Source organism: Callithrix jacchus, chromosome 6 (genome assembly GCF_049354715.1).
Source record: "Callithrix jacchus isolate 240 chromosome 6, calJac240_pri, whole genome shotgun sequence".
Taxonomy (NCBI): Eukaryota; Metazoa; Chordata; class Mammalia; order Primates; family Cebidae; genus Callithrix; species Callithrix jacchus.
The window spans coordinates 156,206,887-156,350,662 of record NC_133507.1 but is presented as its reverse complement, the minus strand read 5'-3'; the positions used below and the strand labels follow the sequence as shown (position 1 = coordinate 156,350,662).

Genomic DNA, 143,776 nt, shown 5'->3' with positions numbered 1-143,776 from the left:
GAGGACCTGGGTTTTCAATACCTACATATTTCTTCATTGCCCAGCCCTACTAACCCACAAAATAGTTTTTAGTTACTACACCAGTGTCACTGCTGAAAGGAAACCTATTAAGTAAATTTCAACATTTCTTTGAAGCTCTTTTGTCCTTAAAATTGATCCCACTGGAAGATGCACAGTCAGAGTACACTTTTCAAAAGTTACTTGAATTAATTGTTATTTTCCTTTGTGGTTATAATATCAATTTGGTATATAGTTAGGCTCCTATTTTTTTGTTTGTTTTGTTTTTTTGTTTTGAGATGGAGTCTCACTCTGTCACCCAGGCTGGAGTGCAATGGTGTGATCTTGTCTCACTGCCACCTCTGCCTCCTGGGTTCAAGCAATTCTCCCTGACTCAGCCTCCCATGGTGTCTGACACCACGCCCAGCTAATTTTTGTATTTTTTAGTAGACACAGAGTTTCACCATGTTGACCAGGCTGGTCTTGAACTTCTGACCTCAGGTGATTCACCCACCTAGGTTTCCCAAAGTGCTGGGATTACAGGAGTGAGCCGCCGTGCCTGGTTGGCTCATCTGTTTTTGCTTGTAATCAATTTTATTTGATTCCAATAACAAAAGCCAAGGAAAATAGAAGAGTGTCACCTTATATAAAGCATGTACAGAGCACCACGATATTGGAAAATAGCACTCAAGATATTAAAGGGCAAATTTCAATTAGAGGGAAGATGTTCCTCATCTTACAGTGATGTGAAATTAACTGGACTTAGAAGACGTTGGTACTTTGATCTTCCTTCACTGTTTTCTCGAGTAGTCTTCAGAGAGCCAGGAAGACTTAAATAGGGCCAGGTAACCCCAATGCTTTGGAAGGCTGTGCTGCGTGCATTGCTTGAGCCCAAGAATTCGACAGTAGTTTGGGCAACAGAGTGAGACCCCATCTCTACAAAAAAAATTTTTTTTTTGAGACGGAGTTTCGCTCTTGTTACCCAGGCTGGAGTGCAATGGCGCGATCTCGGCTCACTGCAACCTCCGCCTCCTGGGTTCAAGCAATTCTCCTGCCTCAGCCTCCCAAGTAGCTGGGATTACAGGCATGCGCCACCATGCCCAGCTAATTTTTTTTGTATTTTTAGTAGAGACGGGGTTTCACCATGTTGACCAGGATGGTCTTGATCTCTTGACCTCATGATCCACCCGCCTCGGCCTCCCAAAGTGCTGGGATTATAGGCGTGAGCCACCAGGCCCTGCCCAAAAAATTTTTTTTAAATTAGCTGGGTGTGGTCACACACCCGTGGTCCCCGCTAATCAGGTGGCTGATGTGGGAGGGTCACTTGAGCCTGGGAAGTTGCTGCAGTGAGCCGTGATCGTGCCACTGCACCCCAACCTGGACGACAGAGCAAGACCCTGTTTCAAAAACAAACCAACAAACAAAAACATAGTCACACAATCAATAAGGGCAAAGGTGAACCAAGAAAAAATATTACATGCGGAAAGAACACAAAGGCACCTGGTGATTTCAGTAGCTTAACAAAACGAGAAAAGATGAAAACCCCATATCCATTGGACGGTCAGACTTGCCAGGTGTTTTTGACTGGCAAACAGAGGAGAAGTGACGGGGAGCCAGCGCCACAGCGAAGATGAGCTGCTATGAAACGCTGGGGCTCTGGACATTTCTCCCTGAGCTCATCTGTCATTCCACCATTTCTGCTGGGGACTCCACTGCTGTTTGATTCGAAAACTGTTCTGGCCAGAGTGTGGCCACTTCGTTGATACTTTAAATCTTTATTCTCCCTGCTTGTGATGCATCATGTTAATTAAAATTTGGATTCCTGTGGGATCACAAATTTTATGATTTAAAAACTTTGTGTAATTTCTTTAATTGGGATTCAAATAATGCTGACCTCCCTGAGGAGTTACTCTATGTGCAGCTGAACGAGTAATACAATTAACATGTCAGATAAGAGTGAACTGTACTTTTCTGCCTTGATAAATAGCTGAATACCTGCACACTGCGAATCCAAATATGTTCCCCCGTGTTTTTTTTTTCTTAAATTTACCTAGCAAGGCCTCTATTCATCATCCTGTGTTTCCCTGGAAACCATTGATAAGATTTCAAAACACTTCAAAACAATATAAGCCTTCTCCAGAGATGTTTTCTCGGTTGCTGAGGAAACCTGTCTCTCTTATTTTGCTTCTGGGAGTGGAAGGAATGAAGATTCCTATGCCAGAAGCAAAACCATATCTAAAAATTGTTGAAGACGAGATCCTCCCTAAATGGGAGGATCCTCAGGTGCTTCCGTCTTCCACCCACTGGATTTTGTCCCCTGTCGTCCTGTTGGGCTCCCTCATGCCGCAGGGTGAGGGGGCTACCAGATCTCTCCCCTGGGGGCCCAGCCCTCACTCACGACCTCCTCCGGCCCAGCTGGAGATGGAAACTTTTGGAAAATGGACAGGCGATGCAGTGTGTGTTAGTTGCAATGCAGCGTGGCGCTGTGAGTCTGTCTCTGTCTCTGTCTCTCTTCTCAGTTTCTTATTGTTATCCCAATAATTAATGGAAACCAAGCCTGCAAAACCCAGCCCCACCCTCTCCTGCCCCAGCCCACCTCCCTGGTTGTGGGAAAATGCCTGGGATGCAGACAAGGAGCGGCTGGGCTAATGCCACAGGGAGGAAATGAAAGCCAGTCTGGAGAGGGAAAGCCTCAAAAGAACTAAATCAAAGCCTCTCCCTTCCCCTCCGGCCAGGGGTCAGCTCCTCCACGTCTCCAGGCAACAGAAGTGAATGTAGCTGCTGAGGTCAGCATCTGGTCAGATGGTACAGCAGGGGCCCTAGGAACTGGGTGTGGCCAGGACCACTGAAAAGCTGCCCCACAGGCCAGGGATGGGCAGGATGAGGATGGAGATAGGGATGGGAACAGGGAATTGGAGAGGTGAGGTGGGGAAAGCTGTGTGAAGACCCAGCCCCAGCTGGTCATGTGCATGCAGGAATGGGCATGCGGCCAGAGCACGGGTGGGACTTCTGAGTTTGCAGTGTCCACCCACACTGGCAGGAGGCTCCATGGGGAGGAGGGGCAGGTGCAGAGGAGGGTGCTGCCAGAATGAGCCCAGGAGGAAGGTCCAGGAGTCAGAGGTCTCATTCTGTATGTAGCTCAGGGTGAGGAGGCTCTTCACATGACTTCCCTTCTTAGAGAAAGCACCAAGATTTTCAGGAAACTAAAACTGTATAGCTCGGCTCCATTGGCCAAAAGAGTTGGATGTGGCATCAGGCATAATGCTTGACTCCCCCAACTCTTTTCTTAGAAGGGACAGGGACTTGGGGGCAGCATCAGGACTCTCACTGCCTGGGAGGGTAAAAGAGGCCTTTGGGAGCCTGCCTGCTGTGGGGCACATAACGATGACCAGGACATGGCTGAGTCCCAGGAAGAGTCCTGCCCAGAGCAGGTGTGGAGGGGGTGTTGGGCAGAGCCCATCAGAAATGTCTAGATAACACATGGCAGGGGAACATGTCCACTGGGGTGGGGATGTGTCATGTGGGAGGCAGCATTAAACTACGCCTGAAATTGTATCGACTGTTTCTTACAAATGAGAAGGAAGAAAGACCCTCCAGGGACAGCATGGTGGGGAAAGCGGAATGCTCAGCTGTCTGCAGATCAGGGTCTACAAAAGTGGAAGCCACAGGGTGCGCCCGAGCAGGTTCGAAGAGCCTGCAGTCACTGTTGCTAGGCAGGGGAGCACAGAAGCCAGGCAGAGGAGCACGGAAATCAGGCAGGGGCAAGGCAGCTGCTAAATGTCCCTCCCTTGGAAAATGTGAAGTATCTTCCTTCTCCCAGAGAACGGAGATAAAGGCAGGATTTTGAGGAAAGGCAGGCAGGTGGAGGAGGATTGTCTGGGTCCATGGCTTTCTGCAAATGAGAAGATGTCCCCGTGGGAAAGTAGGTCTGTAAGATGCACAGTGTGTGGGTGCAAGGTGGATGCAAGATGTGGGTGCAACATGGATGCAAGGTGTGGGTGCAGGGTGGATGTCTTAGGTTATACGTGACACCCACATTCCTTTTATTTGAGATGACACCTTGCTAGGCAAGCAGGCAGCTGCCCCCTCTGCAAGGAGGACAGGACATTTTGCTCCACAGAGAGAAACTCATTGACCCCACTTCAGATTCCCTCTTGCGTCCTCACAATGCCGGTTCTGGGATTCTCCCTCACTCCTGCATCATCAGTTCCTGGATAGTTTCCATTAGCAAATGCACTAAAACCAAACATACTCACAAACACGCATCCTGACCCGGTTCACTCTGCTGCCTTCACTTTCTTCCCCACTTTGCAGCTCAGCAGCTTGGAGGAGCTGCCTCCACCTGCTCTCCTCCCGTCTCATAGTCTTCCGTTCTTTGCTGGGCTGGGCCTCATGTACAGGGCTGGATTAACCGCAGTCCTTTCTTCCTGACATGCCCTCACTGCTGATCCGTGGATGGCACACATTTGGATTTTTACTTGTTTATTTTTAAGCTCCAGAAAATTCACCACCCAAAACAAAAGCTCTTACATCGACAACGACCTTCCTGTATCCAGATGGTTCACCTTAGACCCTCCAGCATTCCTCCATCCGAGACTAATCATTGCCCCAGTCCTGGCTTTCACTAGCCTGCTTTCTTTCTTATCTACTTATTTATTTATCTGAGATGGAGTCTCACTCTTGTCACCCAGGCTGGAGTGCAGTGGCGCAATCTCTGCTCACAGCAACCTCTGCCTCCTTATTCAAGTGATTCTCCTGCTTCAGCCTCTCGAGAAGCTGGGACTACACGCGCACGCCACCATGCCCAGCTAATGTTTTGTATTTTTAGTAGAGATGGGGTTCCATACCCGTCTAATTTTTTGTATTTTTTTAAGTAGAAATGGGGTTTCACCATGTTAGCCAGGATGGTCTCATTCTCCTGACTTTGTGATCTGCCCACCTAGGCCTCCCAAAGTGTTGGGATTACAGGCATGAGCCCCTGGCTCCGCTTTCCTTTCTATATAGTTTTATTGCCTGTACTTATGCCAATGAAGAGTTTGTTTGCCCACTTGTCTTTTGACTGAGGCGCAAGGTTGTTTCCATGTTTTTGCTGAAACCAGCAGGGCTGCAATGAACCTCCTCGTGAATGTTTCTGATTGTATGTGACCGATATCTCCTGGGTTTGTTTCTCTTCTTTTAAAATCACTTTATCCGGAACTGCTTTCAATGCACATGTCTGTTTTACAGAGCAGTGCGTATCTCAGCGTTTCCCCCATCTCTCCTGAGCTTTCTGCCATCACTGGTAAGTGGTCACATCCTCTGTCATACAGATGTCGCCATTGACATGGCGGCCTCCCTACTGCAGGGCTCAAGGCCAGTGCAATGATTCCACAATGAGTATGCTGGTAACATGACTACCTTCATCTTCAGATTTGTTTTTCCTTTCCTCCTATGTCATCGCAGATCACTGAAAACGAGAGTAAGCAAAGTCAATGGCCGAACGGAAATCTTCCAGCCGCCTTCACTGCATATGTCTTATATTCATCCATTTTCACACTGCTATGAAGAAATACCTGAGACTGGGGTATTTACAAGGTTTAATTGACCCACAGTTTTGCATTCCTGGGGAGGCCTCAGGAAACTTACAATCACGGGCAGAAGGCGAAGGGGAAGCAAGGCACCTTCGTCAGAGAGCAGCAGGATGGAGTGAGTGCGAGCAGGGGAAATGCCAGATGCTTGTGAAACCATTGGATCTCATGAGACTCAGCCACTATCACGAGAACAGCGTGGAGGAAACTGCCTCCATGACTCCATTGCTTCCACCTGGTCTCATCCTTGATATTTAAGGATTAGGGATTATAATTCAAGGTGAGATTTGGGTTGGGACGCAGAGCCAAACCGTAACATACCTCTAAGAGTTCTCTCTTTGGCATATTCTTATAGATTTGCAAATGATTGATTATCACTGATTATCACTCAAAAGATGCTTCTTTGGCTTTTCTAGAAGGGATTGGAAGAGTTCAGGATTTCTCCCACAATAAAAGATGTCAGGTGAAGGAGAAGGAGAACAACATAAAGGAAAAGATGCACAATAAAAATTTTCTATCTGTGCGTGGAGGCAAGGAGCAGAGCTATCAATGTTCCAGCTCATTGTTGCTAAGGAACAAAATTCCCCAAAACTTACAGGAGAAAAACACGAGGATTTTATGGGTTGGGAATTTGGGTAGGGTACCCTAGAGTTGGCTTGTCTCTGCTCTCTGTTCCACAGTGTAAAAGACTTGAATGACTGCAACCTTCTAGAAGCTTCTTCACTCACATCTCTGGTGCCTGAGCTCAGCTGAAACTGCTGATCAGAGTGTTTCCACATGGCCTCCAATGTGGTGTGTGCTTCCTCAGAGCATGGCAGCTTCAGAGACATTGGACTTTTTACAAGGCAGTCGGGACTTCAAGAGCAAATGCTTTAGCGAACAAGGCAGAAACTACATGGCCTTTTAGCCCTGGCTTCAGAAGCCACGCAGCATCGCATTTGGCCTGGAGGACTCTAAAGACTTAGTGCCAGCAGTCACATTCTTGCAAAGCATGAGAGCTGGATCCAGCACCTCTAACTCAGCCATGTGTGGAGAAGGGCTGACCACTGAAATGCAAAATTGCTAAGTGGTCCATGGTTCATTTGCTTCTGATGTCCTCACCAACCGTCCCTGGGATTTGGTAATTCCTCCCTAAGATCAAACGGATTGGAACTCACTTAGAATCCATTGTAATGAGAAAGAAGACAGTCTTTAACTGTGATAAAATCATACTTGAGATCCACTGGCTGTTTGGTTGGAGAGAGGAAAACCACACGGGCAGCTGGCAGAGGGGAAGTCAGAGGAAAGGAGTGGTGTCCAGAGAGCCCCAGTACAGCCACGGGCTCAGGGGCCGGGTAGAAATGGTGGTCTCCTAATTGCAAAAACAGGAATGCTACTTGAAAAATAAAATAAAAATATGATGTGAATGCTTAGAGAATTCTTTGGGTTGCTTGTTTCAAGGTGTGTATATTTCTCCCTTGGGGACCTTTCTGAGCGTTGTCTGAGATCCCAGGCTGGGGTGGGGGGCAAAATTCCACCTCAACAGTATTCCAACATCATCGTTATCCCCAGGGGGGTTTCCTAAATGATTGGACCTTGTTGCTGCGCTGGTCACATATCTAGCTTGGGCCTGTCCCCGGCCAGTATCACAAGAAAGTAAGTGACTAGCGTTGGAATTCCCCTTAGATCAGTGAAGGACAAGAACCAGTTAAAAATTCACCAGAGTCCTACACGCATCCTTGATCAAGACCTGAGACTCGAGGGAGTTTCTCTGGGAGGAAAACAGAAATAATGCCATTTGAGAGCCCTCCCCAGTCCCCGGGCGGCTGTTCAAGTCTTTCTTTCCTACCCAATTCCTAGACATATTCCACAAAGAGAGATGCTTGGATTGCTAAAATGATTTTTCATATTTGTAAAAGGCCTTTTGGATGAACACCCCTTTGGTAGCACATGGTTTATTCCTTTTTGAAGGTTCCAACATTTCTGCTTTCTGCTGCTGCTTAGGTGGAAGCGGGGCTCCAGTGGGCGGGGTTCCCACTGGAATACCATGATTCGGACCGGTCTGACAGGTCTGTATGTCTTGTCTGTATGGCAGATGGGCTGACTGTACCAAAGACACATTTGCTGAGAGACTTTGGAACTTCCTGGAAAGTAACTCATCCTAAGGGGAAGGAGGATGGAAGAGCACACGAGAGTCCCTAGTGAGTGAGCCAGGTGAGGATCAAGGGCTCATTCTGATTCTGGACAGCATCTACCCACCAAACTGCTCTATGTCTCTCAGCCCACACAGACTCACGTCTATGCCTTAGGAACAGGGTTATGAAATAAACAAGGGAAAAAAGTGAGTAAGAATGAACAGATTCACTGTGCCACTCAGCTCTCCTTCTGCGGTGCTGACTGTGGAGGGAAAAGCTTGTTGAATGTGAGGCCCTGCAGGCAGTTCCATGGAGGTTTTGTGGTGACTTCTGCAGCTCTCTCACAGCGCTGGTAGTTTCGAAGGCGTGATCTTGATGCGGCAGCAGACATTTCAGCATGGAGCTGGAATCCAGGCAGCACCTGGACCTTACACCTCCCTGTAGCCTGGAATGTGGGACAATTCCCAGAAGTAGTGTATGGGATGACTTCTGCATCAAACAGTCCAAAGGGCTTGATGGGAAGGGCAAGGGCGGGACCAGACCAGATGGAGACCTGACAGGGAGGCCTGACCAGGAGTCAGGGCACTAAATCACGAAGAACCCCCAGAGCCGCTAAATGAGCAACCAGTTTACCAACTAACACATGTAGGTCTCGTTTCTCAGCTATCAAGTTCACAAAGATATTTCAAATTTATGATCCCAAGGGAGAGCTAAAACCATGAGGTGAAAAGTTCATGGGAAACTTTATAATGGATGGATCAGGCTGACAATGCCTGATTCCTCTCATTTTTCTTAATGTCACCAAAGGTCTGGGACCCCAGACATCCTGTGCCTCTTGACCCTTGGCAATAAGTTTTTAGCATCACCTGTAAAGTATTATTGTCCATAAATTGAACAGCCTGAGCCTAGTTGAGCCTCTAGATCTAACTATCCATTTACAGGAAATACGACGGTTGGAAGACAGCCTTAAATGATTCCTCAGCAATTCAACCAGCCCAATACAAAAGTGAGACATTCTGTAAGATAAATGACCTGGAAAATGAGCTAATTGTTTCCAACAAATAGCTGGCATGGAAAAACCAGAGGAAGAGTGGGAACTGTTAGGATCACAGGAGAATTAAGAGACATATCAGCTAAGAGCAGTAAATGGAGCTAATAAAGACACTTTGGAGACCATTGGGAAACGTTGAAGATAGATTGGTTATTAGATAATACTAGGAAATGATTAAGCTTTTGGATATAAGAATGGCATTGTGTGTGTGCACCTAAGCATTCATTATTGATTTGCTAGAGATAAACACTGGAGTATTTTTGAGTGAAGTGATATGACATCTGGAATTTGTTCTACATGCTCCAGAATAAAAAGCCAAAACAGTTTTGGGAGGGCAGATGGAACAGGAAGAACAGAATGTGGGTAATTGTTGGAATGAGTGATGGGCACTAGGGGTTCATCATATTCTTATCTATACTTTTTGTGTCTTTGAATATTTTTTTTTTTTTTGACACAGAGTCTCTCTCTGTTGCCTAGGCTGGAGGGCAGTGGTGTGATCTCGGCTTACTGCAGCCACTGCCTCCTGGGTTCACAATTCTTGTGCCTCAGCCTACCAAGTAGCTGGGATCATAGGTGCATGCCACCATGCCTGGCTAATTTTTGTATTTTTTAGTAGTGACAGGGTTTCCCCATGTTGGACAGGCTGGTCTTGAACTCCTGACCTTAGGTGATCTGACCGTCTCATCCTCCCAAAGTGCTGGGATTACAGGCATGAGCCAAAGTGTCCGGCTATGAAATTCTTTTATATTAAAAAATTGTTTTAAAATGCCGCACTGGATTAGCAAAGATGTGGAAAGATCTGTGTTAGTTCGTTCTTATGCTGTTGATAAAGACATACCCAAGAATTGACTCACAGTTCCACATGGCTGGGGAGGCCTCACAATCATGGCAGAAGGTGAAAGGCAGACAAGAGAAGAGAATGAAAGCCAAGCGAAAGGGATTTCCTCTTATGCAAACATCAGTTATTGTGAAACTTATTCACTACCATAAGAACAGTATGGGGGAAATAACCCCTATGATTCAATTATCTCCCACCAGGTCCCTCCCACAACACATGGGAATTATGGGAGCTAGAATTCAAGATGAGATTTGGGTGGGGACACAGAGCCAAACTATATCAGGATGTGTCTTCTGTCAGGCTCCCCTATAGCAGACGTTGAGAAGCAGATTATATGTGGTCCAACAGGACACTCCCCAGAAGAGACTGGTGGGGGAAGGGAAGTGGCACCAGGGATGGGGGTTTGAGGGCACTACCCAACAAAGTCCCCTGGAGGGTAACGGATATGGTTTGGCTGTGTCCCCACCCAAACCTGATCTTGAATTGTAATCCCCACATGTTGAGGGAGGGATCTGATGGGAGGTGATTGGATCATGGGGGTGGTTTCCCCCATGCTGGTTTCATGATGATGGGGGAGTTTTCACGAGATCCTCATGGTTTAAAAGTGGCCATTTCCCTTGCATTCTCTCTGTCTCCTACCACCATGTGAAAAAGTCCTTCCTTCCCCTCTGCTTTCCAACATGATTGTAAGTTTCCTGAGGCCTCTCCAGGCATGCAAAAACTATGAGTCAGTTAAACCTCTTTGGTTAATAAATTACTGAAGCAGTTCCAGGTACAATTGTTATAGCAGTGTGAAAACGGGCTAATACAAACTTTGGTTCGACCCCACAGGAGAACTCCAGACGAAGGGAAGCTCACCACTTTAGAGTTGTCTCAATCAGGAGTAAAGAGTGTTTATTTTTAAATTATACTCATGGAGTGTATACACATGGCAACCACATTAGGAAGTCAATTCACTGGTCCATTGTCTTCCCTAGGTGAGGGGAGTATTTTAAATTTTCATCTTTATACTTTTGCAGGTTCTCAACAATGAGTGTATATTGTAATAGAAGAAAAATGATGAAAGATACATGGTATAGATTTTTAAAATTTAATGGAACACCCAGCATGCTGAGAGCACGGCTGGCTCAGGGTACCAATGGCAAGCATGGACATGGGTGCTAGATCTGAAAGAAGGTTCTGGAAACATGCACTGGTTTGTAGGTGGATCCTAACGCCTTCAATGTAAATGGGCTCACAAGGAGAGAAGCAGATTTTAAGAGAAAAAAGATAGTTCTGTTTGGATGTAGCTTGTTGAAAATGCCTGTGCATCCTCAAAACTACAAAGAGACACCACCTCACACCCACTAGAACAGCTAGAACCAAGGTGAGATAAAGCAAGTGCTGACAAAAATGCGGACACATTCAACCCATAGACACTGTTGGTGGAAATAGAAAACAGTGCAGCGGCTATGGAAAACAGTGTGGCAGTCTCACGCAAACCAGACAGAATTAGCATGTGATTCGGCTGTTCCATTTCTGGGTATACATTCGAAAGAAAAGAATGCAGAGTCTCCCAAGTTCATAGCAGCATTACTCACAATAACCAAAAGGCGGAAGTAACTCAATATCTGTTGACAGATGAATGGATAAACAAATGCGGAATATATTAATATGTACAGAGCAGTGTTACTCACCCTTATAAAGGAAGGGAGCATTAATACACACTACGCCATGCACAAATCTCAGAAACATTGAACCTCAGGCTAAGTGAAAGGTCCTAGTCACAAAAGACCACATAGTGTATGATTCCATTTATATAAAATGTCCAGAACATTTCTATAGAGGCAGAAAGCAGATTAGTGTTTGCTGGGAGAGTAGAGTTTGATAGCTAAAGCTTATGGGGTTTCTTCTGGAGGTGATGAAAATATTCTAAAATTGTAGCGGTAGTATTTGTGGATATACTAAAAATCCTTCCATTGTATTCTTTTTCTTTTTCTTTTCAGACGGAGTTTCGCTCTTGTTACCCAGGCTGGAGTGCAATGGCGCCATCTCGGCTCACCGCAACCTCCGCCTCCCGGATTCAAGCAATTCTCCTGCCTCAGCCTCCTGAGTAGCTGGGATTACAGGCACGCGCCACCGTGCCCAGCTAATTTTTTTTGTATTTTTAGTAGAGACGGCGTTTCACCATGTTGACCAGGATGGTCTCGATCTCTTGACCTTGTGATCCACCCGCCTCGGCCTCCCAAAGTGCTGGGATTACAGGCGTGAGCCACCGCACCCAGCCCATTGTATTCTTTTAATGGATGAATTATGCAACACGTGAACAATAAACTATTAAAAATATACAAAACGACACATATAAAACTAGGAGTCTTTCAGAAAGTGATGCAAATTCAGGATTGACGTGAGTGCGACTCAAATATCAATCAAAGACTTATAAAGGTTTCATTTGTGCCTATCTCTTTGGAGACAGGAGTCTTTCTTAATACCCATGCTTTGTGACACACTTTTAATGAATTAAATTTGAATTGTTCACTTTTTTATAACTAATTATGCACAGAACCAACTGCATTAGTAAAGACTCAAACTGCTGGCATATGCGTGGTGGCAGTCAGCTGCCTACCAGAGGCTGCCAGCTGCTGGAGCCATTCTACAGGCAGAAGAGGATCCACAAGAAATGCCCATCATCCAGCATTGTTCCAGGTTCCACCAGCCACACATGTGTGCAGAGAAACTGCCTTGTTCTCTGCCCATTTGGATAATCTGCTGTGCTACATGAATCCACAATTCTCACACCTACACGCAAACACATGCACACACACACATTCACACACACGCATGCACACATTCACACACACACACCACACATACACTCATACACTTATACATTCATGTACACATACCAGAAAAATACACACTCATACACACACAGCACACACATACAATCATACACTTATACCTTCACGTACAGATACCACAAATATACACTCATACACTCACATACACACAGAACACACATACACTCACACACATACACACTCACACATTCACACACTCATAAACACACCCATATCCACACATACACACATTCACACACACACACACACACACACTCACAAGCTAACTGAACTAGGGGATGATAGTTGCCACAAGCTGACCCATCAGATTCTCTTTCCCGGAGTCTTTAATTTGTGGACACTAATACTATCAGGGTCAGAGCAGGAATATCCTGTTGACTTGGATGGTGGGCCACCCATTTGAGGAGGGCCACGCAGGACAACCTGCAAATGTGTGGGCTGGTCAATAGCAGGGAACAATGAAAGAGATGGTGGTGAAGGTAACTGACCAGACACAACTTGATGTCACAGCTGCCTTTGTTCCTGACGGCTTTCCAGTTCCCTATTCAGTCTTTCCCAAGTCCTGACCATGTTTCTCGCCTTTAGGCTGCAGAAGATACCTTTGTCTACATTGTAAGGCTCTCTTGACTCACCTGCTTGCCTGGGCTTCTTTCTAGAAACCGAGTGTGAGTGAAAAAGATATTTGGTCTTCCCCACTATTTCCTGACACACAGCTCCTAAAATTGTTGGATTCCCTGGAGCTGTAAGAGTGTCTTCTGTATGTTCATGAGATGACCAGTGGCTGGCATCCCCTAGGTGGCTTCAGGATGGGAGCTGGTCACAGGAAAGACCAAGGTATGACTGAAGGGTTGGGACTTTCAGCCTCACCCTGCCCTCTCCCTGCAACCTTCAGGGAGGGGAGAGAGGCTGAAGGTCGAGTTGATTACCAATGCCAATGATTCAGCAACCATACCTGTGCGAGGAAGGCTCCATTAAAACCCAAAAGGACTGAGCTTCCTGACAGCTGAACAGGTGGAGGTTCCTAACATGTGTCGAGGCTGTGGAGGGGAAGCTCGGCACCTGTTCCCCCATCCCTTGCCCTATGCATCTCGTCACTGGTATTCTTTGTAATATCCCTTATAATACAGTCATGGGCCACATAATGATGGACTGCATGTACAACAGTGGTGTCCTAAGATTCTAATACCGTGTTTTTACTGTACCTTGTCTGTGTTTTGATATGTCTACACACACACACATTGACCATTCTGCTACGGTTGCCTGCAGTGCTCAGTAAACCAACATGCTGTACAGGCTTGTGGCCTCGGAGGAACGGGGCACACCATATAGCCTAGGTGTGTAGTAAGCTGTACATCTGTTTGCGTGAGTACACTCTATGATGTTTGCACGATGACAAAATTACCTAACGACACATTTCTCGGAATGCATTGCAGTTGTAAATCAACACATGACTGCATACCAGTACCTGTGTTTCCCTGAGTTCTGTGAGCTGCTAGAGCAAATTAATTGAACCAGAGGAAGGAATCATGGGAACCTCAATTTATAGTCCGTAGGTCAAGAAGCACAGCCACAACCTGTGGTTGGAAGTGACATCTGAAGTGGGGGTGGGAAGGGCAGGCAGCCCTGTGGGACTGAGACTTCGACTTGTGAGATCTGACGCTACCTCCCAGGCAAGACAGTGTTCGAACTGAATTGCATTCAGGACACCCAGCTGGCGTCCACTGCAGAATTGGCTCCTGGTGGAGAGAAATCGCCACACATTTTGATGACCGAGGGTAGCAGAAGGATTCTGTGCTGACTGTGCTGTGGTGCGTACAGAGCGGGGGAAATGGAGTCTGTTTTTTCCTCTATCCTCTCACCAAGTGATTCGAGACTGAGACGATGGTGTGATACTGATGGTGTGACTGACACATTTTAAGAAGACGGCTTTTGTCCGTAAGCCCCATGTAGAACAACCAGGAGAAGAGGGTGAGAATGACGAGGGGAGAGAACAGAACCTGCATCACCCAGCAATTCTGTTCCCAAGTATTTACCCTAGAAAGATGGAAGCACCTGTCCAGACAAAGACTTGTCCGTGAATGTGCAGCTTTACTCCTGATCGCCTCAACGCAGAAACATTTCAAACGGCAAATGTAACCAGCAGGGAAACAGAGCAGCGGTAGCATATCCACGCCGAAAGCCATCAGTACAAAGCAGGGAACTACTGACACATGGGAAATGTGGATAAAACTTTAAAACTTCCCTATGAGCAAAAATAATAATTTCTTTTACATGAAATTTTAGAATAATCATACTTAGCTATATTACAAGAGACTGATCAGTGGTTCTCTGGGGCTGGAGTTGGGGAATAAGATTAACTGCAGGGAGCCAAGAGGAACCTTCCAGGAGTAATAAAATTATTATTCCTTGTGGCTGGAAGCAAGGATCCAACTTTACTATTTCAGTCTAGAAGTTTTTACTAAATGAACAAGGCAGAAAGGAAGTCTTGACAAAAATAGGATCAGTGGTTTTCAGCCAGTATGAGGAATATCTAAGGGAAGAGGCAACTGACACGTTGCCTGCTCCTGACACGGTCTTATTTCTTCAGCAGTTACCTTGGCAAATGGAAAAATTAAAAAGAAGCATAAACCAATAAACAAAAATAGGAAAGGAAACAGGCTCCTATAGGTCTGAAAGACTTCTGAAGAAAATGAATTCCTTAGAATGAATAGTTAACTAGTTCACTAGTTAAGCAAGTTCACTGGTGAAAAGCTGAAGCATCTTCCCTCCCCAGCCCCTGCCAACAGCAGGTCTAGAGGATGTTGTCTGTTACCCACTTGTAATCACGTCTAGATTCAACACCTGTAAACGTGCATCCTCTTGTGACATGTCCAGAGGGCTTTGAATTTTCATCAGCAGCACTTGAGCGAATGGGTATTGGCATAAAACCACCTTTTTTTTTTTTTTTTTTTTTTTGAGACCGAGTTTCACTCTTGTTACCCAGGCTGGAGTGCAATGGCGCGATCTCAGCTCACCACAACCTCTGCCTCCTGGGCTCAAGCAATTCTCCTGCCTCAGCCTCCTGAGTAGCTGGGATTACAGGCATGCGCCACCATGTCCAGCTAATTTTTTGTATTTTTAGTAGAGACGGGGTTTCACCATGTTGACCAGGATGGTCTCGATCTCTTGACCTCGTGATCCACCTGCCTCGGCCTCCCAAAGTGCTGGGATTACAGGCTTGAGCCACCACGCCTGGCCTATAAAACCACTTTTATTAAGAGCACAAATGCAAAAACGAATGAGCCTGTTCAAGAGCAGTGGACAGAGATGGAGAGAAGGAGGAGGAGGAGGAGGAATATCCCCAGACATTTTTCCTTTAGGAAACTGCCCTCTCTCTCAGGCCCTCAGATCCAGGGCCAAGCAGGCTTTCCTAGGTGCTGGGCGAGTGCTTGGCCTGGCTGAGATCACATCCAGTCTTCCAGGCTGGACGGGGGCATGTCCTGAAGAAAAGTTCAGGCCGGGAGGATGCCAGCCAGCTGTAGCTGGTTGCTGTCATGAATGCAGCCATACCTCCAACATGCCAGGCCTGCCTCCTCGCTGATTTTCACTTGAAACACCAAGACTCAAATCATGTCTCTTTATATGAGGTTCAGGTTGATTTCTCCAAGGCTAGATAATGTTTTGTCTCTCTCCATTCAGCTCTGGGTATGTACAGGCAGCAGAAATATCAGCAATGGTTGGTATCTATTGCAGAGCAAACTGTAGCAAGGGCAGTTAGAGGCCATGAGTTTTCCCGGGAGACTAACGAACTTCAGCCGAGCCCCTGGGGGCGTATGGCAGCCTTTCATTTGGACACAGTTGAGCTATAAAGCCACAGGTAATGATATTAGAACCAGGCACCTGAAGGCATTTTCAGGAATCTACCATACATCCAGGCCTCTGCGTATAAAATTGTTTTATAAAATATGATAGTGGTTTTGTTCCTTTAAGCAATTCTAAGCACCAATAGAGGGTGCTGCTTCAAAGTGATATTAAGAAAGGTGAATGACTCCCAAGAGCTGTCTGACTTCTCAAAATGGGGAAAAGCCCTCACTCTAGAGCTGACAATGGCTGGCTATTTGCATTTGGAGATAATCAGCAAACCAAACCCTGTGTCCAGCTCCAATTTGGAGCTCCGCAGGGTTGTCAGATCAGAGTGTCCATATGAGAATTTGGATGGCCCAGCAATGGGATCCTTCCTTCCCTCCTTCATTGCCTTCTTTTCCATTCCTACTCAATGTTCGGTGTGCCAACCTCTATACCTCCTGCCAGGGATGCAATGGTTAGCCCAGCCAGGTGAGACACCACCCAGAATCTTGTGGAGAGGTAGCATCAAGGAAATCGTTATATTAAAGATGGTGTAGGCTGGGTGTAGTGGCTCATGCTTGTAATCCCAGCACTTTAGGAGGCCAAGGCAGGGGGAAGATGGCTTGAGCTAGAAGCTTGAGATCAGCCTGGGCAACATAGTGAGACCCTGTCTCTACAAAAAATTTTAAAAATTATCTGGGCATGGTGGTGCATGCCTGTAGTCCCAGTTAATCAGGAGGCTGAGCAATGGGAGGATCTCTGGAGACCAAGAGATTGTGACGGCAGTGAGCTATGATGGTGCCACTGTACTCCAGCTTGGGTAACAGGGCGAGACACTGTCTCAAAACACGAGAAAAAAAAGATGACGTAATTACAAAACAAGGATAGTTGTCCAGAGCAAAGGGTTATGGGGCCTGTGAGAGTTTGACAAAGAAACCTCTGGGGGATCCAGAGGACATCCCTAGGGAAGTGTTAGGGAGGGGACCCCGTAGACGGCCAGAGAACCCAGAGCAGCTCCCAGATGTGCTTTTTCATCTGTGAAAAGTGACCCTTCCATGCATCCTGTTCTTGCGGAGGCCTCTGCTAAGGAAGTGACATCCAGCTTGACAAGATGTTATTTTGAGTCCTCTGGAGTCCATTCAGATAAGAGATTCTGGCTGCCTCTAATCCGAGTGACCGGGCCAGCCAGTCACCCAGTAAATGTAGGCTGACTTCAACAATGGCACTTGGGGGCCCCTGCATTTTTGATTGGATAGCTCTTTAATTTTTTATAAAGCTCCCGCAAGGATATTTTAAAGATTTACAAGCTGTTAGCAGGATGCGTCAGGATACTCAAAAGCATCAGACTACATGAAATATACCTGTTTAGAAATATTGCACAGAGAACTGTGATAACAAAGCATATGTTAAGGAAACATGGCTTCCAATTTATTCTCAGAACCTTAATGGAAGGATTAATATTTCCCCAAATTACAGCTTTTGAATTGCCTTATGGCTATGTCTTTGGGTATATAGACAACGTAACTCAAAGGTACTTCAGATGATTTTAAAAATACCATCTTGTGTAGCAATGAAAGAGACGCTATGATCCAAAATCATTCTCCAGTAATTTCTCATAAAAGGCTGAGCAAGTATCTGTCTATTTTGGATTTTCTCTGTTGGAAACTAAAAAACATCCCAAAAAAACAAATAAACAAAAAGCTTCATTTTTTTCTTAGACTGCAGGTTTTTGCAAAGATATGCTCCATTATTTTTCCTCATGTATGAAATCATACAAATTTTCTGATTCCGGCAATTTCCATCACATTCAGGACAACCATTATATTGCAATAAACAAGTCAGAAAATTTAAAGACTTTACTTTCCAGCAGCATCTGTTTAAAATACAAAGGTCTCAAATTGAAATTTTGGAATTAATGTAAAGAACATGGAGAATTTCCAAGGAAGAGAATGCTTGTAAGTTTATAATAATAGTTTCTGGTGAAATGTTATTATCAATTAGTAAGTTATTGGCCTTTGGAGAACTATCACACTGCAAATATTCCTTTCTTGTTTTGCTTTATGTTTTTGGGACGGGAACTTACTCTGTCATCTAGGCTGAAGTGTAGTGGCACAATCGTAGCTCACTGCAGCCTTGACCTCCTGGGCTCAGGGGATCTTCACACCTCAGCCTCATCAGTACTTGGAACCACAGGGGCTAGCCACCATGACTGGCTAACTTAAAAAAATTTTTTTTTAATTTCCATAGGGAAGAGGTAGTGTTTGGTTACATGAATAAGTTCTTTAGCGGTGTTTTGTGAGATTTTGGTGCACCCAGCACCTGAGAAGTATACACTGCACCCAGTTTGTGGTCTTGTATCTCTCATCCCTTCCCACCCTTTCCCTGAGTCCCCAAAGTCCATTGTGTTATTCTTACGCCTTTGCATCCCCGTAGCTTAGCTCCTACTTTTGAGTGAGAACATACAATGTCGGGTTTTCCATTCCTGAGTTATTTCACTTAGAATAATAATCTCTTAGAATAGTATTCCATCGTATGTCACAGTTCCTTTATCCACTTGTTGATTGATGGGCATTTGGGTTGGTTACATGCTTCTGCAACTGTGAATTGTGCTGCCAACAAGGTGCATGCACAGGGATCTTCTTCGTGTGGTGACTTCTGTTCTTCTGGGTAGATACCCCGTAGTGGGATTGCTGGATCAAATGGTAGTTCTACTTTCAGTTCTTTAAGGAATCTCCACACTGTTTTCTGTAGTGGTTGTACTAGTTTACATTCCCACCAGCAGGGTAGAAGGGTTCCCTGATGACCTCATCCACGCCAACATCTATTATTTTTTTATTATGGCCATTCTTGCAGGAGTGAGGTGGTACCACATTGTGGTTTTGATTTGCGTTTCCCTGATCATTAGTGCAGTTGAGAATTTTTTCATATGTTTATTGTTCATTTGTGTATCTTCTTTTGAGAATTGTCTATTCATGTCCTTAGCCCATGTTTTGATAGGATTGTTTATTTTTACTTGCTAATTTGTTTGAGTTTGTTGTAGATTCTGGATATTAGTCCTTTGTCAGAGGTATAGATTGTGAACATTTTCTTCCACTATGTGGGCTGTTTACTCTGCTGACTGCACCTATTGCTGTGCGAAAGCTCTTTAGTTTAATTAAGTCCTAGCTATTTATGTTTGTTTTTATTACATTTGCTTTTGGGTTCTTGATCATGAAAACCTTGCCTAAGCCAATGGCTAGAAGGGGTTTTCCAATGCTATATTCCAGAATTTTTATAGTTTCAGGTCTTAGATTTAAGTACTTGATCCATCTGGAGTTGATTTTTGCATAAAGTGAGAGATGAGGATCCAGCTTCATTCTCCTACATGTGGCTTCCCAATTATCCCAGCACCATTTGTTGGAAAGGATGATCCAGCATTTTCCTTTCCCCACTTTATGTTTTGTTTGCTTTGTTAAAGATCAGTTGGCTGTAACTATTTGGGTTTATTTCAGGATTCTCTATTCTGTTCCATTGGTCTATGTGCCTATTTTTATACCAGTACCATGCTGTTTTGGTGACTATGGCCTTATAATATAGTTTGAAATCAGGTAATGTAATGCCTCCAGATTTGCCTAGTCTTACTTCGGCTATGTGGGTTCTTTTTTGGTTTCATATGAATTTTAGGATTTTTTTTCTAATTCTATGAAGAATGATGGTGGTATTTTGATGGGAATTGTGTTGAATTTGTAAATTGCTTTTGGCAGCATGGTCATTTTCACAGTATTGATTCTACCCATCCATGAGCACGTGATGTGTTCCCATTTGTTTGTGTCATCTATGGTTTCTTTCAGCAGTGTTTTGTAGTATTCCTTGCAGAAGTCTTTCATGTCCTTGGTTAGGTACATTCCTAAGTATTTTTTTTTTTTTTTGCAGCTATTGTAAAAGGGGTTGATTCATGCAGTTATCCTGATGAAAAGGTTTTCCAGTTAAAATTCAAGGAAACTCACAGGAATAAAGTTGATCTTACTTCATTCGACTTGAATTCTGTGTAGATGGAATTGTGCCTCCACCTGCAGTCACTCTGTGCAGCCACCTGCAGTCACTCTATGCACTCTTAAAGACTGTTTGGTCATTTGGTTCAAGACCATTTCTTGTCAATTCAGCTCCCCCTTTCTCCATTAAGCCACTTCCCTGGTGACCAGACGCATTTTCTGCTCCACTTGTGTCATGCACTTTTATCAGAATAAAACTTGAGTGGTCAGAAATTGTGTCATTACGTTCATCTTAGATTCCAGTGGCACTAGTGAGTGCAGGTTGTGAGTCATATCCTGTGACTGCACTTTCACAATGGGGATATTGGTTTTAGCACCAATTGATCCAGGAATCTGTGCTTGCCAGCTCACAGGGGAACAAAGCCATACATGGTGGACTCCACTTGGGGCCTGCATAATTTCTCTCCACTTCTATTCTTCCTGATGAGCAGCACCCCTAGTGGTTCACAGTTAAGTTGTAACCAACAGGTGAACTTAATCCTCCCTGCCCCACCCCAGGCTCCCTATAACTGGGGTAGCCATAGAGCACAGCCCTGCTAATACAATGCAACAGAATTTCACTGAGTGCAGTCACCTGCAAAGTCTTTGTTTCCCTATCACAAAGAGACAGACTGAGCTGGCAGAACCCCCTGCCCTTCCTCCAGTCTGGAAAATGGACCTAACAGCAAGGTGCAGCAAGTGTCTTGACTGTGGGACAAAGCTACACTCTAAGGCAGGCTGTGTGTTTTGAGTAAGTGACACTCACCCACCCTGGACAACATATTAGGTGAGAAATTGCAACCCTTCCCTTGCCATATCTGCTCTTGGTTGGGTTCTTGCTGCAGCCAGTGGAATGCAATCCTGTGACTGGCAGAGGTGAAGGCGCAGGTTGTGGGTATGCTTTGCTTGATGCGTATTTGCTGAGAGCATCTGGGCAAGGCGTGCCTGGGCATCACAGCCAGTGAGTTGGGCCCTGGAGACGAATGGCCTCACACCTTTTATTTGTTTAGCTTTGTGCTGGAGCGTCCCTCACCAATACTCATTAACGTTTGAATAATATACTGATGTCCTCCTTTTCCTACCTCTAGGCTAATGGTTATTAAACTTTTGTGGATCACGAACCTGTGTGAGAATCTATTAAAAACTCTGGATACTCTCCTCAGAAGATGCACAAGCCAAAATTAGCAAAACACTTGTGCAGCATTTTGAGGATTTCATAGACCCCCTGTTACGGTTTGTCTGTGTCCCTACCCAGATCTCATTTTGAATTGTAGCTCTCCTATTTCCCACGTGCTGTGGGGGGGGACCTGGTGGGAGATAATTGAATCATTGGGGCGATTTCCCCACACTGTTCTCTTGGTAGTGAATAAGTCTCTTGAGAGCTGACGATTTTACAAGGGGAAGCCCCTTTCTCTTGGTTCTCATTCTCTCTCTTGCCACTGACACATAAGACACACCCTTCTCCTTCTACCATGGTTGTGGGGCCTCCCCAGCCATGTGAAACTGTGAGTCCATTAAACCTCTTTTTCTTTATAGATTACCCAGTCTTGTGTATGCCTATATCAGCAGTGTGAAAACGGACTAATACACCTCCTAAAACAAATCCATAAACCCTGGCTGCAGAAGATCCACAATCTGCTTTGATTATCTGCCTATATCTGCCCACTTTGTTGATTAACAACATGTTAATTAGGTACTTGTTTGATTTTTAATTTTGCAAATTGGGGTATTTGCCCTATGCCTTGGGTACTTACAGCCAATTCTAAATTGCTCTCATTTCATAAATTATCTGTAGCAAAAAAGTCTGTAGAATTATGAAAATTACATTGGCACTGAGTAAGATGCTAAATAGCATAAAAGAATACAATGGAAACTGAGTCCTTCCCCCAAATGTTCATCTGGGGCATCAACAAACCCCAGGACATCTGGAGTCTCAGCAAACCCATGACTAAGTTTCTTGTCATTTTAGAAATACTTCACGTACAGCTCTATTTTTTTTCTCTCTCTATGAATGAGAGATTTTATACTCACCAGTCTCTTTTTTCCCCTATATTTATCTTCGAAGGCCTTTCACACCAATAATTATAGGACTGCCTTTTCCCTTTTAATGGTGGAGCAGGATGCCATTGTATGAATATAGTGTAAGGTATCTAACTGTTCCATTACTGACAGACATTTATGTTGCAGCAGATTTTAAAATCACTCTTGGTTCAGGAGGTCTGTGTGCTGTCTCCATGCCAGTCACCAGAGTGCGCAGAGAGAATACAAGCTAATCACATCTGCCGGGCCAAAGGAAATTAAAAACAAAACGCATCAAATCTACGGCAAATCTTTCTCCGCTTCTCACCATCTTCTTTATGTAACGAGTGAGGAATTGCAATGTTTGCCATTTACCACTTTGAATGAAGTCACTATTTCTTTCTCTTGCTGGGGTTTTTGACTCAGAAAACCATCACCTCAGTGTGGTGGCAGCAGGCGACTGCACGCACTGTGGAGCCCTGGAGCCGCGTTTGGATCACAGCGCCACACTTCCTAGCTGTGTGACCTCGGGAAAGTTACTTCACCCCTCTGTGCCTCAGGTTCTTAGTTGAACAATGAAGATAATAGTTCCGTCTACTTTACAGGATGTTGCCAGAGTCGCATGAGTTAAAAATCTCTGAAGTTTAGGACTGTGATGGGCATGGGCCAAGTACTAAGTGAATCTTGGCTGTTATTAGTCCAGGTGCTCTAGGAATAAAACGGAGGCCGCTTTTGCTTCTGCAGTCCTAGCGTTGCCCAGGGTGAGGAATGCCAGGACCTGGGCATGTCTCTGAACCCTCTTTGACCCTGGTGGAGACACACACACACACACACACACACACACACACACGCACACACGCGCTCACACACAAATACCTCATCTGCACACCTCCCAAGGACTCACAAAGGCCTTCTGAACATGTACCAGTGTCCAAGAGGGACCTTAGTGAAGTCCTGTCTGAAGACTGGGATCGGCCAGTGTGAGGACTGTGGATCTGCCCACGTGGTGCCTTCCACAGAGACAGGGAGCCTCTGTCCATGCAAACAAACATGGCCCTTAGTCCCTGAACACATAGGCCCGGGTCAGCTCCAAGCCTCAACCTGGCCAGGCGCACACGCTGTCCTGTTTTGGAGTTTCCAGCAAGGGGATAGAAATCAGTCTCTCTGATGTACAGAAAGCCTGAGACAGACACTGGGAAGAGAGAAGGGGGGTCTGTTGCTAAGCCCTGGCTGGCTCCTTTATCCCTCTCAGCGGGGGCAGCCAAACAGGTCCCAGTCACATGGACAGCATCAAGAAGGCTCCCTGAGCACAACTGCCTGCATTTTAATTAAAGTTCAGCGGGAGGTGACTGCAAGTCAGACAATGATTGGAAGCCAGGAAGTGCTGCGGGAAGAGGCCGGAGCTGTGGCCGCTGAAATATTTAGAAATCGCAACACAGCACCCGCCCCCCTCTATCCAGACGTGGAGGTCATTTGTTTCTTTTCGGTCTAGAATTTTACCAAACAAAATTAAAAATGGAGCTTGTCCTCACACTTTAGGACACAAAGGAATGAGACAGAAAGCTTGCTAAAATACAGATTCCTGGGCCTCCACAGCCATCAGATTCAGGAGGCCTGGGAAGGCCTTGGAACCCGGAGTTTGAATAGGCTTTCTCCTGCTGAGTTTTCTTCAGCAGTCCATGGCTACACTTAAAGACCCAGACGGGTAGTCACAGCAACTGTGTCTTCAGAATGATATTATATAGCGGAATTCTTTCATTTTCTCCAGTTACTAGGCTGGTACCCAGTCAGCCTCCTCCCACAGCTGTGAATGAAAGAAAATACATGGAAATCCAAGATAACAATTATATTTCAACCAGAGCTCTGCTGTGATCTGGTTGACTTGAAAACTACCCAAATAAGAGAATTTTATAAAAATTTCAGTAATGTGGCTGGATGTAGTGGCTCATGCTTGCAATCCCAGCACTTTGGGGGTTCAAGGTGGGAAGATGGCTTAAGGCCAGTAGTTCGAGACCAGCTTAGGCAACATGGCAAGACCTCATCTCCACTAAAAACATTAGCTGGGCATGGTGGTGGCACACAGCTGTGGTCTCAGCTACTTGGGAGGCTGAGGTGGGAGTATCACTTGAGCCCAGGTGGTTGAGGCTGCAGTGAGCAGTGATGACACCACTGTACTCCAGCCTGGGCAACAAGGAAGAGATCCTGCCTCAAAAAGAAATTTAGTAATGTAAGAAAAACATTTTTTAAAATATTTATTTATTTATTTATCTATCTATTTTAGAGATGAGGTCTCGTTATGTTACCCAGGCTGGTCTCGAACTCCTGGCTTCAAGCAATGCTCCCACCTCAGCCTCCCAAAGTGTTGGGATTACAGGCACGAGCCCCTGCACCCAGCCTAGAAAACATATTTTTAAGACATTCTGAAAATCATGATACTAATAATGACACTAAGAAACTGCTTTGTTTGAAGTAAAGTGTGAGTAATCATACAGAGCTCTCTCATTGAAGGAGAGAAGGCTGCCTTACTACATCAAAGGACTTCAATAATATTTCAAGTAGAATTTTGGAATATGTTGCATGCATGTCACAAACAGAAAATGGAATTGCTTTTGCTTGGATATGAATTTCTAAGTGCCAAAAATATTATGCTCGTTTTGATAATCTTGTGCCTGGCATAGTGACATCAGCTTTTGGTACATCTCTGTATATTTTGTACAGATCTAATATTTGAAAAATGATAGCTATCTCCCAGGACCCGGGAAAAATCCATAAATCTCCACGGTCTGTGTGAATTATTTTTAAGTAGGTCAAGTGCCCTGAGTTCCTCAACTCACACACATCCCCTTTCCCGTCTTTAATTTCTCAGCTCATCTATCACGTGGAAAATGTGATAATGAGGAATATATAAAGGTGTTGTGCAAAGCTCCCGGGACAACTGCAATCTGATTTTCTAAAGAGATTTTAATGCGTAATTATATCCTTATGAATTCACCGGCTGCTCAAAGAATCCACCCCATCTTGCACTACCATAAATGGGCACAGATCTACGTTGGTACTTGTCAATGTTACAGGTTGTGATGCCAACCTGTCAGTGTGAATTTTACTGTAAATTCCTCATTCTGTGTATGTTGGTTCTAACCAAGCTCAGAATAAAAAATGTAAGTGACTCAGTTCTCCGGATCTTTTCTCTCCCAGACAGAAAGGATGCCTCTGAGCCTGCTGGAGTTGCCAGGCAACCTCCCTACCTGCCTCTACCTGCTTTGGGCTGGCTCAGGTGTCAGGGGGCTGTTCAGAGAGAACTTTGACACCCGGAGAGCTTACCTGAGGCTACACATGTCCACCAAGTGTACCCACACTTGCTATTCTCGCCGAAGTGGCATCATCTACACCCTGGGTGTGAACTGATTTTGCACTTGGAGTGAAGAAAAATATGTGGGTGTGTGAAAAATAAAGCAAGCACTTGTGATTCCAAAGTGTGAGCTTCAGCTGAGTTAAACATATGTAACATTATAGCGGCAAGACCAGCAAACTAAAATGGAAGAGAGGTGAAACTTTCTAGAACGCAATCTGGTTTCCCCCACAAAACATGTATTTGTTTGATTAAGAAAGGAGGAGGAGGCTGGGCACAGGGGTTCTTGCCTGTAATCCCAGCACTTTGGGAGGCCAAGGCAGGCAGATCACAAAGCCAGGAGATCGAGACCATCTTGTTCATGGTGAAACACTGTCTCTGCTAAAATACAAAAAATGAGCTGGGTGTCCTGATGCATGCCTGTAGTCCCAGCTACTCGGGAGGCTGAGGCAGGGGAACCGCTTGAATCTGGGAGGCGAATGTTGCAGTGAGCTGAGATTGTGCCACTGCACTCCAGCTAGCGACAGAGCAAGACTCAGTCTCAAAAAAAAAAAAAGAGAGAAATAAAGAAAAGAAAAAAAGAAGTACCACAAGGTACTCACAAAGCTATTCAGGTTCTCGAACCTGGTCTCTATGCCCCTGAGGGGATTTCTCTGACGATTTCATTCATCCAAGAATGTATTGAGTGTGAGTTTGAATTTACTGAATGTGAGTCCAGCGCTGTGACATCCTCCTTGTTCATTTCACACTCTGTGGGGTACACCAGGCAAAGACTCAGTTGGGATACAGAGGGATTCAGGTTATATTCGCAGTAAGGGCAGAGGGCTACGGGAAAACAAAGGAAGGACCTTTTTGCAAAGGAAGCATCTGAGAAGACTTTCCTAGGAGCCTGATTTCAGAACTGAATCCTGAAGGAGTAAACTGAGTAGGAAGTAAAGGTGCTAATTTGAAGGCAACAGAAATTACCAAGGGTTAGTTCTTCATCAAAAAGTCTCCTTTAATAAGACAATTCTCAACAGGGATGGGAGGGCTGAGCTCCACACTCAATGCTGAGCTTCCAGGAACCGCATCCAGAACTGGCCTGGTGACGAACGTGTGACTGTAGCAGACTTTCCTGGCACTAGGGCAAACTGCCATGACTGCGTGTCCCCCACGGACTCTTGGCCAGGTCACGAGCTCACTCTGGTGACCACTGCTTCCCTGACGCTCATGCCAGCTCCCTCCCTGCCTTCTGCATGAATCGGAGCCTCAGAGTCCAAGCTCCGCATGGTGGATTCTGGTCACACACTTATATTTAGCTGCTAGAGAAGCTGTGAGTTTGTGTTTTAAGGGTCCCAAATACAGCACGAGAGTTTCCAAGATGCTGAGTACCCAGAAGATATGACAAAGGCCACCCCTCCAGTGAGGGCAGAAACAGCCACAAGGGCAGACAGCTGTGGAAATGCTGCAGGCAGTGGCATCCCGTCTCTCCCTCCCTGTGTTCAACAGGACAAGTCTGGAACGATGCGTGATGTGTTATCGACCAGCCTTTCACCTTGCCAAGCTTGAGGTGTTGAAACACCAAAACAACTCCCGCCACTACAATCCACTGTCACCTTCAGTCACCAGGATATAGGACATTTTAACACCAGAAAGGAGTGAAGGGTTAAATCTCAGGATCAGAGAGAGTTATTTGATTTGCACCAATGTGGCGTCATGCAAATCCTCCATGCATTGTCTTTCCTACTCTCATTTTTCATGTACCAGCAGAAGCTTCATCGGAGTCCACAATGACCTCCAAGCTGGAGTTTGGGAGCCTCTATTCATCTGCTTAAACCAGGGGACTGCTGATGGCAGAGACTAAGCAGGAGAGGGGTATGAATCCTTTTTTTTCTTTTTTTGAGTTGGAGTCTCACTCCGTTGTCCAAGCTGGAGTACGGTGGTACGATCTTGAATCCCTGCAGCCTCTGCCTCCCAGGTTCAAATGATCCTCCCACTTCAGCCTCCCTAGTAGCTGGGATTACAGGAATGTACTACCATGCTCAGCTAATTTTTTGTGCTTTTGGCAGAAATAGGGTTTCACCGTTTTGGCCAGGTTGGTCTTGAACTCCTGACCTCAAGTGATCCACCCACCTCAGCCTCCCAAAGTGCTGGGATTACAGGCATAAGCCACTGTGGATGGCCTAAATCCAATTTTTAATTTATCTTCTCACCCAGGCTGTAGTGCAGTGGCACAATCTCAGTTCACAGCAACCTCCACCTCCATGGTTCCATTGATTCTTGTGCCTCAGCCTCCTGAGTAGCTGGGACTACAGACACCAGGCACCATGCCTGGCTAGTTTTTGTATTTTTAGTAGAGATGGGGTTTTGCCATGTTGGCTAGGCTGGTCTTGAACTCCTGACCTCAACAAGTGATCTGCCTGTCTCAGCCTCCCAAAGTGCTGGGATTACAGGCATGAACCACTGCTCCTGGCCTGCTCCTGTGTCTTGATCTTCCTTATTGGATACAAACCTCTAGAGGCTCAGGAGCCATCCCTTTTCTCCCTTGCTGTCCCTTGGACTCTCTGCGTGCCCAGGACTGACGCAGGCTGACCTGTCTGTGATGAGCAGCAAGTCAGCCCTCCACCAAGCTGTCCGCAGAAACCTGTGATATATGTGTGATATAAGCATACAGATTTTTAAAAAGGCCAATTGAAATGGAAAATTAAGAAAGATGACTTTAGATACTTAAAAAGTCACAGGCACAACAAATTAATTTCTTCAAATTTTCCTTCTCCCTCATTAAGCAGAAAATTCTATCAGAGGAGCAAAGCTTTAAAGATACGATTCTTGCTAGCCTGGAGCAGAAAGCATACAAGCACTTAAAAAATGTGTATAGCAGATCTGGGTGACTTCAGTTTCCTTAGGATGAGCTCTTTTTTCTTTACAAAGGGGAAAACATTACATGTTTCTTTTCATTAACCTGCAGCTGAACACTGGCCTTTCCTTCAAGAATGCGTCCAGGCAAAGAACCTCTCTAATGTTAGGAGTCCCTGTGATGTGCTCAGTATAGAAACCTCTGATATTTGTACAGATATCTAAATGCTCATCACTATCTTGAGTTTCTGGGGGACAGAAGATGAACTACTAGATTGTGTTATTTACCGCATAAAGGGGTACATATATTACACCACAATTTCTAAAGATCCTTGGTAATTGTCTGTAAACATAATTGCTTTCATCCGTGACCCCAGGGTTTCTATGTGCATTTCCATAATACTGAGGTTATAGCCTTTATGGAACTGCCAAAGGGGTTGATCCCCGGCACTGAAGGAGCTAAGCTGCTCATTTCAATCTATTTTACATAAAACCAAATTTTATTGCAGCTCAAATCACGGACCAAACTGCCAGTGTTTTCCTCGTGCCAGAAAATGATTCACTAAGGAATATAATGGCTGTTGGTATACACTTCATTAAACTCCATCCCTGCAAGTTTCCTCTGGGCAGAGCTTACCAGGAGTCCTTCAGGGACCTGTGGTCCTTCTGTCTGCCCCTGTCTCACCTTTAGGGCCTTGAAGTTCTTCCTGATTAGCTGGAAGAATAGAGGATTTCTGGAAGGTTCTTGCAAGCTGGACTCAACAGCAGGCAACCTGTAGCATTTGGGTTCCTATCCCCCAGCTGGACTGCACCTGACTGCAAGGGAGATGCGGAAAGACAGCCCAGTTGCTTGCTCAGGGAGAGGATGGGTCTTGGGCGAACACAGAAGTCAGTCCTTCCCAAGCGATTCCCATTTGGTTAGCGATGACTGAGTTACTTGTGTTTCAAGAGCAAATTAAATGAATACCAAGAAAACAGACACCTGCCACAGCAGCTGTCCTCCTGTCATCTAGGGGTGACTATTTCGGGGAGGCAGCCACTGGTCTATGTATAAATACTTACATTAGGTTTTATTTTTGTTTTATTGAAAGTTTGGTTGGGTACAGAAAATACACACACACTTAACAGGTTAAAATATCCAAATAAAATTTACTGCAACTTTTGTAGAATTTTATTTGTGCTACAAGACACGTTGCATAGGAAACTCTTTAAAGCCCCTGAGGAAAAATATCCATGGTTTAAGGTGCAACTGGTTTTGTTTCTTCTTTGGGGAAAAGGTGATAGATGATCTCTGGGAGAAATGATGGGGTCAAGTTGAGAAGCACAATGGAGGGTTGTATCGTGGGATGACAGGGGAATTGTGTGTCCTGGTTCTTGCAGCATACAATAGCTAGTGTTGGTTCTTTTTTTCAGTCAGTTGGTCTTCAGTATCTGAATAAGTAGCTATACAACGTTTCAGACCAACAAGGGAGTATACGTTGATTATACTAAGGAAGTAACGTGTTTCAAGGAAGCAGTTTTAGAGAATGAGATTTGGGATCCCAAACGGCCCCTGACAACAGCAGACACACCGGGTGTGTCCTGCCATGTTGCTGGGGCTCACTGCGCTCTACTGATTTGCCAGAATCAGTCCTGCCTGCTGCTCCCTTCTAAGATGCGACATCTACCGTGCGTTATGAAATTCACACAGCATGTCTGCACCTTAGCTATCAATGCCACACTTTGCCAAGTTCCTGATTTTATGTGAGACACGTTTTCATTTTTACAAAACGGTCATCATGCTCAGATGATCTTTACATTGTACAAAAGACGGTTCATCTAAATAACTACTTCTTTCTGAGGAGACGCAGGTACACCGGGAGGGAAGAGGGATTAAGCCTTAGATGAAATGAAATGCAGAGTTTGGCAAATGGCAGCTGGCACCTCCGCACATCGGCATAAGGCGTTGCCTGTGAGACACACCACAGCATCTGCCACAAACACGAGAGTCGGTGGCCACCAAGGCTCTGGTTCCATCGTGAAGTCTTCTTCCTGTCCACAGAAGAGGCGGCAAACTCCATGGGAAGCACTGCTTTGATCCCAGGAAGAAACAGGACAGTAGCCTGGTAGCAGCAGGGACCACCTCACTCTCAAATGGCACTGCTCTTGTGAAGGACTAATTGCACACCGGCAGGGACCCTAAAGACTGTCAACTCCTGGCTGCTTTCTAATCTCCTGGCAGAAACAGCTCACGGCACCTAAATGCTACTGTGTTAGCAGGACTTCACTCTGCCCACTGAGGCTCACCAAAGAGTCACACGTTCTGTGGACGGCCATTTACTATGCATGAGGCAAAGCACCGAGGACAGTCAAATCCGAGGAGGGAACAGGGCCTTGGGCCTTCTCAGAAAGAATGGGTGTGAGTTGTACCCGTTTACTGAAAAGCCGCTTTTCCCCACGCGATTCACCTTCTCACGAGCAGGGAGTGAAAGAGGTCCAACAACAGAACAAGTGTCTTTTCCGGGCTGAGTGTGGCCGGGAATCAGAAATGCCCCCAGTGACCTTTAAATACCTATGTACATCCCTAGCATAATTTAAAAAGGCCTGTAACAACATAAAAAGCTCAACAGCCTGTGCCCCTATTTTCTTTTAAACCTTTATGGTCCATAAAAAAATTAGATACCACCTTTCCCATCGATCTCTTCCCCCCATTCTTTAAAAAAATGATTTCCAATTTAAATTTATACTTAACAAATAGAAAGCTATGCGACTGGCAATGACCTGCGGTAGGAAGTCCCTTCAGGCCTCTCCCTTGATGGAGAAGGGTGGCGCATTATGGGTGTAGGTCCAGCTGGCAGACCCCATATCTGTTCAGGCAGCCGCCCCATCCTCCCTCTTCAGCTCTGCGGTCACGGCAGGGCACCCAGGGCGGATGAGGGCTTGTGCTCCAGAGCAGCAGGAGGGGAGGGGACCCAATCAAATCACAAAGTCGTCCTGGTCCGCGGGGCTGAAGGCGGCTGCTCTCAGAATGTCCAGGGAGTTCACCAAGATCAGAGTCCCAGTGAGGTGCTTCCAGCGCTTGGTGATGGGGTTTTTCATCTTGTCCAGGCCCAGGTGCAGCTCCTGGATGACATCCCGGTAGCTGTCCCCAATCTGATGGCTCCAGGTGAGTAGGAAGTCATATGCAGGCTTCCACATAGCCTGGGAGGTGCAGTCAAAAAAAAAAAAGGAGGGAGAGAGGAAGAAGGATGAGGAGACAGAACAAGATTTGCTCCTATGATTTGGTGTGGCGACTGTAGTTAGCATTTGGGACACTCTTTCAAGAGTGCAACAAGCCCACAGAAGAACAGTGGAACCATCTCGGGGCCAGTGTCAGCGCATTCCAGAGGGAAGAGCAGGGCTTTGTGCAAGAGCAGGTATGCAGCAAATGAATAAACAGAAACATTTCTCTTTCTTACAGTCATCACGGCACCTTCTCTCTGTACCGTTTGGAAATTCATTTTGTTCATAAAAGACACTCTTGTGCTTGGGACTACCTGCTTCCTAGATCCTGCAAGCCCGAACCGTCTTCCAGGAAGCTCGCTAGGGTGCCCTCCACACATAAACGAGAACAAAGGACCTCTGAGCAAGAGCCCGGCCATGCTGGCTTTGGCCCAAGTTACGTAACATACCAGGTATCGCCCCAGCCCAGAGCGGCTCACAAAGGTCTCTGTGTGCACGTTACAGCATTGTTCAATCCTACTGATGGTAATTTAAGATCAAAATGGGCAAGGGACAGGCGGTTCTGTCTGTCCTGCCCATGTTGTGTGGAACAGCCTTGACACCCTAAAGCCAAGACTCAGGACAACCAATCCAGAGGGCGGCTCCTGCTCAGTGAGGCACCCAGTGCTGGGCACGGGCACCCGCATTTCTGCCCATTGCATCCTCTCAGTAATGCTGAGAGGCAGACCGTTTTACGGCTGCACTACACGGGTCTGAGGGGCCCAGGGACAGAGGGGCTCAGTGAGCTCGAAGCTCAGCCACTGCTCACCTCGCTGTCCACAACCCCATTCCTGTCCCGGTGGGGAGACTCGTAGGCGTCCATCTGCTGCTTGGAGACCTTGGCCAGCTTCTCAGCCAGCTCCCGCCAGCGGTGGGCCACCTCCACGGCCGTGGTCAGGAGCACAAAGTCCTGGATGAGTCTGACCACCAGGCCCTGGCAGTCCATCTTCAGTAAGGCCTGTGGGGGAAGAGGCACAGAGTGAGGTGGTGTAAGGAGCGGGGCAGGCTCTGGTCCCTGCAGAATTCCAGAAGACGGCGCAGGAATGGCCATGGGCTCTTTACTCTGCATGTTCTTTGGCCTACCAATGCCCTCTAAAATCTATCACTGCCAGGACTCACAGGAGAGAAGAGATGATGTGCAGGCATGCTGGGCTCACCAGGGTCTCCCTCCAAAGCCCACATCTGCCTGGAATCTCAGAATGTGGCCTTACTTGGAAATGGGGTCTTTACAGATAGAATTAAGATAAGGTCATTCTGGATTGGGGGAAGTCACCAACGACTGGTGTCTTCATAAGAGAAAGCAGACACAGAGGCAGAGGGAAGAAGGCTGTGTGAAGACAGAGGCAGAGACTGGACAGAAGTGGCCACAAGCCAAGGAACAGAAGGACGGCTGAGCCAGCAGGGCTTAGGAGAGTCTTGCACACATTCTCACCCACCGCTTCCAGAGGAACCAGCCCTGTGACCCCCTGACTGAGACCTGTGGTCTCCTGAACAGTGAGAGGAGAAGCGTCTGCTGTTTGAAGCTCCCCGGTTTGTGGTCATTTGTCTTGGGAGCTCCAAGACAAATGGTGAATAAGGCAGGGTAAATATGGATTAGAGTTGTCACCATTCCCACTCCCACTGGGGACACCAGAGAGAAACGAATGCACGTCAACGGACAGACACCATAGCCTGAGGCTGAGAGGGACAGAGGGTGCGATGAGTGTGCGGTGCTGACATTGGCCAGTTAGAGAGCACCGCAAGCAGAAGAGCACTGCAAGCAGAAGAGCACCGCAAGCAGAAGAGCACCGCAAGCAGAAGAGCACCGCAAGCAGAAGAGATCAAGGCTGTGGACTCAGACAGCGACCACCCAGGGAGAAGAAAGAAAGAGAACAGAAGAGGCCTGAGGCAGAGATGGAGGGTGTCCCACCACAAACCACGGTGATCACATCGGGAAGAGCCACAGACCTCCCGCAGGACGGTGCCACACCAGCCGGTGGGGCTGCTCCCACATCGACGCTGCTGGAACTTTCTACTGTGTCTTTAGGACAGGGATTACTAACCACAGAGGAAGTCAGAGGGGAGGAAACAGGACAGAGAGCCCTGCTGGGACAGTGGAAGTCCCAGCTGAAGCCGCAACCACCATGTGGCCGCGCTGGGACTCAATTTCCACCTGAAGATGGGGGCTGGATGGGACAGGCATGGAACATATGGCTCAACAGCCTAATGTACCTGAGGGACCCCAGGCTGGGGTCAAACTCACATTTCTGGCTTAAAGAAACAAATGGAATTGGCTAGCACCAGCCAGCAGGCCTGTGGGTCTGCACACTGTGTGGTATACATCTCCTGCCGTCCCAGGTCACATGTCTGCCACTGGTTGTCATGCGAGCGACTCTGGCGCCATCCTAATTATAAATGAGCCCACACATGGTTAGCGTGTGGCTCTGAGCCAGTCAGGATGATGTCACCAGGAAGGCAGGAGAGCCGCGTGCTGGGTCTGATTCTTGTCTGAGTCTCCTATGCCATAGGAGGCACAGCTCACCCCCACCTTAAAGCATCCTCTCATCCAACAATGGGAAAGGCTTGGCTTCCAGGAGGAAGGGGGCTGAGGCAGCCCAGAGGCAGTTTCAGAGGCTCCCGTGGGACCTTGGACGGGCGAGTTGCTAAGAGGAGAGGAAAGTCACCAGGCTTGGTGCTCTTTCTGTCTCTTTACACTCTGCTTCAGCACCTGAGGTTGTCATTTTAGGACTCCAAAGCATGCTAAAAACCTAACAACCCCCCACCCGCCAAGCACACCGCTGGTGCCAGCGCTCTTAGGTGGACTGTTTTCTGGGGACCACTGGGTCGCCTCGCTAGTGCTCATGCAGCCAGCTGGGCTGCATACTTTAAAGCTAGCCCTGCTGTTTTCATTCTAACGTACACTTTATATTCACTTGGGAGGAGTCTAACAATACAAAAAGGTGACCTTTGGCCAGGCACGGTGGCTCACGCCTCTAATCCCAGCACTTTGGGAGGCTGAGGTGGGCGGATCACCTGAGGTCAGGAGTTCGAGACCAGCCTGGCCAACATGGTGAAACAGCTGGAAGTGACAGGCGTGGAAGCAACTGCAGACTTCTTGGCGCTCGGCCAGCAGCCTTCCCAATTCTGTGAGCACCACGTGGCATTGGGAATGGAACCGAATATAACACGGGTCTGGATTGTGCTTCCTACCAACTATTTATATATTTCAGAGGAAGGTCTGTTTTGGTTTGAATTTAGATATATTCAAAATAAATTCTTTTAAAAAATTAAATGTTTACTAGATTTGTTTCGGAAGATGGAAGAGAATACAGGTGTGTATTCACATGTGGAGGGTGTATAGTAAACTGGTAGGCTGTCAGATTCTAACTGTCTTGCTGTGGTCGGAGCCTCGTCTGTACTCCTGGGAAGGTGTGCTGGACCACCACAGGGTTTGACAAGAAGATGCTCACTGTCCCCACTCGACTCTCTTGTGGCTACTCAGCACACACCAAACCCATACGGCTGTGTGCACAGATGCCTGGTCCCAAAGCGTTATCATTTTCTAGGTAACAGAACACGTCAAAGTCACCTGCTTCTCTCTCAACTCATTCCTGGTACGAGTGATCAAAACTGCTGTCTCCCCAGGGGCACTGGGCACAGGTCACCAAGGTCCTGGGAAACACAGGAGCTCTCTAGTCCCTGGGAAGGAGACTGTCTGGACTCCATCCAGGGGCAGCCAAGGTCCCTTTTCCATGGATCCTGGATGAATGGTGAGGTCGGCGCTTCCAACACCAGGAATGAAGGCATCTTTCACTCACTCACTTGGGCTCCACTTACACAACTTTTACTGAGCCCAGCGCCGGTTTACTTTGTGATAAACCACCCACACCAACAACAAGGCATAATTTATGCCTATTTTTCAAGGGGAAATTTTGGGTCCCCACCAATTCTTAGCAATGGAAAAGTTTCACAGCAGGAGGCTCTAGCTCTGTGAACCTGATCCCCGTAGCTTCCTGTTTTTGGGGCACACGGGTATACCAGAAAACACTCAATGAAGGGATGCACCATCCTGATTTCAGCTGGAATTTTGTTAAAGTGAGTCAGTCCACCCCGATTTAAGTCAGGGACACTGAGCTCTATCTATAAAGGGACAGGCAGTATTTTTGGCTTCGTGCGGCACACTGTATCTCTTGTGGTGGCCCGAAAGCCACAGACAATGCACATGGAATGGGCATGGCTGGGTTTCAACAAAATGCCATTGACAGGAATAGCGGGCCTGGGGGCCAGAGTTTGGCAACTGATTTCAAGAGATATTCTTGGCCAGGCAGGGTGGCTCAACCCTGAAATACCAGCATTTTGGGAGGCTGAGGTGGAAGGATTGCTTGAGTCCAGTGAGTTCCAGACCAGCCAGGCAACATAGTGAAACTTGTCTCTACCACAGACACACACACAAAATTAGCTGGGGTTGGTGGCGTGTGCCTGTCGTCCCAGCTACGAAGGAGGCTGAGGTGGGAGGACTGCTCTGAGTCCAGGAGTTTGAGGCTGCAGTGAGCTGTGATCACACCACTGTGCTCCAGCCTAGGGACAGAGCATTGAGACCTTGTCTTGAACAAAAGGCAGAACCGGGGGGATATTCTTATGAAAGTACAAAGCAATACAATTTAGGCTTTTTTGCTGCTTGTTTTTTACATCCTACTTCCTTCCCAAGATGTCCAGACGCTGGAAGGGAAGCCTTCTCCACGCAGCACCTGGATGGCGGGCCCAATCTCCTTCTTGGCATCGAAAGATGCTGTCGAATATAAAGACTTCTGATTCTTAAAAAGCTGGGTTCCCTTTCAAAGGCCCGATGCTTGCCCTCCTCTTTGCCTGACGGGAGCCCACTGGCCACGCCGTGCTTCTGGCTAGTCTACAGAGCATGCACAGTGAAGGTTTCCTGTCCCCTGCTTCCCCTCTGATGCCTCAGGGGGCTGAAAGAAAAACTCTACCCAAAAATCATGCCGCTGTCACCATTTTTTGTACATGAGACCCACGAAGGAGCACAAGGCTTAAATGGGAATGTGCACAGTTCTTCTTTCATAAATATTTATGCCCCCTCCTATGGCTTATTGCATATGTATATTTGGCCACCAATATCCATAAATGCTTATTGCCTCTGCCCCTTACTTGAAGTGTCTGTTTTGGCTTCTGGCCGGAGGCTCTGTTTACTAGCCTTGCAGGCTGCACCCTTTATGAGGAATGAAGGCTCTCCTTTCCAAATGCTTGTCCCTTATCAATCTTCAGCTGATGCCACCATGGACAGAGGCTCTGGCAGGAGAGAGGTGGCCAGGACAGAGGAGTGCTGCCACAGCCATGCTGCTGGGAAGGGGCAGGCAGAGGCACCGGGATGCCCCACGCACGGTCTCTGCTATCAAAAACAGGCATGAAAAGAATGGAAAATGGAAATGGAACCACAGATCAGAAGCATGGTATGGCCACGTGAGAATGCCTCCTGCTTGGATTCTTAGTGCAGCCCAAGGCCTGCATTCATCATCCATTCATTCATTCCTCTCTCTTACATGCCAGGGCCCTTCCTCTCATGGGACCTGTGTCCAGCTAAAGTGATAATGAATGAGAAGCAAGTACAGGAGAACATAAACAAATTTGTTTCTTTTCTTCCTTTATTTTTGAGACAGGGTTTCACTCTGCTGTCCAGGCTGGAGTGCAGTGCTGTGACATGCTCACTGCAGCTTCAACCTCCTGGGCTCAAGTAATCCTCCCACCTCAGCCTCCTGAGTAGCTGGGACTACAGGTGCGTACCACCACACCTGGCTAATTAAAAAAAAATTGTAGAGATGAAGTCTTACTATGTTACCCAGGCTGGTCTTGAACTCCTGGGCTTAAGTGATTCTCCTGCCTCAGCCTCCCAAAGTGATGGTATTACAGGTGTGAACCTCCATGTCTGGCCAAAATAAACTGCTTCTGATTCAAGAAACACCATGGAGACAGGGGATGATGAGATAGATGCATGGGGCTGCAGGGAAGGACGTCCTTGAGAGACGGCATTTGAGTGGGCAGCTAAAGGAGATGAGATGGTCTGGCTAAGGGAGCTCCAGGAAGAGGGACAGCACAGCATCTGCAAGGGCTGGAGGCCAGGCGAGCTGCGTGTGTTCTGGGGAGGGGTGCAAGGAGCACAGTGGGCCCCAGGGGTGGGATGGGTAGGGCCAGATCTTATAGGACTTTCTGGGGTGGGGGCAGGGACTGACCCCCTTCTGATGGCGGTGGAGAGAAGAAACAACCCAGGTCTCATTTGTTCCTTTTTCCTTCCCATCACCCTGCACACTGACTGTCTCAAATCATCACACTTTCCCCATCGTTTAAACAGTTTCCAACCCAAGGCATCAGAACAACAACACAGAAAGCTATGCTACAAATGAGTGTGTATGTGTGTGTGTGGGGGGGGGGCAGGCGAGGGGGCAGTGGCTGTGATTCTCTTGGAGGAGCAGGTAAAGCAGTGGTGGGAGGCTGCAGAAATCCTGGCAGCATCACAATGACAAGTGGGATAGAAGACCCAGTTTTCAGAGTCTCCTAATAAACCACCCGGGATAAATCCGTCTGCGGTTTCTAGAAGTTTGGCCAAGATGACGACTGACACAGGTTGGGGGGATGGGGTGAGGACACTGCAAAACCAGTTTCACTTTATCACCACAAAATCTAACCTTGCCGCAAGGAGCCGACCTGGCCAGGGGCAAGTTTCACTTCCTCCTCTCCGGGTGGAGGAAGGACTCAGGAGCAGAGGACACACCCCTCCCAGGAGCAGATGGGGAAGCCCACCCAGAGCTTGGGAAAAATCCCCTCCCAGACACTTGGCAATCAAATTAAGAGTTTGATCATCTAACTCTTTTGGAAAAAGATAAAAAAGAAGGAAATGAGCATAAAGCCACCTCCATGGTTGTTACTTTCCACAGCTGGTGTGAAACTCCTGGCTGTGTCATTTTCCACCTCTGGTGTGGTGTCAAGGTGAGTGTCCTGGGCTCACCAGCGCCGACAGGTTCCACGAGAGCACGCATGGCCACAGCTGTGGTCTCGAGGCTGCCCGCATGGAGGCTCTCACAGGATGGAGGCGCCTTGTCTGCCGCTGTGCTGGGTGCACCCGTGAGGAGACCAGGCCACAGCCAGGAACCAGCTTCTGGAAAGTTATTTCACTGGAGAGCCAGGACGAATGCTCTGAACCACAACGGGTGATGGCTGATGGGAGGGATACGGGCCATCCCCCCGCCCTGCAGGTGACCCCACGTGGGGCCCAGGAAGCTTCCTTGCTGCATTTGTTTGCTTCCTCCCCACCTAAGAGCAGTGACTTCCAGGTTACCATGGTGGCCCCTCTGATGGCTGCTTCCAGTTCCATCTCCCACCCCTGGGCAATCTCATGGCTCCATGCTTCTGGCACTGTACACAATTGCAGGCCCCCGAGAAAGGGTCTTGCTCCTGCCCCACTTCTGCCAGGCTGCCTCCCTTCTGTCTCCTGGCTCAACATGGGCAGCCAGGCCAGGTATGTGCCATGTGCAACCCTTACCTGCTCACCTGTGTCTACGGGACACTCCAGGCTCTCCCAGACACACAGGGCTCAATCCAGGGGAGCCAGGGAGGTGGCAAAAAGGCCAGGGCACCAGAACTGCACCTCTCAAAAGCTAGGACACAAGAAAGCCTGCGGACTCAGAGGAACGAGGAAGAGTGGCACCCGCCAAGGCCACGGGGTTTTCCTGCAGGAATAAACACATGATGCATCCCTCTCTGGAGGACGGGGTGGACTCTGCTCTATCACAGGGAGAAGTCCACGGGGACTCTCCACCACAAACACTCCTGGAGATGCCAGGACATGATGTAGCTATGCCTAGCCAATGTACCCTCTGGGACCCAGCTCTGCTGATGGTGGGGCTACCTGTGGGGAGTGGGGCTGAGAAAACTTTGAGCAAATCTGCCTGTGGGGGGTGGGGCTGAGAAAGCTTTGAGCAAATCTGCCTGTTGGGGGGGGACAGGGCTGAGAAAGCTTTGAGCAAATCTGCCTGTGGGGGGGGCAGGACTGAGAAAGCTCTGAGCAAATCTGCCTGTGGGGGGCGGGGCTGAGAAAGCTTTGAGCAAATCTGCCTGTGGGGGGCGGGGCTGAGAAAGCTTTGAGCAAATCTGCCTGTGGGGGGGGCAGGGCTGAGAAAGCTTTGAGCAAATCTGCCTGTGGGGGGCGGAGCTGGGAAAGCATAGAGCAAATGCTCCCCAGTTGGCTGGCAGGCCCGGGCGTATCCCACAGTCTGACACTTACTTCCCCCTTTTATTTCTTCGGATTCCAGCTCAGGGTTGTGCTGGCAAAATAAATGCTGTCCTCGTCCCAACTCAAACCAACACAGAGCGGAAAGTGGAAACTATACAGTGATGCTAGAAGCTTCAAGGAAGCGAAGGTGAGAAGAACTCACAATGAACTCAGGATTAGGGGCAGAGGTTCTTAAGACTTTGGAGACACAGACCCTGTTGGGAATCTGATGAATCACAGATCTGCTCCTGAGATCTAAACAGAAGGGGCGAGAGCACAGGCCTCCTTCTGCCCCGACCCCGACCGGGTCCATTCTGGGACCCTTGAGGAGCTCACAGCTCAGTGGGAAAGTGACTGGAATGCTCTTCTTTGCAGAAGTCTTGGGTTTTCTGGGGCCCCCAGGATCCCCGATAAACCCCTATCTCCAGATACACACTTTAAGCCCCACACGTGTATCCCAGAGGGACATCAGCCACAGACACCGTCCCGGTGACTTACGACACTGCAGCCCACACCCACATGCACTGGGAAGGCGTACAGGCTGTGCTGAGTCGCACCCCTGAGCACTCACCATCACGAGCTCCTTCTGGAAGGGCCACAGACACCGTCCCGGTGACTTACGACACCGCAGCCCACACCCACGTGCACTGGGAAGGCGTACAGGCTGTGCTGAGTCGCACCCCTGAGCACTCACCATCACGAGCTCCTTCTGGAAGGACTTCCGTTCCTTGCTCTCCATGTTGTTGCAGTCCTCCTTCAGCTTTTCCAGGACGCACGCCACCCGCTCAGGCTCACTATCCAGCTCCGCTCGGCAGAAAAAGGTCAGCGGCAGGTTCACGTAGCCCAGGGCGTCGGCGAAGGAGCGCCAGCTGCTGATGTTCTCCATGAGCAGGGTCCTCACGGAGGCGTAGATGTAGGTGAGGAACTTGCAGGGCCGCAGGATCTGTTCCAGCAGCACCGAGGTGCTGAGCTCGGGCCCCGAGCACAGGCTGGGCCGTGCCCTGCCCACCACCAGCACATTCTTGGCATGCACGAGGCCCACCCTGCCCTGGTAGTAGCCGATGTACCACTCCTTGGTCCACAGCTGCCCCCGGAGCCTGACCCGCTCCTCGCTGAGCAGGGCGATGCCGTCACCCTTCTTGTACTCCAGCAGGTAGTGGTTCTTGTTCTGCCGCACCACGGTCTTGAGCAACTTGCCGAACTTGAGGCTGGACACCGGGCGGTCCTGGAAAGTCGGGTACTTGGTGGTGGTGGCAAACGGGGACAGGATGATCTTCCCGACTTCATTCTTCTTGAGAAACCTCCTTTGCCCGGAAGGCTTGATGGCACTTTTGGGGGGTGGCTGAGGAGTCTGGACGCAAAACTGGGTGAGGATGGCCTCCTGGTCGTCCTTTACCTGGACCCGCAGCGTGAAGTCAGAGAGCTCGTTGGCGTTCTGGGAGGCGATGGGGAAGATCAGGCGGCTCACCTTGCCCAGCTTCAGTTGGAAGCCTCGCACCACTTTGGCCTGCTCACTGGCTCTGACCTCGTAATTCATCATATTGGAAAACATACAGACCTTGAGATCCTGGGGCCGGGGCAAAATGAACTGGTGCTTACCCCACAGCTGCAAGGCCACTGGGGCAGGGCTGGGTGCCTGGCGGGTGACCTCGCTGACCAGGAGTGTCTTTGGGGCACAGTCGTGCCCAAAAATGGTCACTACCGTCTTGAAGGATGGATGGATGTGTTTGGGGCCGTAGAGCCCCACTGTGACTTTTTTATGGATGAAATCCCATACAGTGGAAGGGTAGAGGATGCTTGGGCCATGGGCAACGATAGCCACGTACATACAGGGCTCCAGGTTGTGCAGCTGTGCCTGGACTGTGTCCCCACAGCCGTAGCTCAGCGGGACCGAGGCATACGGCCCTTCCTTTGAGTCGCTCCTCAGGCACTGGAGGCCCACTGTGCTTTTGCTAAAAAGGTCATTTTTTATCTCGGCCGACACTTTCATCTCCAAGATGATGGAGGTTTTCACTTCCAGGTTGCTCAGCTTGACCTCCAACACGGGGCTGATGCTGCAAGACCTGTCACTGTTGAGCTCTAGAGGGGGGTCCAGCAGGGCTCTCAGGGAGATCTGCTGCATCTCGCCAGGGGTGACGTGGCCCTCGGGGACATGGATGCTGATGCCGGTGTCGGGGAGCTGCACGGTCCCCCCGGAGCTGTCCAGCTTGCACACAATGTTTGTCTCCACAGCTTGGGTCTGGCCCCAGCCAGGGCTTTGGCCGAGCAAGTCCAGGTCATGGCAAGAGCGGGCCAGCTTCCGGTGGTTGAGCCAGGCAGCTCGAAAATCCTCCCGGCTCTGGAATTGCTCGGGGGCAGGTGATTTCAAGCCGGTGAAGAAACTCGGCGATGTAGGCGTGTCAGACTTGGCTTGGAGGACGGAGAGTTCCGAGAGACTGTAGGAGCGCTTGCTTCTGAAGAAGGGGTTGTCCCTCTTGACCGGCGGCTCTGTGTGGAGTCCGTTTGTGACTGGAAGCTCGTCGAAGATGTTGCCAGTGCTGTTCGTAGTGGCTGAGCTGGATTCAGTGAAGGAGGCTGTGCCGGTGTCAAAAAGGAGCAAATCCACAGTGCTTTTGGGATTCGGTTCGTCCACGCTGGGCATGACGGGTGCATTCCCATTCAGAAACGGGTTGGTTTGGGCCCCATTCCAGAAAGGGTTATTACTGTACCTTCTGGCTGGTACTTTTTTGTCATCTGTCCATCCCCCGAGCAGATCCAGCTCCTTGGCTACCTCATCTGGGCTGTCTGGAAGATTGTCAATCATACCGCTGTCACTCAGTGTGGAGTTCCGGTAGTTCAAGGGCTGCACGTAGGAGGAGGGGATGTAGCCTATTTCTGTGGTGTTGTGCGCGTACCACCACTCACCGCCAGATGTGTCCAAGACGTAGAGATGGTCTCCTTTGGAGAACTTGAGCGTGGTGAAGTTGGTGGGGCAGTAGTCCTTGATTGCAATCACCTCCTTTGCGTTTCCGAAAGGTGTGGGGTTGTCTACTAGCAAGGCACTGGGAGAAGGCACTGTGTAAAACACAAAGGAAACAGACGGTGAGGGCAAGGCCGGCGAGGGCGCCACCCAGAGCGCTTCCGAGAGGAGGGAGGGAAGGAGGTGGCAAAACGGACACGTGGGCAATAACCCAGGCAAGTCACCAGCAGAAACAAGCCCAAATGAAATCTGGTACCTGATTTACCCGGCCAACAAACTGGCTCCTGAGAGCACCACCGTTACTCAGTCACCTTCCAAATCGACAGCCTATGCTAGGCACAAAGGCCACAGAGGAAGCCTCTCCGTCACTCACGGAGAGGCAAATGGAGTATTTAACATGCCCTATGCCTGAAACATCTCATTTTGGACAACGTTAACTTCTTAACAGAACTGCTACTAGATACGAAGAGAAACTGAATGTGGTTTACTCAGAAAACACGGTGACCTGACGAGTTAGGTGACCACTGCATGTAACCGGGGACCGGAAACGAACAATCTCCCGAAACTCCCGCAGCAACACGTATGAGCTGATTCCAAGCTCTGCCTGTGGATGGAAAAGTTCCCTTGACCTGGTTCTTAAATTTCAACTTGTTCCTTACCAAACTGCTTCTTCAGATAAAATACGAATTCTGAAGTCAAATCCTTCCAACCTCTTTTATTTTGATTTATTTATTATTTTTGAGACAGCATTTAACTCCATCACCCAGGCTGGAGTGCAGTGCCACGATCTCAGCTCACTGCAACCTCAACTGCTCGGGTTCAAGCGATTTTTCTGCCTCAGCCTCCCAAGTAGCTAGGATTACAGGTGCGTGCCACCACGCCTGGCTAATTTTTGTATTTTTAGTAGAAATGGGGTTTCACCATGTTGGCCAGGCTGGCTTTGAACTCTTGACCTCAAGTGATCCTCCCACCTCAGCCTCCCAAAGTGGTGGAATCACAGGCGTGAGCCACAGTGCCCAGCCCAACCTATTTTAAATGATTTAAATGATCATTTAAAATCACAACACAAAAGTAGACTGCCCACATATCTTGAAAATGAGAGATTATGCCTAGTCATAGCTCATACTATCATTGAGCAAGTGTTGATGCATTCTGAAAAATTCTAACCCTTTAAAAATGGAACCAAGTTAATTTATGGCTCCTGCCATTGAACTCTGTAAGTACCAATGTAGAAGGCGATGGAAACAGCAAAAGTAAACAAGTGGTGTGTTCGGAAAGATAATGGATATGATTCAATATCCAAGTGTTTTTTCTCCCTCTCATACCCGAGAAGGCATATTCAGAAGACGAAGAACATTCTCCCTGAAGAAAATAAGCACATATACTTCTCCCCAGGACTCCCCTCCTCCACATCCCAATCTGCCTCTCTTACAGAGTCTGCTGACATTCTGGCTCCCTTTAATAAACAATTGAAAGAAAGAAAGGAAGCTTCTTTTTCTTTTCTTTTTAAGTTGCCAAAGCAAATGAGCAAAGAACGAAATACATTTTTATTTGAACTAAACGTACAGCTTTTCTAATGGTAAGTCCACAGTCATCATGTCATCATATGCTATTCAATTGCCCCCCTCCCCGAAAATCACCTGCCAGTTTCCTTTTCCTTTGAAAGGAAATAATCACACTTCCTTGGTAAATTGTTAGCAAATCAGGTAGACAGTGTCTATTCATTTATGTTAACCGGGTTACAGAGATGAGCTTGGCTGGGAGCATCCCTGGCACTTGAAACCCCACTTACCCCCACCCCCGTGAAATTACAGCAGGCCGTTTGTCTGGGTGTCTCAGAGAACCTGGCTTTGGGATCACTAGACCTGGACTTGAATGGAGCCCTTAGAAACGGTGTGATCTCCAGAGCCTAAGACGCCACTCATGGTGGAGAAAAAGTATGTTTCCTCCATGGGCTTTGGAGAGGACAAAATGCAAAGACATAGATAAAGCACTTATCATAATAATGCTTGACCCAACTTGAGGATGCACAGGATGTTACATGAAATAGCGATCTCCTGGCCCCAATGTTATCTTCTTCCATAGTTCTTATGACCAGCCACTACATCATGTACCTGATGGGGTTCAGAACACGCTACCCCAAAATATAGCACCATGAATATTTTGAGCTGGAGGAATTTAAGAAACAGCAGCTGCAGGAAGGACTCCCTGCCCACCTGCTGAGGAAGGTCATAGACCCTCAAGAGGGAGGGGCTCCCCATATATGTCGGACACAGAGCATCCTCTCTCCAAGGACAGAGGGAGTCTGCAATGCCCAGGCCTTGCTGGCCTCCAGCTCATGACACTTGCTCAGGCTTGTTTTTGTCTCATCACACAACTCATCAGAGTCCTCGGGTTTAACTATTTGTTTAAGTCTTCATTTCCTTAAGAAGAAATATATACATAATATATCTGTAATATACATAAAACATATATTAAGTAAGTTTGCATGCTTTTTTCTTATTAATGTCTTTTGTTATAGGGGCCCAAGCCAAGAACTCAGAATTTTTCCTTCTCTACCTACTTTACATACATATATAAAGGAAAATATATGCACATATATGTATAGTTTTTTCGTGTGTGGAGGGGGGAGCCTCCATCTCCCCATCAGGGTATCTGCACCACTCCAGTGGTGGCTCCCCCTGTTTTGTTTGCTGTTGTAACCCTGGGGCCTCGTACAACGCCTGGCACGTAGCAGGGGCTCAATGAGTATTTGTGGAATGAATGATTATCACACATGCTTAAATGACACAGGGAAGCCGTCATCTATGTTATTGGATCCTGGTGTTGGTCAGAGCAGTGTCTGAATTCCCCATGGCTGTGCCCTTGTGCTCTAATAAAAATCATAAAACTGACCAATTATTTAATATGAGATGTGAACTGAAAGCCGTGAAAGAAAATGGCTCTGATGGAGAGATGGGAAGAAGTGATGTGGGTCAGGCTGAGGCCAGAGGATGCATATGCTCTTCTCCCCACTACTACTTGCGGGTTGGGAACTCCAGGAACATAAACCGTTTTGTCTCCTTGACACATCTACTGGAAATGGCACATAAAGATGAAAACCAAATGAAAATTAAATAAAGCTCGCTGGCCGTTACAGTCTTGCTAGAATCCCTCAAAGGTTATGTCCTTATTATGCTCCCCCAGAATAATTCCCTCATAGTAGTTTCAAAATTAAGAAACCAAAGCAATTAAGCGCGCTTTGTGCATAGCCTAAAATGTATCGATGAGAATTATCACTCAGTTTTATCCAACTGAAGAATAAGAATGGTTTCATTTAAAATTCCCAGTACTCTCCTTGGAAGAGAAGTGGTCACAGATTTCACTCAAGGGATCAGGCTTACCCAAGGGAAACCACCTCATTCTTCGTTTCCAGAACCCCAGGGAGATGGACTATGGTGTGAATCCCCTTCTGGATGAGGCCCTCCATCAGTCAATTGCCACCAAGCGTCTGGGGACACTGGAGAAGGGCTTCAATCCCATCAAACGCCAGAGAATTTCTATCAAATGCCATCTTAATGAATTCTGAGGAGTGTTACCCAGATTCCCAGCCACCTTGATTTTAATACAAAATTCTCCCTGGGTGTTAGAAGTTCAGTGTACTGAATAAAACATTTCCGATCCCTCTGCCTATGTCCTGATGCAGCAAAACACTCATTACAGCAGAAGTTTCCACGCAGATAGTTTGGCTGGAATAAATTCCCACCTTGAAGGCTGTCTACCACCGGGACGTGTGTGAAGCTGCTGGCTGGCACACTGCCTGCATGACATGTGGCGCCTCAGAGGCAGGGCCCCCAGGATCTCTGGGCGAGGCCGGAGATCCCATAATCCTGTCTGCCTTAGATTCTCAAAACACCCTCCCCTTCACGCTCGAGGCTGTCCTCCTCCTCACGTTCGAGACTTTCTAGTTTATCTTCCTCCTCCAAATTTGGGATTCTTTTAGGGATAACAGTCAATGTTTTTTCCAGAGCACTAGCATTGTTTTTAAAAGTTCATCTCACTTTGTAAGACTCTGCTCTCCTCACTTTAACGCTCTGCCCAAATCACACAATTTATGCTCACAAGTTCTAGCTTTAACTCTGATGAACTGGGACATAAAGTACAGAAATAATGTCTGTGAACAGAACCTGAAAAGCAAATGCTTCGGTTACTTACAGCAACGCCCAATCACTGTTGCTCTCTTATTAATAAAATCGCATATTGGCTAGTCTTTTCTTTTAAAGAGCATTTGCAGCAGTGCTCAGGGATGCCAGCGTCCATCAGGGGCAGGGAGAAGACGTTTGGGATTAAGGAGGAGAAGCTACTCAATCAGACAGACATAAACACCGTGTGTGTAATTTCTAGCAGATCGCGGCAGAGGATTACAGCTTTATCTGGGGGATAGTGGTTTAGTTCAAGAAACATCGACTTAGCACTGACTTTAGGCTGGGGCTGAGGGCACAAAGGCCACAGTAAAGTTCCTACTTTTCAGCTGTGCTCCAGGCTAGACGATTTCAACAGCTAAGAGAAAGGCAAGGGATGATGATACTGGTGATGTTGGTGTTCTCACTGGAGCTGCCAAGCCCCAGCGGAGCACGTGAGAGAGACTGAAGGTTGGGGAAGGTGTCCAGGAAGAAAATGACCTGCTGGTACCCACCTTGGTGTCCCAAAGATAGGTTTTCTCATCAACTCAATTTTATGAGGCCACTGGAGAAACCCAGAGATCCAGGGTTATCAAACCACCTTCTAGACCAGGGGTTGGTAAAGCACAACCCTGGGGCCAAATGGGGCTGAATGCAAAAGCAGTCGTCATGGAGCATGAGTATGGCTGTTGACTCACTGACTTCCGCGGCTGCTTTCACACGACAAGGCAGCGGTGAATAGTTGTGACAGAGACTGTGTGGCCCGCAAAGCTTAACATGCTTCCTATCAGACCCTTTAGAGAAAAGGTTTGCGGACCCCTGCCCTAAACCACCTTTAATCTGCTCTGGTGGGTCTCCATATTTCACCTGTCTGCCACACTGTCTGTTCCCCTGGGTTTCGGGACCACCAAGCTCCCCACCACACTGTCAGCAAATTTTACCAAGAAAAAAAGAAACATATCCTGTATGAAGAAGGGGTTTCACTGATGAAGGGGAACATTCAAAACCTCCTCGGAACACACCAAACAATAAGACAAGTGACTATTATTCCAGGGCTAAGTCTATAGCACGATGAAGTTTCAGGAGCTAAATTCCAGTTATCTGAATGCTAAAACAGCAATCTTCAAAGCAGAAACGTCCTCAGGTGCCAACTTGCAAATCCCAGTTCCCCCCGAGCCACAGTCCTGTTCCCCAGAAGCTCACCTTTGACATCGTTAAAGCTCGTTTCTGAAAAGCCCTCACTCAGGTCAATCAGGGTCCCCTCGGACTTGCAGCGAGGGAGGCCACTGGAGTTGGCAGCTCGGATCCTCTGAGCCGCCATCTTGACACTCGCTTCCCGGGCAGAGCTGCTAAGGCCTCATCTTCCCTCCTCCAGTTATCCCAGCAGACGCTGACGCTTCCGTGTCAAGCACACACGCTGTACAGTGGCGTCCACTTGGCAATATGCTTCTTCCTGCAAGTAGGGAAGGAAAAAAAGTCCCTTGAGCAAGCGAAACACGGGTCCAATGGTCATTTTACGGGAAGTGGGAATCCTCTTTCTTCTAGGCTGTTCTAATGAGGACAGACCCATTTCATCTTTCCTGGCCCAACAGAGCGGAGCAGTGCCCGCTCCCTGGCCTCTGTGCCCACATTGTGCTTGTCTCATTGGCACAGAAAACACTGCTGGGCACACACAGCCCAAGCAGTATTTTCTGGCCAGTTGTTTGCACCTGTTCTTCCTGAGGGCATAAGGGGGTCTGCGAAATGTGAGCCCATTCATTACAGTCGAAGAGGAGGACAGAGCAGGACTGTGCAGTTCACACTGGTAGCCTTAGGGCTCGGAAAAGGAAAAATCAGCCTCTGCTTGTTCAGAGTGGCTGGGCCCAGTGCAGAAGCAGTCATCATGGTGACTTGGCCCCGGGAAGCAGCTATCAGTGAGCACAGCCCAGCAGAAGCCCCGGGAAGCAGCTATCAGTGAGCACGGCCCAGCAGAGGCCCCGGGAAGCAGCTATCAGTGAGCACAGCCCAGCAGAGGCCCCGGGAAGCAGCTATCAGTGAGCACGGCCCAGCAGAGGCCCCGAAGGTGATGCTCCCTACCCATGCGTTCCTGAAATCCCCCTTGCACCCCAAATAAACAATTCTAAATACAACATAGAGCGGCCAGGAGGTATTCTCAATGCAATGGGGCAGAAGAAACTGGGGCGTATTTACCGAACCATCGTTACTAGGCAAGAAAGATCTTTCTGTAGAAGAGACCACAGGAATCACCCCTAAGGCCTCTGCTTTTTTTCTGAAAGGGCACACAGGACTGACACATGTAGAGGGTTCTGGATATGAATGAGGTGACTGGCTTTGAGCAGACCCTTCACCAGGGCCTTCCCCAGGGAGAGAAAACAGAACAGCAGAGAGCCCATGTCAAAGAGGTGAATTTCACATGCTCTCCAAGAGAAACTGGCAGACACCGTCATAGCTGGCCACAGTACTTAGAGCTCTGAGCAGGCAAATCTCACGCCTACCATAACCAGGCATATATACGATGGTGTGAGGTCCCTTATTCCTCGACTGCTCTATCCAGAGACAGCTGAGAAGGTAGCTTCTGACCCAGTTTGCTGCCTTTACAATGTGGAGACCCAGAAGCCCTGACACCACCCTTTGCAGCATTTCTGCAGCAGCCAGGACAGAGCCCTGACCATCCCCACTCTTCCCACAGGCTCCACGTGCAGTGACTATGGCTCGGAGGGCCCCTGTGCAGTGAGCAGAGCCAGGCGTGTGGCCACATGCTGCTCTAGGGACAATCTTGTGTTCAGTATTTAACCCTGCCAAGTCTCAGCCACTGTCGCCACTGCATCAGAAGCTGCAGTCCCAGCTCCACGTGACTGGCTTGAGGGAGGCGTCCTTTCCATCTCAAGGCCTTGGAAGGCTGCATTCTGCACTTGAATGCTGTCTGGAGAGAAGGCATCTGCTACACACTGAACTGTGTTCCCCCGAAGGCATGCCGAAGCCCTATCCCCTAATGGGATGGCACTGGGCTGTGGGGCAGTGTGGAGTAGCTAGTTAGAAGCGGTCATGAAGGTGGGTCCTTATGATCAGATCAGTGCCTTTACTTGAGACGCCAGAGAGCTTCCATTCTTTCCCTCTGTCACGTGAGGGCATATGAAGCCAGGAAGAGGGCCCTCACCAGGAACAGAGCTGGCCAGCGCCTTGACTTTGGACTTGCAGCCCCTGGAACTGTGAAAGATGAGCCTCCCTGGCTGGAGCCGCCGGGGCTGTGGTGCTTGAATGCAGTAGGCAGCAGGAGAAAAGGGCACAGCGGCCACCTCTCTGGGGAGGGACAGAGCTGCCCTCCTGGGGGCCCTTCCCTTGAAAAACACCTCCCTGAGCCCAGCACCGCTGTATCTCCTGCCCAGCACAGTGGGGAGGGGCGGAGTGGAGGCCGGCACTCACACAGGCCAGTTATTCACAGGAAGGAATGAAAGAGCTCCCCCTGAATTGGGTGGTCACAGATGTTTCTATCTTGCCCTAGGATGTTAGGATAGCCAGGTCTGTGAGCGGACTCCCTTTTCCCAGCCCCAGAGAACTATGCGTAGGGGAGACCACCGGACCCCGCCTTGGACCCAGGAGGAGGCCTCTTCCCGCCCCATACTCCACCAACCTGCTGGGGACTGGGACACTGAGGCTCAGCACTGACAAGCCCTGGGGACACAGCACCCTCGCCCCCCCACCAGAAGCAAAGACCAAGTTGTTCTGTCTGCACAGCCTGCATGCAGAACTGGAGAAAGGGGTCTTGCCGCCACTGCAGAAATCACCCTACCACAGCCGGGCAGACGGTAGCCCAACAGCCCCCAAATGCAAGGGCCATGTGTACAAGCCCCAGGCTGCTTGGAGGCCACTGTGGAGACCCTGGCAACAGCCCTCTCCGGAGTAGCCTGACTTCGATATTCTGAGCAAGGAGTAAAAATCCTTCCCGTACAAAAATGCGGGAGCATTTACTGAAGAGAGGAATATGCAGGGAGGAAAAGAGGAGACCCGTGAGTGGGCGAGGGGAGGAGCTTTAGGACAATCTCAGCCCACAGCCAGAGCATGTGGCCTTTCACATGTGATGGTGACGGTTCCTGCCTGAGGGTCTCCGTCTGACTGTACCTGAGGAGGAGGAGAAATCAGGGGGTGTCAACTGTGAGGGCAACTGGAACCCACCTGCCCATCTGGTAAGGGACTGGGGTGCCCCCTGCCCCACCCAGGCCAGAGCTGCTCTGAGGACTGGGCCGGGTGAGACTCTGGGTCACAGTGGCCGAACAAAGGCTCCTGGTAATCACCAACGTCTCTCCTGTGGAAGGGTAAGGGCTGCCTCGGCCTGTTTGGCCACCCCGCCCCCTCATGACTGTGGCATTGCCTGGTTTCCCATTCACACCAGGAGGCGTTATTTCACGGAGGGTAAACAAAAAGTCCATCTGGGCACAAGAGGGAGGCATTCCTAAAAGCTTGCGGGCACGTCCTGGCTCTGCACAGCTGTCAGCAGAGGGTGGGATCAGGCACCTGGAGCTCCACGCAGGCTGCTCAGGGCATCACCAGGCCTGGAGGGGCCTAGGGTGGTACGAGGAACAGGGTCTGCAGAGCACGACTGGCCACGTGGTGGGGCCCAGAGAGCTGCCCATGGAAGGTGAGATGCCAGTGAGTCAGGAGGAGGAGGAGGAGGAGGCCTAAGGACAGGTGCGCATGGTGAAGACCTGGCTGCACCAGTGTCGGGGGCTAGAGGGATGGAGGGGCTATGGGGGGTCCCACAGTGAAGGCAGGAGGCCAGGTAAGTGGGCAGAACGCGGGGGTGACAGTCAGTCTTGCCCAGAGGGATGGAGGGGCTATGGGGGGTCCCACAGTGAAGGCAGGAGGCCAGGTAAGTGGGCAGAACGCAGGGGTGACAGTCAGTCTTGCCCAGAGGGATGGAGGGGCTATGGGGGGGTCCCACAGTGAAGGCAGGAGGCCAGGTAAGTGGGCAGAACGCGGGGGTGACAGTCTTGCCCAGGAGACTCCGGAAGCCCCTGCAGCTTTCTCACTGAGGAAGAAAACTCCGGCTGAGAGAGGGGAAAACTGAAAGCAGCAACGTTGTTTTCTTTGAAAACTATGGACATAAGGCCTTCAGCCGCCCGGGGGCGGAGGAAGAAAGTCACAGAACCCCACACTTGCTTTCAGGAGACGCACCACCTGGTGTTTGTGTTTATTATTGATGGCGGGAAATGGCCACTCCCCTGAACCAGTGAGGAGACAAAAAGCTAAAGTGTGTGCAGTTCTAGAAAGAGATCCACAGTCCTATTCCCGCAGCGGAAGCCATTCAAGGAAGACGAAGTGACACTGTGGACTCTGCCACCCTCACCCTTTCCAGCCCAAGAGAAGCCACGCAGGGAACTCCTACTCCCAGGGCCCAGAAGCCTCATGTTCCCACGGGCACCACTGCTCTCACTCACGGGCAGCCCTCCCCTCCGCACAGCAGAGGGGAGACATTTGTCCTGTGGCCCTCAATGCTCTGTAAATCCCCAGAATGACAGCTGCTTCCCCAGGGCCAGAGAAAGGCCATCCTGGGATGGAGCTGTAACACCCATCCAGACATTCAGGGCTGAGTAACAGAGGGGCCCACTGTCTGAACCCTTGAGGACATTTTTACAATACTGAGAGAGAGGGCAGCCAGCCCTGGTGTGGAGCGAGCATGGAGGGCTCCCCATTCCCAAAACCTTCCTGAGCAGGCGGAGCCAGAGTGAGGGCTAAAAGGGAAGCTCTGCTCCTCCAGACGCTGCCGCATCTACAGGGAACTGGCACGGGATGGAGGATGCAGCCAGCACCCCAGGGCTGCCCTGTGTGCTCCTCGCTGGGAGGTCAGCTCTGTCCTCCTTCCTTCAGCGGAGTCCTCTCCCCTCCCACCCCTCCTCCTCCTCCCAGCTCAGCCTGGTGTGGCCGCCCTCACTGGCCACCGCTGGGTGATGACCTGTTAATCTCCCTGAATCACCCACTTCCCCCATGGAGCCCAACAGCATCTCCTAGACTGAACCGACGTAGAGGCTGACAGTCAGGTGCCCTCCCCTTACAGCAGAGGCTACGCTCCAAGCTCTACCAGGCACCATCCCACTGTGTCCTCAAGGGGCAGAAAGAGGGCAGCAGAGACGAGGCTTGGCTACGCTTGTGCAGATTCCATGAAAATGGGCTTCAAGAGATCACGAAAGCAACTTCCTTGCCCAAGGTAATGCAAGCAAGACGTGAGCCTGACAGAACACTCTGCTCCCAGCCTTGCTAACTGCTTCTTCCCATGCCCAGGGCTCCCCAGTCCTTTGCTGGCAGTGGCTGCTGGGCCCTCCTCAAGCTCCTCGCCCTCAGCCCTGGTGATCAGCCGCTGCGTGGAGCAGCCAGGACTCACCCAAGCTTCCAGGAAGCCGGTCTTCCCTTGCCCCCTCTCTCGCCCTGCGAGGTCCTAGAGTGACTCACCAGTGCACGGCATGCGGAGCCCATGGCCCGGAGCCTCAGATCCACCTCGCCCCGCCTGAGCGCCACACCTGTGAACAGCTCCTTGCTTTATTAGTAAAGTAGTGTTGTCACAGGCACGATGCTGTGATTGACTATAATGAGCTCCCAAAGGTTCATCACGCCATCTTCCCTAAAATTATGTACATGTATGAAAATGTGCACAATTAAACATTTTTAAGATTTAGAAAACATTAGGAAACATATGTTCCTACCTTCCCAGGCACACGCCAGGAGACAGAATGTGTGTTTGTGGGTGTGGCTACTCCCCTTGGCTAGGAAAACTGCTAAGGAGCCACCAACTGCAATGCTCAGGCAGGCTGAGCCCCCTCAAAGCACAGGTGGACATGGCTGTGTTCCCATTCTGTTGACAAGTGGCCCCTAGACCTCAGACTCAGATATGCCCCTGCCCACCAAACGCTCCCTTCAGTACCTAAGGTGCATCTTGAATGGCCTGGATCCAAAGCCAGCTCCAGAGCTTGCCCCAAACCCTGCCCCTGGCCTCTCCCATCTCAGCCATGCACAGTAGCGCCGTCCAACCAGCCAAAAAGCCCACATCCCTCCCTGTCCTCCCTGCCCCGTCCCCCTCTCATGCACTCCCGACGGCTCCACCTGCGGAACGCAACCTCTGGCTGACCTCTCCCCAGCACCTCCACACCACTGCCATCTCGCAGCACAATTACAGTCATCAGCTCCTCTCCAGCAGGCCCGCCTGCGGCCTGGAGTCCACCCCTCAATTAGCAGCCAGAACGTTTTGAAAAGTCAGTCAGACACCCTCAGGACTCTGTGTGAAACCCTCCAAAGGCTCCTGGGGTCTTATCAGCAGCATCCAGTGCCCCAGAAGCCCAACATCATCCGTACCTGTCCCATTTTCTGCTGTTCTCTGCCTCCCTCTGCTTGACTCTTCTGGTCTCCGTGCAGTTCCCCAGATACCAAGCCCTGCCCACCACAGGGCCTTTGCACATGCAAAGTGCGGAAGACCCTCAGTATGGAAGGCCCCGGCCAGAAACAAGATGCTCTCATCCCCTCACTTCATTCAGGTTTCTGCTCAAATGTCAGTCAATGCAATGGGAATAGCCCTCACCCCATCCTCTTTCTCTGCCCTTCTTTATCAGCACTAGACATATAGCACCCTGACTTGTCCCTGGCCCAATTGTTCCACGAGAATCCGAGCTTTCCCAGGACATGGGACCACCTGTTTGTCTTTTTCCGTTCCTGTCATGTTGAGATGGACCTGTGCATGGTCAGCTCCCAAACCCGAATGAATGAATGAATGAATGAATGAATTTGATTTAAACAAATATGGCCGTTTCAGATGTATCTTGGTAGGTATCTCTGGATAATCTTTAAGGAGCTAAATAGCTGATGTGATAGGATTATACTCAGGAGGCTGAATTTAGGAATTGTACTCTATTCCTGAAACCTAAGCCGCACATTCTCAAAACACTGACTGGTTCCCTTGGTGGCCACCCTCTGCTCAGCAGGTCTTAGCGGCCACTTCTCCAGGACAGCCTGTAGCTGCAGGGCCCACCCTGGGCAGGGCAGCCACCACTGGATCTTAAGACCCCCTAGAAGAGCAGGCTCCATCTCCCCTCTTCTCCTCCTCCCAGGCGGCGGTCAGGTCTAGGAAGACAGGAAGGCACATTCAAGCTTATAACTGATACACTTTTCCTTTTTCTGTGTAAAGGCTGATTCATCTAGAGACAAATGAGGTTGCTCTTGGCTCCTCCCCAGGAACCAAGAGGGCAGCCTCTGAACAGACAACATCACTGCATCCAGAAGGCGTCACCGACAGTTTCTGGCAGCAAACTCAAGAATCCGCACACACCCATCCCGCTACGGCTGCCATCATGCCACACACAGACTCCAGATCACAGAATATTCTCGCTGTGGCCTCTGCCAATGCCCCAAGGAACCACTAGACAAAACACCAACCCAGAAAAACCAACCTAACGAGGGCACGTCTGGGTGGAGACAGCCTTTCGGGAGCCTCAGGCTGAGCACACAGCCTGTTCAGGTTCTCCTGTGGCCACGAACCTGAGCCCTGAAGAAGGAAAGCAGCCGGCCTGGAGGGGCTGAAGGCGTAATTACTGCTCTTGCTCCTCCCTTGCCGATTCCCTGAGTGCCTTGTTTAGGATGACTCACTCTCTGTGTTTGAGGATAATTTCTGGGGTATCATGGTGATTTCATTAGATTTCCTCTGGGTTAGAAAAAAAAAAAAAAGGTGTGAGTTTCGACCTGCTCTCTGTAATTTCTGTCACCAGCCTCTGTCGATGGAAACTCACCACATCTCCCCACCTCCCTCCCTGAGCAAGAGCGAATTCCAGAGGACCCTAAAACCCACAGATGTTCCTCCCCAGAGGGTCGGTCCTCCTGTTAGTGACGGCCTGACACCCAGCACCCCACGCTTCAGACCCCATTGCTGCAGTGGAAAAGCCTTCTGGGCCTGGAGTGGGTGGGAGGGACACCTGGCTTTCACAGTCATTTGCTGGGATCATAAGGAGACCACGGGGTTAACACCCCAGCTCCCTCTCTCACTCCAAAGGCAAAATCACGTAAATCTGCCTCCTAGTCCTGACCTGACTGGTCTGGGCAACAGACCAAGTGGAGTCAACACGTGGCTTGTGTTCCTGCCCGGATGCTTCTGGGCGTGGCTTGGCAGGGAAGGCAAAGCTCCCCCTCAGGGTGGACCAGCCTAGGCGCAGTGAGATCCAAACCTTTCCTGCTACCTGGGCAGACGGCCCCTCCCTCTTACAGAAGCCTGATCAGCAGAACCTTTCTTCATGAACCCAGAGTGCTAACTATGGCCACACCACCCTGAACATGCCCCATCTCGCCTAACGCACCCGGAACACATGAAGAACTCGCTGCCTGGGGCTCGGGCGGGCTGCCTTTTCCTGGGGGAGAAAAGAGCATGGCCCATTGGAGGGCATGGGCAGCCACCAACAGGCATGCCGGCAGATCAGACTCACTCACAGTGCCCCTCTGGGGTATGTTTCCCTAAAGAACTGAGTTCAGTTTCAGAGATGGCAGCGGTGATTCTGAGCCTCGACCACACCACAGGGTGAAAGAATGAGGAACGAGGGCAGGACCACGAGTTCCAGTCTGAGGATGAGAAAGGTGGGCATCTCCTGAGTGCCATATCTACCTGGACCACACACAGAGGCCACCTTAGTGAATATGTACTGAGTGCCAGGCTCTAGCAACGAGGCTCTGTGCTCGAAACTGGGGACAGTGATAAATGGAGGAGAGTTGGTTTTGAAGGAAGCTGTATTGGAGACAAACCAACAAAAGAATGGAAGAGCCGGAGTGGAAGCAGAGCTAAGGTTCTGCGTGCCAGACGCTGGGCTGTAACTTGCTCACATTCAAGGCTTAACGTGGGTGTAAAGCTGGTGACTGAACACCAGAGATGCACGGAAAACAAGGGCCACAAGTTGCCACTAGGTGCTCTTTGCTTGCTCAGTTTTTATTGTAAAAAGTGAGATGGCTACAGTGGCTGGAACCACGACTCCGGATGTTTTCACCAGCCAGACAGAGAACATCTGGGCCTGGGGAATCTCCCAGGCAGGCCAGGAAGAGGAGAGGAGGGAGTACAAATCCCTCTCCAAGGCCTGAGCTGCTTCTCACCTGGCCTCCTCCCTCTCCTGCCTCCCCGCTCCCCTGCTTCTTCCTTTACCAGCCCCCTCCCTCCCGACCTCCCCCCCTCCCCCTCCCTCCCCTTGATGTGATGCCCAGCTGTGGGGTTGTTCTCAGAGCACTGCGCTGATCCCAGAATTTCCTTGCGTTCAAAGCCAAGTCTTGCGTTCTCCACTGCAGAGTCTTCAGAGGCCCCGCAGCCTGCGGGAGACAATCCAAGCTCTCCAGATTCTTCACACCTTCCTCCGTACATCCCATGCGTTCACCAAACACAGCTACTGTTTCTTCCAAAACATCTCCAGACCTTGTGCCTTTCTTCCCACCCACTTTCTTGAAGGCCCAACAGGGCTCCCCATTTCTACAACATCAAAACCTATCGATTTGAGAATGACACCCTGAAACAGTGCCTCTCCCTTTGCAAATGGAATCCAGCTCTTCTCCTAGCTCTCCTGGACATGTGGCATTGTCTCCAGGCACTTACTGCTTTTATCCCAAGCATCACATTGTGAAACACGCTTGTTATTTTTTCTTAGCTCCCTAACTATACTTGTTTCCTTGAAAGCTGGTGACTTGGCTGCTCTATCTTTATAATTCTCCAGCATTGAGCGCAGTGCCCAGCCCAAGCTTGGATTGTCTCCCACAGACTGTGGGGGCCTCTGAAGCTTGGTGCTTGGTGCCATCTGCAGCACAGATGACTGTTTCGCTCAGACATTAATTCAGCATCACGTGCGTTCGGGTCCAGCAAATACTCAAGGGAAAGCAGGACCCAGACCTTACCTGTACTGCTCATCGTTAAGCTAGAAAAACACACACATGAAGCCAACACCACAGGAGAGGGGTGGGGCCCCCACCATGTCTTCAGGTTGTGCATGGGACCAGTAGCCCACAGACACCTCGGTTCGCTTCCCTCGAATGCTCCCAGGTTGAAGCTCTTCACCAACAGCTTCCTTCCCTGCCCTCGCCCTGCTGCTGAGAATCACAAAACGCTTACAGACACACCAGTGTGTACCTGTCAATCGCTCATCAAGCCCCGGGGTTTAGGCAGACATTCGTTGCAATGGGCTGCTGTCAGCCCCCTTGAGTCACATGGGAAGGGTGGCCTGCCCGTGTCAGACAGCTGACAGCAGACAGGCTGTGAAGTAGGATCTTGTGATCAGCCCAGACCAGAAATACTCCCCAGCTCTGGTTCTCAGCCAGTGACCAGAAAGAAAAAGTGTAACTGTCTCTGAAGATGTTTTAAGAACAGCAAGCAGAGAGGCCCATTCATTTGACTGGGGCTGGCCGGCGGCTGCACTCAGACTCCAGGCTCCCACCTGCCACTTAAGACTGCAAAGCATCGGCACTGGAAGGCTTTGCGTCCTCTAAACACCAGTCACTGACTCGCCATCTTCTTTTAAAAAAATCAATTGTTATTAATACTTCTCTATGAATCAATCCACTTTTTACAATTTGGTTATTTTAAAGGAAGCTTTTGATCATACTTTTAAATAGACTTGATAGATCTTTTCTAGTACACATTAACTTAGAACTGTTTAGAGTGCATCTTAAGTGCTATTCCAAAACACGCATTTTACAGATGAGAAAACTGAGGCCTATTTGTTATTGGAAGGGGCTTTCCCTGATTAAAATGCTGGATCTGAACAGGCTAGAGAGGGGAAGGCGGCCTCTAGGGTTTAAAGGTGCTCCCGATTCTACCCACAGTTCTCACTAGTGGCACACGCATGCCATGGCTGAGGCTCAAGGAACTTCATACCGTGAGGACATGAGTGGAGCCCCGGAGCCAAAGCAGCCATGGGGATGTGCCACAGTCCTTGTAAGAAAGCAAAGCCAAATGCACCCAATGGATCTGCTGAAAAAGCACCAACACAGTCCAGGATGCCTGGCATGTCAACCCCATGCACACTGTGGGTGGGCCCCCCGGGCGTGGCTTAGGAGACGTGACTTTGCAAGGTGTCATTCCTGCCTCTGCCTCTCAGCCAGACCTTTCCCTAAGAAAGAGAGCAACTGCAATTTTATCCACCTATTTAACAAGAATCTGGCCTCTAAGCAATTAGTATAATTAGTGAATGAATGAATGAATGAATGAATGTCCTTACTGAAGAGCTGCCATATCCAGGAATTACTAATCAAGGTACCTAGAGCAAAAAAGCAATGAAAAATCCATCCTTGAACTAATATTTATTAAGAACATGAGAGGGTTGGAATTCCTGTCCCTCCTCCCCTCCCACTGTCCCTCGGTATACCTGTCCTCAGGAAATTGAAGATGTAGATAAAGTTTTTACAGGAATCAAATGGAAGCGACCTAGTTATCCCACACAGAGCCTGAGACGCCATATCTCTGTAAACAGCCATGCAGCCATTAAAATTCTTCCCAGACTATTTAATAGAATGAAAATTCCATACGACATGATATTTAAAGAATTAAATCCACAGATTGCATAATAAAATCTTTGTTCTAAAAAAAATACATTTTATAGAAAAAGACAAGTAAATTCCACACTCAACGCTGACATTATCTCCAGGTAGCAAGCGTGTATGGAGAATTCTTTTCCTCTTTAAATTTTTCTTAATTTTCCTAAGATTTTTCTATAACAAAAAATGCTTTTTATAAAATGAATTCCCATTCTTCCCCCGCCCCCCCAACCGACATGGAATCTTGCTGTGTTACCCAGGCTGGAGTGCAGTGATAGGATCTCAGCTAACGGCAACCTCCACCACCCGGGTTCATGCAATTTTCCTGCCTCAGCCTCCCGAGTAGCTGAGATTACAGGCATCTGCCAGTTAATTTTTTGTATTTTTAGAAGAGACAGAGTTTCACCATGTCGGCCGGGCTGGTCTTGAACTCCTGACCTCAAGTGATCCACCCACCTTGGAGTCCCGAAGTGCTGGGAGTACAGGTGCCACCGCGCCCAGCCTGAATTCCCATTCTTATTCCCGAAACACGGGGCCTTGATTCCGGCAGGTCTTTGCAACTTTGTAAGGCCATGCTATCAAGTGAAAAGGATGCCGGCTCTCAGATACCGAGCACCTCTAATCATGGACTAATCCCGATGGATCTAACTCCGGGATGTCCAGTTCCAGCTCTATGATTTGGGGAAAGTCATTTTGCCACTACATGAAAATAAAAGGTACACCAATTTCTCCTGGCATTATTACTCCACCAAGTAGGAGACATGGGTTACTGGCTGGAAAGGAGAAGTGAGGAGGGACAAGGTCAAGGAGCAGGGCCCAACCAGACCCACTGGGCCTCAGCTGCAACTGCAGAGCGAGCACCACCCTGGCCCTGCTCCTCCCAGCAAGGCTGCCACATTCTTGCTACTGCAAGCGGCACAGCAGCGATCATCTTTGTAGTTACTCATCCTCAGCGTTTTGGGTTATTTTCTCAGGACTGCTTCCTAGTAGAGTATGAAGAGTTGCCAACAGTCCCGGAAGGCTGTGGCAATCTATCCTCTCAACGGCAGCGGGTGTCCAGTTCCCACTCCTTAAGATCAAGAAAAGCCTTGCTCATCTGACAATGAGGGGACGGGCCGTCAACGTTGCCATTCACCATCATTCACTGTCCTTTGACGATTAGTCAGAAATAGTTCAAATATCAACTACTTCCTTCTGTTTTTGAGACAGAGTTTTTTGCTCTGTCACCCAGGCTGGAACACAGTGGCAGGATCTCTGCTCACTGCAGCCTCCACCTCTGGAGTAGCTGGGACCCAGCCGTGTGCCACCACACCCGGCTGATTTTTTATATTTTTAGTGGAGATGGGGTTTCACCATGTTGGCCAGGCTGGTCTCAAACCCCTGACTTCAAGTGATCCACCCACCTCAGCCTCCCAAAGTGATGGGATCACAGGCGTGAGCCACTGCACCTGGCCCAGTAGCAACTGCTTCTTATTTCCTAGTTTGTGGATTGCCATTCTGTACCCTCTGCTCAATTACATCCTAAAATCTCATCCGGTCACTGCAAATATCTCCCCAACTCTTCACTTGCTTGCAGTAATCCATTTGGTAACTTGAAGAAGTCTCAATTATGTAATCACATCAATCTTTCCTTTGTGATTTCCGCTCGATGCACAGAAAGGCCTCCCTTGATGACAAATTCAATAAACATTCACATCTATTTTCCTTTACTTAAAAAAATGGTTTGTGGATTGACACTAATGTACAAAGAATTTATTTTGCTTCTTGGGGAGGAACGTTACGAAATTAATTAGCAAACACGTGAGGAATGACTCCCGCCTGAGTTTCTGAACAATCTGCCCGCTTCTGACTCATGTGGTGTCATCTTAATGCACTTTTTAAATGTGTACAGACACTGGGGTCTGAACTGGGAGGTTCTGCGTCATTAGTCTGCCTATATTAGTATCACAATAACAACCTTTATTTAACCCTTACAGTCTGCCATGTTAGGCCACTTGGAAGGTCCAGTCTCTATGCACTGCTCTATTTCAAAATCCTATTAGTTATTTTTACCTTTTATTCTTCCAAATAAACTTTATTATTATCATTTTTTTCTGAGACAAAGTCTCACTCTTTCATCTAGCTAGAGCACAGTGGCATGATCTTGGCTCACTGCAACCTCTGCCTCCCAAGTTCAAGGGATTCTGCCTCAGCCTCTCAAGCAACTGGGATTACAGGCATGCGCCACCATGCCTGGCTAATTTTTTTTTTTTTTTTTTTAGTAGAGACAGGGTTTCACCATGCTGGCCAGGCTGGTCTTGAACCCCTGACCTCAAGTGATCCACATGCCTTGGCCTCCCAAAGTACTAGGATTACAGGTGTGAGCCACTGCACCCTGCCCTCCTCCAAATAAACTTAATAATAATTTAATAAAATATCTCCCATCTAATTTCTGCAAAAACGTATTCCCACTGGGATTTCCGGGGTGCAGCCCTGCGAGAACTGATATCTTTATACTATTCCATCTTTTCCTCCACAAATGTGGTTGGGTCCCCACTGATTTACATATGAGTCCCAGAGCAGTGTAGGGCAGAGCCTGCCAGACTTTTCCTGCAAAGGGACAGAGAATAAAGTAAGCTTTGGTTAGGGGGGCATGTATTTTCTGTCACAAAGACTCAGTTCTGCCCTTGTGGTCCAAAAGAAGCCATAGATGATACAAATAAATGGGTAGGACCATGTTCCAACAGAAATGCATTTATAAAAAACAGGAGGCAGACCACAGTTTGCCCCTCCCTAGTGTTGAGATTATGAGCGTGGGACACTCTGCCCAGAGTCTGGCTGACGGATGTGGGGCCTTGGCACCACCAATTTCCAGCTGAGTGGCTTAGGGCAAAAACTGCTTGACCTTAAAAGAGCTCCTGAACTGCAAAATGGAAACAATGAAAATGCAATCAGGTAACAGGTACACGAAAAGCACTTCTTCTAGGGTCAATGTTAAGCAAAAGCACCAACAATAACGTAACACCAGCACTACCACCACCAACTACTGTAGCATAGGAAGAGCACGCAAAGCGTTTCCTTCGCAGAAAACGTTTCTAATACATTAAGACATTTTACATTTGGTTTTGGATGTTGTCATTGCTGGATTATTGCTAGAAAAGAGAAGTCACTTATTTCTTTTCTTTTCTTTTTTTTTTTTTGGAGATAGGATCTCGCTCTGTCACCCAGGCTGGAGTGCAGTGGTGCAATCTCGGCTCACTGCAACCTCCACTTCCCAGGTTTAAGCAATTCTCCTGCCTTGTCTCCTGAGTAGCTGGGATTACAGGCCACCATGCCTGGCTAATTTTTGTATTTTTGGCAGAGACAAGGTTTCACCATGTTGGCCAGGCTGGTCTTGAACTCCTGACCTCAAGTGACCTGCCACCTTGGCCTCCCAAAGAGCTGGGATTACAGGCATGAGCTACCGTACCTGGTCAAGAAGTCACTTACTTCTCTATCTAGGCATTTTCAATCCAGTAGCTAAAATCTTGTTTTAAAGACACCCATTCCTACAAACCTGCTTCAGGGCAAGCCAGAGTCTGCCCAACTCAGTGGGGTCTGTTTTACTGCCTTCCCCATTCCTTCTCTTACATCACAAAGAAGAGTCTTTCTAGTTTCGGTGGCTCTCCCTCGGGGGGTCACAAGCTCCAGCTTGACCTCCTTCTCACAATCTGGTCAATAATCAATTAAAATATCATTTACAACAATATTTCCAGATAGAACATGTAACTTACTTTTTCTCTTAAAAATTCGACGTTTTTTTTTTTTTTTAAGAAACGTTAGAGTCCAGTCTGAGAACTCCAGCCTCAGATCTCTCATCTGGAAAAGGAGGAGTGAAATGGACCTGCTTCTAGATTGAGACGGTAGCGGCAGGTAGCAGCAGCAGAAACAGTGGTGACAAGAGAATTCACCCTTCCTGCCTTCAAGCCCATCATCCTCACAGAAGCGGCTTGCCCTGCATCTCTCCCTTCCTTCCACCTCCAGTCCAGCCCACTGTGTCGTCACTGTGATCGCCAGCATATTCCAGACTCACCTCATTCATCTCTGTATTACCTGCTCTTGGCTGCCTGTTCCATCACTCATCTGGAGGCCCTGCAGCGCCCTCCCACCCGGGCCCCCTGGTTCCACTCCCTCCACCCACCCACCAATGAAACCATTCTCCTCAGGGCACCCAGGGCTCTTTCAACAAATCAAGTCTCTCCAGGGCATCTCGCTGCATTCAGAACAAAATTTCAGCCTTTGACTAGGCCCCAAGGCCCTGCTTGACCTTGTCTCCTCCCTTGTGCACAACTGAACTCTTCCTGCCCCAGGACCTTGCACTGGCTGCTCCCTCTGGCAGGCAAACCCTGCTCCAGGACTTCACTCGACTGGTAACTTTTGCCACCCAGATCTCAGGCCAGTGTCACTGCTCCAGAAAGGTCCCTCTGACCACTCACCACCGCATCCTCGCTCACTGGGTTTTGCTGCTTTCTAGAGGGCACATGACTTACCTCAATCAACTTCACCTTGAGGTCTTATCTATTCCCTGGCTCCCTCTGAAAGGTAAGCTCCATGAACAAACTCCCTATTTCCAGATGTGTCCTGACTCCCAGAACAGTGCCAGGTATGACTTTTTCACTCAGAAAAATGGGCTAAAAAAAAGCAACTGGAACCTAAAGGCAGCATCGCACACCCAAGGGCCCCCCCCAAGAGCACCCCAGTCCTGCCTCCCGTTCTCCCAGAAGTACTTCATGGTGGAAAGGATTAAAAGTCACCTAAGTTACTCATAATAATACGTATCTTTTTTGCTCAAAACTTTCAGGAACGTTTATTTGCAAAGATCATGGAGGGGTGGAAGAATGATTTACCTATTCAATAAAGCCTCCCTGAGGGCAGGCTTACGCCAGGATCGTGCTCGATGCTATGGTAACTAACTGGTTAGTTAAGAGGGAAGTGGCAGCTTTTCCTACTCACCTACCCAGAGGCCAGAACCTGGCCATTGCACACCAGCCTGGGAGAGACAGCCTGCACCTGTTCCCCGCGAGACTAAAATGGGGGCAGGAACGGCTGTTTTGTTCAATTTATTGCTCTCCCATGCCCCCTCCCCAATCCCCTGGCTTCTAGAACTGCCTCTTACTCCTACCAAGCACCCAGACTCTGTAGAATGAACTCAGCACCATGGTCTGATATGAGCTACACAGAAACAATCGCCTCATCTGGCTTCCTCCTCCTGCAATCTCCCTGCCCCACATTGAGGGTTTGGCTATCCCATAAGCCACGTAGGCCCTTGAACACAGGTAATCCAAGACCCTGTAAGCTCTCATCTGCCTCCACTGTCCCTGGGCCACAGAGATCTGCCCGGGCCACGGAATTAGGGCCCGTGTCTCACTTCTGCACAGGGTGTCTATGTAGGTGGTGCTGTTAGGACGCAATATATGAGGTACCTACAGTGCTTTCTGCTCAAGTGGCCCCACCAAGAGCCCTGCTGTTTCAGAAAGAACCAAACAACTGGTTGAATATCAGCCGTTTGATGTGATTCAACCTGAAACCAATGTTCTAAAATAATTCACTGCGGATTTAATGTGACACTGCCTCTAATTTCCTGAGAGGAATTTGAATGCTGATCACACTCCACCCATATGAAAAGGCAGGGGAGGGGGCCTGGCACATGCACCCCACCTTTGCCTGAAGAGAGTGAATGACACTGGGCTCCTGGAGGGCAGGGTGGAGACAAGCACGTGTGCAGAAATATCAATTCCCACCCATGTTGATAAAGCAACTTATGCCCAGCCATTCATCCTGAGAAGACGGATGGAAAGCCAGACACAAAAGCTCGAGATAATCCCACAGATGTGGATGAAACTGATTTATAAAGTCTGATCTATGAATGACAGAATGCCAAGCAGCCATTAGTATGCCCTAGGAGAGGGTTTTTTTTTTTCTTGAGATGGAGTCTCGCTCTGTCACCAGCTCTTTCTCCCCAACCTTCCTCTACCTGCCTGGGATACGCTGGCTCACTAGAGTGGGCTGTGCCTGCCACGGTCACTGACACCATCTCACTGCCAGTCTGGAGTGCAGTGGCATGATCTTGGCTCACTGCAACCTCCCCGTTTCAGGTTCAAGCAATTCTCTCCCTCAGCCTTAATAGTAGCTGGGATTACAGGCACTCACCACCATACCCAGCTAATTGTTGTATTTTTAGTAGAGACAGGGTTTCACTTCCTTGACCAGGCTGGTCTTGAACTCCTTACCTCCTGATCAGGAGTTCAAGATTACAGGCATAAGCTACTGCACCCGGGCAGTAGAGGATTTTAAAACATAAGAAATGTGAATATTTTAAATCTTAAAAGTATTTTACCAAATAATATTACAGCATGGCTTCAATTTTCTTTGAGTACACAAGGATATATACAAAAAACAAAAAAACAGAAACTCGCTGTGGGAAGTGAGAGCTGGATGATTTATGTTGTTGCCTGTAACTGTTTCTGTGTTCCCTGAATCTTCTGAAGTCAACATGTTCTGTTCTTGGGGGAAGTGTCAGGTGGCACCCCCCAAAGACAGAAACTTGCATCTCTGCATTAGCTTGGAAGGAAGGGATGGATGGATGGATGGATGGATGGATGAGTGGGTGGATGGATAGATGGATGGGTGGATGAGTGGGTGGGTGGATGGATGGGTGGATGAGTGGGTGGATGGATGGATGGATGGATGGGTGGATGGATGGGTAGATGAGTGGGTGGGTAGATGGATGGATGGATGAGTGGGTGGATGGATGGATAGATGGATGGATGGGTGGGTGGGTGGATGAGTGGGTGGATGAATGGACAGATGGGTGGTGGATGGATGGGTGGGTAGATGGATGAATGGATGGATGAACAGATGAACAGACAGAAGGACGGATGAAAGGATGAGTTGCAGGGGCTCACGCCTATAATCCTAGCACTTCAGGAGGCCAAGGCAGGCAGATCACGAGGTCAAGAGATCTTGATCTTGACCTCATGATTTTGTTGGCTCATCCTGGCCAACATGGTGAAAAACTGTCTCTACCAAAAATACAAAAGAATTAGCTGGGCATGGTGGTACACTCCTGTAGTTGCAGCTACTAGGGAGGCTGAGGCAGGAGAATTACCTGAATCCAGGAGGTGGAGGTTGCAGTGAGGCTAGATCACACCACTGCACTCCAGCCTGCTGATAGAGCGAGACTCCATCTCAAAAAAAAAAAAAAAAAAAAACAAAAAGGATGAGTGAACGAATGGTGGTGCTGAGGGCCGTCAGCTCCCCGGGCCCGGCTTAGCATCCAGCATCACCAGACACTTCCAGCCACAGAGAAAAGTGTTCCCTTCCCAAGTACAAAACAGCAGTACACCCAGTGCACTGCATGCTCAGGTGGCCTGCGGGACACTTGCCTGGCCTTCCAAAGCTCTTCCTACACAGCAGCAGCAAAAACAAGGAACGTCTTATTTTCATTCCTCAGACGTGCCCGTGTTTCTGGCCCAAGCCTCTGTCCGTGTGGTTATGTCTGTCACAGCAAGTTCCCCTGGGCCCAGTGCAGTGGTCTGTCTACACCTTGTCTACCCCTTTCCCTCTCTTCCCCTCTGCCCCCTCACCCCGTGACATCTAAAAATGTATCCAGACTTTACTGAATGTCCCCGGGTTGGGGAGCAACTCTCCCAGAACTATCGCTCTAATCTGAGCTTCTTAATCTCAGCCAAATGTGTGTCCCCCAAATCTCTGCAATGTATCCCCCATGTGACTGATGCTGATGAGCACAGGAGACCCCAGAAGCCCCTTGTTTGCACCTTTCTTATCCTGACTCAGCTCAGCCACTCTTAGGATTAACTGGCAAGGCACCTGTAGCTGTGGTCTCTTTCTGGCAACACCATAAAGGGGGGCACCTGAAGGGGAGCTGCCCTGGGTTACATGTTACTCCTGAGACAAGCTGGGCACCACATTAAACAACCAGTGTCCCTGATGGTTCACATCTGTATCTGTTCTCAGCCAGCCCCATCCTCTGCCCCCACCCCCACCCCTCAGGTCCTCAAGGACCTGCCCACAGGCTCTTTCTTCCCAACCTTCCTCTACCTGCCTGGGATACGCTGGCTCACTAGAGTGGGCTGTGCCTGCCACGGTCACTGACACCGTCTCACTGCCAGTCCTTCAGGCTAACACTGGACTCAAACCATCCTTGCATGCCCCACAGAGCCCTGCAGTCATATCTAAGCACTGCGGTTATCAGCCATGTGATCTGGGGAAGTTGCTGACCTCTGTGCCTCCCTGTCCCCATCTGCCAGAGGGAGGCACAACAGCAGTGAGGGCTCCCACGTGAGATAAGGCAGCATGGGCCCAGGACATCCTCTGCAGAGGTTAGAAGTTGAGCTGTTCATCGTGACCCAGCTCACACCCAGGCCCTACATTTTTCCTCAACAAGAGCTCAAAGTCTTGTTTACTCAGGCTTGCTGCTTCCCAGGTGTAGCACTGAGGTCTGGAATGCAAAGAGTTAAACCAGATTGGGTTAACAGGTACTTCGCTAAATTGAGTAGCATGATGTCTTTATTAACTACTGATCAGCTCCTGTATTTTACCTCCGCTGACAGCCGTGAGAACTATGGGCTGCAGGCAGTGAAGGTTTCGCGATATTTACTGCATCTTTTTGCATTTCTTTGAGCTACTTAAGGCCCAAACAAGGGGTTAAAGGATAACACAGAAATGCTTGTGAACAAGCACCTTTTGGCTAAAACCTAAATGCCACCAGGCCAGGGAGAAGATGATACCGAGAAGTCACCATGTTCACATTGTTTTAAGATGCTGAAGTCCTCATCCCCAGTAGCTGGAAACGCGACTGTATTTGGCAAGAAGGTCTTTGTAGATGGCCAAGTTAAGATACAGTGACCGGAGGGCCCTAATCCAATAGGACTGGCATCCTCATTTATATGAAGAGGAAACGTGGACACAGAGAGAAGCACATGAGGAAAGGTGATGTGAAGACCCGGTGAGAAAGGTGACCAACCACAAGCCAAGAAGGGGCGCCGAGGAGTGGAGAAGGGGACAGATTCTCCCTCACAGCCTCGGGAGGAACCAGCTCTGCTGACGCTTGATTGTGGACGTTGGGCTGATGTCTGATGAACTGAAAACAGACTGAAGACACCCGATTGGTGGTGCTTTGTTATGGCAGCCCCAGAAAACAAACATTTCCCTAAGGACTAAAACCATGAAGGCTTGGACACAGATCTCTGTCCTCAGAACTCGTTCTCCTCAATGCCATGTGGGTGTTGCTTCCCGAGTGCCTCTCACACCCAACACGACGGGGCCTCCAAGAGTACACAGAGGGAGAGCCCCCAAAACAGGGGGACGAGGTGCTCGCGGAGTGTACCCTCCTAAGACCCTCAACTATCCAGCATCACTGGATCCTGCTCAGCAAACATTCCTGAAAGATGAGGCTGGTGTTGGCAGGCAACCGGTAATTACACCTCTGTATCCACAGTGCAATTGACAAAATCCTGCTACATCACCTTGAGAGCCATGCAAAGACATTTCTTAATGGCAACCAAATCACTGGGGCTTTCACACTAACTTTCACTAAGATACTGGAGCTACCTGAACACTGCGATTAACTAGGAATACGCTCAGATCATTAGAAAATGGGGGGAAGTTCTTGAGAATAAAAGGACAGAGCAGAACAGAGCCCCCATAAGTGACTGTGGGCAAAACCAGGGAGCTCCTCGTCCTCAGCCCAGCAGTTACCTTGGGAGCTCTTGAGGTGGCATTGATCTCCCCAGAAAATCGAGTCCTCCTGGTTGGAACCAACTAGTCTGCAGCAGTATATGCACCAACTAGTGAAAGAATTACAATGCAAATGAATGGCCATCCATAGTCACAGCCCTAAGCTCAAACTCCCAGGAGAAATTTTCAGCAGCTGGTAGGTGCTCTGTGAAAATCATCCAAGGGTGAGAGAGCAGGCTGCAGCTGCAGGAGGGCTGAGAAGCACATGGACTGCCCAGAGACACGGGGGACAACTGGAGAAGGGGAAGCAGCTCCATACACAAGGCTCCTGTGTGATCGTGGGGAAGATGGGCCGGACCTCCTGCACAGGAGGAAGGAAGGGCTGGCAGCAAACTGCACAGGCCAGGGAAAAGGCCACTCAGACAGAGGAGGCCTGAGACCTCCTCTCTTCTCACACTGGCCAGATGTGCCCTGCAAATCGGCATTTAGGGTTTTAACGCAGCTTTTCTCTCACAACTGAACCTCGCCCCTGTTGATTCAAGAGACAGTAATTCTGGGAAAAGACCAGGGAACGAAAGGCTGTTTTGGAAACATTTCTTTTGATTGTGAGTGGGCTGAAGAGTCCGCAGCCTGGGAGAAAAGCTGTGTCACCATCTGCATTTAGAGCATGTACACATTCAGTGTCCGGCCTCAGAAAAGTCAGCCCTGCTCCCAGAGGCCTGTGCACTCTTCCAGGTGTGGTCCTTGGCTTTCTCACCTGACCCTCAGTAAAATATTAAAAATTCATTTCATTTATGTCTCCTTCTTCCTGCTGCTTGGACTACAGCAGGGACCAAGCTGGGGCGATGGCACGGTGCGAGATGGAAACGTGTTTTGGGGTTAGATGTGTGTAATGCACTGTGAGAAGCAAGCTGGGTGACAGCAAGGGACATGGGCTGGCGCCAGGCCAGTGCATCCTGCAGGCACCACAGCTCAGCCGGCTGGGCAGGTGGAAGAGGGGAACTGTGAGAGAGGCTGGGGTCAGGCCAGGCCTGCAGGCACACAGGTCATCACTGGCAGTAAAAGGAAGAGCCCTCCCTTGTAGCGGCTGGTTACTGTCCCCACTCAGACACAGGGCGTGCTTTCTATAGGTGGGACACACAACCATCCAAACGTTACCACAACCAGGATGAAAACTTGGCAGACAACTCGGGGGTCCCCTCAGCTCCCGTTTACAGAACATTACAGAAAACATTCTTAGCTACCACCCTTCTCAACCTGCGTGAGCCTCATCAGCATGAACTGTCCATGGGGTGAAGATGGGTCACTGGTTGTGGTTGTCAGTCACTCAGCTGTGCCTTGTGCAGCAGGGACCCCGGGGACGGTCTGCTGAGGTCAGGGCCCTTCTGGTCCCAGTTACTGTTCTTGTGTCTCCTTTGGGCCAGCTGTCCCCCTCGGTTCCCTGAGCCACCGTCAGTGCCCCGTAACACCAATGAACAGCTGGAAGGAAGATGCCAGAGTTTTTAAGCCAATAGCTGCTCCCTGTGTCCACACCAAGTATGCATGCACCAGTGTCATGCTCTCCCTATAACAGAATCTAATTGCTGTATTAACAGCTTATTGAATTGTGTGTCTCTCCAGCCAAGCTGCGCGCTCCAGGTAAGCAAGGGCTGTGCCCGTCTCTCAGTATCCCCACTCCCCACAAAGCAGCAACCATTCAATGGACGCTAGTCAACCACACGGAGGGCTTCAGGGTGGGTCCCTTCTCCTTGTATATGAATGGGGCTGCTTCCCAAAAGCAAGACTCCTTGCGCTCACAGCCTTCTCATTTCCAGGCATATGTTCTGACAACCTGAGACTTATCAGAACTGGAGTCTTCCTTAATACAAGTCCGGAGGAAAAACATTCACTGAATACACAGGTACTGAGCCTTCGCCAGGAATACAAAGAAAAGCAAGACTGTTGCTGTTCTCAGCGTGAGCTATGATAGAGACTATGATCCAAGGAAGACAATGAGAGCCACTGTTATGGGTGGAACTGAGCCACCCCAAAAGATTTGCTCAAGTCTTAACTCCTGGTACCTGTACATTTTACAGCATTTGGGAATAGAGTCTTTGCAGATGTGATCAAGTTGAGATGAGGTCATACTGAATTAGGATGGGCTCTAACTCTGATCACTGGTGTCCTTATAATAGGGAAATTTAAATCCAGTGCAGAGACACAGACAGAAGAGGGCCACGTAATGATGGAGGTAGACATTTTTGCAGTGACACAGCTTTAAGCCAATGAAGACTGCTAACAACTGCCAGAAGCCAGGAGAGGGAGGGAGGGTTCTCCTAGGAGAGGGAGAGAGGGGGGTTCTCCTAGGAGAGGGAGGTAGGGTTCTCCTAGGAGTGGGAGGGAGGGTTCTTTTAGGAGAGGGAAGAGGGGTTCTCCTAGGTGAGGGAGGAGGGGTTCTCCTAGGAGAGGGAGGGAGGGTTCTCCTAGGAGAGGGAGGCGGGGTTCTCCTAGGAGAGGGAGGAGGGGTTCTCCTAGGAGAGGGAGGGAGGGAGGGTTCTCCTAGGAGAGGGAGGAGGGGTTCTCCTAGGAGAGGGAGGGGGGTTCTCCTAGGAGTGGGAGGGAGGGTTCTCCTAGGAGAGGGAAGAGGGGTTCTCCTAGGTGAGGGAGGAGGGGTTCTCCTAGGAGAGGGAGGGAGGGTTCTCCTAGGAGAGGACAGGAAGGTTCTCCTAGGAGAGGGAGGGAGGGTTCTCCTAGGAGAGGGAGGAGGGGTTCTCCTAGGAGAGGGAGGGGGGTTCTCCTAGGAGAGGGAAGAGGGGTTCTCCTAGGAGAGGAAGGGAGGGAGGGTTCTCCTAGGAGAGGGAAGAGGGGTTCTCCTAGGAGAGTGGGGAGGGGTTCTTCTAGGTGAGGGAGGAGGGTTTCTCCTAGGTGACGGAGGGGGGGTTCTCCTAGAGTCTCTGGAGAGACATGGTCCTATCAACATCTTGCTTTCCAGCTTCCAGCCTCCAGACTGTGTGAGAATGTGTTTCTGCTTTAAGGCACGCAGTCCCTGGCACTTTGTTCCAGCAGCCCTAGGGAACCAGTGCACCCATCAACACTGGTTGGTTGCTAGGTGTGTCGGGCACCATTCTAAGTGCTTTCAATGTGTTAATTCATTTGTGTATCACAAGTACCCTATGAGACGGATAAGGATTATGACCTCCATTGCACAAATGAAGAAACAAGGTGGAGAGAAGCCCAGACCCTCGTCCAAGGTTTTCCATCCACCACGAAGCTGGCCGAGCAGTTCTGGGACCTCAGGGCTTCCCCTTGAAGCAGGTTGGGCCCGGCACAGGAGGTCAGCACCACAGGATGCAGACAGGCAAGTGGAGATGAAGTGGAGTGGGCTGAGGGACAGAGCAAAGGGGGCTCACAGAAACACCCATTGTTTCTGGGTGCCCGAAGGTGTATTGGCTCAAGGTTTGGAGAGAAAACCTGGGGCACGGGCCACAGAGGCTCTGTGCACCATGGGGTCTCTAATCTGCAAGGCAGCCTGTTAAGGAGGGGATGACATGCCCTAAGTAGCTTGGGGGGAATCCCAGGGATGGGATGAAGGGTAGATATGCAGGAGGTAACCCTGAAAAAAGACTCTCCAGGGAGCTTGAACACTCACCAGAGGGAGGTGACTGAGCACCTCCACCAGGGCAGGGAGGGTTTGAGGAGAGGTGAGACTAACACACTTTCCCAGGAGCAAGAGGCAGTGCCTGGGGGTGACATGGAGGCAGCAAGCAAAATCCACAAACAAGGATGCTATTAGCTGGGATCCCCAAAATAGGCTGACTGTGGGCAGCATGGAGAAAAAGGAAGGTAGAGGGTTTTCTCCTGGACATGGGGTACCCATAGGAGGAGCAGACACAAGCTCTGGCAGTGAGAGGTGAATCTTGATTAGATCTGGAAGAGATATTTGGGGAGAGATCCACATAGAGAGGATGAGATCAAGGATATGGGAATGAGGCAAGAGTCAAGGGCAGGACCCCAGAGAACAGTAACCATCACAGGCAGGTCAGCTAGCAAAGAGCAAAGACACACAGAGCAAGGCCAAGGAGAGAGGGAAGAGAGACGAAAGAGAAGCCGAGACGTAACGGAGCCCAACAGAAGGAGCTGAATCCCCAAAGCATGCTTGGACGCAATGACCCAGGAGCTCCGTCCTCCAGGGTCCCAGGCACACCACAGTCCCTCTCCCAAACTCTCTCTTAAGATCCTCTTATCACTGGCTCCTTCTGTGACACCTTGGTCCTTTCAACCATCCTGCCATACTGGAGTGAGCTCTGAGTTTTGTTCCTTGGAAGTGGAGGGGCCAACTGCCTTTGCAGAGGGGCCCAGAGCAGACAGACACTGCAGGCCGGACACCATCTGCAGAGCTCAGAGGGGTGCTGGGCAGCAGGAGGGTGCAGACAGCACTCCGGGAGCCTGCTCATCCCAAGTAATAGTCCTTCAAGTGTTAAGGAGGCAAGTATATTCTACCTGGAACCATCTCTATTTAAACAAACTCACCAATGGGTCAGGGATGAACATTCAGCTCTCAGCTACGGGGAAACATTCTTATGCAAATCAGCTGATTTCTAGACAATCCCCGAGAACACAAGCTGTCTCTCCACCTGCCCCTTGGGCAAATGTCAGCCCAGCCCCTGTACAGCAGTTGGAACCCCCAGTGTTGTGCTGGTGTGGTAGAGCTAACAGGACCGCCAGACAAAAACAGGCAGCTGCTCCCATTGCCTTCTTTTATAAAGCAAAGCATAAATGAGCAACGCGTGTGAATCAGCCTGTTTTTCAGTGGGGCCTCTGCTACAAGCCTGTACCAGGTGGAGATAAAATGGAACGAAACCTACCCAACGGGTTTCCTAGCGGGAGAATGAGTTCACCAGAGGCCGGTGGCCCTTTGAGAATTCATAACTTGTTTACCTTGGAGTTTTTACAGTGACGCAGGGAGCGGTGCTTGCAAAGGGCACCAAGAGTGATCCAGAACCTTTACAGTGACGCAGGGAGCGGTGCTTGCAAAGGACACCAAGAGTGATCCAGAGCCAGAGGACACTGCGAGAACCACGGGTAGCTTGGAGAAGCCTCTTTCTTGCCTCCTACCAGAAAGGACCTAAGGAGCACTATTCTATGCAGAGGGTACCAGAAGGAGATCAGAAGATAACCACCTACAAGGAGAAGCAGTACAAGGCGCAGCACCTTCGGCTTTCTCCGCCCCCTGCTTTATATCGCCATGGTTCCCAGCAGGTCTCAGCTGGCTCTTCCTGGCATTTTCTCCCCAGCCCTTCTCGTGCCCTGCAGGAAGGCTGCAGCCCAGAGCTCGTGCCAGGTGACTACACAGACCCAGCTGCATCCAGGTGACCACACAGCCCCAGCTGCATCAAGGGGCCTCCCTTTCACCGAGTGGCTGTTCCAGCCCAGGGCTTCAGGCTAGCTGAGCTGGGAGGCGAGACTGGCAAACAGGCCTCCTTTCTTTCAATCTTATACATAACCTACAGCAGCCCCTCAAGCTGTACCATACCTCCCCAGGCACCAAATCCCACCTGATGGCTCATGACACTGTTCCCACCCAGGCTGGAGAGGAAGGCCACATGGACGACCAAGTTCCAGGGGAGCTTTTCTGACAGCTCTGAAACCTCTGATCTACCCAGCTGTGGCTCTCCCCTTTCCCAGGGGTGGGGGTCAACTTGAAGGGCATCCTGCACCCCCGGCTGGTCCTACCTGGTCTCCTTCAGAGGGTCTACTCTCCTGCCTGCCCTTGACATCCAACCTCTCCAGTGTCCATCCCTGCTCTGCTAGTCTCCGTGCTGGCACATTCTCCTTGTAGTCCAGAGATGCTAGGGTCGTCTCTGCTGATGCCCAAACCTTGTCTCTACCCTGCCTCCTCAGCACCACCCACAACTGCCCCCACGGGCTCAGGATGGCCGCAGCTCAGGGTCCGGATGGTTGCAGCCCCTCAAGCCCTGCATGCCTGGCCTCTTCTCCCCCACCTAGCAAGTGGCAGTGCCCAGAAACCCCTCATCTGAAATTCCTACTTCTTCCAAAACCAGTCAATCAGTTCTCTAGGTGAAACAGCAAAGTTTGTCTGGAAAATGGTCTCTCTATCCAGGCACTGCTGACATGTGGGGCCGGACCCACCGTTGCTGTGGGCTGTACTGGGCACTGTGGGAAGGGCAGCGGCGTCCCCAGGCTCTACCCACTCCATGCTGGTTGGACCCTCTTCCCTGAGTGGTGACAACCACGTCTCCAGACATCACCATATGTCCCCAGGGAGCCAGGGGAGGCAAAGTCACCCAGGTGAGAAACCCTGTGGTAAAGGATCAGAGACTCAGTATCTGGGGCTTTTCAGGCCATTTGGTCTCCACTGGAACCTGGAGGAAGCCGAGGGGAGCTGCTCTGGACCCCACCTGCCGTCTTTCCACCTCTGACCAGCTCCTCTCTGCACCCCCCTGCCCCGCCTTCCTGCAGGGACTCACCCGTCTCACCTGGACCCTCCTTCTCAGCTGCCTCCACTCCTTCCCCTCTAGTTGATTTCTCAGGTGTGGGTTCGCCTGCCCTAGGAAAGGGAAATCATTTCCATTCTGATGGAGAACATGACACCTTCTACCCGGGCCAAGCCTTATGCTAAATGTTCCATCAACTCATTTAAGTCTCTGAAGCAGGTCGGATGAGTAGAGAAAATTAAATGGATCTGGAAAATGAACTTGTCTATAAGGACACACAGCTGCTGTGTGGCATCCCCAATCTTCATCACTAAACACCAGGTGCCACCAGCCATGTTGCTGCTGTCACTCAGGTCCTGCCCTGCGGCCTCCTCCCTTTATCTCCCCTAACCCAGGCCCAGGCAAAGCCCAGATGGAGGGTCAGGGCTGGAGGGTTTCGGCAGCCAAGCAGCAGCACAGATGGAAGCTTCCACTTGGGAACAGGCCTCGTGCCCTTGACTTTGCTGCTCTCGTCCTAGAGCCTGCAGGGTGCTGGCCCAGCAGAAATCTAGGCTGGGCGGCCCCTGGCGAAGCAGAGCAAAGGTAGCCCTGAGAGCACTGCCCCCTGAGAGCACTGGCCCCTGACAGCACAGGCCCCTGAGAGCACAGGCCCCTGACAGCACAGGCCCCTGACAGCACAGGCCCCTGAGAGCACAGGCCCCTGACAGCACAGGCCCCTGACAGCACAGGCCCCTGAGAGCACAGGCCCCTGAGAGCACAGGCCCCTGAGAGCACTGCCCCCTGAGAGCACAGGCCCCTGAGAGCACAGGCCTCTGAGAGCACAGGCCCCTGAGAGCACAGGCCCCTGAGAGCACAGGCCCTCTGCCTCCACTTCGCTTCTCAGAGTCCTGTGGTCCTGACTCCATCTAGCCCAGCACCATCCGGACCTTCATCTGCTGGCTTCCTTCCGGGAATGCTTTTGTATCACACATAAAAATCCACTAGAAAAAGGCATTATGCTTTGTTTCCTGAAAAAAAATGCTACCCCACAGATTTCTGATGGATCCACTCTTTACCAAACCCACGATATTTGGTACAATACCCTCTGGCAGCAAGTGGCCCTTCTGGGATTTTCTAAACACACCTATTCCCAGTCCAAAGGAAAAGGGCAGAAAGGAAAAAAGCCGCTCGGAACAACGCCCGGAGACTGAGGCTGACTCCCGTCTCCCACCTGCTGTCCTTTTTCCATCCTGCACGCTAGGTCAGAAAAGCCATGGCCAACGTGTGCCCTGGGTGCAAAACAGGCCCCATTCTCGGGTCACTCGGCTCCAGCCAGCCCAGCACCGAGTCAGGACAGGTGGCTACTGCACAGGATTAGTGGCTGGGGCCGGACAGCTGCAGGGTCCAGGCCGGCTTCACAGCCACCCAGGGATCAAAGCCTCCCCATGGTGCCTCCCACAGCCAGGGACATAGGCAGGCACGAAACAGGGTTCCAGCTGCAGGAGCTAAAAGAGTGGTTGGCTGCGTGGGACTCCCACCAAGCCACCCTGCTTGGGACCCTGGGATTGCCAGTGCTGGCTTGTTTACAATGGGCCACCCTTCCCAAAGCCACCATGCTCTGGCTCTCCTCCCGTGCTGCCCCCACTGCGTTTTGTAAGACGTGTGTGTAACCTGCAAAGCCTGGATCCCTGGGAGGGGTCAGGAAACATCTGCTGCCTCGGAAGCTCTGAAAGGCAGAAGCACCAGAGAGGTCAGCCTATGTCCTTCCAGAGGACACAAGGAAGCTGAGGTCAACAACCAGGTGGGTGGTGGGGGCAGGGGCTCAGCAGCTTTAAGGGGCTCAAGGTGTCGGGAAGATTTGTTAAAATTCAGGTCTGGGCCTGACTTGGAGATCTTCACTCAGTAGGCCTGAGACATCACTCAAGGTCCCAACGGGAAAGGGACAATTTACAAGGCAGGGACCCCCTAGGGGAGGTGATGCTGGGGAATATGGGAAGAGGGAAGCCTCTCCTGGAACCTGGGAGAGATGGGGACCCCCAGTCAGGGGAGCCGGAGTCAGCCCCAGGCGACGGGTTCCCCTGACACCTCCCTCTCCACAGCAAGCCAGTAGGTAGGGGAGCTCCCTGGGGTGCAGTCAATTCAGATATCACTCCCCAGGCCAACAGCATGGCAGGGCTGGGAGGAGCAGACAGACACGGCCAGCACAGGGGAGGCCCAGGAGGCTGCTTCTTCACAAGCCTCCCATGTGACACCTGTGCACACACCTGGACTAGGACTGTGGTTGACTACCCTGCTCTCCATAAACAGCACTGAACACAGGCTTCCATGTGACAGTGACTTCCTGGCCCATGCCAAGAGGGAGTTCAACAACAGACCAAGCCCTAGCTCCTGGGAGATTCATAAAATCCTGGGGACAGGCACAGAGCCAGGGAGAAGGAATCAAAAGCCAGGGGTCTCTCCAAGAACTCAGAAATGAGAGAAGACAGCTGTTAGAATAGAATTAGCACCAGTCCCAATAGCCAGAAGGTGGCAACGACCCAAATGTCCATCAACAAATGAAAGTGTAAACAAAATGTGGTCGCACATACGATGGAATATTATGCAGCCCTAAAAAGGAACGGGATTCTGACACATGCGGCATGGAGTGTGAACCCTGGAAACACTCTGAAGTGAAAGAAGACAGTCACAAAAGGCCACATATCGTATGGTTCTGTTTAGAAGTTATGTCCAGAATACACAAATCCATAGGAATCCACAGAGACCGCAAGCAGAGCAGCGGTTATCAGGGGCTGAAGAAGGCGCCGCGACTGCTAACGGGTGCCCGTTAGGGTGGATACAACGTTCTGGGAACCGAGAGAGCTGGTGGCGGCATGACTCTGTGAATCTTCTGTATAGCACAGAACTGTGACATTTCAAAATGGTAAATCACATATTGTGTAAAGCTCAAAAAAAAAATAGTGAAACCCTGTAAAGAAGCAAAATCACTTTAAAGAGACCTGGTGCCACCGAGGCCACTACAGGCAATGACCTCTTCAAAGCGTGCCCATGAGGAACCCATTTGGGGCTGAAATATTACACACGTGCAGAGAGAACGGTCTGAAAAGACACCTTTATGAAAAGTGACTGTGACTCTGGGGGCATATGTTGTCACCATGAGCATAGAAAAAGAAACCCCATGTTTAGTGAGGACTTAGGAGCGGGCCTACTCAGTGAGGCACGGGGAAAAAGCCACCAACAGGGAAAGCCGAGGCAAACTTCACCGAGTGACTGCCAGGAGCTAGAAGCTGTCAGGGTGCTAACAGGGAGCCCCGAAGCCTGCAGTCCCACGGGAGCAAGACACCCCACAGAGGGCAGGTACCTAGAGCCATCCAAGGTGCTTTTCTAGGACTCTAGCCACCTAAGAAAAAAGCAGAAACAGACTGTGGCCCCTAAAGTCACACCGAGGTGAGGCCACGGGCGGGGTCATCCCTGGGGCCACCTGGATGCAGAAACTCCGAGCCCCACAGCCTCTGGCCTCTGTCACCATCACTGTGAGTTCAGCTTCTCTGTGCCAGAGCCACATATCCCTGCACAGGAGCGTGACTGGGAAGGTGCCACACTCCCAGAACCTGCATTTTAACAAATCTTCCCCTGACACGAAGGCAGCAAATGTTTGCTGAGCCCTCCCAAGGATCTGGGCTGTGACTTCTCACTCCCATTTTACAGATGAGCAAACTAAGGCCCAACGGAGGTCAGTGAGCAGAGCCAGCGGCTGTTCCTCACCACGATTCAAACTCCTTGCCCCTCAGACCAGACAGTTTAGGTCCAGAGTTGAGGCTATGCACAGGTGCTGGTGAAATGGAAGCAAACTGGGTCTGCTTCTCAGCAGATAAAAACCGTAAACAGGCCGGGCGCGGTGGCTCAAGCCTGTAATCCCAGCACTTTGGGAGGCCGAGGCGGGTGGATCACGAGAGATCGAGACCATCCTGGTCAACATGGTGAAACCCCGTCTCTACTAAAAATACAAAAAATTAGCTGGGCACGGTGGCGCGTGCCTGTAATCCCAGCTACTCAGGAGGCTGAGGCAGGAGAATTGCCTGAACCCAGGAGGTGGAGGTTGCGGTGAGCCGAGATCACAGCATTGCACTCCAGCCTGGGTAACAAGAGCGAAACTCCGTCTCAAAAAAAAAAAAGCAAAACCGTAAACAGCCACTCCATTCAGAGAATGACCCTCATTCTGCTCTCATGCCCCACGTGTACGGCGAGGACGGACTATCTGTACCTCCAAAGTATCCCCTTTTTTCCTGTCAAACAAATACGTTGGCACCCTTGCCTCTGCGGCCTGGGTTTGCAGGATCTAAGTCCACCCCAGAATCTGGTGTTTGAGGGCCAGGCCCTGGCCAAGGGAAGGCTCTCCTGGGTCACGATGGTTCCAGCCCCTGGGTTCTGTTTCCTGGGTCCCCAACACAGGAGACTGAAAGGACAGGGCCACGCTGATCCTGTGGCCAGCCACACCCCATCCACCAAAGCCCTGGGCTTCTTCAGTCAGGAGCCTATTCCTGTGTGATAGCTTGAGGAATTTCTAAAGAAATGTAGCATCCAAGCTGGGACAACCATTTCCTAGCAACATAGATGCAGACCGGCCTCCTGGCACACATCTACGCCTGGGCAGATGGCAGCCAGGTTCGGGTTACTTCACGTTCTTTTGAAATGAAGAGATCAAAGGCAGGGCGGAATCAGCATTCCCGCTGGCGGCTGATCCAGGCCCTCCTCGGAATCTGCTACGTTCGGGCAGCTCCTCCCTCTGCTGTGAATTCTAGAACCTTGTGTGACCTTCCGTTATCTGAACGTAGCCCATCTGCTTAGGGTACCCTGTGTCATGGCACTGGGAGCAGAAGATTCTGCTTGGGCCCATCCCTGCCAAATGCATGGCCTAATTTGTTTTACTTGTTTTGTTTTTAAATTGAGACAGGGTCTGGCTCTGTCACGTAGGCTGCAGTGCAGTGGCATGATCACAGCTCACTGTAGCCTTAACCTCCTGGGCTCAATCAGTCCTCCCCTCGGCCTCCTGATCTATAACTGCCACCAGCATGATTAGCTAATTTTTAGTAGACACCATGTTTTGCTAGGTAGCTCAGGCTAGTCTCGAACTCCTGGACTAAAGTGATGCATCTGCCTCAGCCTCCCTTGGATTACAGGCATGAGAACCACTGTATCTGGCTTGACCTTGGTTTGAGGACCACTGAGCTTCTCTGAGGCACATGTTCCCTTATCCGTAAAACGAGGCTGCTAAGGAATACTTGGCTCCCCCCACCTGTCCTTGAGAAGAAGAGTACACAACATAACAAATAGAGAGAGAGAGAGAGAGCCTGGCAAACTGCAGACCCCAAGGCACAGCTTAAATAGAAAACAAGCCTGCAGGAGAGTTCTCCAAACCCTGTGGTGTGACAGTTCTCTCCCGCAGCTTCCTCATCTCCAAACCTGATGTGGCCCCAGGACTGCATCATTTAAAAACTTACCCTCCGGCCCGACGTGGTGGCTCGCACCAGTAATCCCAGCACTTTGGGGAGGCTGAGGCGGGCAGATCACCTAAGGTCAGGAGTTTTAGATCAGCCTGGCCTATACAGTGAAACCCTTTCTCTGCTAAAAATACAAAAATGAGCCGGGTGTGGAGGCAGACACCTGTAATCCCAGCTACTCCAGAGTCTGAGGCAGGAGAATCACTTGAACCCAGGAGGCAGAGGTTGCAGTGAGCTAAGATTGAGCTACTGCACTCCAGCCTGGGCGACAGAGTGAGACTCCATCTCAAAAACAAAAAAAACAAAAGCAAAAAACACAGAAACACCTCAACCTCCCTTGAGAGCCAATTCATAATTCCTCTTCAACACCAAGCAGCCTCAACGATTCGTGAAGACCCTTCTTTCCATCACCAGCCCACAGGCTGCCTGGACGCTGCCTCTCGCCCTGGACCGTGGGTTTCTATGAACCCATCTAAAGAGCACCATGGACTTTCAGGGATTGTTCAGAAGACCAAATTCAACAAAAACTCTAAAGATAATTTTCAGAAGCCAGGCCTTCCCCGTTCTGTGAGTAGGCAAATAATATCTGCACTTAATGAAAAGCAAAAGAAATAAGAACTAAAGAAGGGGAGGGAGAACTTTACACTGGTTTCTGTTAAGGGTCATCTCCGTTTCAGCTATGCACCGCAGCCAAGACAGTCAGGACAGTCAGGTCCCAGCGCGGCTTATCTCATCTCCAGGTGTGACAGGCTTGTCTTAGGCCTTCTTCCAGCTCAGGGTTTGTTAACATTTCTTGAGGGTGCAAATCTTCTAAGGAATCTGACAAAGTCTCTGGCGGTTCTCTCTAGAAAACCACCTCCATCTGCAAAGTTCTGCATGTAGTTTCAGGGGCTTCCCGGGCCCTCCAAAAGGACCATGCCAAGGGCCCAGGGGCCCAGGATAAACATACGTGTTCTGTTACCTTCAGAAGACCAAAGCTGGGAAGAGCCGCAGATTCCCCAGGTCAAGCTGGAGACTGTGTCAACACCGTATAGAATTAATTTCTCAAAAACTGGAGGCAGAGACGAGGCTCTGCAGCCCAGCTGGGACACAAAAGTGAGCACTGTGTAAACGGGACTGATGGGCAATGACAAGGTAAGAAGGGAAAGGGGTCAAGTTGTGTTTACTGACAGCAAAGTCCAGAACTGCCTGGGGGAAGCTGGGGAAGGAAAGGGGTCAGAACAAGGAGACGCATGCCCACAAGCAGCTGGGGCAATGGGGGTACCACCAGTGCAGAAAAAGGCAGAATCTATGCAGGGGCTGCCGGCAGTGGGGACAGGCCCCAGTGTGTGAGGTGCCAGATGGCTGGTCAGACCCGGGACAAGTCCCTGACCTTTACATCTCTGCTTCCTCCTCTGCCAAATGCCAGGCTGGGCTCTGTGATGTTTCGAGTCCCTCTGGCCCTCGAACAGAGTGGAAAGGAGATTCTGGGCACACCACATGTGGGACTCCAGGACCCGCTCTGTGCAACGGGGACGTGACGTTGCAGCTTGACGTCCTCCACGTCAGCGGCTCAGGGACAGAGCATCACAGCCTGACCCCAAGATCCAGGCTTTCCATTCCGGCGAAGCCTCCTGCTGACCTCTTGGAAGGAGGGGCCCCGTGTTAATGACTCTGGCCAGTGGATCCTGCTAACCCCTCCTCTGACCTCCACATCCCCTGGGAACAGAGGGCAGCCCCAGATCAGCAGCCTGCATGGGAGAACAGCACGAATGAAATGCCAGGAACGGGGCAGCGACCCCCCCCCCACCGCCCCCGTCACATCAATAACGTTAACAGGGAAGCCACACAGCTGAGGCTCGCTCAGTGACCTCCATAATAGGTGAGAAAAGTGAGGCCCAAAGAGGCTCCAGGACTCGCTTAAAGTGATGGGGCTGTGGGAGTTCTGAAAGGAAGGAAGGAGGGAGGGGGGAAGGGAGGGAGGGGGGAGGGAGGGAGGGGGGAAGGGAGGGAGGGGGGAGGGAGGGAGGGGGGGAGGAGGCGGGAAGGAGGGAGGGGAGGGAGGGAGAGGGATGGGGGAGGGGGGACAGAGGGAGGGAGGGGGGAGAGGGAGGGAGGGGGAGGGAAGGAGGGAGGGAGGGGGAGGGAAGGAGGGAGGGAGGGGGAGGGAAGGAGGGAGGGGAGGGAGGGGAGAGGGAGGCAGGGGGATGGAGGGAGGGAGGGAGGGAGGGAGGGAGGGAGGGGGGAGGGAGGGAGGGAGGGAGGGAGGGAGGGAGGGGGGAGGGAGGGAAGCCCAGCTGAGGATGAATGAGTGCCACTTCCCCAATTGCCTGGGTACTGCCTGGCTCAGGCACACCCCCAGCCCGGACACCTCTGTGGCCTCACCCCCTCCCAAGATGCATCAGCGGTGGAGACCAGGTACAGGTGAATCAATCCACAGTGGACCCAGAGCTTAAGCTGGCACAACCAGCTGCTTCTGGGACCTGGATGCTGGGAAACTCAAAAGCGGCCCAAGGACAGGGCCTGCAAAGCGCTGGATGCACTGGCTAGGCCACTCCTGGGCCAGGTGTGTGCCTGTGAGCAGGGGCCAGGTGACAGAGCCAGATGCACAGGTTGGAGGAAAGCGTAATTTCTGATGACGAATTCATTCCTCAAAGTTTGAGAAGACTCACTATTTCTGGATTGCTCCAATAATCCTGCCTCCTTTTCTTCTTGACCAAGTCTGAGGGCATCTTTCATTCCTTTTTAGTTGTTGAGAACCTTCAGAGACACAGCTTCCAGCTTTACCCACGAGGAAACTGGGGCCAAGGAAATCGATTGCTGTAACATGTTATTGTTTCTGTCCATACTTGGTTAGAAGCTCTTTGCCTAGGTATTTTTCTGACCCAAGAATGAAAGACATCCAGGTGCCCTCCTTCCAAAACGGCAGTCTTCCCAGTCAACTTTAAATAATGAACCAACAGCAGGGTGGGGGCAACTCCAAACACAGAGACAGGAAAATCATGGCTCTTCTGATCTCACGGGAATGTTCTTCAAAAATGGGAGCAGATTTCAGCCAGGGAGGCAAAGGCTCTTGAAATAAACAATAGTGGAATCTATCCCCAAAGCCTCAAGTATGTTAAGAATCCCTCCTGTGTCCTCACGACACGCTTGCTTTGAGAAGGGTGTCAGGCAGGCTAGTTATGACACCACAAAACAAGCCTCTTCAGAAGGCAGGCGCCATTCTTAGTCCAATGTGTCACCGGGAATTCGGCTCACGCTTCTCTCTCTTCCGTCCAGATTCCCCAGCTTCCTTTTGGCAGCCGACGGCCTCACCAACGGGCACTCGAAGCAGTTTGATTCCCGAAGCTCTGCGGAAATCATCACTGGAATGCAGAGGCTTAGAGAGACGCTGAGCATGGCTTCCCGCTCTGCCACTGCAAGGCCCCAAGTGCCCTTCTCCTGTATTGGATTATCTGCTGATAACCTGAAGGTGAGGCCTGGCAGGTGGTGCAGAATCAGTACCTGCAGCCCACCTCCATGTCCATCAGGACAGTCCATGCAGACCTGATCATGCTATTAAGGATGCTTGCCTCTGCTGCTCTGTCCCAAGGACGTATGAAAGCCAGGATCTCGGTCACAGATGGAAGACCGTGAGAACTGAGCCCAGTGCAAACCTCAAAAGTAAACCGATTAGTGGTTGCCAGAGGCGGGGACGGGGGCAATGGGAGTGGTGACTTGCTGAGTACAGGGTGCTCCTCCAGGGTGATGAGGAAGTTTTGAAACGAGAGAGAGTGGTGGCGATGAGGCATCAGGAATGCACTTGATGCCCGGTGCGGTGGTCAAATGGAGGTTATGTGACTTTCACCTCAAAACCAAAACCAGGCCGGGAGTGGTGGCTCACGTCCATAATCACAGCACTTTGGGAGACTGAGGCAGGCAGATCACAAGGTCAGGAGATTGAGACCATCCTGGCCAACATGGTGAAACCCCGTCTCTACTAAAAATACAGTTAGCTGGGCATGGTGGCGCGTGCCTGTAATCCCAGCTACTCGGGAGGCTGAGGCAGGAGAATCACTTGAACCTGTGAGGTGGAGGTTGCAGTGGGCCAAGATCACACCACTGCACTCCAGCCTGGGTGACAGAGTGAGACTCCGTCTCAAAAAACAAATAATATCAAACAAACAAAAACAAAACCAATGAAGAAGCTAAGCAAACACACAGAGCTAGGAACGCTTGGAGACCCTCAGTCTGAGGGGGCCCCCGAAGACTTTCCACACCACCTGGGCAGGAGGTGGCCAGTAGCCCTGCCAAGAGCGGGTGACTCCCCTACCACCCATTTATTCACTGCACCCTTGACTGTCGTGTGAATTTACAGTCCAAAGAAAAAAAATCATCTTTACCCGTTCATTTTTAGGTCTCCTGTCTGTTTATTCCTACTGGCCAGAGCTAGAGTTGGGGGCGTGGCTCCAGCCCATGTGGCCCCTGGGCCCTCCCAGGCACTAGCTAAGCTAAGGGAACAGAGGAGTGGTTTAGGGGGCACACAAATGCGGACGGACTCCAGGCTGGGCTCCGGTACTTCTTAATCATCCTCTGAACTTGAAGTATTCCGGGTCTCTGAGTCCTCTGAGATGAGTTTCTCATCTGTGAAACAGGCAGGGCACTCCCAGGGCTTGAGCAGACACAACTTCAGGGGTGGTTGCTGAAGCCGCCAGAGGCTGAAGCTCACCCTTCCCAGCCATCAGTGGGACGGTGGGAACAACCACAGGGTGAGGACTTGCGGGCCCCGGTCTCCCCGCGGGCTCCATCCCCAGGGGAGCAGCTGTTGGCCTCCGTTTCCTCTGTCATTCATTCTGGTCTCAGGAGCATTTCTGCTCCTTCCTTTGTCCTGAAGGGCCACAGGCACCAGGATAAACTACCTCTGCCAGTGACGAGGTGGGATCCGAATCAGGTGGCAACTTGAACCTATGCGGCAGGAACTACATGCAAATCACAAACTTTGCCACGGGCAACACTCAGGGCATGGAAGTGGAAACTCTGGGCGGCTCCTTCTCTCCACCACCCCCAGGCAAATCAGACTGCGAATATTCAGAAGCAGGAGAAAACACTGCATTTATGCCTCTGGGAAAACAAGGCAAAACAAAAATTGTCTCAAAGTGTGGTAGCCTGCGGATGGTCTCTTTAATTGTTGTGGGGACCCATGCCCCTAAGCACCCCTAAACTCCACCCAGAGGCGCCTACAATGCTTCGCCCACTGTATCCAGGGCAAGTCTGGGTGTGCTTCCCTCGCCCGGTTCCTGGAAGCCTGTGTGCCTGCCACAGACAAGCGGGCACCGCTGTGGGATGTCACCACCCGTCCCACCCTCTTGCTCCTCTTCCCAGACGTCTTGCTGCCCCAGTAACTCTGACACAGGGCCAGAAAAAGCAAACTACATGCGTGCCACCCAAGGAAGTGCTGGAGCCCGAAAGAGACCCCCATTAGCTTTCTCCTGCCTTGCCCAGGATGGGGCCTCCTCCGGCCAACCCGCAAATCCAGAGCCCAGCAAGGCGAACATATGGGGGCACACAGGCTGCACAGCCCCTGGTTTCTCCCCAGTTTATCTACAGAGAAGAACCAAGCTGCCGTGCCTTTGATTTTAGAAACCCCCGCTTTCTGACCAATGCCAGGCCAAAAGAATGCCAGGAATGTGGATGCCTTTCAGGAGAGTTCACGGTAGCCCAAAGAGACCACAGCCTCCAGGGCCAGGGGCTGCACTTATAAGGAAAGGCCTCTGGTGGCCTCTGCCTAGGCTGAAGTGTTTCAAGTCACTGAAGCCCCAGTGGGCGGAGGATTGACCCCGGGACCAGAAAGCTCCTGAATTCCTCACATCACATCACAAGGAAAAGCCCTGAGCCTCGTGGCACATCTCAAACGTTCTCTCCATCCTAAGGCACAAGCAGATACTGGAAAACAAAGAGACAGGACAGAAAGGGTGGGGGGTGAAGCAGAAACAAAATCCAATCAGCTACCCTGTTTACAGGATTTAAAGAAAAACCCGAAACAGTTCAAGTAGCTGCCTGCTTGATTTGGAAGGGCTTTTGGAATTCAAACACGGCCTGGGTAGGAATCGCACTGTGAGCGGTGGCTTCTCGGCTCCCCCTTTGGCCTTGAGCATCCGAATGTGGTGTTTACCTTTCCGCTTGGTGGGGAAAGGCTCGTACGTTGCCTTGTTTTCCGCCTCCACGAGACAGTCTTGCTCTGTCGCCCAGGCTGGAGTGCAGGGGCGAGATCTCAGCTCACTGCAACCTCCATCTCCCAGGTTCAAGCAATTCTCCTGCCTTAGACTCCTCCCAAGTAGCTGGGACTACAGGCATGGGCCACCACGCCCAGCTGAGTTTTGCATTTTTAGTAGAGATGGGGTTTCACTGTGTTGGCCAGGCTGGTCTCGAACTCCTGACCTAGGGATCCACCCACCTCAGCCTCCCAAAGTGCTGGGATTACAGGCGTGAGCCACCGCACCCAGCCTCATATATTGCTTTTTAAGCAAATAAAGGCTGTGCCCTATTCCTTCTACTGCCAACCAGGAGGATAAAGGCCAAGAACAGCCAAGAAAACATCCAGGAACATTTTACCAGAACACCATTTAATCCAGCTCTTCCTCACCAACGCCAGCCAAGGCTTCCTTGGAATATTTTCTGCCAGTGGGTCTCAAGGACACCTGCTCCCCCGACGCCCCAGGGAGGGTGGCCTGTAACCGCAGGTCCGTTCCCATCTTGTCGCAGGTCCTTCTGCGACATGAAGACAACCCCTCTTTTGTTCTCAACGCATCACATGAGGGGACGAGGGCACAGCCAACCCGGGCTCTGTCCCGCAGCCACTGGTGGGGAATGAGCTGCTAGGCTGGCTTTCTCAGAAGAGTGAGAACGGTCCATGGGTGTCCCTGAAAGGGGATTCGCGGAAAACAGAAACACGGGCTGTTCTGAGAAGGCGCCGGGGCCAGGTTTCTGGATGCCAGGATGACAAACGACCGTCTCACGATGGGGACAACACCGTGGGCTTTGAGGACAGGAGGAGAGCACCACAAGGGACAGGCCTGCAGTGCCTGTGAAAGGTCAACTGTCACTGGAAGCTTCCAGAGCTTTCTCCCTCCTGCAGCTGCTCTGCACACGTCTGGGCCTGTCTCCCCACGGGTCTGGCACCTTGGTAATGACACGGTAAAGCGGGTCCAGGTAGGGAAACCCACTCACAGCGTGCCGACACTGCCTACCTGGCACAGCTCAGCCTCCCGACGTCAGGGAAGTCCCAGGACACGACAGCCTCTCATCCAGGAGAGAAGGGAGATGCTGCAAGACAAGAAGGAAACACGAGTGAGCTGCGGTCCCATCCCACGCAGAATCAGGCCTGTGCTTCCCGCCAGGGCCCCTCCATGTCCTGGAGGGCAGACATGCTCTGCATGCAGTGCGTGTCCACAGCAGGTGAGGATGGGGGCGGACATCACCACGCGCCCCAGATCCCCTTCACCGAGGCCACCCAGAACTGTCTCAGTGGAAGGACCCCTCCCTGAGGCCATACCAGCCCCTTTCCTTGGCCAGCCTGCACCCAATGACCAGCGCAGGGTAACAAGGCCTGCCCCTCACCCTATCCTGACTCGGCGTGACGCAGCAGGCCATCCTAGGCCAGAGCTCCCGTGGGGTCGGCGACAGGCTGTGTGGAGGCTGTGTTCCAGCTGCGTCCCAGCCTCACTGTCCTCTGCCCTTGCTGTTGTGCTTCCCAGCAAACCTAAACATCCCGCCCAGTGGCCTCTGCGTCACAGTCCGCTTCACGGGGAGCCCTGCCTATGACAATAGCTTATTGTGCCTTTTCTCACCCCAACGCTGAGTTTCTCCGTCACCTGCCATTACTTCTGCTGCAACAACTGACATCGCTAATGCAGCAGAATATCTCACAGCTGAGCCCCGAAGACGAACCCCAGACACACTGCAGCAGTGGGGTCTCCTCAAGTCACACGGCGCTGACATCACTATAGAGCCGATGCCTTTGAGAGCAGAACTGGCCAACACTGATGCGACAGGCAGGACTGCAGGTGCCACCACGACCCCCTCCCCCTCAGGCTGACCTTCTCTACAGGTATAACAGAGCGGCCCCAGCCATCAGAGGAATGTGGGACCTCATCAGACGGTGAAAGAAGGAGGGGAAATTTCCTTGTGGACACCATCCCAAAATCATGGCCAGTCAGCCTCCGCAGAAACCAGACAGCCCAGAACAGACCTCCACCCGTGTAAATATTTAACATGCCATTAGAAGGAGCATCAGAACCACCCAGGAAGGAAAGAATCATTCCCTGTGATGCTGGGACAGCTGGCTGCTGTTCAGAGCACAGACTCCTTGTTCGGCGCTTCAACTCGGACCTAAAGACAAAATGAATTCCAGATCAATAAAAAGGTATGAGGGAGAGAGGGAGGGAGGAAAGGAAATCGCCCATTAGGTAACAGCAAATCTAGTTGTGTCGCTGGTCTCTATGTAGACACCGACCTTCTAAGTGTCCAAGCGGTGTACAAAATCACACAGGCAAAAGGAAAAGAATCAACGAACGCTACGAAAAAAGCCACCACAAGGTGACAAAATACATGCACAAATACAACAAAAGATCTGAAACCAGAGGAGACAAACACAAAAGGTGGGAAGAGATAGGCAGATGGCAGGTGCCACCGTGACTCCCGCGCAGCCACCCGAACCCAGGCTGACTTTCTGGACACGAATCACAAGGCAGCCCTGTTTACGGCACAGAAGGCAGGATGCCACCATCCGTCCATCCCCCTCCTTTGAGACAGGTCTACTGTGTTGCTCAGAGCTTTTCAGAATATTTCTCAAAGTGCTTGTTCTCCAGAGTCACGTCAAGGCAGAACAGTTGAAAACCTCATCATTGTAAGAGAAAAAAAAAGGGCACTGAGAAAAAACCTGGGGGCAGTGAAAACATGAAGGTGCTGTCTTCGTGGGTACATATCCCCGGGGGAAGTGAAAACATGAAGGTGCTGTCTTCGTGGGTACATATCCCCGGGGGAAGTGAAAATATGGAGGTGCTGTCTTCGTGGGTGCATATCCCCGGGGGAAGTGAAAATATGGAGGTGCTGTCTTCGTGGGTGCATATCCCCGGGGGAAGTGAAAATATGGAGGTGCTGTCTTCGTGGGTGCATATCCCTGGGGGCAGTGAAAATATGGAGGTGCTGTCTTCGTGGGTGCATATCCCTGGGGGCAGTGAAAATATGGAGGTGCTGTCTTCGTGGGTGCATATCCCTGGGGGCAGTGAAAATATGGAGGTGCTGTCTTCGTGGGTGCGTATCCCTAGGGGCAGTGAAAATATGGAGGTGCTGTCTTCGTGGGTGCGTATCCCTAGGGGCAGTGAAAATATGGAGGTGCTGTCTTCGTGGGTGCGTATCCCTGGGGGCAGTGAAAATATGGAGGTGCTGTCTTCGTGTTTCCTGGTTTTTCTAATTTTTCTTTTCTTTCCTTTTTTTTTGAGACAGAGTCTCACTCTGTCACCCAGGCTCAAGTGCAGTGGTGCGATCTTGGCTCACTGCAATCTCCACCTCCCTGGTTTGGGCAATTCTCCTGCCTCAGCCTCCCAAGTAGCTAGGACTACAGGTGCACAGCACCACGCCCAGCTAATTTTTGTGTTTTTTTGGTAGAGACGGGGTTTCACCGTGTTGGACAGGATGGTCTCAATCTCTTGACCTCATGATCTGCCTGCCTCGGCCTCCCAAAGTTCTGGGATTACAGGCATGAGCCACCATGCCCGGCCTTCTTTCTGATTGTAAAAGCCACTGCACCAGTGTCTCTGTACACCCAGTGTCGCTTCTTTCCTTTGTATCCCAAGCCCCTATGCCCTGGTCAGGGTACTTAGAATCTCCAGCCTGAACTCTGGGCAGGCACTGGCCCCACTGTGCCCCTTCATCAGGTGGGTTCATCTCGGGCTGTCATAAAGTGCAGACCCGGGACCTGCCTCAGTGGGGTCCCCCCTGAAGTGGCTGAGGTTATTACTAGGCCAGTGAGGAAAGGAGGAGAGGGTGAGTCCCATGACACAGAAGATCACCCTAAGAGAACGTGTGGCCCAAACATCAGCTGACAGGAAACCCACCACCTGGGTTCATCTCAGCCACCTCACTCTGCCCGGGGCACTTCCCGACACAAGCCCAAGGGGGAGACAGCAAGTGTATTTTCCCTGCCCCACCAAGTGCTCCCAGAAGGAACCCTCCTCCCCTCACAGGAACTCCCCGGCCTCCCAGGCTGTGGGCAAGGCCTAGACCGAAGACTGCCAGCTGCGGTCCAGACCCACAGCCCACATGGCGGGAACATGTCCATCTCCAGCAGCCCCCGATGCCTTCCTCTTTATGACACTCCTCCCCTAGCTCTCTCCACCCACCTCGGTTGTGGGGGCTGCTGAGGCCACGGAGATCCCTGGAGAGCCGCCCTCCAGCAGCCCCGAGGAAAATGACCTGTGTGTGGCCTGCATGTGGCCTCAGCCTCTCCATCCTCGCTGCTGCCCAGCTCTCCCCAGGCTGTCCAGCTCCCGCCCCCAAGGCACAAAATAAATCTTTGCTGGACAACTCCAGATGCCACCTCGTCCCAACTCCAAAAAGCTGCCGTGCTTCCATCTCTAAAGAGAGGTTGCGTTGACAACACCCTCCGTCACTGTGGTTTTGGTGCTGATTCTCTTCGCATTTTTGGAGAAGGGCCCTGCAAACCCTCTGAAGCTTTCCTTCTGGCAGGTTCTTTAGGCAGTGCCTTTACTTAATGGCCTCACAGTCCTGAAGCTGAGCTGCATCTCATCACATAAATCCCCGGCGGGCTCCCTGGACAGACGGATGACTGGGTAAACTCACTCCTCATGCCTAAGTATGGGTGGACCCAGCTTCCCTGACAGGGGACCCAGAGATTCCAGCACTGGACTCTGGGCAGGGACAGGTGTACACGTGGCACCACTGGCCCCCTCAGTGCTGGAGTGGAGGGGAGGAGGGAATCTAGTTCTAACTGTCATGTCTGGGAGGTTCCAGTGGATGGATTCAGTGGACAGGACCTCTGGCCCCTTTCCACCTCCCCAACTCCTGATCAACTGCTCCAGAGGCCCAAGGTCTCTGGACAAGGACCAGCCTTGCTGAGAAGAATGGGACACGATCTTTCATTCAAGCCCTGTTCTCCCACGGGCACCACCATACACCAGTGTGGGCCCATCAGCCCTCAGGGGCCCCAAGAAAACCATGCGTCTTAGTGTGGGTGGATCAAGGTAGCCTCAAGTCTGAAGGTGCCTTATTCTCCGGCTGTTTCAAGAAACATCAGTGTTGTCCTTAACCATGATTGGGGGCAAATCTCCACAAACCACAATGCCAAGAAGACAAGATTCTGTTGGTCAAAACACAAGTGTCCTCTCCCACAGGGCACTGCAGGGAGAAGGGCAGTTATGTCACTCTGTCCGTCTGAGTAGCTGTTTCAACAGCGGCTGACAGTCTCAGCTGATGACAAATCCGCAGAGGGTTCCTCCCACCTCAGTGGGTCTGGAAGGGCGAGTGGATAAATGACAGGTGGCTCGTGGTCCTCACCCCGCCACATTCAGACAGGAAGCTATGTTCATACACAGAGAAGCCCACCGTCATCTACATCCCAAATCCTCATTCCAGGCAGTCACCAAGACAGCTGTTCCCCCCATTTCCCAAATGTTACGGATGGAATTGTGTGCCCCCAAATTTCCATGTTAAGTCCTAATCCCCGGCACCGCAGAATGTGACGTTATTTGGAGACAGAGTCTTCGAGGCATAATCAAGCTAAAGTGAGATAATCAGGTGAGGCCCAAGCCAATATGACCTCATGACTTTATAAAAGGGGGGATTAACAGACATGCACACAGAGAGGAACAGGTGACAGGAGGAGGGAGTTGGGGGTGAGGCTTTACCAGCCGGTGGCCACCTGCAAACCCCCAGAAGCTAAGGGAGAAAAGCCTGGAACGGATTCTCCCTCAGCCTTGGAAGGAACCCGCCCTGCTGACACTAGCCTCGGACTCCCCGTCTCCGTTCGTGTAAGACAATCCGTTTCCGCTGTGGAAACCACCCAGCAGTTGGCGTTTCATTGACAACAGCCCCACCTAATGAATTCATCAGACCTTAGAGTCTCCACCTGCGACTTGGGAAAAGGCATTCTCATGGCTCTGCCCATCTCAGAGGCTGCTGAGGGAGTGACAGATTTGAAAATGCTCCATGAACTCTTCACCCAGCTCAACCCACACGCCGGCCTGTGCTGACCGCACCGAGAGCTGGTCCACACTGCAGAGCTGAGTGTTTCAGGCCAGACTTCCATGCGCTCCTGGTGAACATGCAGGAACACCCAAAACGCATTTGGGTCTAACAACCCCAGTAGTTAGGGGACATGGTTCTTGAAGGGTTGAGGTGAAGCATATTTTAGGCTGGTTTGGGGTAAACTGGAAAACTTGTAAGTCTACTTCTTAGATTTCCAAGCTGCCACAGTGGACATCGATGGAGCCATCGGCCAGAGGAGCCTCTATATTCTGTATCCCTGACGGCTGGATGGTGGGGTCACTCCATACTCACCCCCCTCCATACACCAGAGCCAGCCAGCAGAACCAAAGTACACAGCAGAACTAAACACAGGCTGAGGGCCTGGGACCAGAGGCGTTTCGGATTTCAGGTTTAGGAACATCTGCATATACACAATGAGATGCCTCGCAGATGGGACTCCAGTCTAAACACTACATTCATTTATGTCTGTTTCTTTTGAGACAGAGTCTCACTCTGTCACCCAGGCTGAGCGCAGTGGTACAATCTTGGCTCACTGCAACCTTTGCCTCCCAGGTTCAAGCGACTCTTCTGCCTTAGCCTCTAGCTGGGACTACAGGTGCCTGCCACAATGCTTGGCTCCTTTTCTGTATTTTTAGTAAAGACAGGGCTTCACCATGTCAGCCATGGTGCTCTCGATCTCCTGACCTCATGATCGGCCCACTTCAGCCTCCCAAAGTGCTGGGGTTACAGGTATGAGCGCCCATGCCCAGCCTAAATTCATTTATTTTCATCTGTACCTTAGACACGTAGCCCAAAGGTGATCTAATATAACATTTTAAATACTTTTGTTCTGAAGTTTTTGACTGCAGCCCGTCAAACCTGTCACGTGAGATTAGGTGTGAAATTTTCCACGGTGGCATCACGTCGGTGCTGAAAAAGTTTCGGAGTTTGCAATATTTTGGATTTCAAATTTTTGGATGAGAGGTGTTCACCCTGAAAATTCTTGCCCAAATAAGAGGCAAACTACAGCCCGTGGGCCAGATCTAACCTGGCCACGGGTCTTTGCATGGCCGGTGAACAAAGGATGTCTTTCTATTTTTAAGTAGTTGGTGGGGAAATAAAAAGAGTAATATTTTATGATGTGGAAATGATACGAAATTTAAGTCATGGTGTCCTTAGCTAAGTCTCACCAGCACAGCCCCGCCCATTTATCAATGGCACTTCTGTGCAGCCAAAACAGAGTAGCTGTGACACAGACCTTACGGCCCACAAAGTGGAAAATATTTACTCTCTGGCTTTTTACAGAGAAAAGTGTGCCAACCCCTGTTCTCTACCCTCCCTCCTTACGCAGTGGGCAAAGGGCCAGGCGGGATGTAGGCTCGGGCCAAACGGAAGTGGGCCTTCACCCGGGTACACGGCCGTGTGCCAGGAGTGTTTGCCAAGAGACCAGCTAGGATAAGGGATGGTAAGAGAGAAGCAAAGAAAATCAGACGTAGGTGTGGTCAGAAAGGGAGACGGGAATGGGCCCAACATCCATTTCAAGGTTTCTTTCTAGAGGTGGCTCCAACCTGGGAAAGAGGGGAGGCATCTCTGGGCCTCCTCCCGCAGCACAGGGACGCCATCCTCCTCCGGCTTCAGGTTCCCACGATGGGTCCTCATGCATGGCACGTCCATGACTACAGGGGGGCCTCGTGGCCTCGCCACGGACCCAACCCCGGGTTTTTCATTCTCTATGAGGGCAGACCATTCCACTCTTCTGTAAACTAATTTACAGAAGAAAGAAAGTAACACTCTGGCCGACTGATAAAAGCCTGTATACTTCATGCTATCAAATCAACACTATTACAGTCTCAACACTCGGAAAGTATTTGGGCAAGGAATGGATGACGCAGCCAAGTGAGAGGGGCTGAAATCTCACCTGACGCATGTTACATCTCCTTATGCAGAGCGCTGAGCTGCTTCACTTACCCTCCCTAAAATTACAGAAAATTCCCAATTTTATAGAGAATGTGATAAGGAACGGGGATATAACCGTCCTCTCTCCTGTGTTAGACCTAGAATGAATACTAAGCGCAAAAACGGGGGAGGGGCGTTGAGACAACCACCCACCCAGCACCTGCAATGGCTTCATTCACCTGCTCACGCGTCCTCCCTATACACTGTGAGCTCCTCCTGGCACCTGCGCAGCACTGAGCGGATGCAGTGATCCAGTCAACACCGAGTGGCTGCCTTCTCTGAATGCCCTTCCTGCCTGGCAGGGTGGTGGAGGAGGAGGCAGAGGCCCCCTGCCCTTGAGTGGGAAAACAGGAGGATGGTGAGACACAGGGCCCCCCCACACCTGTGTGGCTAGAAGACCACTTTCTCATTCCCCTTTGGGCTTCTGCTTCCCTGGCTGGAGCTGGGGTCCTTGTGGATATTTTACATATTTAATTATTGCATAGACTGATGGGCAGGCATGAGACAAGGGCAGCGGCCACGGCAATCCAAGTGGAATGTTTCAGAAAGTCTCACCAAAGGCAGCGGCCACAGCAATCCAAGTGGAACGTTTCAGAAAGTCTCACCAAAGGCAGTGGCCACGGCAATCCAAGTGGAACGTTTCAGAAAGACTCACCAAAGGCAGTGGCCACGGCAATCCAAGTGGAACGTTTCAGAAAGTCTCACCAAAGGCAGCGGCCATGGCAATCCAAGTGGAATGTTTCAGAAAGTCTCACCAAAGGCAGTGGCCACAGCAATCCAAGTGGAACGTTTCAGAAAGACTCACCAAAGGTGAATCACTTAAATACGTGGCTGGCAAGCTAGATGACATTCAACACCTGAGGAAAACGCAGTCAACTCCAGGAGATCTCTGGGCATGGACGGCTTCGCCAGCGGCCTTGAGTCATGGCGCCGTCTTGGACTGGAAATCAAAGACTGCAGCACGCATGTGAGTCACACAGGAGACACCACGGCCAAACCCACACTCGGGAAAGACCCCCACCCAACGGAAAGACTGGAAGACGCAGGCACGCTTGGCTTTTCCTTGTGTTTTTACATTATTCTCGTAGACTTTGACTTTTTCAACTCACTGACCACTCCCTTCTGGACCCTCACAGGCCGATCTAGTTAATGATCCTGGACTCTCTCTGCCGGGGTTGCGGGGGGCCGGGGGGCCGGGGGTCGGGTGAGGTTTCGACAATCACCACGTAAAAGCTAGCCAAGGAGAGCGTCTCAAGGAAGTCGTCCTGGGCTTCGATTTTTTCCTTGGAATTCTCTGCCATGAATAAGTGGGGGGACACCATGCGCCACCCATGAGGTGGGGAGGCAGTCTGGGTAGCGGAGGGTCCAGGGACTGTCGTCGGTCAAACGTGTGGTTTCACGTTTCTTACACCAGCTCCACTACCTTTGCTAAATGACATGTCTGTGCCTCGTTTTCCTCAACTGTAACACGGGGCTCTAGAGTACATCCAGTTCGTGTGGGTTTCTCTTCTTTTAGTTTTTCTTCCAGGCTGTGGACCATGTTGGCAGGGACCTTGTCTTTTTGCTTTCTTTCTTTCTTTGAAACATACCAGACACTTAGTGCCAAATATATGGTAGAAATTGCACACAATATCTGTGAAATTCTGTGAATAAGGCAGAGGTTCTGAAACACTGGCATTCATTGGAGTTACCTGGAATGCTGATTACAACACAGGTTGCTGGGCCCCGCCACCCTCGGTTTCTGATTCTGCAGGTCTGGAGTGGGCCTGAGAAGGTGTGCTTCTAACACGTTCCCAGCTGATGTTGATGCTCCCTCTGAAAACCATTACCAGGCCAGGCCTGTAATCCCAGAGCTTTGGGAGACCAAGGCAGTGGATCCCTTGGGGTCAGGAGTTCGAGACCAGCCTGACCAACATGGTGAAACCTGTCTCTACTAAATACAAAAAATTAGCCAGGTGTGGTGGCACATGCCTATAATCCCAGCTACTTGGGAGGCTGAGGCAGGAGAATCGCTTGAACCTGGGAGGCGGAGGTTGCAGTGAGCCAAGATTGTGCCATTGCACTCCAGCCTGGGCAACAAGAGTGAAACTTCATCACAAAAAAAAGAAAAGAAAGAAAAGAAAATCATTAGCATAATGTATCCTTGTTGATAACATACTTTCCCATTTGGCCTCTCGGGCGCTTTTCACAGCGACCCTGTGAGGTAGGCCAGACAGGTGTCATCATCAGGCCGTCATTTAGCAGATAAGAGAATGGAGGCTGCCCAGGTTGCAAAGACTCACTTTGAGATCAGGAAGTGAAAAGCTGGGATCCTAACCCAAAGCCCTGGCAAAGCCAGCAGCAGCAACCCAGATGCACAGAGTAACGGCAAACACAAAGAGAACAATCCCGAGACCACAAGGGTCGCAGTTAGACAGGACGTGGACAAGTGAGGGTGCCAGATTCCAGAGCAGGCTCCAGTGCTGCGTTTCCTTCTCCCATGGCAGGTTATAAAGTCTCAAGTCTGTCAAAGGGCAAGTTAACATTCCTGCCTGAATCAGACTAAGAAAGTTTGTGATGGAGTCTCTGTATGTCCCCCAGTAAACCTTTAGGAGGCTGAAAACATCTAGGAGACATCACGATGTTGAAGACTTGGACCTTAATTGAATATGGACTCAAATCCTGGCTCTGCCACGAAATGCTGGGACCACGGTTAGGTCTTATCCTTCCTCCTCAATTCAGGGTGGGGAGGGAATTACTGGGCCTCTTCATGAGTGATAAGAGAGATGACACCTGCACCGTGGTCTCTGTGCTCATAGAAGGGCTGGTTCACCTGCACATGGCCCCTGCGCTTGTGTGTGTCGAGGGCTGATTCACCTGAACATACATCAAGGGAGGAAGCTACAGATGATCAAAATGCCTATTCGCAGAGAGTCAAAACACCTGTGTGCAGAGAATCAAAATGCCCATGCACAGAGGGTCAAAAATGCTTGCGCACAAGAGTCAAGGACGGGTATGCAGGTAAGACGTGCTTTCACGCTGCCTTCCTCTTCATTTACACCATTGGGACTTTCTCCCACTGTGCAGGTAAGACGCGCTTTCCCACTGCCTTCTTCATTTACACCACTGGGACTTTCTCTCACTGTGCAGGTAAGATGTGCTTTCCCGCTGCATCCCTCTTCATTCACACCACTGGGACTTTCTCCCACTGTGAAGGTAAGATGCACTTTCCCGCTGCATCCCTCTTCATTCACACCACTGGGACTTTCTCTCACTGTGCAGGTAAGATGCGCTTTCCCGCTGCATCCCTCTTCATTCACACCACTGGGACTTTCTCCCACTGTGAAGGTAAGATGCGCTTTCCCGCTGCATCCGTCTTCATTCCACCACTGGGACTTTCTCCCACTGTGAAGGTAAGATGCGCTTTCCCGCTGCATCTGTCTTCATTCACACCACTGGGACTTTCTCCCACTGTGCAGGTAAGATGCACTTTCCCGCTGCCGTCCTCTTCATTCACGCCACTGGGACTTTCTCCCAGATTCTTCTAAACATCTTCCGCCATGCTGGCGATTTGTAAAGGCATCAAGGCAGACCTTGGTAGGTGACTCAAGTCTTGGTAGATGGAGCTAAAATATGTGCCTTTCTTATGACTCACAGGGGACAGGCACAAAGCAAGGGCTTGATGGAAGTGGAGGGCCGGCTATAGTAGATCTTGGTATAATCACTACTCCGTTGCCATGATCTGTAGGTGCTCTGACATCCCAGCACACCACAGCCCCAAGCCTGGATCAGCCTGCAGGATGGAGGATGCGCTGTAGAGATATACCCCCCAGAGATGCCTTGGGGTCGATGCCTCCCCCCGCCCACCTCCTGACCTCCAGAAAGACGATTCTAGGGCACATTCTCATGGCTGCTCAAATACGTCCCCAGCATGATGGAGCCCTAACAGTTGGTTAACAGTGGCCACTAGCTCAGCAGCTAACTTTTTGCTTTTCCTCTTCCCTCTTCTCACCCTCTTCTGCTTGGATGGCCTGCTGGGACCAGTCATCTCCCCGAAAACATCAGCACCCAAGTCCTTGTCTCGGGCTCTGCTTTCAGGGGTTGCAAACCAGGACAGACGGTAAATGGCGCTAGGCCACTGGGTTTTCTGTCCAAGACACAGACACTCAGCTGAGTGATGCAAATGAGCACTCAGCGGGTTCTGGTCACAGCCAGAGAGCTGTTACGGATTGTTCGAAATCCCCAATATAGAAAGCCAAGCAAATATTTTGTTCCATTAATAAGATACATTTATACTCAACTCATTTATACACAGCAAAGGGGATTTCTACCTCAACTGACATTTTTACATTTAAAAGAATGGGGCTTAGTGGCTCATGCCTGTAATCCTAACAGTTTGGACAGCCAAAGCAGGAGGACTACTCGAGCCCAGGAGTTTGAGACCAGTCCGGACAATACACAAAGACTGCAAAAAGTAAAAAGGAAAATAATCAGGCATGGCGATGTGCGCCTGTTCTCCCAGCTACTTTGGAAGCTGGGGTGGGAGGATTGCTTGAACCCAGAGGTCAAGGCTATAGTGAGCTGTGACTGCACCACTGCACTCCAGCCTGGAGAGTGAGACCCTGCCCTGCACCAAACAAAAACAAAAACAAAAACCATACACACACACACATACACACACACACACACACACACACACACACACACACACACACACATATATATATATATATATATATATATATATATATATATATATATATATAAATGCACTGTGGGTCACTTCCAGGCTGAGGACAACTGCCAGATCAGGGATTCCTGACCCTTAGCCAGGCCTGGATCCTGGTTCAGGCTCTGTGGCCCCAGCCACGTGTCAGCAGAGAAGCCTGGCCCGAACCATGGAGGGTTCTGCTCAAACGTCACTCCCTTGACTTTCCTGTCTAACAAATTACCACCACCTTCGTGGTTTAAAACACACATTCACTCTCCTACGGTCCTGGAGGCCAGAAATCTGAAACCAGGGTCACTGGGCTGAAATCAGGGCCAGTGTCTTCTGGAGGCTCCCGAGGGGGGCAATCTGTTTCCAGGGCCCTGCCCTTTCCTGCATCTCGTGGCTGCCTGGATTCCTGGCTCACAGCCCCTCCTCCATCTTCAAAGCTCAGGACTCCAGTCTCTGTTCCCACCATTCCAGGGCCTCCTCCTGTGGTCAGATCTCCCTCATAAAAGACTCATAATAACATTTAGTCCATCTAGGTAATCTAGGGTAACCTCACCATCTCAAGATTCTTCAATGAATCACACCTGCAAAGTCCCTTTTGCCAAATAACGTAACACCTATAGGTTCTGAGCATTAGGATAGGAATATCTTTTCTGTGGGGGAAATTACTCAGCCGACCACACACCATATCAGAAACACAAGCACATCATTGCTGCCCACTCCCTCCCCTGGTCTCCTCTGACACTCCAGCCATTCATTTAGCTATCACTTCCTTATCTCCCTTTTCTCCCACCAGAACAGGCTCCATGAAGGCAAGGACTTTGTCCTGTTCACCGGGAACCACCTGTAACATAGCAGGTGCAGTCAATGTTTGAATGAATGGATGATTTATAGAGTACCCAGGGCGTATATGCCAATGCAGGTGGAAGGATGGGGACTCAGAGCTTCTCAAGCACAAGTCTGTGGATGAGAACAAGATCAAAACATGTTTTTCTGTGGTCAGATCTCCATCTCCCTCTTAAAAGACTCATGATAACATTCAGGGTCCATCTAGGTAATCCTGGGTAATCTCACCATCTCAGGAGCCTTCAATGAGTCACACCTGCGAAGTCCCTTTTGCCAAATAACATGACACCTACAGGTTCTGAGCCTTTGGATACTGTAAAGGGCTGTGTGGAGTGCCCTGAGGAATAACATCTGGATGTTTGGCAAGCTGGCCTGTATGGCCTGTGGGTAGGAACCCACCTGTCCCGCTCACTTCTGTATCCCCTAGGCACTGCAGCATGCTGCATCGACAGTACCTACAGCCTGAACAGAAAAGGAAGCTTCCCAGGCACCTGTGATCTGCAGCTTGGTCTCGGGTCCACTGATCCACTGCCTCCCCGCTGGTCTCAGGGACATCTCTCCAGCAAAATTACAGTTCCCGGCTCAAGAGCACAGGGTGCCCTGCTCCTTCCTGACCCTGCCCCCCTTGGAGCCAGGCTTCCCTGCCCCATTTCAGGGTTCTCCACAGTGTGCCCTACCCGACGCAGCCAGCCTCAGCATCCACTGCCGGCTCCCTTCACTCCCGCCAGGTCAGCGGCCCACCCTGACTCTCCTGCACACATCCCACCTCCTCCCATTTGCCCACTCCCCCGTGACTAGGAAATGCCTCCGTGGTCCCTGCCCTGTCTGTGCAAACACTACCTTTCCTCTAAGGCCCACACTGAGGCTTCCCTGCAGCCGCATTCCCAGGTCTCAGGGATAGCCCCCTGCCACCCAGACTCTCAGCCCCACGGCACTTCCTCCTCGTGTGTGAGTTTCTGACCATCTTTTCTGCTCTCCAGAGAAGATGATGGTTTCATTTCTCCTGTGCCCTCCAGCTGCTGGGCTTTGAATCCAACAGGCTAAAAGTTCCATTTCTGAGCTGCAGACTGCTGGACAGGCTGGTAGCAGCTTTTTCTAATTTTAACTTTCTCGAGGAATTCATTCCTTTTAAATACACTGGGCAAATTCTCTCCAGACCCATGCATTCCTCTGGCCTCTCCATTCCTCCTCCACAAAATGGGCACACAACCCCTGCCCAGCACCAGCAGAAGTGGACGAAACCCCACAGAGCCACAGGTTTGCCCACTGGTGCCAACAGCCCGCCTGGTGCTGGTGATGCCCCTGTCAGCCGAGAGAGGCCCAGGTACCACCAGAGACGAGGAAAGAGGGGGCTGCAAAGTATATCTGGGCCAGGAGAGGTCTCTAGACAAAACCCAGAGCTCCCAGTTACATGTGAATTTCAGGTATACCATGAATAATGTTTTAGTGTACATGACCCCAGATATTCAAATGTATGTGGGTATTCTGCATTTGTATTTGCTCAACCTGGACCCCACTGCCTGTCCCAGTCAGAGGGGGTCTCCCAAGAAGCCCAGCCTCGGGAGGCCACAGCAGAGGTGGCCTCCCAGGAAGGAGGTGGGGACGAGCTTACAAAGAGATGCGCTCCACAAGACTTGCTTCCCGCTAAAAAGCTGTTTTCTAAAATAAATAAATAAAATAATTTTGCTATCAACAAGGGATTGTTTCAGTAATATTTTTCCATTCCGATATGATTCTGCCAGAACTCGGCAAACAGAGCAGTGACCCCGACCACAAAGCTCGCTATGGAAACCGCTCACCTCCATCCCCAAAATCATGACTTCACCTCACATTCCACCAGAAACCATTACAGATCGTTACCAAAGAATCCTTGTGCAAACAAACACCAGTCAACTGCGACTGAATGGCAGGAAATGTAGCAGCTTTTTCTAATTTTAACTTTCCCCGGAATGCATTCCTTCTAAACACCCTGGGCAAATTCTCCCCAGCGCCGTGCATTCCTCAGCAGTCAAGCAATCACCTCCAGGGAGCCCCAAACTAGCTGCAGATTTCAAGTGAGCGCTGGCCTGGCTGTGAGGGGTCCCCGGGCTCCAGGTCCCGCGCTGACTCACTGAAGGATGCTCTCCAGAGTGACTAAAAGGTTGAAATGAGCTATCTGAACAGGAAAGCACTCCCAGACTGGAGGGTGAGCCACAGACGGGAACAGAGCCCAGCAGTCTCCACTCAGGAAGGCAGCGTCGAGCAAGAACGATAAACAGGGATAATAGTCCACGACACAGAGACCAGGACACAAGGGGCAGGATTGGGAATGCCTCAAAAGCATAATTCTGCAAATTATCCCCACTGGATGGAAAGATTCAGAATTGTGCCTGATTTGATTTAAAAAGCCCGACGGAGCAAAGGACAAACTGGGATGCAGTATTTGCAATGCTCATAACTAAGGGAGGCTTATTTTCCAGAAAATTGAAAGCACTCCCACAACTAGCCAGGCATGGAGGTGCAAGCCTATAATCCCAGCTACCTAGGAGGCGGAGCTTGCAGTGAGCAGAGATTGCGTGCCACTGCACTCCAGCCCGGCTGACACAGTGAGGCCCTGTCTCAAAAAGAAAAACAAAAAACACTCCTACAATTCAATAAGAAAAATGGGCAAAAACCAGAAAAAGGATCTCCGCAGGGAGGAAATCTGAATGGTCAGTAAACGTTAGCTTCAGGCAGGAGAACAGAAAAACACTCAGATACCATCTCCTGCCCATCAGACCATCCCCCAACTTGAAAAAGGCGGACAATACCGAGGGAGGGAGGGAACATGTGGAGGAGGCCGGGCAAACCTGAAGGCTGCTGTGGGAAGTGGAGCTCGACTGGCAGCCAAGGCCCAGCCGCAGTCTTAGATAAACATTTGCACGCCGAGCTGGAAGTCATGTACAAAGGCCTTCACGGCAAGTGTGGTTGCTGATAGCGAAGGCTGTACACACCCTATTGTCCTTCAGGAGCAGAAAGAATAATTAAGTCAAGGCATTAACATGCAGCAGTCCCCCCACATCCCAAGTTTCCATGGTTTCAGCTACCCCCAGCCAACTGTGGTCCCAACACAGGCCCTAAGCACAGTAAGATATCCCGGCAGAGAGAAAACACATTCACACAACTTCTCTTGCAATATTGGGCTAAAGTTGTTCCATTTTATCATTTATTATTGTTCAGCTCTCAGTGTGCCTAATTTACAAACTAACCTTTATCGTAGGCATGTCTACATAGGAGAAAATAGAGAGTATTTATAGGGTTTGGTACTATCTAAAGTTTCAGGCACCTTCTGCGGTCTTCTATCCGCTGCAGATAAGGGAGGACTGCTTACAAGGGAAAAGCACATAGTAACGAATACAGATGAACTGCAACTACAGATATCAACGCAGATGAACCTCAAGAACATAATGCTGAACCAAAAAAGGAACTCTTGCAAGACTACATTTTAGCCACCCAGTGCTGCGTAACAAATCACCCCAAACGACAGGCATCTATTATTGCACCGTTTCTGCAGTTCAGGAATCCGGGCATGGCTTAGCTGGGTGAGGAAGAGATCCCCTTCTCCAGGGCCTCACACAGAGCTGCCATCAAGGTCTTGGCCCAGGATGGGGTTTCATCTCAAGGCTAGACTAGGGAGGGGTCCTCTAGGGTCACCTGCTTGTTGTAGCATCCAGTTCCTTGTGGCCGTGGGACTGAGGCCTCAGTTGCATGCTGACTGCTGGGGGAGGCCACCCTCAGTTCCTTGCCGTGTGGCCTCTCTCTGTATGGCAGTCTGCTCTACCACAGCCAGCAGGGGAGACCATCTGCTGTCAAGGAAGAAGTTCTAAGCCCACGTAACGTGATCAGTAGTCACGGGAGGAAGGAGCAGCATCGCTGTGGATGCATCCTGCCGGTTGGAAGCAAGTCACTAGCTCGGCTCACACCAAAAGGAAGGGACTTCACAGGATGTGAACACCGGGAGGTGTGGATCACTGAAGGCCATCTCAGTCTGCCAGCCACAAAAGATACTGCATGATTCCATTTATATAAAAGTGAAAACCACAAAAACAAATGATGTTGCTTAGAAACAACCCCATGTGACAAAACTAAAAAACAGCAGAGAACGACACTGCGAAATTCAGCACAGGGACTCCCTTAAATGCTTCAGGTTTATCCAATAAAAACATTTTTGTGGGGAGGGGAGAGGATCGGGAGCTGGCAGCTGGGATTGGGAGGGGCAAAGTGCATTCCCAAATTAGGTTCCATTTCTTGGCCTGAGTAGTGTCTACACAAGTGTTCATTGTTTTTGTGATTCTGTAAACATTTCCAAATATTTTCAAATATTATCTGTATCTACTCAAAGTTCAGGGACCACATGGCTTGCTCCTTTGGTATTCCAGGGAACAGTGAGGACAGGCCCTGCATCCTGTGAAAACTCAAGAAATGCAGCAGGTGCCTCCCTGGCATCCCAGCCTGAGTCCACCTTGCCCTGCAAAGAAACACACCAGCCCTGATCCAGCATCGCATCCAGCACCCAGAAATCGTGCTCTCTCTCCTTAACAAACCAAATGCAAAGGCCGCTAGCCTGACCTGGAGGTAAAGCCACTCCTCCTGGACATTCAGACTGTTCCTCTGGGCTACAGCATGACTCTCAGAGCTCACCAGCCTCTTGCCCTTCAGTGTCAAATGCAGTCCACGGATGATGCAGGACTCGGCCTCTCTACATGGGGCCAGGGCTCCCCTCCAGGACCTCGAAGCACCCCATTTTTGGGGTGCTTGTCTCTGTTTCAGTTTCCCCTCTCGAGGCAACTGAAAACAACCATGGATTGCTGGAAGTTGGGAGTCGCCCAGACCCACATCCTGTTGGGCCCTGGCACTGATTCAATCATGCCAATGTCACCCGGACAAAAGAACTTTCTACACAGGCTTAGGAGAGAGCTGCGGCACCTGCAGCAGGAAAGAAGCACAGCCGGAGAGTTTGCTGCACCGGTCAGCGAGCACAGAGGGCGGGAGAGATGACCAGCGGGGCCTCGGGGCACTCTGGGGCTCAGGAAAAGAGTACCTGGCCCTGCAGAGACTGCAGGGAGGGGGACCTTGCATTTTCACCCTCCCTCCTCACCTGGCACCACTGCTGCACACACTGTCAGGTACTTGTTGAATGAATGAATGGATGAATGAATGAATGCAGCTCTTCTCCAGGTGCAGTGAGGAAACTCCAAAACAGAAACAGACTATCTGAGTAGGACAGACTGGCCACTGGTGGCTGCAGGGCACAACCCTGGTGACACCCTTCTTGCTTAAGACTAGAAACTCAAGTGCAGGGTCGCAGGGTCTCTGTATGCATGCACATGTGCACGTGTGCCTGCGTGTGTGCATATGTGCATACGTGTCTTTCCCCATGCAGGGCTCACTCTGTGCACTAAATGTATAAGCAAAAGAAAAAACATCTGAGGAGCAGGTGCCTCCGTGTGGCTGTGAATATTCATACTTGAGCCAGCCCTCTTTGGGGGAGAGACACTCTCATCCTGTTTTCCGTCCACTCACCCCCTAAGTTGCTAATGGGATTAGGAGGGGCCAGGGCCACAGCCACAGGTCTGACACCTGCCAATCACCCCAGAGACGGGTGCTCTGGGATCTGAGTCTCAGAGCAGTTTAATAATGCATCATTGTCCCTGCAGCTCCGCTCCGGTTCTCAAGTTCACTCGGCAAAAAGCTGATCTGCCTCTGTGTTTAGAAGCTCCTCACTGGCCAATAAGGCAGCTCACCTCTGCACGTCTGGGCTGGAGAGAACAAAGGACGTGCTGTCGGGAAAAGAGATGGCACAACTGGGAGGGCTGGGCCCACCTGCCATGGCCCACTGAGCGAGGGTATGTAGGAAAGGGCATTTACTGGCCGAAGAGTGGGGACCCTGGGCTTCTCCCTAGCAGGGGGTACCCAGTGTCACCTGCCTAAAGCAGACACAGGTGCAGAGGGCCAGGCCTGGAATCCTAGCCTCCGACCAGCCTTCCTAACCACTCTTACCTATTTCCTCAAATAAGCTTTTTATTTTAGAACAGATTTAAATTCATAGAAAAGTTGTGGAGATAATACAGAGAATTCCCATATACCTCTCGACACCCGGCTTCCCTGTGAATGTCTTACAGGAGGACGGCACCTTTGTCACAATGGATGTCAGTGCACTGTCATCGAACAATGAAGCCCGTCCTTCACTCAGGTCTCCTGTGTTTGTCCTGTTCCAGGGTCCCATCCATGTCCCGTCCTTCACTCAGGTCTCCTGTGTTTGTCCTGTTCCAGGGTCCCATCCAGGTCGCCACATGACTTTTCCTTGTGTCTCTTTGAGCTCCTCTTGGCTAGGGCTTCTCCCCAGACATTGCGTGTTTTGAGTGACCTTGCCGGTACAGAGGAGGCCTGGTTGGGTATTCTGTAAGATGCCCCTCGGCTGGGATTTGTCTCCTGTTCTTCTCCCAGTTAGACTGGGTTGTGTTACTGAGAGAAAGACCACAGAGGCAAGTGCCCTTCTTGCCACACGATGCCACCAGCGTGACTTTTCCCCGTGATGAGGACCCTGGTCACCTGCCAGCCTCTCTAAACCCCTTCCACAGGCCCCTGCTTGCTCTCTGCTCAGAGATGCCCCTATGTCCACTACTAGAGGGGAGTAAACATAAATAAGCTTCTGTATCTATCACAAACAAGAGGCCTGGGGCCAAGAGATGGTAGCCCTGGCTTTGCTGCAGGCAGCCATCCATAAAACGCAAGAGACCTTAACCTGGTACATACCTGCCCTGTCACCTGTAAGGATCTAAGTTAGCTACTCAGAACTATCAGTTGATTGTAAGCTCAACACAAGTTTAAAATCAAAGTGACTGAATGAATAAATAAATAAAGGTGATAGCCAGCCGGGTGAGGTGGCTCACGCCTGTAATCCCAGCACTTTGGGAGGCCAAGGCAGGCAAGGCAGATCATGAGGTCAGCAGATTGAGACCATCCAGGCCAACATGGTGAAACCTCATCTTTACTAAAAAAATACAAAAACAATTAACTGGGTGTTGTGGTGCACACCTGTAGTCCCAGTTACTTGGGAGGCTGAGGCAGGAGAATTGCTTGAATCCAGGAGGCGGAGATTGTAGTGAGCCAAAATTGCGCCATTGCACTCTAGCCTGGGAGACAATGCAAGACTCCATCTCAAAAAAAAAAAAAAAAAGGAAGGTGATAGCTTAGTCTGCATTTATAAAAAGGCAATTTCTAGGCGAAGGGCCCAGATAACTGCATGCACTGCCCAGACCCTTCAAACCTGGCCAGGTGGGCTGGTGCTGGGGTAACCTGGGCTGCCCTGCAGGAGCAGGGGTCACTGCATGAAAGCCAGGGCCCCTGTCCCTAGAAGATGTAACCACACACACATCATTCCTGGCGCCAAACTCGGCGCAGACTCCTATGTTCTGGAATCATCATTCAATTTGGAGGGCTGTTTCTACGAACGACCCTGAGCTCAGTTTCTGTGGGGCTGAGACAGGAAACTGAGGCTGGAGAAAAGAAGTAGCCTCTTTTAAGTAGACAAGTGGGGAAGCCACCAATATGTTAGGGGGAAGCTAAGATTGAATGTTCTTGGTCAAACTACTTTTATTTTTTTTTGAGACAAGGTCTTGCTCTGTTGCCCAGCCTGGAGTACAATGGCACGGTTGCAGCTCACTGCAGCCTCAATCTCCTGGGCTCTGCTCTGGTGATTCTCCCACCTCAGTCTCCTGAGCAGCTGGGACTACAGGCACATACCACCATACCCAGCTAATTTTTGTATTTTTTGCAGAGATGGGGCTTGACCGTGTTGCTCAGGCTGGTTATGTACTCTTGGGCTCAAACAAACCTCCTGCTTCAGGCTCCTGAAGTGTTGGGATTATAGATGTGAGCCACGGCGCCTGGCCTCAAACAACTTTTGTTCGATTTTTCATCCTCAAAACTTCAGTGAACTGCTCGGTGCCTCAGTTTCCCCATATATGAAATGAAGCCACTTATAGTGCTTGCCTCGCAGGTAGGATTCTAGAATTTGGCCTGATCCTGAGCTTAGAGCCACATTAGACAACGGGACTCAGATGCTGGAGGTAAGATGCTGCACCGTGCACAGGTGCAGACAGATTTCTGGGCTCAAGTCTGGCCGCTGTGACCTCAGTAAGTGCCCGCGCCTCCCTGGGCCCAGCTTCTCCACCTGTGAAAAGGAAAAGAGCAGCGGCTCCAACCAGAGCACCCTGCATCCTGGGTGCCACATCTGCCATCCTGCTACTGCTGTCGCCCATGTTACTGCCATTTCCTGGAGGCAACCAGTTCCCTGTGGGATAGCAATGCAACCAACCACAAAATGCCAGTCTCCCCAGGAGCTCTCCAACAGCCATCTCCACCAGGCACACTCAATCCCGGCACCAAACAAACCCAGAGAAATGCATCGCACACCAACCTTCCCTGTCCAGTTCCTGAAACTCCGAGAATTGCAAGGCAGCTTCCTGCCACCCGAGCTTGGCCTGCTCCGAGGGACGGGACTGAGACGTGTGCTGGGCACACTTCCCACATGCCTTAATCAGGCTAAGTTTTACTATGATCCCCATAACAAATCACCACATGTCACGGGCAGGCAGGGTATGCCAGGGTGAAACACGACCTCCAGCACCCCCAGTGTGGGCATACGGCTGACTCAGATTCCTTCCCCTCCCCACACTTAGCCAAAGAGCACCCCAACACCAGCCAGAGAACAAACAGGAAGCAGAGAGGAGCCAGAGAAGCTGGCAAGGAACCCCTCAATTTTTCAGAGCTAAGAGAGCTTGTGAAACGCCCTGAGCCATAGGCTGCGGTAAGTCTTCATTACTGTAAAATGCGGCCAGGGAATGGGGCCACCCCGGTCTCTGACACTGAGCACCAGAAGGCCTGTGCCAGCCCAGCACTAAGGCAAGAGGTGTTCTGGGCTTCCAAGTGGACTCAGCACATGCTATGGTGGGAAGCAGGATATCCCTGTTAGCTCCGGGGCTGCGTGTCCACAGAGCAACTCATCCCACCCATTTCACCAATGTAGCATTTTATGGAGCAGTGAAATGGGCTGGAGCTCATGACTTTCACAAATCTCTTTCTTTTGAAATGGAGTTTTGTTCTTGTTGCCCAGGCTAGAGTGCAATGGCGCAATCTTGGCTCATTGCAACCCCAGCGTCCCGGGTTTAAGTGATTCTCCTGCTCAGCTTCTGAGTAGTTGGGATTACAGGCTCGCGCCACGACGCCTAGCTAATTTTGTATTTTTAGTAGAGATGGTACTTCACCATGTTGCGCAGGCTGGTCTTGAACTCCCAACCTCAGGTGATCTGCCCACCTTGCCCTCCCAAAGTGCTGGGATTACGGGTGTGAGCCACTGTGCCCTGCCTTTCACAATTCTCTAAATGAGTTTTCCCAGGGCAGGAGATGAGCTGCTGAGTTCTGAAAACCTCCCCGGTTGACTCACTAGACTTGGAGCACTTGGACGCTGGCTGGTGTCGGCAGTGCAGCCTCACAGCCTCCCAAAAATCCAGGCTTGGCTGGGTGCCGTGGCTTGCACCTGTAGTACTGGCACTTCGAGAGGCTGAGGCAGGAGGATCCCTTGACCCCAGAAGTTTGAGACCAGCCTGGAAAATGTAGGGAGACCCTCTATAAAAATAATTTTAAAACTTAGCTGGGTGTGGTGGCACAGGCCTATGGCCCCAGCTATGCAGAAGGCTGAGGCAGGAGGATCCCTTGAGCCCAGGAAGTCACTTCTCCTTGTTTCCTCCACTCCAACCTGAGCAACAGAGCAAGACCATGTCTCAAAAATAAATAAATAAATAAATAAATAAAATAAAATAAAATAAAATAAAAATCCAGGCTTTAGGAAGAAGAGCTTCTGGGAACCCACAGCTGAATTAACTGAGAAAGGGCAGGTACTGTCTGTCGAATGGCGTACATATTTGCATACAGCTGCCTTAGAAAGTCAAACGACTTTGGGGCTGGTCCCTCCCACCTAAGAGGTGGTCAGCCATTCCTCGATGACTTCATTTCAGGACAGAGCACTGGAATGACTTCTGCGAAGTGACGCTGTACATACTGCTCAGAAAGCCTGCAGAGATGCCAGTCTTAGCAAGGAAGATCGGAGGGGAGATGAAAGGCTGCAGAGATGCCAGTCTTAGCAAGGAAGATCGGAGGGGAGATGAAAGGCTGCAGAGATGCCAGTCTTAGCAAGGAAGATCGGAAGGGAGATGTTGGAACAGGGAGTGCACAGGGGTAGGTGAACCACTGCGTTCCATCAATGAGGCGTCACGAAACAGCACTGAGGGTAATTCCCCTGGAAGACAGCCTTTCACCTCCTCCCACCGGTGAGGGCTCACAGGTAGATGGTGTGTGGGCGACGTCAGCACTGCCAGTGAAGCCACCCAGTGAAAGAAGCAGGCTACAGATGTGAACACAAATACCCCATCTAAGAAGAATGTCCGTGTGATTTAGCCCACATAACGGAGTTAAGGGAAGATGATATGTCATTTATTTCTGAGGCTGTATTTTCTACATCTTCTACGATACACATGTAACTCCCCAGCAGACAGAAGGACAGTTGCTGGCCATACTCTCGAGTCACCGGGGGCTTGAGTCTCAGACCTCAGGTCTGCACAGTGATGTCTGCATTCTGCCTGTGTTTCTCAACACAATGCACTTCAACAATCTGCAAGGGTAAAGGTGGCTTTGGAAGAGTCCAGCCAGGAAAAAGGCTCGTTCCCGCTTTCCATGGAAGGAGCTTCCCTCGCAGTCTGTTCAGAAATAAGCTCCCCACGAAAACACACACTATCTACAACAATTCACTTGAGTTTTATTTTTTATTTTTTTGAAACGAGGTCTTGCTCTGTAGTTAGGCTGGAGTGCAGTGGCATGATCATGGCTCACTGCAGCCTTGACTTCCTGAGCTCAAACCATCCTCCTATCTCAGCCTCCCAGTAGCTGGAACTATAAGCGCATGCCACCTTGCCCAGCTAATTTTTTGTACTTTTTTTGTAGAGACGAGGTTTCACCATGTTGCCCAGGCTGGTATCAGACTGCTGGGCTCAAGCAATCCTCCTGCCTCAGCTTCCCTCCTCCCTCTGTCTCTTCAAGAAAAAAAATACAAAAAAAGTGAGGGGATTACAGGCATGAGCACCATGCTTCCCAAAACTTTAAGAGGCTGAGGCAGGTGGATCACCTGAGGTCAGGAGTCCAACACCAGCCTGGCCAACATGGTGAAATCCCGTCTCTACTAAAAAAACTACAAAATTTAGCCAGGCATGGTGGTGCATGCCTATAATCCCAGCTATTCAGGAGGCTGAGGAATGAGAATCACTTGAAACCAGGGGACAGAGGTTACAATAAGCTGAGACCACACCACTGCCTTCCAGCCTGGGCGACAGAGTGAGACTCTGTCTCAAAAAAGGAAAGAAAAGAAGCTGGCACGGTGACTCACGCCTGTAATCCCAGCACTTTGGGAGGCCAAGGTGGGCAGATCACGTTGAGGTGATCGGGAGTTCAAGGCCAGCCTGAGCAACATGGATAAACTCCCATCTCTACTAAAAAAAATACAAAATTAGCCGGGCATGGTGGTGCATGCCTGTAATCCCAGCTACTAGGGAGGCTGAGGTTGCAGTGAGCTGAGATTGCACCATTACACTCCAGTCTGGGCAACAAGAGCAAAATTCTGTCTCAAGGAAAAGAAAAAGGAAAGCTTTACAGAAAATTTAAGTTAATACATGCAGTTGGAAGAAGGGAAGCTGGCCAACAAGCATCTGCTCAGCATCACAAATCGTTCCAGAGAGATGCAAGTCAAAACCACCACGAGAGCCCACCACACGGTTGAGAGGCTACTGTCAAAAAACAGCAATTAACAAATGCTGGTGAGGGTGTGAAGAAACCGGAACGCTGGCACACTGTGGATAGAAACGCAGGATGGAGTGACTGCTACGGAAAACAACGGAAAGTTCGTAGAGAAATTAAAAATAGAATTACCATAGAATCCAGCAATTCCACCTCTGGGAATAGACCCAAAAGAGCCGAGAGCAGGGACCTGAAGAGATATCTGCACACCCATGTTCACGGCAGTATCATTCATAATAACCATGAGGCACAACTCACATGTCCACGGACAGATGAACGGAGGAACAAAATAGAACATATCCGTATAACGGAATAGTATGCAGCCTTCAAGTGTGATGTCATCTGCCACAACACGGATGAACCTTGAAGACACTATGCTAAGTGAAACATACGTCACAGAAAGACGGACCCCGTATGATGCCACCTATGTGAGGTACCTGCACTAGTCAAGGTGATGGAAACAGAAAGTGGAATGGTGGGTGCCAGGGCTGGGGGAGGAGGAAACGGGTACAGAATTTTCATTCTGCAAGGTGAAAATGTTCTCAAGACTCTGATGCACAACACTTAACACGACTGAACTGTGTGCCTAACGACGGCTAAAATGGTAACATTTATATTATGTCTTTTACCAGAATTAAAAAATTTTAAGGCAGCAGGAGAAGCCCATACCGAGTAGCCTATCCTGCTTTCCTCATGCAGTCTCTGAAGAAATGTGTGTCCGGAAACTCACGCGGCCGCCATCCCCCCATCTACTTTCTTTCAATTTGGGTCTGATAACTTACAAAACAATTCTAAAGCAGTTTTTAAAAAGTCAACCCTCTCTCCAATTGCTTTTACGAGGCAAAAAGTGATCCCCATCCCCAGCGCTAATAAACAAAAAAGAAAACGACACATAAATCCCATCTGAAATGCACACATGGAAACCTACATGACAGAAGTCAGCTGACCAGGCACCCCAATTAGCTGGAATTAGCGGAATGCAAGGCCGGCGCCCCAAGGGAGCGCTGCTCCAGGAGCGGAGGGTGACTCACTGTTCACTTTCTATGTGTCTGTGACATTTGGAATGACTACAAAGGCTTTTATTATTCCTACGATAAAAAGAGTTCTGCACACCCAAAGTTTTGGAAAAACATGATCTCAGAAATGATACCACTCGAGACACGTATTCCAGGGGAGGTAACTATCTAACGTGGCCATTTTTCAATCTCAGTTGGGCCTATCAAGTCACCTAGGATGTGTTTAAAATTAAAAAGCCAGAGGTCCCAGCTCCAGGCCAACAGACTCTCTAGGGGAAGGACCTGAGCAAGACCTTTAACCCCCACAGGTGACTGTGATGCACAGGAGGAGAAGCAGGTTTACAGGCGGGTTAAGACTTCTCGACATTGAATATTCCATCAGCGTTCCCAAGTGTTCTGAGTTCTGACCAACGCGGCTAGAACTAAAGCAGAAGTGCTCTAGAAACAAAGGGGGAGTGTGTCTGAGCACGTGTGTTTGATTGTGTACAAGTGTGTGAATGTGTTTGTATGTGAAAGTATATGTGTGTGTGTTTGGTGTGTCTATGTGTTTGAGACTGTGTTAGTGTGTATAAGTGTGTGTGAGTGTGAGCATGTGTTTGTGTGTGTATATGTGAGTGTGTGTGTGTGACAGAGAGAGACAGAGAGTGTGTGTGTGTGTTTCAGCCTGAAAGCTGAGAAGCAAAGTCCCTCCAGGCAGAGGCGATAAGGGAAGGCTGGGGTGCACACATGCTTCACTGAGGGGACCCACGAGCAACTTAGGGGCCCACTGGAGGAGGCAGGGCAGGGCTTGGGATAAAACCCTCCAAGTCCAGCCTGCCAGGGCTCTGTGTGCTGTGTGGCAAAGTGGAGGCCTACTCTGTGAAGCCCTCGAAGTCTGCAAGCCGGGAAGAGCCACGATCAGACCTGTGTTTTCAGTCCTTGGAAAAGTGGGAAGGCCACAACTGGCACTGAAGGCAGCCTGCCAGAGTCTGCTGAGCAAATCAATGAACGACTGGGCAGGAGGAACAGGGGTGGCCTCCCAGACAGAGGTCAGGGTCACAAAACCACCTACTCAGAGCCAGTACACAGTGGGACATCACAAAACTGCATGTGATGACACACAACTTCCAAACTTCAGGGGAGGGGACTCTGAGCATGAAGCAGTTGCACAGCCCCAGACTCTACCATTCCCCAAAACCACCTGCAGATCAGAGCACCGAAGGTACAAAACCAAAACCACGCCCAACATTCTGCAAAAAGCCAATCCGTGGGATATCCTAAGCCGCCAATCTGCCTAACAACACGGGCAGCTTCAACAACACAAATTTATAGAACCTCTCAATGAAAGCTCCCTGGTGGCTACGGGGAAGAGAAGCCAGGGGGTAAGTAGCCCTGGGCTGGGAAGAGCTTCAGTGCTCCCCTTTCCAAAGCTAACAGCAAAGTCACCTGGAACAAGGGTGGCTGGTCTCACTCCCAGATCATAAAGGAAGAAAGACCTCTAGGAGACGGCAGGAGAGGCAAAGTCTTCAAAGAAGAGGGCAGTGGCAAAACCAACCGTATGAGTTACAACACCAAATATGAAAATCAGCAAAAAGAAGCACTTGCACCGTTTGCATAAAACAAAACCACGTGAAATGACCTAGAAGCAGAGGCAATAAAAGGGTATCAGGAAAACAAAAACTTAGGACCCAAAACATGAAATACACACACACAGGAGGATTTCTCTGCTGGTAAAATTGCAAAGCAACAGAAACTTCCAATTATGCCGAAAGAACAACTATAACAGGCCAGGTGCAGTGTCTCACACCCATAATTCCAGCACTTTGGGAGGCCGAGGCAGGAGGATCATGAGGTCAAGAAATCGAGACCAGCCTGGCCAACATGGTGAAACCCTGTCTCTACTAAAATATAAAAATTAGCCAGGCGTGGTGGCAGGTGCCTGTAATCCCAGCTACTCAGGAGGCTGAGGCAGGAGAATCGCTTAAACCTGGGAGGTGGAGGTTGCGGTGAGCTGAGATCGCACCATTGCACTCCAGCCTGGGCGAGAGAGTGAGACTGTCTCAAAAAAAAAAAAAAACAACTAAAATATATGGAAAAAAACTGTGAGTGTGGATCAGGGAAAACGCAAGGCAGTAGCCACACGTGGAAACCTACACCCATCCCTTGAGACCTGACAGTCCAACAGACAGGACACAGGGCATGCGGCATGAAATACGACGTAATCAAGCTTGATTGAACGGATCCATCAGAAACCCCACGTCCCAGGGAAAATACAACTGATCTGCCAGCATCCGAGGAATAATCACACCGAAGGCCTTCTCAGCCGGAGAAAATTTCAATAAATTCCCCAATGCAATAATTCCAGAAGTTAACTAGAAAATAAGAGTAAACAACTTAAAAAAAGAAAACCTTAGAAGGTACAAGGAGAACACCCCAGGGTCCACCTGACTCTACAAACTCATTGGGCATCAGGTGGCCATGTTTCTGCAGGCCCTCACGGAAATACAAGGCCCGAATCCCCACCTCATGGGTCTACTGATATTGCTACTGATAAACGTTCTTCTGAGTAGAGTTCAGGTTTCCAAAGGGGAAAACCTAAGACACTCCATCTATTATCATTGCTACCGCTGAGCTGACCAGATCCCTGACCACCTGGCTGCAGCCCAGCCGCTCCCTTCATTCCAACTGCTTTGGGCTGGTTGGCAGAACCAGGTGGACCTGGGTGTGGTCATCCTCACCTGAGCACAGGTGGCAGGAAACCCAGCAGGTGCCTTCGCCATCTGGGTGGACGCTTCCTGTCCTGCGCTAATTCTTAGATGAACACATAATGGCCAATCAGAAAAGTCCCGCAAAGTACAGACACCTGAGGGCAAGCTTCTCAGGTGTAAAGAGCTGTCTCTGCAGCATCCACCACTCAGAGTGGGAGAGATCCTGGCTCTGATCATCTCCACCAAGGGCCTGCCATGGCTGCCCCTGTGCCACAGCTCCCAAAGCAGGACTCAGCATCTCCAGGTCTCTGGCTGAGGGGCTTCAGTGACACCTGTCTGTGCAGAAGTGAGCACCAAGAACCCAGGGAGCCAGGGAGGAAGGGGAAAGAGGAAACCCAACATGGATATGGAGCCATGAGAAGAATTCCTTGTTGCAATGAGCGCAGCTCCAATACCACTTAGGGAAGTGCAAGGCTGCAGCAGAAGCTGCAGGGCTGGAAGGTCCAGGACTGCTGCAGGAGACTCCAAGCAGGCAGGGAAGATGGGGAGCCCACGTGTCAGGGTGCAGTGGTGAGACCCCAACTTCATGCCCTCTTGGTGTTAGGGCCTTCCCCTCATCCTCCAAGTTGTGGCTCTTGCTATAAGTCTGAACTCATCCTCCTGACTACCCACCTGGCAAACTCCTGGCCACTCTGACATCTCATCTGGGACCTCAGGTTCCCCACCTCCCACAGCACAGCCCCATCATGCTCCCCAGTCTGGCCCCAGTTAAGCAGCTCGTTCACCCTGGAATCGAGACCTGGCAGAACAGTGCCATGGTTGAGACAGCCTGGACTTAACTCCTGGCTTCTGCGTGTCCCAGCTCACAAAAGTCCCTAAACCCCTCGTGCCTCAGTTTCCCAATCTGTTAAACAGAGACAGTAGAAGTCCCTCCCCTATGTGCTATAAGGTTGTAAAGTGCTGAAGACACAGGATGGCACACAGCCCTGTTCTGTTACTATGATTACTGTTAAGTACAATATATGTGTGTTAGGGAATACATAAACGTGATTAGTTAGCAAAGTAGGCCTACGTACTCATAGGACATATAAGAATAATGTTAGCTTAATTAAGCAGAGCTTTTGTGCATTTCCTGCCAGACGGGCAATGTTCACATTAGTTTGACACCACGACTATTTGCCACCGATGAATACAACGATTTCCAAAGTTTCCAAAGACCTTTATAATTCAGAGGAATATTAGAGAGTCAAAAGGATGTCAAAATTACGGGCTCCTCAAATGCAGAATAGAGTTCACAAAAAATTAAAAATAACATGCCGGTGCCTCGTGTCTCTAATTCCCCTCAGTGAATCCTGTGCCACACACAAGATTGACTGCCTGGTGTTTCAGATACTTGCTGTGTTCACAGACACATTAAATTATGCTCTTGGCTTTAGTTCCATTATCAGAAAATGGAAACAAAACCATTTACTCCAATGGGTTTTCCTGAGGATTAAGAAAGCAGTGAAAGAACCTAGTACAGTGACTGCCTGTAGCTGCTTTACAAATTTTAGCTACCATCTCCCTTTCTCCCCCTTTTTTTTTTTTTAGGCAGAATTTAGCTCTGGTTGCCCAGGCTGGAGTGCAATGGCATGATCTCGGCTCACTGCAACATCCGCCTCCTGGATTCAAGCTATTCTCATGCCTCAGCTTCTCTAGTAGCTGGGATTACAGGTGCCTGCCACCATGCCCAGCTAATTTTGTATTTTTAGTAAAGATGGGGTTTTACCATATTGGCCAGGCTGGTCTTGAACTCCTGACCTCAAGTGATCCACCCACCTCAGCCTCCCAAAGTGTTGGGATTACAGATGTGAGCCACTGCACCCAGCCTCTATCTCTTCTTTCTCCCAAAGTATTTACAATTTACAGTTTCCTCAAAGACAACGGGAGGAATGGAGGTGTGGTTGGCAGGGAGATGACCATCCCGAACCTCGCCAGGCCAAATCTCAACCCAAACAACACTGTTATTTTTGTACATTCCCTTCCAGACCCTATTTGCAAGCTCTACTGCGTTGCCTATTTGCAATTCCCAGCAGCACAACAGGACAACCACAAGCAACTGACATAGTCGAAGTCACACTCGCACACGTGCTTCCCATAACGCCTAACTGTCAATCATCGGCAGGACAGTACAGCGGAATTTTGTCCTGAATGTTACTCACCTGTCAGTCACAGCCCTCCAACACAGGTTCGCTGTGGGAATCACTGCTATTCTACCCACCTTCCTGCTCATGAAAATAACCCCATCCTCCCAGAATAACAATCCAGCTCTCAATTTAGCAAGCTCTCAATTTCTAGACAATTTCACTAATGACAAAAAAAAAAAAAAATCAGTGCTCATGACATCACTTCCCAGCTTTTCACTATTTCCTTTTCACCCTGAAAAACTAATGGTTTTCCTCTGAGCAAGTTGAGGACAGCTGGTTTTCCTATTGGAGCAGAAGGTTGTATTCAAGTTTTCACAGAAGAGATGGGATTAGCCAGGTTAATGTGGGTTCAACACAGAAATCTCTCTGGATTGGCCAGTAAACTCAGCAGCTCACGGGGGTGCAGAGACAGTGGCTGTCAGGAGGCTGACCACACAGCCCTGCAAGTTTCAGAAACTGACAGTTACAGCCAGGACACATCCTGTCCACTGACCTTCCCTGAGGGGCACAGGCGAGGAGTTCAAGGACTCAGCTGACCAGGGAGACATGCACTGATGCCCGGTCTCTCGCCAGGCGCCTCTGATGTGGTTTTCACTGGACAAGCTCCTCTTCTTCAATACCTTTTTTCTCTCTGGGATGAAAGAATGCTGTGACTCCTTTAATGATTCAAGTGTCAGCTAAGTTTCTGAAGTGTTGTTTTGGGTAATAAATATAACTTTTAAAAGCTGTACAGGGCGGTCAATCAGGAGACAATTTTCTAAGAACCTTACAGCACGCCAGGAGGGAGAAGTGCCACATGTGGGTCACCTGTGGGGTCATGGGAGAACTGGGCAGGGAGCCCGACTCTGCTACTCGTAGTGCCAGGGCTGTGAAGATGGGGGTCTGGGACTGGATGTGGTGTGCAGAGTGAGTCACCTCCCCGCCAGGCCACGATGATGGATGAGTCACCTCCTGTGTCAGGGAACACCCCCACCCCCAGCCGGCCAGGTCACCTGGCCCCTTTCAAGTCGTGCTTACACATCTAATTGTGTCTTCTCAGTGCCCTGAGATACAAGTTCAAAGCTGGGGAAGCACAGAAGTACCTGTCAGATCCAGCTACCCGCCCAGGAATCCCTCCCAGGTGCTCTCAGGAAAGAGGTCTCACTATGGTCCTCTTTTGGTTCCTTGGACTCACCAAGCCACCCTGCCCAGAACCCACCAACCCACTGCCCCCATACATCTCCATGGGTACCCATGCAGTTCCTGGCCTGCCCATTCTTCAGGTCCCCCTACCCAGTGGGGCTTCTTTGGGGAGCCTGTCCTGACCCTCAATACAACCTCTGGTGCAGAACCCTGACCTTTCCCCTAGTGCACTTTAATACCGTTTCTCCCCTGCTGGGCGGCAAACTCTCTGTGGGGACGCTGTGTCTGGTGGGCTTCCCATCTATCTTCCCCGCCTGGCATACAGAGGGGCTCAGCAGTGAGCCAAGGAATTAGAAGGAGTTAAAGTTAAACAAGGGTGAACAAGAAGAGGGAAAGAGCCAAGACGGTGTCCCAGAGAGTTAGAACAGGTTCTCAGGCTGGATGTCGGCCCCGCCCAGCCTCCTGAAGGTGTCCCTCGCAGTCAGAACAAAAAACCAGAACTCATGGCAGCCCCCGGGGCATCCTGGGCATAACCACGAGTCCCTTACCCGCCTAGCTGGGGTTTCATGAAGCCCCAAAGTGTTGCCTCATGTTACCTATCAGTGGATGACTCACAAATACTGTGGTGCCAAGACCTGAGGAGGCAGCCAGGCCCCTTTGCAAAACTACAAACAGGAGGCAGGCCAAAAAATATTCCGCCCATAAATTAGTTTTCCTCTCTTGCCAGAAAGAAGGCTTGCGACACCAGACCGCAGTCAAACATCCAAATTACAGTCTTGCCATCAGCAGGAGGCGTGATGTGATGAACTCTCCCCCTAGTGAACCCAGAGGTCCTGAAAACCAAGTCTATGCTTTCACCAGATGCCAGATCCAACTGCAGTCTGTCTTGTCACAGCTGATCAAGTGACACAGCTGCAAAATCACTCCGGACGCCCATGATGACATGACCCTGGAGAAGCTTGCAGTGACCGTCCCAAAGCTGAACGCCTGAAAACCATCACTCATCTCCTTCTAGGAGGGAGTGGGCCCTGAACACCTCCCAGCAGAAATACCTCCTGGGCTCTAGGACACACAGTTGCTCCCAGATGTTAAACGTTTCTGAAGTTGGCATTATGTGTCCACCCTAAAACTGAAGTATGTGCTTAGGGCATCCACGCTTCCTGTTGAGCCAACCTCCCACTCCAAAAGCGTGGGACGCAAAGCACGTGAGGATCTGCAGAAACAGAAAGCAATTCCCCCAAAAGGGATGGGGACAAGTGAGGGTGCTTTCAAAGCTCACCAAGTTTTATACAACGGATTCAGGAACTCTTCCCAAAGTCATTCCCTTTCGAGATGCTTTTCTGTATAGTAATTATACAGTCACCCAACAATTAATATAATTAGAAGTTCTTCATAGATTTTAAGCACCGTAAAAGTAAAAGATTCATTCCAAGGAGAAACTTCACATGCATGGAAAAACCTGTATATCAAAAGATGTTCATTGTTGTGTTGTTTATAATTTCAAAATAACTGGGAAGTGTCTACTCATAAGCACTTGTTAAATAAACAAAGTACTTACCTGCACAAGACTGGCATGAAAAGTGAGGACACAGATCTGTATTGTTCTGAAAAGATGTCAACAATTTTAGATAAAAAGCTATTTTTAAATGCATAGTATTGCTGGGCATGGTGGCTCATGCCTATCATCTCAGCACTTTGTGAGGCCAAGGCAGCTGGATCACTTAGAATCAGGAGTTCGAGACCAGCCTGGCCAACATGATGGAACCCCATCTCTACTAAAATACAAAAATAAGCCAGGCATGGTGGCAAGTGCCTGTAGTCCCAGCCACCAGGGAGGCTGAGGCAGGAGAACTGCTTGAACTCAGGAGGCAGAAGTTGCAGGGAGCTGAAATTGTACCACTGCACTCCAGCCTGGCTGACAGAATGAGACTCAAAAAGCCTCCAAAAAAAAAAGCACAGTATTCATTCAATAAGTACTTATTGATAAATTGCTAGGTGCCAGGTACACAGGGAAGACCACCCACTATCCCACTCTTTTTGTTTGGAAGCTCTGTATTTCCAAGTGCAAATATCTGAAAGACGCTTATGAAAGTGTCCAGAGTGGTACATTTTTTTCCTTTTACATTTTCTAGTGTTTCTAAAACAAGCATGTACAAACATGTAATTTATTAAGTAATTTAACATAGATAAGCAGAAAGGGTTTTGTTGTTGTTGTTGTTTAAAAAAAAAAAAAAAAGGAAAAGAAGAAGAAAGAGGCCAGGCACGGTGGCTCACACCTGTAATCCCAGCACTTTGGGAGGCCTAAATGGGCAGATCACTTCAGGCCAAGAGTTGGAGACCAGGTTGGCCAACACAGTGAAACCCTATCTCTACCACAAACACAAAAATTAGCCGAGCACAGGTGGTGGCGCACACCTGTAATCCCAGCTACTAGGGAGACTGAGGCATGAGAATCACTTGAACCTGGGAGGCGGAGGTTTCAGGGAGCCGAGGTCGCACCACAGCATTCCAGCCTGGGCGACAGGGCAAGACTCCATCTCAAAATAAATAAATAAATAAAATAAACACAGGGACAATGATGCAGCCAAATCCACAGTTACCAGTGTGATCTCATTTAAGCTGCCCAACTCCAGGAGCAAGTGCTGTGGTCACCATTTTACAGATCAGAGGCTGAGCCTCAAAGAAGTCCAAAAATGTGTCCGAGGTTATAACAGGAAGTGAAGCCACATATTGGACACAGACAGGTGTGTGGGGCTGAGACGCTGCCCCCTGCTCATTTCCACCGTGATGTCCCTGCAATGAACCAGGTCCCCACAAAGAGCCATGGAGCTGCCACTGGGAAAAGGAACTTCTCATATTCCAGTCTGTGAAAACACCATTCCAGCTATTGTTCACCGACAATGGCTGGGAAACAAAAAACAGTGTTACAAGAACTTGATAGTCAGCCATGAGATTCTTATTCAGGGTTTTCCTCCCTGGGGCGACATTCACTTTTACAGATCGGGCTGTTTCATATTTGATTGAGTTAGAAGAAGCAGCTGTATACAGAAGTGTCTCAGTGCCTGACACAGGGAAAGACCAGCAAATCTGGGAAGAATCCGAAACCATGGAGAAGTCCTGTGTGACACGGTGTAACTGAGCATTTCAAGTGTGTGTGCATGTGGCCCCAAACAGCAGCATCTGCTTTCCCCTAATCTAGCAATTCCGAAAATCACAGGTGGCACTAATAATACACATGTATAAGCAAAACTGCACTAAGTGAACTCCTGGGATTCTGTTTTTGATGACAAGCCAGTGCCTGATCTCCTGATGTCACCCAGAGTCAGCATCCCCTCACAGGGGCCTGAAATGGGACCAAAATTTAAAACTGTGTTGATGGTCTTGTTCCACACTGTAAAGGTGATACAAAGGGGGCAGATCATTCCTCTTATAAACATCTTAAAAACCAATTTCCAAAACCACGAGAGAAAAACAAAAACGCAACTTTCTCAAGTGGATATTTGGGATAGGGGTAAAGAAAAGTGAGACCAGAGCCACGGCAGTAAGAACCACAACTTATCTACCACGCTGCACTGGGGCATAGGCCCTGGGTCTAGCGTTCCACATGAACTATGTATAAGCGTCACATCAGCTCCAATCATTACTTTCAGTTCCATCTGAACACAGTACCCTTATTTTTCATTTATGCACAGGACACATACAAATATTTGATGGAACTTGTCCATCAACTATGATTGTCAGGAGGATTTAAAAATGCTTAAATGCACATGCATTTTAAGAATAGTTTGGATGGGCGCGGTGGCTCAAGCCTGTAATCCCAGCACTTTGGGAAGCCGAGGCGGGTGGATCACGAGGTCAAGAGATCGAGACCATCCTGGTCAACAAGGTGAAACCCCATCTCTACTAAAAATACAAAAAACTAGCTGGGCATGGTGGCGCGTGCCTGTAATCCCAGCTACTCAGGAGGCTGAGGCAGGAGAACGGCCTGAACCCAGGAGGCGGAGGTTGCGGTGAGCTGGGATGGCACCATTGCACTCCAGCCTGGGTAACAAGAGCAAAACTCCACCTCAAAAAGAAAAAAAATAATAATAGTGCATTTACCTCTTAGTATCTTAACGCTATTAAAAAATCAAATCCTCGCCGGGTGCCGTGGCTCACGCCTATAATCCCAGCACTTTGGGAAGCCAAGGCGGGCGGATCAACTAAGGTCAGAAGTTCAGGACCAGACTGGCCAACATGATGAAACCCCATCTCTACTAAAAACACAAAAACCAGGCATGGTGGCGCGTGCCTGGAGTCCCAGCTACTTGGAGGGCTGAGGCAGGAGAATCACTTGACCCAGGAGGCAGAGGTTGCAGCAAGCCAAGATCATGCTATGGCACTCCAGCGTGGGCAACAGAGTGAGACTCCATCTCAAAAAGAAAAAAAAAAAAAGTCAAATCCTCTTACCAAGGGCAGCAGGGGAAAATGGGTAAACAAAGGTGAGGTAAACCTACCGGAATTAAAAATTAAATTGCACAGAACTAGCGGATGGCCACTTGGCAGTATTCACAAGTAAGCTGGTTATTATTCATAAGGAGGAATTGCTTCTATCATATATTGTAAGTTTTACACTGCCAAGATGTCAAGAATAGAATACTGGAGTTGCCACTACACGGCTGGATGAAGTCACCAGCCTAAGCCTTTACCTTGGCCAGCCTCTCTCTGCCAGCTCTTTCATGCACTGGGCATGGTGTCTGAGGGGCTCTTGTGTATGGAAGATGCAGAGATAATAAAACGCATCTGCCCTCAAGCAGCGCCCTGCCTAGGCGGATGACAGCCTTTCTTAGCTGCCAGGACACAGGCAGACACAGGTGCAAGGTCACTCAGGTTTGTCTGAGAAGGGAGTGTGAACTGGGCCTGAAAGATCAAGCGAGTCCAAGAATTGTGTCTTCAAGACAAATGGGCCCCCTAGCCAGCCCTCTGGGAAAAAGTTGCAGATGTGCGATCTGAAAAAGCATTTGGGGAAGGTCTTTTCACCAGCTGCTCTGGTGATCAGCTATTCACACCCAGTGCTTCCCTCTCAGTATCTGCAGCCACTCCCCAGTGCCTGAGGAGAATTCTCCACCCCTGCTAGAATCCCAGTCCCTCTGACCCACCCCTGGCTCCCTCCAGCCCTATCTCCACACCATCAAATACAGTCCAATTTCTTTTATCACAAACATTCTTCTGTGTGGCCTCTGCCCTGTGCTATTTCTTCTGTAATAGGAGTTTCTCCACTACCACGATGACAGAGTTCCAGTCCTCCTGTTCGTAAATCCTCTCCACATGATTGAACTGTCCTGTCTGTTTGAGCTCTCAACCCCCTCTCCCCGTACCCCCAGCTTTCTCCTCCTTGGCTTCAGGGCCATGCAGGATACTTGTTCTTCTATCACAGCTGCTCCTTCACTGGGTCCCCCCTTAGCCTTCCTGCCCCGGCAGGGGTGACCCAGCAGTGTGATCCCAGCCCCTGCTCTTCACACTAGGTTCCCACGTGTGAGCTCTTCCCTACTCACCGCCCAACTCTAAGGAAGTGAGCACAGCCCCCCCACCCCCGCCCAACAGCCTTCCCCTGGCCTGCAGGATACCCCCAGAGTGAGCACCTCCTTGAATCCTGCACCCAGGGGCCTCATGTGCCTCTCCCCAGTCCCACCCCTGCTCACCAAGGCTGGCTCTGAAGTTGAATGGCGTTTCCCTCCCACACGCTTATGCCTCCAAAGACAGCTCTCACACTTTAAAATAATTTTACTGCTAATTACGATGGAGAAAAAATAATCGGCTTCTGTGTGCGCCCAACCTCAAGGACTCTTACGAAGCACTCAGCTACAGTCCTTGAGCCGTGGGGTTTCTTTTTCTTTTACCTGGGTGGTCCCAGTAAGCCCCTCTGCTTTAATAACTGAGAACAGCACACCCACCCAAGGGGGTCTGCCTGGCTTCATCCTGACCACCCCCCACCCCGACTTCCTGGAAGACCCTTTTCCTCTCTAGACCAGCAGAAGCAACCAAAGCTAAACAAGTATGTGGACCTCACCAGGGCAGGACAAGCACCGCTGGAGGAGGACAGACAGATGGACTCCGCCTGCCTCCCCCGGCCCAGCACTTCTTCACCCACCCAGAGGCTTCAAGGAAACATATTCCCTGCTCTGCAAGGGACATCTCGCCTCCTTGGGCTCAAATACAGGGTCTGCCACGCCCTGCCCCAAACTGCCTCCACATCTTTCTTCTTGTACAAATTCATCACCACATGGGTGTTCACCCTGGACATACATTACAGTCACCCGGGAGCTTTCCACCTCTACAGAGGTCTGGCCCCACACCCACACATTCTGATTCAACTGGGGATGGGCCTGGAACATTTATTGTTGTTTTTTTAAGCTCCCAGGTGATTTTTAAATGCGAACTGAGTTTCGAAGCCTTCTACTCTTGCTGTCCAAATTCGGTTACTCAACAGCACCCAAATCCTTTTTCAACACTGCTCCCAGGCAGACATGGAGCAGGCAGAAGTGAGGACATGATTTCTTTCATTAAGTGATGGGGCAGAAGCGGGGGTCTCGCGGGGCTGGGCTCGGCGCAGTGAACCGTGAGCAGGACCCAGCTCTTATGGGCTCATACAGATTGCTACTATTTAATGTTGCCAGCCCTAACTGGCAGTTTGAAATCAGGCTGGGCATGGTGGCTCACAACTGTAATCCCAGCACTTTGGCAGGCCAAGGCAGGAGGATCGCCTGAGGTCAGGAGTTTGAGACCAGCCTGGTCAACATGGGGAAGCCGGTCTCTACTAAAAACATAAAAATTAGCTGGGCATGGTGGCACACACCTGTAGTCCCAGCTACTCAGGAGGCTGAGGCAGGAGAATTGCTTGAACTCGGGAGGCAGAGGTTGCAGTGGGCCGAGACAGCGCCACTGTACTCCAGCCTGGGTGACAGAGCGAGACTCAAAAAAAAAAAAAAAAAAAAAAAAAAGAAATTAGCCATGGTGAGAGTATTTACGTCACAGAAATTGGCAGATGCTGCAGTCGAGGCTCTGCTTTTTCCTCGGAGAGCAGGTTTACCAGCACACTATGGGCTCAGGGACCTCCCACATTGGAGGAGCTAGGAAAACTTCCTTCAGGCCTGCAGACTTCAGTAGCTCATAAAAATGGGGCAGGGCAGGGCAATGTGCCTCACTTGCAATCCCAGTGCTTTGGGAGACCAAGGCTGGAGGATCACTTGAAACCAGGAGTTCAAGATTAGCCTGGACAACACAGCGTGACACCATTTCTACAATAATAATAATAATTAAAAAAAATTAGCAGGGTGTGCTGGTGTGCACCTGAGTAGTTCCAGCTACTCAGGAGGCTGAGGCACGAGGACTGCTTGAGCCCCGGAATTGGAGGCTGCAGTGAGCTATGATTGAGCCACTGCACTCCAGCCTGGATGACAGAGAACTCCCAACTCAAAAAAAAGCAAAAACAAAAACAAAAAATGCGGCAGGTTTTTCCTCAGTTATGCAGGATTGTGGGGGGCAAGATTTAATAAAAACTTGGAACCATAAAATCCTTTCAAAGGAGGTATTCTTTTCAATCTCTTCAGAAGAGTTGGCAACTGGTCTCAGCAAAGAGAGCTCTCCTGAGACAAGCTTTTATTGAGCAGATAAGAATAATCTTATTAGTATGTCATTTATTTGATTGTAAAGAGGAAGATAGAGCCCTTTTGGTCCATTTACTTAACAGCCTTCCTATAATCTTAATCTTATTCTAGTGACCTCATGTGCCCAAACACCATCTTTTCACGGGACAAGGAAAAGACGTCTTACCAAATCCTGAGTTATCCCAACTTCAAAGTCACAATCTTCCCAATAAACCATGCTTCACCCTGGCGACGGGGTGAGGGTTTCAGAGCAAAGGTGGAAAATGGCTGCCTTCCATTTAGGCTGGGAAGCCTTCACAGGTTTCAAAACTTCATCACCTTCAGAGTAAAAGCTATTTTCTAATTGTGTGAGGGAGGCTGGCTCCCTGCTATTTGCATGCCTGTGTCTTCAGGCGCAATGTGTGACTGAGAGCCGTTTGTTTCTTTAATTTCAGCACCCTGGGAGATGTGATGAAAAGCTCTGGGCTTGGACAGATCCGGGTTCAAATCCCAACTCAGGCACTCATTAAACTCTAAGGTTGCAGGAGTTTCTTACATTCTCCTAGCTTCGCTGTAAAATGGAACCCCTGGTAGTTTTCGTGAGGATTCAAACGTGCACGCATGGGGCTTAGAGTATGGTAAGGCCTCAACGAGTGATACCTATTTCCATCCCTCAAAATACCCCAAATCTAAAGTTAATTAGAGGACTTCAGTACAGCAACTGTACCTCCTCAGCTCGACATGCTTCTGATGACTTCAGGAGGCAGTGTGCACCTGGAAGATGGGAGGCTGTGATCTTCCACGTGGGATTTTACCCTTCTTAAAACACTACACACAGCCTTTCTTTCTCAAGCACATTCTGCACTCCCTCACCTTCCAAAGACTGATTATTGAGACCTTTTCCCTGTAGCGAGGTCACGGCGGCATCAGGTGCTGAGTTATGTAACACGCGGATGCCCTCAGGGCCCACCGAGGTGCTGGTTTCGGCTTCCAGGAGCATACCGAATCAAGTAGCTGGATTGTTCCCTGGCCGTTTGGGGGCTAGATGAATTATTTTTCTGCCGCTGCTCCACAGGGTGGTGGCAGAATGTGAGACTTCCTTTGGGCAAATAGCTGGGGAGCCCAGAGATCCAGCCCAGCTCCCCAGAAGCTGAGTGGAAACCCCATGTGGCCTGAGGCTCGATCCTGGCCAGGAGCAAAGCTGACCCGAGCACTCTCTGAGAACTCTATTTAGCGCTCGGTGACCTTTTCAGATTCCTGCTTGTCGAGCAGCGGCCTCGCAACAAAGAAGACCTGATGTCCACCTCCAGGGCCTTGGGAAATGTCTCAGGGGCCTGACTCCAATTTTCAGAAGAAAAATCACAACAGAGCCCAATTTGAGAATAATAAAGCTAAGGGAAATCCACATGGCTAACCAGTTGTAAACAGCAGCTCCTCCGAGGTCAAAACAGGCTAGTACCTGAAACAGGGAGCTGGGAGGTCTGCCCAGAGCCAGAGACGAGGTCTGCAGGGGCCACACTCTGGAGCTCCTCGCCTTGTTTGGGTCAAGGGCTCGGTAAGAAGCTCCCCAGGTAGAGAAAGCACACACACCTCCCACGCAATTTCTGGGGAACCAAGGGCTCTTACTTAACTGGCCAGGATTCCAGGATTTAAAACCAGGAACCCCTCCCAGGACTCAAGGGCGTAAACCACATTCACCATTCGCATATCTTAGCATCAGACTAGAACCCAGCAACATTAGAATAAGAAAGTCTATTCAAGCAGCCCAGAGGGAAGTCATTCCCAGCTGCCAGATTAGCAAACAAGAGCAAAGGAGAAAATCCCCGAAGGTCCTTTCTCCACAGAGAAAATTAAGAGCACAATACACTAACAGACAAGGCACCTGGTGAAGGACACTATCAGCAATTTTTTCAGCCCACTTTCTGGGTCTTTCCAAAACCCGGGCTTGAGCTGTGACCTGCAGCTTAGACAGAACTTGGTCAGATCCACATGCTGGTGGGAGCGACAATTTTTAAGATGAAACTATCAAATGACAAATTGTTACAGAAAGAGGATCTTCTACCCTGATGATGTCGTTGTTGGGGGTGGGCATGGGTGCTTGGGGACATGAGGCATGCTGTGAAGTACCTCTCCCACCTGGGCCTTTGGTACCCAGAATTAACAAACAGCTTGGGTTCTTATTCATTGTTTTATAAGATCACTAAAGTGTAGTCTTGGGACAACAGAAATAAAAAAAAAAAAAAAGCTCACAGAAGTGTCCTGGGCTTCTCTGCAGCCGGTCATTGTTCATTTAGTAAACAAGTGAGCCATACAAATCCCTAGGAAGCCAGGTTTCTTCAGTTCACGCGTCCTGCCAGAACTAACTGTTCTTTTGGATAAGCACAGCCTGGGCATTCCACAGACCCACAAGCATCAGGCAGTGGGCAATCAGGGGCCCCGCCTAAATATCACTGCCCCCTTACTTTAAGAAATTCGCCCACACGCACAAAGCAGAGGTGGGGGAGGGGAAATTGAGAGCTCGGGCTCCTCCGGAGCTTGCCACTTTGAGGGATTTGGCCCAGTCCCGAGGGCACGGAGCAGGGAACCAGGAATATTGTCCTCAGGGCTCTACTGGACATTCCTGGAGTCTGTTTCCTGGGCAGGACAGCCAGGTGAGACGCAGCCTATGATACTGGATGTCCACTGCAATGTGGAGCAGCAAAATGTTCCCCAGCGCCTTAAAGTACAGCCGCTGTCCATCCATGGATGTCAAAACGCTCGGCAAACCACCCATTAATTTTTATGGTGGCCTGAGAAGCAGATTGAGAATCATTACCTTGATTTTTACAAGGCAAGGAACCAAAACCACAGAGGGCGGTGAGGATCCAGGCCTCTCTCGTCATTCCATCTGGGCCACAGAGCTCAAGGAAAACCCCAGCCCACTGGGAAGGGGACTGGTGGCCAGCAGAGACTAGGAGCCAGGAAAAAAACCCAAACTTTGGAGCCCAGAGACGCTCACAAGGGTGGGAAGGGGAGGATGCATTCACTGATTCTCTGGTTTAGCCGAGAATGGCTCCAGTCTAACTTAAGGTTCCAATCTGCGAGGCTGTGACAAGGCTGGTACAAACTGAGGCACCGGGGATTTTTTACTGTTTGCTGTTTATCTTTCTCTTTAGCTTTCTTCCCTGAGCACACATTGTTTCTGTAATCAGAACAAAAGTTGTGCGAACTTTATTATTATCACGGATACATTCTATAGTTCCAATCTGCCTACTAACTTGGAAAGAATAAGCAGAAAATACAATCTCGCAATGAAATTTTTCAGAAAATTTCATTGATCCTTCAGGTTCCACGACCCTCTGCTCCCAGAGCCCAGCGGCTCTCCCGCGGCTCCTCCACGCGGTATCTCTGGGAGCCCGACACCCGGCCAAGGCCAGCTGGGCCTGTCCCCAAGCCCCGTCTACACCCCAGGCCCCGGGCTAGGGGCCTCGGGACCCGGGGTTGGGGTCCCAACGGACACACACACCCCCAGCCGCGGATCGGGCTTCTCGGTAAACATCGCTCAGAGAACAACGCGCCTCTATCCCTGCCGGTCCCCACCCCCGGGCCGCCGGCGCTGTCACCTCGAGGCTGCTCGGTCACACGATCGCCAAGCCAGAAACCGGAGTTTTCAATTTCATCCTCACAGGAGGGATCTCCGAAGAAGTTGAAATATGCATTGTCACCAACAAGTTTAACGGGAGACCGCGCGTCCTTCCCTCCTCCCCAGCGCCGCGCGAGGGGGGCGCCCCGACCCTTCCACGCCCTCCCGTGGCCCCACGGCCCCCGCCAGCCGAGCACGCCCGCCGATTCGCCCCCGAGGACGCGTCGGGTTGCCCAGGGAGGCCACCCCACAGGGCCGCCCGCCGGGAAGTGGCCAGGGCCGGGGTGGAGGGTCCGCCCGAGTGCACGCCGGGGGCTCCGAGAGCTGCTCGGTGCCGGGAACCCCGGGCCCTGCCCCCCGCCGGCCAGCACCGGGGCGACCCGAGCGCCCGGGGGAGCGGCGAGGGGCGCGCGAGGCTTCTCTGAAGCCGCCCCGCGCCCGCCACGCCCGGGCACCCCGCATCCCCGAACTCCGGCGGCGGGGACAGATCCGCGCCCCCGAGGGTGTGCAACGCCCGGAGCACGACCCCCAGGGCCCCGCCGCCCGGGGCGCTCCCCGCCGCCTCCTGCCTACCTGGCTCGCATGGCGTCCCGGCGGGCTCCTGCGGCTCCGCTCGTCGGCCGGCGGCTCGGCCCAGCCGGGGACGCGCGCGGCTCCGCGGGACTCGCGGCGGCGGTGGCAGCGCTGGCAGAAAGGGGCCCGGACCTCCGAGAGTGCCGGGCGCGCAGGGCCCCCGCCTTGGCGGGCGGAGGGTGGTCCCGCGCCGGGGCGGGGGCGGGGCGGGGGCGCGGGGGGCGGGGCCGGGAGCGGAGCGGCGGCCGCGAAGGGGCGGGGGAGTCCCCCGCAGGGGCGGGGCCTCGGGAGAGGGGCGGGGCCTCGGGAGAGGGGCGGGGCGGGGCGCGGCAGCCCGAGGCCGCGAGCGTGGGGCGGGCTGGGGGTGGTGCCGCGGCTCCCGGTCCCCGCGGGGATCCAGCCTCGGCCCCTCCTCCTCTTCCTCCGCGCGGCCCCGGCCAGGGTGGCGGGGTCCCGGCCGCCCGCATCCCCTGGTCTGGGTGCCCGGTACCGAGCATGTGTGGGTGCCCGCCCGCGCAGCTGTGGTCCCCGCACTCCCACCTTCCACCCCTTCTCCGGGAACCCCTAGACAGGACCCCTGGGGCAGTGCAGCCCGGCAAGCGGGCGTGGGCGAGGGTCGCGCGGCGTTCCGAGGCGCCTTACAACGTCCTGGACGAGGACGCTGTAGGGAGGGCCCGGCGCGAGGCTAAAGTTACACACGAAGAGCCGGAGGGAAAGCAGCCACGCTGCAAATCACCAGGGCAGAGAGCTTCCTGCGAAGCGGAATGCAGATGGAAGGGCTCCCGTCGGAATCGTTTGCACTTCGTCTGACCTGGGCGCCCCTGGGTCCCTGGCGCGTAAAACATGCCTGGCACATAGTAGGGGCTCCATCAACGCTCAGTGAGTGAATGCACCGCTTAACTATGTGGTCTATGGACGGACACATCTAATCCTTAAAAAAAAAAAAAACAATTTTGGCTACTCCTCTTAGTCCATTTCACACGGGTACACTAGAGCTCCGAGGGTTGGTTCGCCACAGTAGGAGAAGGGGAGAACCAGAATCGGAACCGAGACCGACTCCAGAGGCAGGGGTCTACCCACTGTGCCACCGCCGGGGCCCTCGGGACTGCGCCCACTCCCACCCGGGGAACCGGAGACCAGGAGAAAGGGCGGGTCTTTGGCGGGGAAGAAGCCAGCGTTTGTGGCTCCGTGTCCTGAGCCAGACACACACAGTCAGTCCTCACCATTAACCCCAAGGCAGATATTGTTTGTTATTGTACCCATTTTACAGGTGAGTTGAGACCTTAAACACTGTCTTAGGATCACATGGGACGTGCCAGAGTCTGAATTCAAACCGGGGATGTTCAGACTCGGAGACCTTCCTTTCCCTAAAGAATCCGGTTTTCTGCCACTCCATTTTCGGAGACCTTCTTTCCCTAAAGAATCCGGTTTTCTGCCACTCCATTTGAAGTCTGTGTGGAAGTTTAAGGAGACACAGGTGAACAGAGACGCGGACCCAGGGCTTGGGGGAAGGGTGGACATTGCTGTTCTGATTTTGGTGTCATCCCTGTGTAGATCGTGGAATTCCTGAAAATGGATACGAGTAACCCTAAAATATATGCCGCAGATTTTAAAGGGAGGCAGTGGGGCAAAGAGGCAGGTGGAGGAAGCAGAGAAACCTCCCAGCAGAGGAGGTCTGGTGTAGGGTGTGTCTGGAATGTGCTTGAATCTCTGGCAAGTTATCTCGCCTCTCTGTGACTTAGTTTCCTAAATGAGTATAAAAATGAGATGCAACATGTAAAGTGCTCAGCAGACTGCTGGCACGTAGTAGCTTTTAATAAGTTGTAGCTACTATTATTAGTACTGCTATCCCAAATAACATCCACACTGTGCTTTAAAAAAAAAAAATGCCTCTAAAGCATTGAAAAAGACAATCCAGTAAAAATTGGACGAAAGCTATGTAGATCATTCTGGAAGTGCCACAAATGGCTCAAAGCATGAAAAGCTCCTTGGCTATACCAGTGACGGAGCTAGGGCAAAACACACACACACAAACAGTCGAATAAGAAAATTCTAGGCCTTACAAACCACACTTTTTTAAAAAAAAAAAAAAAAGAAAGGAAAAGAAAAGTCTAGGCCTGTCCAGGCAGCTCACTCGGTTCACTGAGCAGTGAGGGTGGAAGACACCCTAAAAATCTCAAAGAACCAATGGCCATGGAAACGCAGGATGGAACGTGAATAAGCAAAGCATTACAGACTTTTCCTGGGGAAGCAGAGAGCATGGCTTATGATGTCCACGTATGTATGCTAGTCCTTGCTACAGTCATGCCTCAAGCATCCTCAAACCAGTCCACATCCCAGAGAAAAATGTACAGAGGTCAGAATGTTAAAACAGTGGTTAAAAAAAAAAAGCACACACATTACCTTAGATTCTTACTGCAGTAACTCAAATTCTTCTTCAGCTGGTATGAGCCAGGGAGGCAACATTACTGGTTTAGATGTAAGTTGTCTGTGAAGTGTTTTCTCTTTTGTATCCTGGAAGGCAAAAGGGTCTCTAGATGTTGCTTCCTGTTGAATATGTACTTTTTTTCCACCAGTTTTTGTTACTTGGTCTTCTAAAGGCCTCTGGAACAAAAGAAAAAAGAAGAGCTATTCATTCATAACATTCAATTATTCAATAAGCCTTTCCAGTGGGAACACATACAGCAAAATCAATAACTTGTTTTTTTTAGTACAGAGATAACACATGTTTCAAAGGATTAAAATGATTAGAGAAATGTGTAGAGTAAAAAGTAAACATCAGTCCTAAGTTCATACCCTTTCCCAGATTCCACAGTTAACAGTGAATTATACTCCGCCAGATGCTTTCTCCAAGTGTTTGCACGTGTTGTTGGGTGTGTGCATGTGCAGGTGACACATATGTGTGTGATGTGTGTGGGTGTATATGCATGCACATGCAGCTATGTATAAAGACCGTGTGGTGGGTTCTAAAATCAGGCTGCCCCGCTTTGGATGCCAGCCCCACCTCTCGCCCACTGGGTAATGTAAAGCAGGGCCACTCAGTGCCTGTTTTCTTACCTTAAAGTGGGTACAGTGCTCACCGGGATTAATGGAGGTGGTACATGGAGACTGCTCAACGTAGTGCTGAACACGTGGTACATCGTTTACACATATAAGCCCTTAGTATTTACACACACATACACATTATTCTTTGTTTCACATTAGTAAGTCCAAGACAGTGAAATTCGTACATTTCGGGCTGGGAGCCGTGGCTCACACCTGTAAGCCCATCACTTTGGGAGGCCAAGGAGAGTGATCACGAGGTCAGAAGATAGAGACCGTCCTGGCCAACATGGCGAAGCCTCATCTCTACTAAAAATACAAAAAAAAAAATTAGCTGGGCATGGTGGTGTACACCTGTAGTCCCAGCTACTTGGGAGGCTGAGGCAGGAGAATTGCTTGAACCCAGGAGGCGGAGATTGCAGTGAGCTGAGATCGTGCCACTGCACTACAGGCTGGGCAACATGCAAGACTCCATCTCAAAAAAAAAAGGAAAAAGAAATGTGTACGTCTCAAAAGGACTCCACTTGGCAAATCTCTCTGTGAGCACGGGTTCCTCTGTTGGGATGTACTCAGTATCTCTGTTGTCTAGGAAAGTAAGATGCGCAGGGAAGAATTGGGGTAGGTTTGATGGTCAATGTGCTGCGTCTGTTGCTAACGCCAGTCGGTTAAATCACACCGACTACCACCAACAATGATTCATTCCAGGGACTTTTCAGAATAGATACAACACTCCCAGGAAAAGCATCCCGGGCAAGACTAACTCTCAAGTAATATACACTATCCTGAACTCTACATAAGCACTCTAATATGTTATAACATTCTGACCACCTATAAAATACAATTCACATTAGGAAATAGCTGCTCAGAAATTGCACGTGGGCCCATCATGAAAATATCTCTCTCTGGACCAAACATTCTCAACAATGAAATAAAAAGAATAATGTTCTCTGGTAAAGTGAAATCACTAATGACCAAATGCCCATGTCACTGGGAAAATAGGATAGAAATGTGCAAAACACATCTAAAGGAGCAAAGAAGAACATAAGGCGTAGGATATTTTTCAAATGGAATCTATAGCAATAGAAATTTAATCGTCAAAGTGGGTGAATGGAATTTTGAATTAATTGTCTCTGACTCAGAATGTGGAGACACGACCTTCGTTATCAAAATTCAAGCCTGGATACGTACACTCTGTTGGTGATATAATTTGGATATTTGTTCCTTCTAAATCTCATGTTGAAATACAACTCCCACTGTTGGAGGTGGAACTTGGTGGAAGGTGTTCGGGTCATGGTGACAGACCCCTCATGGCTTGGTGGTGTCCTCCCAAAAATGAATGAGTACTTGGGAGATCTGGCCTTTAAAAGTATGTGGCACCTCCCTCTCTCTCTTTTGCTCCCCCTTCACCTTCCACCAAAAGTAAAAGCTCCCTGAGGCCTCATCAGAAACAGGACAGTGCGGGAGCCATGCTTGTACAGCCTGCAGAACTGTGAGCCAAATAAATCTCTTTTCTGTGTAAATTACCCATTCTCAGATATTCCTCTAAAGTGACACAAGAATGGCCTAATAGGGTGGATTTAAGTTGGGGGAGAAAATGCTGCTTCTGTGATTCACAAGCCTACAGAATGACATGAATTTGTTCAAAAAAATCTGTATTGGACATCTGCTATGGGCCAGCCCCTGAGCATGGCCCCAGGGAGTAGGTGCCCTAGTGAGACAGAGGCAGCTGAGATTCCAGAGGGGAGCCAGGCAGAAGGGGAACCGACACGCCTGCAGGTGGTGATAAGTGTCCTAAAAGAAACACAACGTGCTGTGAACTAGGATGACCTGCTTTATGTGGGAGGGCTGGAGAAGGCCCTAAGGGACGTCACATTAGACCCAAAGGGAACGGAGAGGGGAGGGCATGTACAAAGACCCTGAGGCCTAAAAGAGCTTCACAGCCTCAGGGAACTGAATGACACCAGTGAGGCTAGAGAGAAAAGAATGAAGTGAATGAAAAGAGGTAAAGAGAGAGATTCCAGAGGGTCTGTGTCGGGAAATGGGGGCTCGTGGGCATCTGGATGCTGCCCATCCTCTGTAACCTCCGGCAGCTTGGAGAACATCACTTTGCTAAGAATTCAGTAAGACATTAGCTATGAGAGAGAGAGAGACTTCGGTTTGGCCAGAAAGTGCTGGGTGATCTGTTTGCCGTTCTGAGAAGCCTCTATCCTTCCAATTCTAAAATGTTGTGACAGAGAGCCCCTCCACACTGCTGGCTGTCCTCAATAAACTCATATGCACTGAGGGCCTAGTGCAGTGGCTCACACCTGTAATCCCAGCACTTTGGGAGGCTGAGGTGGGTGGATCACCTGAGGTCAGGAGTTTGAGACCAGCCTGGCCAACTTAGTGAAACCCTGTCTCTACTAAAAATACAAAAAAAAAAAAAAAAACAACAAAAACTGGGAGTGGTGGCAGATGGCCTGAGACCATTTGAGACCAGCCTGGCCAACAAGGCAAAACCCTATCTCCACTAAAAAATACAAAAATTAGCTGGGCATGGTGGCAGGCGCCTGTAATCCCAGCTATTCGGGAGGCTGAGGCTAGAGAATCGCTTGAATCCTGGAGGCAGAGGTTGCAGGGAGCTGAGATTGCACCACTGAACTCCAGGCTGAGTGATAGAGCGAGACTGTCTCAGGGGAAAAAAAACATCAGTAACTACTAGTCCCAGTTACTAGGGAGGCTGAGGCAGGAGAATTGCTTGAACCCGAGAGGCAGAGGTTGCAGTAAGCTGAGATTGCGCTACTGCACTCCAGCCTGGGCGACAGAGTGAGACTCTGTCTCACACACGCTAAAAAAAGTCATATGCACTGGGACATAACCCGGGCATCCTGGAAACATACAGAATCCAGAAGGGATTCAGAGACAAAATGAAAAGAGTTCTGTGGCTTTCAGGAAGCTTCCAGAAACACTTCCGAACAAATATTCATTACCTTGCTCATTTATTCACTTATGCATTCAACAAATATGTGTGGAATGCTTCCTGTGTGTCAGGCAGTGTGCTAGGAGCTGAGGATAGGAAAATAAGCCTATCGTCACCCACATTAATCATCAGTGTGGGTGAATGGAATTTTAAATTAATTTTCTCTGACTCAGAATGTGGAAAGAGGGCCTGTTATCAAAATGCAAGCCTGGATACCTACCTTTGTGGGTGGTATACTTTGGATATTTGTTCCTTCTAAATCTCGTGTTGAAATATAATTCCCAATGTTCTAGATTCTTCTACTTAAGGAGTCCATAGTTGCTATCCTTCCATGGTTAGTCTACGGAATGATAAATAGTTGAGTAAGTGTCAGGGTGCTCAGAGGAAGGCCACCTGGACCCATCCTGGATGTACTGGGCATGGGTATCCTCAGGGCTGGATGACGAAGAATGAGTATGATTAGTTAGTAGGCTTAGAAACAGAGCTGGAGGACAGACATCCCAGGCAGAATCTGCAAATGCAAAGTTGGGAGGTTTGAGGGAGCTCCAGGGAAGGAGCAAGGGGCTTTCTATGTCTGGTGAGGAAAGTGGGATATAGCTGCGAGGCCAAGGAACGCCAGGCCAGACAGGCAGGCTACCTGAAATCCCAGGAAGTCCTGCAAAGTCTAGAATCAAAACTGTGCGGGGCCAGTCCTCTGTGTAGTTAATATTGCAACGTCAAACTATGAAAATTTAATAGAGGCATTTTGGTCAGTTTGGGAATGTAAAAAAGAGGTGAGAGTTTTGCAACCCACAGCCAGTTCTGTGATTAGTAAACAGCACAAGCAGCAGAACAGTCGGCCCAGAGGTCTGAGATTTTTCTCACGCTTGTTCGTCTGGTTTGCACGTGGCTTTTCCACATGGCCTGGGACAAGTTGCTTTATTTCTTTCTTTTTTTTTTTTTAGAAGGAGTTTCGCTCTTGTTGCCCAGGCTGGAGTGCAATGGCGCGATCTCGGCTCACCGCAACCTCTGCCTCCTGGGTTCAGGCAATTCTCCTGCCTCAGCCTCCTGAGTAGCTGGGATTACAGGCATGTGCCACCATGCCCAGATAATTTTTTGTATTTTTAGTAGAGATAGGGTTTCACCATGTTGACCAGGATGGTCTCGATCTCTTGACCTCATGATCCACCCGCCTCGGCCTCCCAAAGTGCTGGAATTACAAGCATGAGCCACCGCGCCCGGCCCGAGGAGGGACTATTTCAAGCTCTTTTTATGAGGCCAGCATTACTCTGATTGCAAACCAGACAAAGACACTACAAATATAAATACATAAATAAGTAACACTACATGCCAGTATCCCCATCCCTCCAGCCCAGTAGGTGATGAGGAGAGCTCAGGTTTGCTGGGACTCTAAGACAGTCTGAGCCTGGACCTCACAGTTCATTCCTCCCCAGCGGCATGCTGACCTGAAAGCAGATAGCAGCCTTGGAGTGGAATTAAAAGGCTGCCAGGTGCCCCGCACCTCTGGTCAGCACAGAACAGGGCAGTGGTTGGAGCTGTCACAGCGGAGAGACTGCATAGGGAGCAGGTCAGTTGCAGGCTCGACTTTGGGTGATCTCTCTCTAAGGGCCTCCCCTTGAGCTCATAGTTTTGTGTATCAGCCTCTCTCCCTAAAGGTTCTGGGAGGGAATAGAGTACAGGGTAGGTGGTCCTGCTCCCTCCCCAGGGCATGGTCAGAGAGGCACACCATGGGGGCAGTAATCTTACAGGCTCCCTGTCTACACACACTTGGAAAGAACAGGGACAGGGCTTCCTGATTTTCTCCTCTGAGCATCGGAATCTAATACTCATAGATGAGGGCAGCAAAGAGGTCATCCCTTTCTGGAGTCTAATACATGAGAAGTTCTTTTAGACAACAAAAGAACTGGGTGTCAAAAACTGTCAGATATTAAAAATGTATAATTGTATGCTGCAGGCTAAAAGCACTGCTGCTCCCCCGCCCCTGTTTCTGAAGTCAATTTCCAGTTGCTCCTCCTGGAACCTAGGCAATGGGACACTAGTTCCTGGGCTGCTCCTTACTCCTTTATAAAACTGATCTATTTCACCTGCACAAGAGCCTAGCCACCCGTGTTCTCAGGGAGGACTCCCAGGCCTGGTGACTGGCTCTCTGTTGATTCACTTCTTCCAAATGCCACCTTTGGATTCGGAGTCTTTATCAGTTGTTTCCATGGGAAGCTCTTCCTGACATTTATTCTGCTCTGCACCTTGCAGATGGACCAACCTGCCTGGTCTGGGGTACTCTGACCCCCTAGCCTTTGAGTGTATTCTCAGGCAGCTGTGGAAAGTCAGGCAAAGGCATAGATTGTCTACCATCTTCAGATTGCTCTGCATACTTTCCAGGGTAGCACCTTCCCCAATAAACACCGAGTCTAATTGAATTAACGGTTCCTGAGTGCTTCCTGTGAGCCGGATACTATGCTGCACACGCTGCCTCCCAGTATTTTCATTTTTAAGAAAATCATTCCCAGTGATTAAATACTCTGCCCAAGATCACACATAGCTGGGAAGTGGCACATGAGGGACTTGAACCCAGATCTCCCTAACAGCGTATGTTCTTCACCTGCAGCGCTTGCGCCGACTGATGCTTCCTCACAGGTGAGGGCCATACGGTCCTAGTGTGCTCACAGCTGCCTGTGTGACCCTGAATAGGTCACTTCTCTTCTCTACATTTGGGTCAAATAAGCAGATAAACTAGATTGTCTTGTGAAGTCCCCTCAAGCCTTGACAGCCCAGATTCATGTGCTCATTTGACAAACATTTAAGAGCCTCCTGTGAGCCAGGCATTGTTGGAGCCACAGGGAATATTGCAACACACATGCTGTCACAGAATTAAAGTCAGGTAGGGGTAATAGGCAATAACCGACCACATAAAAACGTCTAGGGGAGGAATTTTCCTTTCTCCTTTCTCTAGACACGAGAATCACTGCCAAAGAAGATTGCCGAGAAGTCCAAGGGAGGAAGGAGCCGTCAGAAGGAGAGGGGGCTACTCCCTTAGACAGAGGCGCCCAGGGCTGCAGCGTGCCCCAAGCACAGGCTACAGGCTGACCCCGCTGGAAAACTGGGGTGGGATACAGGCAGACTCTTTCTTCAGCCTTGTTTTTCATGCCCATGTGTGCTCCAAGGGGATTTAGACAGTTTATGATAAATAATACAAAGTCCACAAAGCCATTAAAAAGAAAATAAATGTTTGAGAGCCTTGTAATATGGACTAAAGATGGAAGGCGTTTTTTTTTTTTTTAATCCCAGCAAAACTTGGCTGAGGTATGTTGCCTGCAATGGAGCATAAGATTTAACGCTGAGCTCCCAGGCAACCAGAGAAAAGGGAAAACACAGGAAGTTATGAATGCATTTATTATCCACTAAAGAATTTTATCCCTTATCCGGAGGGACCAGCATTTTCCACCTCTGATGTGCACAGCTCATCTGATGGATACCCATTTCTTCCCTCTGTGTTTTTAGAGATTTCTTTCTGTTCCCAGGGTTGTGAAATTTCTTGAGATGTCGCTTTGTGTTCTATTTGCATCTATTGTGATTTGTGATAAACAATTTAACAGCCTTTCAATCTGGAAACACACGTGTTTAGATTGTGGGAGATCTTCTTGAATCTTTTTTCTTTAATAGTTTGATTCCAGCCAGCTCGGTCGCTCACGCCTATAATCCCAGCACTTTGGGAGGCTGAGGTGGGCGGATCACTTGAGGTCAAGAGTTTGAGACCAGTCTGGCTAACATGGTGAAACCCAGTCCCTACTAAAAATACAAAAATTAGCCAGGTGTGGTGATACATGCCTGTAATCTCAGCTGCTTGGGAGGCTGAGGCAGGAGAATTGCTTGAACTCAGGAGGCGGAGGTTGCAGTGAGCCGAGATCGTGCCACTACACTCTAGCCTAGGTGACAGAGCAAGACTTTGTCTCAGGAAAAAAAAAAAAAAAAAAATTGACCCCTCCATTTTCTCTCTCTGGGACTCTGATTTTTTGGATGTTTGACCCCTTGGGATCTGTATCCTGTTTCTTTATTTTTGTCCTCATGCATTCTCTATCTCGTTGTCCATCTGCTCAGCTTTTTGAAGATACTGCCTCCATTTTATTTTCCAAATTTTCTATTGAATTCTAAAATCTTTGCCATTATACTTATAATAGTCAATCTTTAAAATAACAAAAAACAAAAAACACAAATGCGGGCGGGTGCGGTGGCTCACGCCTATAATCCCAGCACTTTGGGAGGCCGAGGCAGGTGGATCACCAGGTCAAGAGATCGAGACTATCCTGGTCAACAAGGTGAAATCCTGTCTCTACTAAAAATACAAAAATTAGCTGGGCATGGTGGTGCGCACCTGTAGTCCCAGCTACTTGGGAAGCTGAGGCAGGAGAATTGCTTGAACCCAGGAGGCGGAGGTTGCGGTGAGCCGAGATCGTGCCATTGCACTCCAGTCTGGGTAACAAGAGCGAAACTCCATCTCAAAAAAAAAAAAAAAAAAAAAAACCACAAAAAACAAAAAACACAAATGCTGGCCTCCCTGCAACACTGTTCTGTACTTTGGCTTCTGCCTGAACAGAATGTCCTAGAGATGGTGCCAAAGCAGAGGACAGAGTGTTGCCTCCTTCTCTCTAGTGGGCATAGAGTGTTTCATTGCACGGCTGTGCCAGAATTTATGCACCATGTCGAGTTGGTTCTGAAGGATGACAGGCATCCACTAACTGAAAGGGAGCTCTGGGTATCACAGGTGGAAGAGTGAGTCGGTGGGAAGATGTGGGGTGTGGGACAGCCTGAGACATGGCAAGAGCTGAGCATGCATGACCCAGGTGGGCTGGAGGAGCGAGATTGTGGCACATGTGTTTGCGTGTGTGTTGGAGAGAATGTGACTTGAGAGTCAGATGAATGACAGGTCACTTTTCCAAGTGATTTGGACAGAATAGAATACTCTAGACTGAAAGCAGAGGAGGGCTATTCAGACGTCTGTTCCTCAGAAGCCCCTTCTGTCTGGACTGTCTGGAGTATGGAAGGTGGGCTAGAAGGGATGGGACTTGGGTTATGAGGGACAGTTAAAGGGTTGTTGCAGAAACTGGGGCAAGAAGTGATGAGCATTGGGACTGGGGCAGTGGCAGTATCACCCCAGGCCTAATGCTCCAGAGATCAGCAGAGATGCCCGATAGGATGACGGCAGGCACTGTGGGGTTTGTGGCTGTGTGGAGGGAAGGAAGAAGTCTACACGGTGCCTCAGTTCCACTGTTCACTTAGGGGAAAATGTGTCCTTCCCAGGCTGGGGAATCCCAGATAGGAGGTAGTTCTGGGGGAATGAAGAAGTCAGGCTTGGACATGTTGAGTCTGAGATATTTCTGGGACATCAACATGGAGATGTCCTAACTGTAGAGGTCTGATTCTCTGTCTCTCTTTTTTTTTTGACGCTAAGTTTCACTTTGTTGCCGAGGCTGGAGTGCAATGGTATGGTCTCTGCTCACTGCAACTTCTGCCTCCTGGGTTCAAGTGATTCTCCTGCCTCAGCCTCCTGAGTAGCTGGGATTACAGGTGCCTGCCACCATGCCCAGCTAATTTTTGTATTTTTAGTAGAGATGGGGTTTCACGATGTTGGCCAGGCTAGTCTCGAACTCCTGATGTAGTGATCCGCCAGCCTCAGGCTCCCAAAGTGCTGAGATTACAGGCATGAGCCACTGCGCCGGGTCAGGGGTCTGATTCTTAACCAAGAAGTGTGGGCTGAAGTTGTAGATTCATCGGAACGATGACGAAAACTGGCACTCACTCCTGGACACCTTGGTGTTTGCTGTCCCTCCACTCCTTCGTCTCTCATCATCTTTCCCCCACTGCCCCTCGTACACGTGCGGCAGGGACCTGCCTTAGAGTCTTCCAACTTGCCGTTCTGCTTGCCGAGTGCACACTGCCCAGGTCTTCACGGCGGTCACCTTCCTGTGTCTTTCCGTCTCTGATCAGCAGCCTCCCTCTCTGATCCCCCCCCATCCAGGCAGAGCCCTCTCCTGACTGTTACTCTCCATCAGCTTCACCTCGTTTTCTTTCGCTGCCTAGTGCTTATCATCATCTGTCCTCATGGTACATACTTAAGCATTCATTTATTGTCACTTATTCGGTGCTC

At 50.1% G+C, this 143,776-nt stretch overlaps 1 protein-coding gene across 3 annotated transcripts; it reads right to left on the bottom strand.

Moving 5' to 3' along the window:
* Positions 1–29,508: 29,508 nt before the first annotated feature.
* Positions 29,509–131,795, bottom strand: SH3BP4 (SH3 domain binding protein 4). 3 transcript variants are annotated; one of them, XM_002749914.6, is made up of 6 exons: positions 131,634–131,795; positions 88,423–88,498; positions 48,265–48,514; positions 40,637–42,996; positions 32,455–32,643; positions 29,509–31,625 (listed from the first exon to the last, which is right to left on the bottom strand). In XM_002749914.6, exons 3-6 carry the CDS (start codon positions 48,380–48,382, stop codon positions 31,401–31,403), a joined length of 2,892 nt encoding a protein of 963 aa, XP_002749960.2. In that variant the 5' UTR covers positions 48,383–48,514; positions 88,423–88,498; positions 131,634–131,795; the 3' UTR covers positions 29,509–31,400. The 3 variants fall into 3 exon arrangements, with proteins under 3 accessions (XP_002749960.2, XP_035162005.1, XP_035162006.1); XM_035306114.3 differs by lacking the exon at positions 131,634–131,795 and adding an exon at positions 131,041–131,152; XM_035306115.3 differs by lacking the exon at positions 131,634–131,795 and adding an exon at positions 88,793–88,906.
* Between the last annotated feature and the right edge of the window lie 11,981 nt (positions 131,796–143,776).

Coding starts and splice junctions, on each gene's coding strand:
- SH3BP4 (XM_002749914.6), bottom strand. CDS start 48,382: ATGGCGGCTCAGAGGATCCGAGCTGCCAACTCCAGTGGCCTCCCTCGC. Junction 42,997..48,264: donor GAGCTTTAACGATGTCAAAG/GTGAGCTTCTGG, acceptor TGTTTTACACAG/TGCCTTCTCCCAGTGCCTTG. Junction 31,626..32,454: donor ATGGGGTTGTGGACAGCGAG/GTGAGCAGTGGC, acceptor TGCACCTCCCAG/GCTATGTGGAAGCCTGCATA.